This window comes from Chenopodium quinoa, unplaced genomic scaffold (genome assembly GCF_001683475.1).
Source record: "Chenopodium quinoa cultivar QQ74 unplaced genomic scaffold, ASM168347v1, whole genome shotgun sequence".
Lineage (NCBI taxonomy): Eukaryota > Viridiplantae > Streptophyta > Magnoliopsida > Caryophyllales > Amaranthaceae > Chenopodium > Chenopodium quinoa.
In genome coordinates this window covers 107,870-247,898 of record NW_018743074.1, presented here as the reverse complement: position 1 = coordinate 247,898, position 140,029 = coordinate 107,870, and the positions used below count along the sequence as shown (strand labels likewise).

The window sequence follows — 140,029 nt, the reverse complement described above, 5'->3', positions numbered from 1 at the left end:
TTTTTTTCTGTTTGCTTATTGCAGAGTGAGTTGGATCGGATGCACTTGCCAGATACAATACGATGGCGTATTCAAGCAGCCATGCCAGTTGTTGTACCTAACCTGCGAACCTTTATCTCTTGCCAGCCGCCTTCTCTTGCATCTACGGCTCTTGCTTCACTTCAGCCCAGTGTCAGTTTTCCTTCTAACCAAGCAAGTCCGTTGCCAAAGAATATACTGCCGTCTGTGCGCACTGCTACATCTACTGCCATGCTTGGAAAGTCAAAATCAGCAGTCTCACAACCTGATAACGATTTGGAGGTTGACCCGTGGATGCTTTTGGAAGATGGGGCAGGTTCAGGCTCGTCTTCAAGTAATACAGCAGTTATGGGTGGTGGTGACCATGCTAACCTTAAAGCATCCAGTTGGTTGAAAGGAGCTGTTAGAGTGAGACGGACTGATCTCACATACATAGGTGCTGTGGATGAAGATAGCTGATCCTACTTGACCTTGTAATTTGTTTTGGTCCCAGAATGAGCAGATCCTTCAGAGAAAAAAAATCAATGATTTATATGGTGCATTAAGAAGGCAAACATCTTTCTTGTTGCTGCCCTCTTCACTCGGATTGCAGGGCCAGAAAGCAGGTGGAATACTTGCTACTTGTTGGCCTGAGGGCTGAGGATCTGTATAAGCTGCTATGAATTTATATCCTGCCCAAAGTGCCAATGTGGCTGCTTATCTGAAGTCTGCTTCATTAACTAACCTATGAACACCACTGCCACAAGCACGGGTCGGAGGCTTGTATATAATTAGATATAATGGTGACCGTGATTGCTTGAGCTCGGCAAAATCTCTGCTCTGTAGGTTTTTTTTTTGAAATATCTTGTCCCATTCTTCTCCTTCGATGCCCCGAGTACTATGCTCACCAGATATTCTGGCTGGTAGCTATCTATACTGTAGAATATAGCCGGGGCATAGGTGTTATGACTTTTGAACTCAGCATTGAAGAAATGCCATTGTAGATCATGGGACTGAATATGGATATTTGCCATTTTTCTTTTGCCTAACTTGTTAGATATTGAAAGTGTTAGCTCATTCTCCTGAATTATAGTCCGTGGAATTATCTTTCTATCTATTCCTCTAAGAAAAACTGTAAAATTTAAAGTCACCGTGGATACTATTTCGTTATAGAATAAATGTACGATCTTAATTGGTTAAAAAAAATCAGGATGGTAGAATCCTAATGCAATTCTGCAATCTTATGATTCACGGATATAATCTTAAGGGTAATTATAAAATACACCTTTTTACCACTATTTTCTATTTATATATACTCGTAGTTCATATTCACAAATAAATTAGGATGGTAGAATCCTAATGTAATTCTGCAATCTTGTGATTCTCCTATATAATCTTAAGTGTAATTATAAGATACACTTTTTTTTTTTTTTTTTTCTGGAAATCAAATAAGCATACTTAATATAGATCAATTTCGGAGTTCATACAAATAAAGTATGAGTTATTATCCGTTGTCCACCTAGCAACAACACGAGCAAACGAATTACTGGCTTGTCTTACGTGCTTAGATTGGAAATTACTAAAGGCATCACATTCCCTAAGAATGTCCTCGTACAAAAGATATATAGGAGCATGCCCCTGCTGCTTTGTCTGAATAGCTCGAGCCATGCTCAACTCATCGCACTCTAGCATCACCTCCTGGTAGCCTAATTCCACCACAAACTGAGCTGCCCCAGCCTCAGCCATTTCCACCTCACCTCCACGTGCTTCAAAGCGGCAGCCAACAACTGCCCCGCAGAGCCCCTGATCACAGCCCCAAACATAATGCTGCATCCATTCATAATATGAGCATCAACATTCACCTGAACTCTTCCTCCGTATTAGTCCTAATGAAAAGTTAATACTGCAGAATCTGATAGTCGCTTGGTGCATATTGGATGCTTCGGCGCATTTGCATTACTAACATCCTAACTAAAGGGTTGTAAGCCGAGCAACTCTTAAGTCTCTTGTTTAGTTGTTTGCTGCACGTCTTGGAGACAATCTTGGCGACCTTCACTGTCGCGCCAGTATAATTTGAAAGTACACAATGGCCTCATTGGACATTTTTTGTACATCTTCATAAACGCTGGCAGATTCTCCTTCACGTCTTTAACTGTGAGCGAGCTCTCCACTTCAAAATCTACTATGTAATGCCACCACATTTGTTGCAGAATTCCCCACAACTTTCAGTTTGGGGCTTCTTAGCTAATTTTTCACAAAAGTCCTTCAAAATAACAGAAATACTAATCAGCATTCAGTATGATCAAGTGCATTGTTAATTTCAAATTGTTGAGTAAATCAATAGCTATGTTCATTTTAAATTACCTTCAAGATTCCATCACATGTACCAGCAAATGTTAAAGTGGTTGGACAAGTGCTCCAAATCAAGCCATCAACCAATCCCGACGGATTCTTGGATATTAAATTTGTAGCCACTAATGGGGTTAAACTCCTAATTTTTAAGTGAACATCGCTCTGTATTGAAGCCAGGAAAGCTCCACCTTCAAATGGAATGAATTCAACCTTGCATGCAAATTCAAATCAAAATCACATAATTAATGGTATCCAAACACACGCACACGCTCATACGCACAGGCAAAAAAAAAAAAAAAAGTACCTACCATCTTAGGGTAACAACCAAGGTTCAAATGAATTGCACGTCCAACTTGGGCCATTTGCTTGATTAGTCCTCTTAAGTGCATAAACCATAAGCTATTGAAATAGGTGTTTTTTTTTTCATAAACTTGAAAATGTATAACCTTTAAAGCAGCTGATGTGTTAAACAAAGGAAGCACTGGGATTACATTATTCCCAATATAGAGTATTTGTCTTAAGTTGGGGCAATTGAGGTAAACCTCCTTCAATTCATAAACTCCGAACTTTAAATACTCCAGATTCGGACAATCCAATACTGATGTGGTTCACTTCATCCGCAAAGTGAATAGATAATCTCCTAAGATGATGACTAGCTACCTTAAACCCCTTCGTAAATGTCAATCCATGAAAAGGAAAAACTTCCATGTCCTCAATGAGTGGAAAAGTACTTGTAAGTTCTACAAACAGATTGGGTGGCCTAATCTTGCAATCTGACACTGTGAGTTCTCTGATTGTACGACAAGCAGTTGCAGTGAACTCACAACGAGTATTGAAATTGCATTTGAAACTCTCAAGACCAGCCTTTTTAATAGAAATATTATTGAGATTGCCATGACAATTAAGGATAGAAACTTTCTTTAGCCTAGGAAATACCGAAAGCTCAAGAGATTCATTCCAAAATGTGCATTGATCAAACTCCAAAATTTCAATCCCAGGACAATAAAGTGTCAAATTACTTACAGCTTCCTCGTCCAATGCAACACAGAATAACGACACACGTTGCAGAGAACAAATGCTGCTCCTGAAATGGTTGCCAGCCACACTGCCAAATTTGCATCCATGTACATAAAGGAAACGCAATCCATTTAAAGCCAAAACTGACAAGGGAATATTGTAACATAAATCATCCTCAGCAATTTCATTATTCCCTCTATAGTCATTACTTAATTTACAGACCATATCCATCAATTGATCCACACGGGAGAAGCTCTTGGAATCGTCATCTATTACCACATTCAATGCTAACCTTCGCAGAGCTAATTTATGATGTATCACTTTGGACAAGTGATACTTGACAAAACTCATGAATTCCTCCCTTATTTCATGAATATTAGGCTTGTGCCTGCTGTTTCCAGCAGCTATTAGACATTTCAGCTCAAATAAGTTATGATCTAAATGTAAAATAGAATACGAATTGGTAAAACTTTTCCAGGTTTTGGATAATACAGAAGTTCGAGCTTCATCTTTCTAGGGAAGATTATCAAGTATCTGAAGGATGATATCTTCCGGCAACCATGAGATCCGGTCCAACTTTTCATTCGTGCTCGGAAAACACATCCTATTCGCACGTAACCTTATTGCTCCCTGATCTTCCTTATCCTGCATTTGTTTTTTTAATTTGTTTAAGAAATATATAAATGTTATGCCATAAAGAAATAAATTCACTGATAATCTTAAGCAAAGGTGGGTGACACATTGGATTTTCAATAAAGAAATACGGATTCAAGTCAATTACTAGGCGTTCATTAAAAAGATCACTATAGGTTCAACCAAGCCCGTCCCAGATAATTTAAAAGGTTCCAATTTCGGGTTTTGCAACACTGCGAGAAAATACTAGTTGATCTTCATGATAAACAACAATTATTTTTCTAGTGACAATATTGTAAATAAGTGCATTTTTTTATTTACTGTTTATGAACCGTAATATTATAATTTTTTTATTGGTGTTTAGAGAGCTACAAGGGCGAGTGATGAGAACCGATCCCAGGATCACCTAGATCAGGAGGGGAGCTCTAAGCCTCCAACCGCTTGCGCTATCCCTCCACAATGTTATGAAGTAGCAGTTTTCTAGATAAACAAAAGACGTTTATCAGTGTTTTAGGGTTACTTAATCAATAATAAATATTACATTATCAGAATAATAAAGGTTACTCTATCAATAATATAAGGTTGCTTAATTTTTGTACAATTGACCACACAAAAAACGAGTTGTACTGTTATAACAAAGTTAGATTATCGAGGTGATAAACTTGTATTTTCTCCAAACGTGTGCTTTATTCACCTCCAATAAAAAGAAACCAAGGGATTCCAAATACTACTATAAAAACGTTTTTTTGGAAGTACCAACTACTCCAAGTCTCCAATAACTCCATTCACCAAAAACATGACTTCTGAAAGTGCCGATAGAAAACTTCCAATGAGGCAAAGAAACCATCTTCACTAACAGATGCAGAAGTTTTAAGGAAGTGTTTGGAAGACAACAAAGGTGATAAGACCAAATGTAAATCAAAGATTGAAGCTTTCAAATCTGCTGCTTCTTCTCCTCCTCCTAAACCTCTCCCTATTCCAAGGATTCTCACCAGGGCTTCTCTTACTGATGTTTAATTCTCAATTTTACTATTTTAGGGTTTTACCCCATCTTTGATTTGGTACCATTCTTGTTTAAATTTGTTAGATTTGGGGTTTTAACTTAGGATAACCCATGAATTTTTGTGGGTTTTGGATATTATGTGAAAATATTAACAAAGTTTAATGCTTTTGGAATTGGGGCAGAATTATGAAGGAATTTTGTGATATATTTGTCTTTTGATTTTGAGATATTACTGTCTTGTATTGTTCTATCAGTTAAATATTTTAATTTCTGGGTGATCTGTTATTGTTTGCAATTTGATGGAATGGGTTAACAAAATTTTGATGTATCTGCCTGATAATTTGCCAAGTAATATTACACAATCTTTGCAATGATTGTACTCGAGCATTCGTGTCGAAAATTTGATTGATCGACTATATGAATGGAACCAGATAATCTTAATCGCTTCGTACTAGAACTAAGCTAAATATTGTACAAGTTAGACTTGAAATTGAGAATTGAATTTGGATTGTTTTCATAGTAGAGTTGAACAGAATCGGACTCTGCTCATCTTTTTCAATTGATCAAGTATTCGGACTTAAAAATAAGTACAAGTATTTAGGCAATGGCATGCAACTTTAGAACCATAGGCTATATTTGAGAACATAAAATTCAGCTATAGCAGTTCTTGCTGCACCATTGGTTCGACTTAAACAGCAAAGACCTAATGTGCTAATTTGGTGTTCATCATAACTGTACATAGGCAGAAACAACGGCACTCATAACACCCACAAAAACAATCCAACTTCTACGTCTAGGTCTCAACTCTAGCATTGGAACTGGCACTGGTACTGGTTTGACATAGGCAGTAAGATGGCTTATACGAATGTTGTGACGTCTATTAGTATAGATAGACGAGAAGTTTTCACGAGCAATAACCTAACATATGTAAATTAATTGTTAGTGACATTGTAAAACTATCAATAATATAATGTTATTGTACTCTAATTTATTATATGTTACCTTTTGATTCAGCATTCCGATCCTCCAAACAAAATTAACTTTTGTGTCAAATTTCACAACGCCAAGTTTAGCATTGGCGGATCTTAGACTAAAGTATATGGGGGGCCAAGTTATGAACTTTAATAACTTCTAATTAAAATTATAGATATCTAACTATTTATAAAAAAAACAATAATCTGATCGAAGTCAAGTTTAAAAGAAATGAAATCAATCGACCTCACATAACTAATGTAGAAGCTTGTTACATATAATTAAAATATGATAATTATATAAAAAATCACTATAAGAAAACAATATGCGAGTTTGATCTAAAATTTTACTTTACACAACTTATATGGTCCAATAGATGCAAACAAGATATCACGATACATGTACAATATATGTACACAATATATACAAAATGATATAATTTAAAAATACATACCATTTTGGATTTGTAGTTGTTAAATTGTGAATAATGCAATAAATTTGTAATGATGTCATGATTCTAGCGTAAAATTTAAGGTCTCGATAAAAAATAAATTTAAATATTAATTTTTCTTAATTAAGTAGTAAAAGTATCTATGTTATATTAGATTTTAATTTTCATTTATTTGAACCAACTTGAATAATTTGTATTTGTCACTTGACATAATATTTTAATCACGCTCGTCTAATAACTCTTAAAAAAATTATAGGGGTCGAACCCTTATGAGCCCCAATGAAGATCCACCCCTGGTATTGAGTATAAAGGTCAACTTGAATAGGCCTCAGTATTTGGGGACTGAGAGGGTCGAACCCAACAGCGGTAAAGAAATCTTCATCACAGACCAAGGCAACAACAAGGGCAGCCGAACCGTTATGGCAAGTAGCGCACTAAACTAATCCGTGGTTTATACACACGGGTGTACAGTGCTCATCATACACCCGGATAAATAAAAAAAAGGCGGAAAGAACATCTTGTGTTTCATAAAGAACATACATGTATTTGATAAAGAACATGTTTGTATTTGACAAAAACATGCATTACCAAAGAACATAAAGATATAATAAAAAGAACGAGATTAAAACTTAATTAAATTTTCTGAAAAATTACACATTATTAACGGAAAAAATTTAGAGGTGATAAAAAATCTAGTAGGGCCGGGCAATATCATAATTTATCGTGCCCAAACCCGTAGAAAAGTAGCGGGTTTTCGGGCTTTTTTCTAACCCGGTTTGAGTTTTAACTAAAATGCATTTTTAGGTTTGCCCAATCCCACCATATTTCGGGCCGGATCGGGTCGGGATGCGAGTCATGCCAATGTTGATCACCTCTTAAAAAATCCTTACCAAAGATATCATTTTTCCAAAAAATAGTTTTCTATCTCTCCAAAAAAAAATTCAACTTTCCATAATAATTTTTTTTTTTTACTCTAATATTATTTTCAATTAAAAATAATTTAAGATTTCAATATCAAATTTCAAAATACCATATGTTGAAAGAACATAATTTATATTGTAAAGTACATATAGTTAATACCTAAATAACACACTAATCAAACTTAAAGAATATACGATAATAAAAGTAATTTAAATATGACATATAATAATAAAAGTAGAATTTGGGCATCACTACGACCTTAAAGAACATACACGCCAAATTCAAATAACATACTTTGTATTATTTAACCCAAAAAAAACATATATGTTTATCAACATATGTTAAATAACATAAGTTATAATGTAAAAAACATATAATTTTACTCAAAGAACACACTGATCACACTCAAAGAACATATTAAAGGTATGTTCTTTATCAAACATTGGTATGTTCTTTATCAAACACTACATGTTCTTTCCGCCTTTTTTTGTGTATTATCTAATTTTCACACTAAACAAGAGAGTTTTAAATGTCAAATTAAACAACATTTACGAGATGATATTCAAGTAACAAATAGGGAAATAATAGCTCATTCTAAACAGCAATAGAGCGTTGATATTCAAATAATGCTGATCACCAGGAGGCGCATTGGGGTTGAAGTCAGCACGAATCCAAGCATCCAATGGCTCCACTCCGGCATTTGGATGACAACTGTAAAAAGTAAATATTTATTAGTTAAAATACGAAGTGTGATATTACAGTAAATATCTATTAATTAAAATATGATGTAAATACATGACAACTTAATTTTCTTTAAAACTCATACTTTCAAATTTACCCTTAATTTAAAATTATCATTAATGACAAAAAATTATCAATGGAACATGCAAGATTAAAGAATATCGAAAATCATCCAATTATGCTATAGTCACCCATTCACCCCCTCCCACTCCCAAAAAAAAAATAAAAAATAATAATAATAATAATGATATCCGCCTTCAAAGAGTAAAGATTAATATGATACTGATTGGAAAAACGTAAAAGATATCAGCCCTAATACGAGGTTTTATTTTTTAAAAAATTAATATTAATTAATTCATCCATGTTCAACATAGCAAATTAAGTGCAAATACTACAAGATTAAGAACAGCGCGCCAATAGAACAACAATCTTTGTAAACCTTACCATCACGGACCGCCACCCGTCCGACGGCCGCATAACAGCAACCGGGCCTTGAATATCGGTGGCCGTCAAATGAAGATCAACCCTCCTCCTTTCCATCGCTCCTAAACCTGCAATTAGGAATCTTAATTAATAAAGTGAAAGCAAAATTAACTTTGGCGGTACGATACATCTCGAAATATACTTGCTAGTTTATGGGCTTGTGAATGGGTCTTCCAGATTAAACTTGCATTGAGTGCAATACTTTTTTTAAAAAAGGGTGAGAATGGTATTTGAGTGAAATAAATCAAGAAGGTGTTATTTGTGATTAAATTTAACTAGTAATAATTAAAAAGATAGATTAAATGGGTCCAGAAAGTGAAAGTTATGGGAGAAGCATAATCAACGAAAAATACAAGTATTCCTTCAAATGCAATAAAAAAAAATATTCAAGCATAAGTTCAAGTCAAAAATTAATAATCAAAATCAGTCTCCCCTCCAAAAACAACCCTAGGCTTGTATATATATACCCAATGTTGTGTTGTTCCCTACTTTAACATTAATTAATGTTTTTAAATAGTTTAATAATTAACCCTTATATAAAGACAATAATTAATGCTACTTGTAAATCCTACTACATGACAAGTTAAAATCAAGAAAATTCATAAACAAAGCTAAAATAATGCCATAAGAACGCATCATATAACTTGTGGATACAAATGAAATTACTTATTGCAATATTATTATCATTATTGTGTTCCTCGTATAATTAAATGAATTAAAAATTTGGAGACATAAAATAACATAAGCAGGAAAAAAAATACGCTGAAATGGATATTAATCCATGTTTTAAGTAAAGCCTAACAATGTCAATGTCCAGGCTAACTATGTCAATGCCTTTATTAAATAAATAGTGAAAGATATGTCGTACTTTAAACAAGTATAAAATACGGAGTAAGAATGTCAATATTCTAAAATTTCACCCCAACCCTTCGAAACCTAATTGAATTCCTTACATTCAATTCTAAGAATTAAAAATAAAAAGTTTCCAAAAGAAAAGTAATTATTCATACATTAGTCTTGCCTGTTGGGGCAAGTGCAGAGTCGAGGGTCGATCAGGACTCGTGACGGTCGAGTAGGTCAAGGCGGGCACGAGCGGATACGACGACAAGATTTATCTGTTTTGGGTCTTCTTGGGAGTTTATTTGTTTTAAAACATGTGGCGGCACAATATCTATAAGGGCCAACAAAAACACACAAATATTAAAGCGCGCGATAGGCAATAATGAATAGGAAGCTTGGATTTCATTAATTACTGCTCCCTTAAGAGCATATTTTTGGAATTACATTGTTTTTCAAGTAAACAATGGATTGACAGTAACATAATAATTTCTTCTACGCCCTAGAAAACTTAATAAAAGACCTAGAAAGCAAGAATTATATTCAAAGAGAGTTGGATTTTAACACAATGGTACCGAGTGATTGTGATTTTTAATGTCGTCTTTTTTTTTTATTGTGACTGAATTTCAAACAAAGAAAATAGTAGAACTGAATTTATGTGTGACGTATATATGAATATCAATACTAATACGGAGTATAAAACAATATCAAAACTCCTAATATATTGACTAATCATAATTTAAGTTGATAATTTATGAAAAATGACTTCTTTCTTTCATTTATTAGCTATTTAAATCATTTGGAGATGATTTTGATTATATAAAATTAATTGATTGATAGAAAATTTATATTTGTATATTAATTGATTGATTGTACTGATTGACATAAATTAAAATGTGTATTTAATTATTTTTGGACGTAATTCAAGTAATTGATTGTTATTTTATTTTACTTTTTAATTATTTGCTGATTGATTGATTTTGCCAGCGTTTTTGAAGATGTACCGAGAATGTCCATTGAAGCCAAGGTGTTCTTTCAAATTATACTGGTGCTGCAATGAGGGTTGTCAAGATTATCTCCGAGATGTGCAACAAACTTCCACATCTCAGGGGCATTTTGGAAAATATAAGGGGGTATTTTGGGGTCTATGGTAAAAAAATTGAGGGATTTATTTAAGAGTTTCTCCCCTTTAAAACTATCAGCACCACCAATTTGAGGCCCGATTCTGCACAGAAACAGTAGAACTTATAGAAGTATTAAACTAGTGTTATATCCTAATAATCCGTACATTGTTATTGTGCTCCAAGAGCAGGTGAAAATCAGGTAACTGGTCATAAATCAAGGGAATGATGATTAATTTTGTAAGGAAATTTCATGTTCATTATCATAGAAATGTAATTTTATCTCCAAACATGTGATTCTCTTAAACAATTTCCATTACCATTCAAAACCACTTTGAAAGTGTTAATGTATATCTTTGATGATTTACACCACCTTTAATGTATATACACTAAGAGCGCCGCGGCTCGCTGGTACGTTAAATGTCTACACATTGGTTGTCGGTGAGCCCTTATCTGTGTGCAATCAAATTTGAAGCTGCAACTAGCTAGTTTAGGTTCATTAGCCTACGAAATTTCTTGAGGTATTTTAGGGGTGGTTCGTTTGGTAATTCAAATTGTGCTCTAAAACCCATCCAATTACAAGTCAAGATAAGTTAATTCCTTGAGGTTTTTACCCCCTTAAAGTTGTATTTAGGCTTTCAGTTGTATTTCGTTTGGTAATTCCTTGTGATCTAGTTAGGCTTTAATGCACATTTAGGTTGCATGAGTCCTTTCTAGTTGTTAGTTTTATATATTGGAGTCCTTTTCTAGTGGGTTTCGTCTTTCTCTGTAAGTGTATCGGCTTTTAAGTTGCAAGTAGGGGATCTTGATGGAGCTTCTGTAAAGGATGTAGTTGGATTGACGGAGATAGGTAATTGTTACTTTAAGAAAGGGGAGTTTAAATCTGATTTATGAAACGGTTTTAGATGCTATTGTCTCCAAACTCGGATGCAATGGAAGAGAATATCTTCAAATTAACTTGTTACTTGTTTTTTGAATAAATCAGCTTGTGAATTAAAACCTCAAAAGTATAAGACAGTCATGTCGTTGTGTTCCGTCATCTTGACTAAGGACCAAAACAGAGGAGGCCAAGCATATGAAAAAACATTAGTATTAGCACCTCTTGATAAAGCTATCAAATTGGGAATTTCAAGCCTTGATGAGCAAGTGGTCTCCAACGAATGAATCTGCCAAACCAGTCAGCTCCTTGTCTAACAAGAATCAACCAAATGATCCCTTTCATTTATTGACAAAGGTTTCCCTCTCGAAACCTCTGAAGATGATGGGTGTGTGATAATTTTATACCTATATCGCAAAGGGGAAGGATGACAATTTTAATTTCTTAGAGAGGAATGGCATCGCAGAAACATTTCTAATGCTAATGAAATTAAGTATGTTAGACAAAATATATATATGGAAGTTGTTTCTAGCAGATTTTCTTTAAGCTACAAATCTCACACCGAAAAAGCAAGTTCGCATTCACCATCAAGAAGAACAAATTAAAAACTCTTCGTTGCATATTTCTCCCTCTACTTATGCTGAACTAACTGCTCCAAAGGGAAATAAATTAAGGTTTATAAACCAAAGGAATATACTTGGATGTCAGTGTGTATTGTTCGAAGACGGGAGCTAAAGAACAAGTGAATCAACCAATTACAAACAGTTCTCGGGCTCCTGAAATCCCCGCATCAATGATCATCACTAAGGACATTACTATTAGTGAGTAAGGAACGAAAGACGAATATGGACCTCGAAGCTAGTGACATTATGTTTTACAAACTTGCTTAGTGCAAAATTTGTCATCGTATTCTCGACAATGTGCGGAATCCTCGCAAACCTAAGGTCGGTCCCGACTCATGATACTCCATCTATGTTTACAAATATGACGAGTTACCATAAATGGGTCTCCTATTTCAAGCAAACGAAAGTTGTCAACACTTCTTTTTGAAAGCAATGTAAGAGCTAAAATTAAAAAGCTCAGTTGTTATTTAGTTTCTCTTTATTTGTCTTAGTTTCTCATTCAGCTGTTGTAAAATAAATAAATAATGTTTACCAAAATATTTATGGTATGTTATAAATAGATTAATTAGTAATCATAGAACAATAAACCATACTTTTCCTCTTAAAAAAAAAATATGTGTTGCTCAAAGCGATGCACTTAAAAAAACGGAGGGAGTAAAATATTGTGTAAATGAGGTTTGTTGAGAATTAAAAATTACGAGTGTTGAATAGAGATAGTGGGATTAATAATTTATTAATTAAAATAAGGAAAGTGAAAGGAAATAAATAACAAAAAAAGGAGTGGAGACCATGGGAGGAAAAAAATGTAATTAAAAAAAAGTTGTCCAAAAAAGGAAAGTGATGCACTTAAAAAATGGCCGATTTAAGAAAGTAATGCACTTAAACGGAGGGGGTAACAAATAACTCAACTACCTAAACCTCTGTTTCATGCACTATACAACCGGTTGTACATAGCAAGGTACGGTGGCAACTTTGTAACTATGTGTACCGATTTTCTAAATATTTGCTCATTTTGAGTCAAATGAGGAAATTTTGGGTACATCCAAAAACTTTCATTTTCTCTCTACTTGAATTTCTCTTTCCTTCATTTTCATTGTAAAAACGAAGACTTAGATCTGGTCAAATTAATCAATTAATTAAAGAACTAATTACCACATTATATTACTATAACGCATCATCCGAAGTTGAGGCCTTACATCCAATGGTCTGAATATTGATGTTGAATTTTGTGGGAATTGATGTTGAATGAAAGTGATAAATTGAAAAAACAATATTGTTTCCATGTATGGAGGACAGATAAATATTTTTTGCTCATTTCTTAAAAACAAAAAATTTATTGTACAAAATTTTGCATTCCACTAAAACTCTACGCGATAAACATAAAGCACTTGTTTGGAAGTAGCAACTACTCCAATAACTCCATTCATAAAAAAATGACTTCTGAAAGTGCCAATGGAAAAATTCCCAAGGAGGCAAAGAAGCCATCTTCCCTTACAGACGCACAAGTTCTAAGGAAGTGTTTGGAAGACAACAAAGGTGATAAAATCAAATGTAAATCAAAGATTGAAGCTTTCAAATCTGCTGCTTCATCTCCTCCTTCTCTTAAACCTCTCCCTAATTCCAGGCTTCTCACCAGGGCTTCTCTTACTGATGTTTAATTCTCTATTTTAGGGTTTTATTCCATCTTTTATTTTGTGCAATTCTTTGTTGGATTTAGGGTTTAAATTTAGGGTGACCCATGAAATTATGTGGGTTTTGGGTATTATGTGAAAAAATTAAGAAATTGGGGCAGAATTTGAAGAATCTTACATTCTGGAGGAATTTTGTGGTATTTTTATCTTGTTATTTCGATATATTATTGTATCAATCAAATGGTTTCAAAATCTGGGTGATCTTTGTTGTTTGCAAAATGGTGGAATTTGGTTATCAGTGACAAAATTTTGATGCATCTTGGCTAATTATTTGTCAAGTAAATTTGATGCTTCAAATCACACAATCTGTAAATATCATATTACTTGAGCATTCGTGTCCAAAATTTTGATCGATTTACCATTTGAATGGAACTAGATTATCTTGATCGGTTTGTACTAGAACAAAGTTGAATGTTGTACATGTTGGACTTGGGTTTGAAAATTGAACTTGGACTGTTTTCGCAGTGGAGTTGAACAGAATAGGACTCTGCACATTTTTTCAAATGATCATTTGTGCATTTGGACTTTGATTATAGCATATATAAGTTGCATAGTTTATCTTATGTACAGCTATTAGGAAATGGAATGCAACTTGAGAATCATAAACTATATCTGAGAACATAAAATTCAGCTATAGCAGTTCTCGCTGCACCGTTGAACGTTGTTGTATATATTGACTTAATTTGCAAAGACCTAATGTGCTAATTTTGGTGTTCATCACAAATGTACATATGCAAATTGTGTTCATCTCTTGGCCTTGTCGGGTTTCCTGTGATGAGAATTTTACGTGCTGTGAAGATGCAAAATAGGCAGAGATTTCTGGTACTTGGATAAGTCTTTTTGTTCTCTATTGTTCTTGGTTTTTCATCAACTTGTCTGCAGAGAGTACATCATCAATCCAAGCAGCAAGATTGAACGCGAAACCTTCCAGCACTCTTGAATAGCTTTCTAAGATTGCTTGGCCGACGTCCTACAAAGAATTCATTCACCATATTTTAGGAGTTTGCTCCATCTATTATGAAGTTCAGTTCTGATTGTGAGAGGAGTTGAATTACTTACCCTATTGTATTGGATTTTGCATGTGTCTAATGTTGTCTGTGATAGTTCAGGGAACCTATGCTTTAAGAAAAACAGCAGAGATTCAGCTCTTTCTGCAAGAACATGATTCTTGTCATTCCTATCCGGTTCTGACTTGAAATCCTTCATCACATGCCATGATCTCGAATGTGTCATTCCAGACTTGCGTTTCCATGTGTACATGGAAGCTTCCACTCTGTCAGCAAGGTCAAGTGCTTCGTGTTCCGAGGTTATCTTTAATGTATCAAGGAGGTGATCAGGGGCGAAAAATTCTGCATTGTGTATGTACTTGTATATAGCATCTCCTAGGCAAGATTTTCCACTCTGAAAAAAATCAAACAACAAAAGGTACCATCAGAGATAACAGTAAAAAATGTCAGAGTTTCATGCTTTAGTGTTCATCCATGTTATAGAACATGCATTTAACAGTAAAATAGGAAATACCTTTGGAAGCCCTAAAATGTAAGATTCTGGTACTTCCATTTCATTAAGAGTATTATTGTTGATGGCCATGGCAGCTTTGTGAATCTGATTGGCACAATCACGCTGGTGCTTTAAATGTTTCCTCCCTGTTTCAGAGAGGCCACCCGGTGGGATACAGGGGATTGGCAGCCACCATTTTTCATCTTTTCGTGCAACAACCTTCCTGAATGAGGTTGCTCTCGATGAATTCATAGACGCGTTACCCTGTTCAGCATACCAAAACTCTTTTTCTTCGAAACTGTCCAAAATGTCCTGTGACACAGCACATACGGAGTACTGAGTTTTTTTCTTTTTGTAAATATTATGGCATTCCAGATTCAGTAGCTGCAATATGAATGGCGATAGAGGCATATTTATCTTACCATGAGCATTCCATCAAGTTTCCTTAGTGCAGGCAAGTTCATTTGAATATCTGTCCTTGGCCTTGTACACATAACCTGCAAAAATTTTAAACATATCTTTCTTCATTACAACATTCAATCAAAACTTGGTTTTCTACTCATATTAGATGTTATGCAATGTAGAAATTTACTTGCCTCAATATCATGTCCGTCTTCAGGAACAAACTCTACAATGTATTCACACACTGAGAGTAGACAATCCATTTCTTTTTTCCACATCATCTTCTTCTCCGGCTTCATAGGTTCCAACTTCAAAGCATTGCCAAATATAGTAGCTGCATTCGTTCATATATCACACAGTTTAGCATTACAAAGGCAGGATAATCAATAAAATTCGGTGGAAATAATATGTTACTCATATGTGCAACATACTCAATACTAACTTCAAACTTAGATAAACACTTTTACCAAAGTATCCACAACTTTGTTATACGAAGTACAAAGTATGTGGCACATATTGTCAAGACTTTATGCTGTAGGATTTGAGGTTAATACCATAAAGATTAGTGATGGCATTAGAGATTGTGACTGCAGTACATACACCTTTCCCGCTTCCTGACATGTCTTCACCCAGTAGAAGCTTTGAAAATCTTTCTTTCATTATCTCAAGCTCTTAAAATTTGCACAAGAAAGTAAAATCCCGTATCAGCTTTATCCCCAAAGTTAAGATTATTCAGAAGTAAGGCCAGTTTACAAAACAAAGTTGAATTATTCTAAGAAAACTGTAAAATTATGCTGTGATCATAAGACCTGAGAAACATACCTATATCTACTGCCTCCAACTCATCAAGCCCTGAATCAATGCTATACATGTACTTCTTCATTCCAAGCCTAGAAGGTGAAGCCATAGGAGGGGTAGCGGCCCTGGGCGGGTGCCACCTGAAAGGGGAAGCACCCTCGGAGCAGCTATCATTTGGTTCAGAGAAGGTTGACATCTCTGAATTTGTCCTGCAGTAATTAAAAGAGACAGTACTCATCGGAGAATTCGTTGAATGATCGTTGGGATCGAAAGATGATGGTGAAGCCTCATAACCCAGATCATAACTCTCATCTGTTAAAGAATTCTCCATGATTTCTTCTGTTATACTTCCTTGGAAGCAAAAGTTACCTAACCTTAATCTGCAGTCCCCCATAGACAATTTTTGTGTAAACATAAAACCCAAAAAATCGAAACAAAAAGCTGCAAAAACTCAAATGAAATTCAAATTTTACTACTGCAACTAAAATTCTTTTGTAAACAAACACAAAAGCATAGGAAAAAGTCTAATCTTGTGTCCTTGTCATTAACAGCAGAATTCAAGTGAAAGTTGTGAGGAAAAAAAAGGTAAAAGTTGCAAAAAAAAGAGTAATACAATTCTTTAATAAGGGTAATTTAGAAAGAAAATAGAAAAGTAAACAAGATTAAGAAACAAATTGTTACCTTTAATTGCCAAAAAATTTGAATTTGAAGAGTAAAATGTGGGTTTTTGAAATAGTTCCCTCCCAATTAGTAGTTTAGCACATTACTTTTTTTTTTCCCCTTCTGTTCTGAAGACCTTTGCTTTCCTGGAAAAAGAGATATAAGCATGCTAGTTAGCTCATTTCCTCTTACACATTCACCATATTTTTGACCACATAAAGGCCTAAATTCGACGATTCGACCGCAGTGTCGTCGAAAATGAAGCAAGCCCAGATCAAATCTTGGAAAATGGTCTTCAAATTTTGGAATTAATTTGCGGGAGAAAGAAAAAAAATGCCCTGCAAGAGGGTTTGAAAATACTAAAAACAGGGTTTTTTCTTTCTTTTTTTTTTCAATGAGTTGAATGAGTATTGAGAGAACATGCACTCTAATTCTGAAAATATACGTGACATGAAGTATATAAGAGGGAGAATTAGCATAGAGTTATGTTAATATTTTTTATGGGGTAGTATATTATTATTAGTAGTATACAATTATATTTTTCTGAATCAGTAAAGATTATAATCACTAAATCAAGATTGTGCAGATATTAACCAGGGCTAAATTACCTGTAAATATCATCGTAATATATTTGGTCAACTTTGATAATATAATTTATTAGCCTCTGGAGGGTTGATATTGGATGATGATTAGACAATTAGAGTTTAATTAACATAATTTATGTATGAGGATTGCGGTTGAGGAGTGGTCAAGCTGTATTTCTATAATTATTGGTTAGAGGGAATGAAATGAAATGAAAACATTGCATGTCTAAACTTGCATGTTTTATGACTTGAAATTACTCAATTATATATTCCTTATATATTTGGAAGTTGATATATTACAAAATAAATTATATGCGTAAATAATGTATCTATATTCTATATGCTATGTATATATGGAAGTTGTAACACAATACGTAATTTATGCGCACACATGGAGGTTTTAATTTCAGGCAATCTTTAAAAAATATATAAAGAGCAGAGGTGGTGATGAAGACGTGCATTCCATGAATGTTTGTAGGTTTATGCCCATATATCAGATTTTTGTTTATTTAGAAAAATAAATAAATAAATAAATAAAAGAGAAGAAGTTGTTTTTGAGCTAACTAGATTTTGCTATTTTAGACCGCATAAGCAACACAATGCTAAGGGTATATTTTAGGGAAATTCCCATTGGTACACTCCAAGTTTTGACTTTTCTCAGCAGTACCACTTTTTTTTTTCCTTCCTGTTGACACACCCCAGATTTTGACTTACTAACAGCCGTGATTAAATAGTTAATCAAACGTTAATAACCTACTTACTAAATGTTAATAGCAGCTTAGGTTTTAAAAAACTGAAAAGACTAAAATGCCCCCATTTAAATCTTTCCCTCCAACTGCCATAATTAACCCCTTCCCCTTCCATTTATGTTGATTAGACTTCCATTGCATTCCATCCATCACTCTGCATTCAAATTTTTTTACTCGTTTGAATTGGCGAAGGGAAAAGCTAGGGTTTGCAAAGGATTTTCGTTAGTTTTGCTGAATTAAAAAGGGAATTCTTGCATAATTCAGGTATATTCTTACTACTTAACCTTTATTTCATGAATTGGGTCATTTGTTGATGTAATTTGATCCTCTGATTTTCAATTTTGTGATTGAGGTGTTGTATATTTCTTCTATATTAGGTTAATTTAATCTTGGTTGCGAATTTGATGGCATGATCATGTTTGTTTGATTGTTGTATCCTAGTATGTTTGTTGTTAAAAGTGTCAAGATTATTGGTGCATGTTGTAAGTTTCTAGGTTTTTTCCTTATTTTGCAGAATGAGAGACAATGATGAGGTTGTGTTAAGGTTTAATTATCTGGGTAAACATATTGATATGGATGTGAACTTAGATACATGTAATTTGGTGGACTTGGTTATGGATTTTGAAGACACTGCTGTGACTATGGACAATGAATATTTTATCATCAACCCTACCTTTAATTATGCTTACAACCAAAAGCATAACCTTCTATTAGATGATGATGATTTGTTTAGGATGTTTTAGACCCTGCCTAAGTCTGATGTGTATGACATTTGGGTTGGGTTTGCCAAAAAACCAAGTCCTTTGAATAAAATGATCTTGAACTTAAGGAAGTCCAAACCTGCACCACCAACTGATGAACCATCCCAAACTGATCAACCATCTCAAACTGAAACACCCCAAACTAATCAACCCCCTCATACTGAAACACCCCAAACAGAACCATCACAAATTGAACACCCTCAAACTGAACCACTCTAAAAAGCTACTAAAATGATACCTAGCTAGGAGGACCATTGATCTTGAACTTCAGCCTTCCATAGAAGATATATCCCTAAATGATGAGTTTTTTGGTAATGAGTCATCTCTACCTAGGTATACTGATTATGATTCACCCCAAGATGATCCAAGTCATGAACAAACTGCTGCTGAGTATACCAAGGGTAGGATAGAGTTTGAGAAGACCATGGAGAGGATAGAAAAGTCAAGGAAGGCCCAATATAGAAAGGGTAAGAAGAGTGTTGGCACCAACCAAACCCAAATTGCACCAAAAGTTTTGTTGTCCGAAGTGACGAATCTGGAGATACAGAGAGAGATGGTGATTATAATCAGGCAGAAGATGAAGAAGACTCTGATGGAGAAGTTGCACCAAAAGGTGATGTGCCTGCAGATGAGTTAGTGCAGCAAAAAAGATTCCCAAAGTCAAGGTCAACTGGAAACCAGGGAAATGGTTTGAGTTTTTAGATGATGAAGATGATGATGATTACTTTAAGAGACTGTACAAGAATGGAGAGATGTATGAGGATGCTGATTTTGGTAAGATATCACTCAGACCATGGATGATTTTCACTAATAAGGCACACTTTAAGGATACTTTGAAGGATTATGCTGTGCAAGAAAGATTTGTAATTTATGTGGAGTATGCTGACAACAAAAGGTACATTGCAGTGTGCCAATCTGAGTGCTGTGACTGGAGGTTGCATGCAAGTAGACTTGCAGATGGCAAAACTTGGGCAATAAAGAAGATATGGCCCAATGTACACACTTGCAGGGGTTTAGAGACATACAACCCCATATGCAATAATGGGCATCTCAAAAAGTCATGGAAGACATTAGAGCTAACCCAAACATTCCTGGGAAGTCACTCAATGAACTACTATTCCAAAGATATGGCATCTACATAAGGCAATCAACCTTGTATAGGTTAAAGAGTTATGTAATTGAGCAGTTGTTTGGAGGCCATGATGAGTCATACAATCTATTGCTAATGTATGCTAAGATGTGCATAGAAACAAACCTTGAGAGTAAAGCTTTTTGTGCATGGAATGAAACTGAGTCCATCCCTAAATAGCTTCAATTTACTAGCATTTTCATTTCCTTCACTAGACAGTGGAAAGGTCTTCTAAGAGGTGTTAAACCTTTGATTGGTGTATATGGAACACACCTCAAAGGTAATTATGGGGGGATATTGCTCTCTGTTGTGGGAATATATGGAAATAATGAGATTTTCCCCATAGCATATGCTGTAGTCAGCCAAGAAGACAAGTAATCATGGACTTACTTCTTCTGGCATTTGCTGAACATTGTCAAAGATTCATCAAGGAAGTATTGGACCATTATTTCTAATAGGCAAAGGGCAAGTAACTACCCTTTGATTGTGTTTTCATTTCTTTTGTAATCTATATATATGACCGTACTAATGGTATATTCATTGTTTTAGGGAGTTGAACTAGCTTTAGAACAGGTCTGGCCAAAAGCTAACAGAAGGTTTTGTTGTAGGCATCTCGGTAGAAATTACAAGAAGAAGTTTCTAGGCCCTTTGATGTATGTTCTGTTTTGGAGAGCTTGCAATGCAACTTCAGCTTTCACATTCAGAAAAGCTATGGAGAAGCTGAAGAAAGAAGGAGGTGAAGATGTGATGGCTTGGTTTGAAGACTTGGGAGAACAATCCAAATGGAGTAAGCATAAATTTGACCCTAATGTTTGCAATGACTCCAATACATCAAATTTTGTGGAGAGCTTCAACTCTACACTTGAGTGAACAGGTGTAGACCTGTATTAACTTTGCTAGAAGGTATTAACTCTACACTTGCTTTGTTATCATTATGATGTGAAAATGTTGTGGTTATATGTCTAATTTGGACAATTGCAGGAATAAGGAGGGTTTGTATGGTGAGAATTGCAACAAGGCTTGAGAATGCAAAGTCTTGGAAAGATGAAGACATTTGTCCCAAAATTGTGAAGCTTGTGAAAGAGATAGGTAAGGCTAGTTCAAACTGTAGAGCTTTCAAATCCAGCCCAGGAGAGTATGAAATACATGAGGGAAGATCTCAGTTTCCTCTGAGCCTAAACAAGAAGATCTGTTCATGTGGGGCATGGAAACTAACAGGTTTGCCATGTAGGCATGCCATTAGGGCCTTGATTGATGCAAAGTTAGACCCACATGACTTTGTTAGTTCCTGGTACTCTGTGAAGACATATAAGCAAGCTTATAGTGTTTGCATTAACCCAATCCCTAACACAGAGTAATGGCCTACAGATGAGTCAGGCAGAATCATCATGCCTCCCAAGATGAAGAGAGGAATTAGAAGACCAAGTAGGAATAGAAAGAGGGAAGAAGGAGAAGAGCAACCGGGCAAAAGATCAAGAAGAGTGAAATGCAGCAAGTGTGGTTGCTTTGGGCAAAATAAGGCAACTTGCAAGGGAGGCTTAACTGGCAAAGAGTTGAAGTCATCTGAGCCTGTTGTCATCCAGAATCCTAGGGTCAGAGACCAATCTAATGCAGCAAAGGCAGCTAAGGAGCAACTAAGTCTGCATCAACTAAGCAAGCAACATCTAAGTCTGCAGCAACTAAGCAAGCAGCATCTAAGTCTGCAGCATCTTCCAAGAAAGCATAGGGAAAGAAAGGCAGACCCTCAACTGAAGCTGCAACAGTATTGACAGCTTCACAAATGCCTAGCCAACCAGTAAACATGTCTCAAGCAAACTCAAATTCTCCAAGCTTCTAAGTGTTTGACGGTAGTAGATTAGAAATAAGTTTTTGTAGACACTTGATTGTGTCTCCTCAAAAACCAAACCCAGTGATGAGTACCTTTCACGTCATTGATTATCGAGCAGGGTGAAATGTTGAAGAGTCTAGTGAATTTCCCTTTTTCTAAAATGTTTTCTAAAAATGTTTTAATTCAAAATAATTCATTTCGTATTTCCAAAAATCATTTATTTTGTGTCCTGTTTATGAAAAACGTCCAAACCAGTTTATTTTGGTCCATAATTTGGGTCCAATAATTGTGTAGTTGGATGGGGATTGAAAATAGCTTTCCAACGATATATTATAAGCCCAATTTCGAGTTATAACAAGGAAGTTATGGCCAAAATACTAAACTGGGTCTAAAATGAGCGGACCCAATGATCATGTGGAGGGTCCATTAATATTAATTATATTTCTAAAACCATAAGGATTTATCTTAAGCTTCTAGAATTATCTAGAAGGTTGTTTTAAGTTCTAAAGGCATCAGGACTGATTATTGGCTACTAGAATCTTAGAAGGTTATAATTTATCCTATTTTTGAAAAGATAACGATTAAGAATTATTTCGGATAAAACAAGTGTTTTTAATTGATTTAATTCTGATTTAATAAGGATAAGTACGGATATTCGACTAACCCAATTTGATTGGAAGTCGGATTCCGTACGAATCTTATCTTTTGAAAATCATCGCGCAGCGATGGGAGTATCGTGACGCGATGAAGCCATCGTCCCCGCGATGAAACCTGCTTTATTCCGAGTCGGATTCTGACTCTTTTTCTGATCTTTTCAGTCGTTTTTCTCTATAAATAGGGGTCGATTTCCTCCGTTTTCATTCACCAACAATCATCATCTCTTCTTTCTCTAAGCTAAAACTTATTCTTTCTCACTCTCTTTCTTAGCCTAGCCTAAATAAACACACACTATACGTCCTTTGCGAGACCCTAATACACCTAGCCAAGCTCGAAGTTGCCTTCGACCTCGATGTGAAAGGTTGATAGTTTTGAGAGTTTGGTTCCTAATCTATATTTCAATTCCTATTTGATTTATTTGTTGGATTTATTTCTATCTTGAAGTTACGAACGTGTATTATTTTGATAGAAAGAGATACGAGGCATCAAAGTGAGTAGATATACTATCTTTATTGCTTGCTTTTGATATAGAAACCATGCTTAGAATATTATTTTAATTCCTAGTATCATATTAGGATGTTGATTTTGATTTCTAGTATCATGTTAGGGTGATATTTTAATATTTCTAATATCATGCTTTCTAGTATCATGTTTAGGATTAAAGCTTTGATCTTTATTATTAGTGACATCACTAGGCAAAAACACGTAATCCGCACCGGTTCAAACCCCCCATTTAGCACCGGTTTTGAACCGGTCCTTATTTGGGGGGTGCTAAATCCCCATACATTTCGCACCGGTTCTAGTTGAGAACCGGTGCGAAAAACCACACTTTTTGCACCGGTTTTGACTTGAAACCGTTGCCAAAAGTCCCAAAAAAAATTTTAAAAAACTTTTAGCACCGGTTCTTTTCCAAAACCGGTGCCAAAAAAGCCCAAAAAAAATAAATTTTTTTTTTTTCCGCATTTTTTCACTTAAATTGCTATATAAACACTAACATATATATAAAGTTACAAAAATTTACTTCTAACACTCCAAAAACCTGTTCTAATTAAGCATATAAACAGCAAACATCAAACTATGCAGCCCAAACTAAGCAGCTCAACGGGCTACAAAAATAACAAAACACAGCGCAACACCAAAGTAGCACAGCAAGCACATCAACTCAGCATCACAGCACCCTAGAAACCAGCAACATAGCACTGCAAAAGGAAGTAGACAGCAACATTAACACAGCAGCGCATCACATCAACACAGGAAAACTCGACATCACAGCATAGCAGACACAACACTGTAGCAGAAACAGCAGCTCACAGCATCACAAACAGGAAAACCAACCCTGCAGTAATCAAGATAAAAGAACCAGCATCTAATAGCTGAACAGGACAACCAGCTGAGCAGACACAGCCTCACAGCTAACATCAACAGAACAAAAACAGCTACACAGGAGCATTGATCTTCAGCTGATACAACCATTTGCAATGATCCCTCTTCCACGAATTATCAATAAGCTGTTGTACCCTACTTATCACTTCAATACAGATAGCATTACAGAGCTTCACAGGATGAATAACAGCCCTTTCCCAGAAAGCATGATTTCTTGCAAACAAAATATGATACACACAAGCAGTCAAGGCAGCTAAGGCAGTACTTTTCTAAATCAACACTGAACTATGTCTCTTCCAATGCTTCCAGGATCTGTCAAGTCTAAAATACCTCTCATTGATGCCTAGCCATGAACCAACAGCCTTAATACAAAATCTACTATAAGAACAATAAAAAAATAAATGCTCATGAGTCTCATTTGCCTCACCACAAAGCAGACAGCTTGCATCCTCACAGCATCCCAGAGAAACAAGCCTATCACTTGTTCTAAGCCTTCCTTGAACAGCCAGCCAAGAGATGAAAGAGTGTGCTTTTAACAGAGAAACAATCCTTACCTGCATTTCGACATCAACGATCGTTTTAGCTATTAACAATCAACAGACACAGCCTTTAACTCTAAACAATTCAAGATTGCTCATTCAAATACGAACAGAGGGAATAGAACAATTATAAAAAAGATAATGTTCCCTAACTGTTTCCTTTATATCATCTGATATGATTAATCTGAATGTGGTCAACTAAAAGCATTCCACAGCAAACCATTATTGTGATATTCTACTTGTATAATACATTGATCAAATGTGTGAAGCTAAATCTAAGAAAGTTGACACTAACTGGACTATTTATATCACGAACTTTCTTCTAGGGTAGGTAAGGAATTGCACTCCCTACATCTTTGAGTGCCATTTACATCCAGCAAAATTCTGTTATTTCTAATAAACTGTTGCTTTTAAACTAAAACTTTGATTTTAACCAAGTTTTTATTTTTATATTTTAAACCATTTATACTTCATATGCTAGCACTAATATATATACATGTAAATAGATATAGAAGTAGATATCTAATACCTGCATCTTAAGGTAGTTATCACATTAGGTCGTATAAATCATCTCATCAATGTGATAATAAAATCCAAAATGAAATAGTAGCTCTTATTATTAGGCTGAAATGTTCTCTGGTGGTTACTTGTCATATCTTAGTATGGGACCTCCTAAAGCACATCAATTGTGATAACAGGATTAAATTAAAGTATGAAGCCACCAAAGTAGACTTGCTCTATGCGCCATACCAAACTGCACTGTATAAGCAATAATTTGATCTAATAAGTGAAACAAGTAGCAATTCAAAGAATTTGAAAGAGAAGGAAAAAAGGAAAGTAATAGTCACCCATGTACCAAAGAAACTTGGCCACCAAATAAAATCCATAGTTCCCTTTAACTTTCGTTTTCTTTTTTCACACGAGGGGAGGGTTGTCTAATAGAGGCTTATTAGCAAATGATCAAGTGAAGTACCCTGAAACGATTAAAACTAAGCTAGCAAGCATCCACACTAAGCACAATAATTGACGTGTTAAAGTTCTACCAGACAAAAAATATCATTTACTTTGACTTTGTTCCCTTTCAATTGTAAAACTAGCAATCATTAACCTACGCAAATGCATGGGTCATGAATCATTTACTTCCCTTGATAACATAGGGCAGACTCAATTGACTCATAAGGCAGAAAAAAAAAAAGCCTTGCTCCTGAATACAACCAATTTTTCATACTTCACAAAACATACAGTATTTTTATATTTTCAAGCAATAGATAATACTACTTTCAAGCAATGGCTAAGCCTTTTACCTGCAACTTTATTTTCCTTCTTTACATCACTGATCTTCTTACCAATAGTACCCATGGCTGCACAAAGAAGTAGCACTATAACCATTGACGAATCTCTCTCAGCCACCATCAATGACTCTCCGTGGCTTTCACCTTCGGGTGATTTTGCATTCGGCTTTCATCAATTACCCAACAACAGCAGTCTCTTCTTGCTTGCCATTTGGTATGCAAAGATTCCCGACACAATAGTCTGGTATGCAAATGATGGTAACCCTGTTCAGGAAGGATCAAAAGTAACATTAACAGCTAAAACAATGCAGATGTCAAACCCCTTTTGAACACTTAGCAAAACCTAAAGCCTGCAATTGACATTTCAGAGCAAGTACACATGTCACCTACTCATTCCCATGCAATATTCTGTTTTCTAAACATGTAATTATAATATTGAGATATGATAATATTTACCAGCCTCATATTCTATTTCCTTTCAAACCATGATACACTCTAGTATTTCATATGAAAGAGACAAAGTTATATAAGCAACAACTCTTTATCAGCTTCATTTAACAAATATTGACACTCAAATCCAATGCTTGAAAAAATTGACTAATGCATACAAATTTTAATCAGTATGAATATAGTGAAACTCAACTTGTTCATAGGCCAATTATAATGAATTAAACTGATTATTTATCAAAACAAACTCAGATTCATAGCAAAGTTATTGAATAAAAAAAGAAAAAGAAAAAAAGAAACAGTGAACCCAAAATAACGAGTCAAGTTCCAAAATCAAAGAACCCACAATACACAATCTACAGATTCTACACATCCAAGGTTAGCAAAAACATTATTTGAAATTGGGGAAAAAAATTGAGCAAAAAAATGCAGATTAAAAATAATAAATCAAAAACACAATGTAATACCACAAATTTCAACTAAATCTATAACACAATCAACAAAAAATACAGCATAAAAGAATATAAAGATGAATTAAGCGAAAAAGAGAAGAAACTTACTTGTAATTGGGGAAAAAATTGAGCGAAAGAGAGATTTATATTAGGGTTTTGTAAGCTTTAACAGGAAAAAAAAAAAAAAAAAAAAACCTTTGAAGCGCCGGTACCGGAAGCCGTTAAAGGTGACGGTGTCTTGGTCGGAAGCGTTGCAGGTGACATTATCGCCGGTCTAACTGTCTCTCTAACCGTTCACCACTTGCTTTAACTCGAACAAGATTCGAACGAAAACCTCACACGATAGATGAGAGCAGAACGAGATGGGAACGATAGAGGAAGGAGAGATGAGAGCAGAACGAAAGATGAGAGAGAATGAGAGATGAGAGCAGAACGAGAGATGAGAGAGAGCGAGAGCAGGGCAGAACCAGAGATGAGAGAGGAAAGCAGAACCAGAGAGGGAGAGAATGAAATAGAGAGGCGGATTAGAGAGAGGTAACAACCCGGTTTTAAATTTCGCACCGGTTTGAACCGGTGCGAGAACAGTATTTAGCACCGGTTTGATCTGAAACGGTGCGAAATCCCTTCCACCTTTTTTTTTAATATTTCGTAATTCGCATCGGTTTGAACTGGTGCGAAAAAGATGATTTCGCACCGGTTTATAGGAACTGGTGCGAAAAGTATTTTCCCTAATCCCGCCCATTTCTTTTCCCACCGGTTTTCAAAAACCGGTGCGAAAAGTGCGCTGCATAATTCATTTTTTCTACTAGTGGTCCTTCAATTACAGTGTTAAGTCCTTGGAGCATTTAATACATCAAAAACTTGCTACGAAAATAATCTGTCAAAATAAATACGATTTGCTACAATTCAAAAAACTAGCCCTATATTTGGTCTTCCATCATTCTGATTTTTTTTTCAGGACACTACGAGAATGATGGAAGATCATTCCTTTTGTAACGAAAAGATTCATCATTTTTGCATTACAAAAGGAATGATCTTCCATCATTCTTGTAGTGTTCTGGAACATTAAAAAAAAAAAAAAATTGTCAGTCTTCAAGGACATGATTCAAGTCTTCAAGATCAGCCATATTTTCCCTTCAAATAAATATCTACAATCAGGCAACAAACCAATTTCAAACACCCAACACAATACCCCTATTTCACACCAAAATTAACACTAACCAATAAAACCTAGAGTCTGTGTTCGTCATTCCCTTCCAATTCATACAAAAAACAATTCGAATAACACCATACATACAAAACCAATATTTTCATGAACAACAAAAACAAATTATCAAAAAAGCGCAATTGATAATCATTATCATCAAAAACCTTAACGCTAACTAAATCCGCAATAATAAAAAAAAATAACATATTGTTTCATTTATATTGATATAATTTACAGATTTAAAATTTGTGTTTACAATATGTTCTGTCCATTTTAACTATTTATATTAGGCATAAGTGATATAATTGATTGAAACTACCCATTGAGAAACGTTGTAACTAATATAAATCACATTATTAACAATTTAGCACGGGCACACACTTTAATATTTTTAAAAATAAAAAACTCAAGCATGATTTTATTGGAAAACAAAGCACTAAGTAAGGAAAAAAAAATACACGGATTAAGAAAAAAGAAAAGAAAAAAAAAAAAACCAAACAAATACATAGATCCAGAAAAAAGAAAAAGAAAAAGAAAAAAAAAGAAAAAGAAAAAAAAAATTCTTTCAAAAAAAGAAAAAGAAAAAAAAAAAAAAAAAGAAGAAATTGATAGGCAAGGACTGCGACTATAATTTCGATCCTGATGCCAATGGGTGCTGCCTCCTCCAATCCAGTCCGTAGGTTTGTTCTATATTTCTAATTTAATTCTATTTATTTATTAGTTATGATCTATGTATCAAAGAGATCATGTTATGGTTTTAATTTTGATCGAATTTTAAATCTGGGTTTACTTTTTCTTCTGTGTTTGGTTTATTGTTAATTTAGGGTTTGCCTTGATTGAATTCTCTTGAATAAAAATTTAATGGTTGGTTTTTGGAAGTAAAGGCGAAAACTTGATCATCTGATTCTAAAGACTTGTTTTTTATTGCTAAAGTTTGGATTTTATGAAATAATTCAAACTGTTCCAATTGCGATTGTTATTTTGTTTCTACTTTGTTTGCAATTTGTTTTTCATTGTTTTGGTAATCCGTAATATAAAATTCCCCTATTTACCCAAAAAAACAATATTGATTATTTTCTGATATATTTTTCCTCCTTCAGGTGTAAGTTATTAGACTTGGAGGAGCGTTGGCCCATTAAACGACTTAAAAAAGGGGATTCTGCTCATGGTAATGGTATACTGTTAGAAGACAGAATCAGCAGTTTACCTGATGCTCTACTAGGAGACATACTCTCATTCCTTCCTACTAAGGATGCTGTTGTTACCAGTGTATTGTCTAGGCGATGGAGGCGTGTTTTCACCTACATCTCTTTGTGTGGACCGTCCTTGTCTGCCTGATTCTTTCCCCAATTTCAAGAGATTTGTTGATAACTTATTGCAACTGTGTCACTCTCACAACATTACCACTTTTAGACTTCACTTTGGCAGGGATGATCTAAGCCCTTACAAATTTGGAAGGTGTAAACAAGGTTGTTTACCTCAGTTAAACCCTATGCATCTTAATACTTGGATGTGTTTTCCATTAACCCGTGGGGTTAAAGAACTTGACATTCGTGCTTGCGTTAGGGAACCCGGTAAGCTGCCTTCGGCCCTCTTTGGTTGTCCGACACTCGAGGTGTTAAAGATCAATGTGAATCTTCATCTTGAAGTTCCTCTGTCTTTCTGTTTGCCAAACTTGAAAGAGTTCAATCTCACTTTACCCGTCATTCCTGATGGTGACTTCGCGACTAGGCTAGTTTCAAGCTGTCCATCCCTTGAACACTTTACTCTGAATGGTTACTGGAATCCTTTGAATCCCATTATGATATCTTCACCATCACTTCGTAGATTATCTGTAATTACTCGTACTTTTGGGAGTAGTTACCTAAGGACCGAGGTTGTACTTGATGTTACTAATGTGGAGTATCTAATGTATGACGATGTTTCTGCATCTCACTACTACATTGGAAATCTGAATGCTCTTGTGGAAGCTGAAATCAACCAAAGTGTTCCTGAGGGTACGCTTAACCTTCTTTGGCGGCTGTCTAATGTTCGTCGTTTGTTTCTGATGGAATCATGTGTAGTGGTTTGTCCTTTGATCACCTTCAACCTTTTGTTTGTGCTTCAGAAATACTACTGTACTTTATCAATAGAGTTGACTGATTTGCTCTTTTTTGATCTAGGCTCTGCATCTTTGTGAATCAGAGCAGCTTAAGCTGCCTGTCTTTCGTAATCTGAATCATTTGAAGCTTGGTTGTTCTGCCTTTATTAGTTGGTATACATTGTTGATGGAGCTGCTTAATTGTGCGCCTTTTCTAGAAACACTTAGTTTACCGAAGGTTAGTGTGATGTCTTCTATTCCAGATAATTTAAAGTGACTTTTTAACTATTCCTGTGAATGTTGTTGATATACGACTTTATTCTCTTATATTTTCAGGGAATCGTATTTGATGATGATGAGGAGGATGAACATTATATGGAGATGTCTGGGCAAGAGTGTAAGTCTTGGAGTTGTACTCCCATAATCCCATCTTGTCTGGCGAGTAATCTCAAAAGAATCTCAGTACACGATTACAAGCTGACAGAATGGGAACTGGAAGTGGTTAAATATTTTCTGAGAAGCTCATTAGTTTTGGAGGAATTGGATGTAGCTTTGGATTGTTCAAAGTCAGAGACTGAAAGGACATCGCTCAACGAGACATTACAGAAGCTACCAAGAGCCTCAAAGACTTGTTCAATAAAAGTCAGACATTACAGAAGCTACCAAGAGCCTCAAAGACTTGTTCAATAAAAGTCCGTAGAGGGGACTGATTGTATGGGCACTCTGTAGTAGGTTGAATAACCAATTTGGCAGTGCCTCGTACGTTTCTCCGTGTGTTCTGTACTAAGTTATAAAGACATGACTGATAGTAGAGGTGGGCAACGTGCCGTGCCTGCATCATGGCGTGTCGTGCCATGCCGGGCCACCATTTAGCACACCCCAGCCCATAGCACGACCAACATGCCTGGCATGTCGTGCCGGGCACCGGGCCGCTTGTAATTTTTTTTGAACAACTTTTAAAATGGATATACTATTTAAATAATTTTATTAATTTATATTTATGTTTTTTATATTATTATATTATTATTGTTCTTTTTATTATTATTATTATTATTAGGAAAAATTGTAAGGAAGGTCCTTTAAAAAAAAAAGTGGCACAGAAGGTCCTTTTATGGTGTTTTGGTTGTGAGGAGGGTCCTTTAATCAAACTCCGGCGTTGACCTTATATTCCGGCCATAAAATGTCACATGCCGGTCACGTGACCTCTTAAATGAATTTTTGTTTTTTCTTTTTTTCCCTTTCCCTCTTCTTCCTCGATTTCCCCTTTCCCCTACAATTTCCCTCCCTTATTAACCCTAATTTGAGAAGAAAACTTCAATTCTTAACCCAGAAACTACAATTGAAGGCCAATTGAAGGCATCTAACGTGAGTCGAACAAGGGTAAGGTGGCAATCCCACATCAATTTCAAGTTTACTTTTGCAAATTGAAATTTTTCTTTGTTTGTTGTTCACTGTAGTTGCGCAATTAATGAAGAGGTGTAATTGCGGTCTGCCTGTTGTCAAAAGAACATCGTGGACCCATGAAAACCCAGGAAGAAGATTTTGGTGTTGCAAGTTCTTCGATTTTGAAACAATGCAGAGTGGTTGTGATTATTTCAAATGGGTTGACACTAACATGGTTGATTGGCAGAAGGATGTGATAAATATGTTTTTGGCTTTGAAACACAAGATGACCACTGACCAAAATGTCCTAAAGGCAAGAGTGACATGTTTGGAGCATGAGAACAGAATACTGATTGAGTAAGTTCAGCAAATGCCTAGACATCCAATTGCAAACAGGGTCGGTGATGGTGTGATTAGTAATGATCAGTTGTTCATCTAGCTAGTGTTGTGAGCAATTGTATCAGTGTTGGTTAGTATATTAGTTGTGAAACTGTTTGATTAAAGGTTGTATTAGTTGTTTAGGCATGTTGTTCTTAGTTGGAAATTTGTAATGAACCAATTTGGTTGTTCTTAGTTGGAAATTTGTAATGAACCATATTATTATCAATGAGAAATGAAATGAACACATATTTGGAACTAAAATGCTTCAATATTCTTGTTTAATTCATTCCAGAGCATTCAAAATACAACACATAAGTTCCAAAAGGCTACCCAAGTTCCAAAATGTTGTTAAACATGTCCATACATAAACATAAAAGTCACATACACATAAGTGACATACAAAACATGAAAGCTAATTTAAGCTAGCACAACTAAGACTTAGAAGCTGATCCCTGCAGTATCCTACTCATTGAGGTGGTCTTCTGCTTCCTGAGCTTAGCAGCAGGGACCTTTTCTTTGCCCTTTGCTTGACTTGATGCAGCTGGAGTACCTGTTGGCTGGGAAGGCTGTGTTGATGCCTGAGACAGAGGTGGACCTTAAGGCAGTTGTTTCGGGGTTTTCTGATGTCCTGCGGGAGAGTTACAATTCCGAGACTGGAACCGGACGCCTGTACCTGCAAAACAACGGAGACTCCTTGTGGTGGGAGCTCCGCCTCCGACGGTCAAGTTAGTACTTGATTAAGGAGTAATTAATGCGGAAATTAAAGTGATTGGGTCTCTCTAGGTGAGAGTGTTTAATGGGTGTAATCTGCGTTTTTAGCGTGTTCTCTCCCTTAATGAGGATTAAGGGAGGTATTTATAACCTCGGGAAACGTGTCAATCTAGGTTTAGGTTAACCTTGGGCTGATTGGGCTTCCCTCGGGAGTTGGGCCTAGGTGACCGGTTATCCTAGGTGTCATGGGAAGGACACGTGTCGTGTCGTAATTGGTCCATGGTGGACGGATCATTGCTTGACACGTGGCAGGCTCCTATTGGCCCATGTGACGGACACATGGCGGAACCTGATTGGTCCACTTGTCAGATGGTGATTGGTGGGGAAAAATCCCCTAATCATTTGCCCCTCACAGGTGGCACGTGACTGGTCACGTGTTACCTGTGACAGGTATCGCCCTGTAACAGGCGACGACCTGCTACAGGTGTCACTCGGCGAGAGGCCGAGAGATTCTCCCGCCAAAATTCTGAATTCTGGAAGTGACCCTTCGCCTTCTCACTTCGCCTATTTAAAGGAGTGTTGACTTCGGTCATTTTCACACTTGAAAACTTTGTGAGAGAACATTCGGACCCCTGAACTTGCTCTGACATTTTGGACCCTTTCTGCCTACCGCCTGCTCTGACAAGCCGACTGCAAAGAATTTTCAGAACTTCATCAATCGTCACTCGTTCAGGTAACCGCCGGTTCTCTTACTCTTAATTTTCTCTTTACTTTATTCTTTTTTGAAATGACACCACGGAAGCACACGACACGACCTAGTTTAGTGATCAGCCGGTCACCGGGGACGGCTGAATCTAGGACTAGGAGTGCCGCCTGCCCTTTTCTGGACCCATCTTTGCCCTTTATACAAAGTCCGACTGTATCTGTGTCTATGCAGAGCATGATGGCCAGAACAAAAAAGACTGCTAGGATCTCAAACTCAGACGGCTCCTCCCACAGGGTGCCGATTAGTGAAACATCTGACCAGGCGCCAGATGTGGAAGTGAAACAAAGCGGCTTGAAAGCCGGCAGTTCTGAGGGAGGAGTCAAACTGACCCCTTCCCATTTTACAGTTGACAATTCTACATTCTCTCCTGCTCCTTTTAAAGGAGAGGAGGCGGGCCCCTCCGGGAGAGGGGAGGAGTCGTCCTCTTCGGACTCGTCAGAGGACGATTCTGAGTCTAGCTCTTCTGGCCATGCTTCTCTGGACACAGAAGAGAAAAACAGTCGCCTGCAAGAGGAGAGGCTTTCTCACGCAGTTGAGAAGGGAGACGATTGGGCGGAGCCATCCGCCTCTCACCGAGAGCAAAATACCCCCTACTACTGCACGGTACCTCGGGGCCGGATCACAGCCATGCAAGAGAAAGTGGAGAGCTTTATCGCAAACCACACAATGGGCCCCGACTTTTTAGTGTTTGTGCCGGATCCAGAAGACACAGTCGTCTGGCCGGCTGGTACCAGTTATGATAGCGCCTGCTTTGGCTGCTACGAGGCGGCCATCAAGGCTGGGCTGCGCTTCCCACTACATCCAGCTGTTCAGCGGATCTTGGATGGGTATGAGTTGGGGTTATGGCAGTTAGCCCCAAACTCCTGGGTCAACGTACTCGGCTATGTGGCCGGGTGCGAACTGCACGGGGTGGAGCCGAGCTTCGAGGCTTTCGCCCACATGAACTACCTCAGCCGGACCCCTAAGGCAGGCGGTACCGGCTGGTATCAATTGACGAGCCACAGGGGCTACCTCATGACGAGAGGTAAAGCAAACAAATGGAAGGACTGGCGGAGCACCTTCCTCATCATTGAGAGTTCAGACACAGAGCTGAACAAGCGCTTCAACAGGTGGAACAGGAATCCGCCCCTTCTTGCAGGCGGCCGCAGTATGCCGCCTGTTCCCTCCAAGGCTAAGAAAGAGATCCTAGATAAAGGACTCTTCAAAGTAGAGTCGAAGGTGAACTCTACTTCAGGGATACGAGAGCAAATACCCCTGCACTGCGTCCCGAGCTTCAAATGGCTCTACGACGAGTACTTTTTGGCCGCCTGTGGCCTCAACAGTCGGTGCTCAAGAGGTAGCCGGCCTGTCGAATACTCTGTTGTTCCGTGCATTTCTTGTTATGACTTTTATTAACTTTGCTATTTGTTTTTGCAGCGGACGCCATGAGCAAAATTACCGCCTCCAAGACTGCGGCGGCCATGTTGCGGGCCTCCATCATGCAACAGTCTTCAACCGACTCCCCCAACAAGGGGGCACCCTTGGTGGGCTTCGAACCTTTCACCCTCTTTTTGGAGTTGTGTTTATGCATATACTGACTCTTTTCTTCTTTTTTAGACGGGCGCTCCAAGAGCTTCTTCTTCCCAACAGCCGGACCCCAAGGCCCGGAGGACGATTGTTGCGAGCTCTCCTGGTTCTGCCAGGAAACATGCGGCGGCTGAGAAACAGCCGACCACTTCTTCTAAAACTCCAGCTGGGCCACCTAGAAGTATGAAATTATCCTTGTAAATTTTAGACTTGCTCCCTTCTTTACTAGGTCTAATCCGTTTGTTTATGCTTGATGCAGCCGGCCCTCAGGAGCCTGACTTGGTCGAGGTGGCCAAGTCTATGATCAAGGTCGTTCCTCCAGCTGAAAGGGAGGCGGTCAGGGGTGTCGGAACCCTTGACCTAGACGGGATTGCAGGGGTCCTTGCTGAGGTATACTTAGCTTATTTTTGAGTATTTGAATTCCAGGACGCCTGTTTTCTTTTTTGTTTGGAAACTGACGCCTGTTCCCCTTTTTACTTAGGCCCTGCTCCGAGTGATCGGCCTTCGCAAGCCGCTTGACCGGAAGAACAAAGAGGTAAAGGCTGCAAAAGCTATGGCCGCCTCTGACTGTGATAAGGCAATGTTTCAAATTGCCCAAAATGAAGTTCTGACCATTGATATTCTTTATTATCAGGCGCAGGCTACCGCCGCTATCCGGGCTCAGTTAGAGGCGGCCCAGAAGAGGAATAGCGAGCTGGAGGCGACCATCAACAACCTCAAGGCCGAGCTGAGACCTCTTCGCCAAAAGATGTCCTCATACGAAACCTTGGAGAAATCCTTGGCGAGCGTAAAGGAACGCCTGGTGTCCCAGGAGAAGAGTCTTACTCAGGAGCTCTTGGAAAAGGCCGAGCAAGAAAAGAAAGAGCTGGTCCGGGAGATGATGGAAGACTCTGCTCAAATCCAGCGCATGACTTGGGGCCGCCTCTTCCCCAATGCCGACTTTTCCTCATGGGAAAAAAACGTACCGCCAGTGTTCTGATAGATATAATCAAGAGATCCTGGCGGCTGCTGAGGAAGAGGCGTTGGAGGAGGAGGAGCAGCCGGTAGTGGCGCTTGTGCCGCTTGGGGGTAATGCATCAAAGAAGGATGCAGCTGAAGCCGAGTCCAGCAAGAAGAGTGCTGACCAGGCGGCAGCTGCTGATATTGAAGATCTGCCCCCTTCTTAAGCTTTATGTCTTCTTTCCATGGCCTGCGTGCCGTTTGTTTGTATTTACCCGGCCAGGGGGCCGGGGCTCTGAATATTTTGCCGGTCTTTAATGACCGGCTTCCTTTTAATGCATATTTTTGTTTTGCTTCAAATTTGTTTAAGTATTTAAGTATTGAATATTCTGATATCCAATTGTACACTATACCGACTATTTTACATGGCCGATAGTTGCAGACAGGTACGGATAGGCCGCCTATGCCCCTGGACGACTGGTTGTCTGTTTCCAGGCTAGGCGATCAGTCGGCCATTTATCCAATCGGTATTCGAACCATTTTAAAGACTGGATCCCCTTTAGGCAGGCGGTCCTATCATTTGTAAAATTAACCAAGTAGGAAAGTGGTTTCCTACTTGTCATGTTTTAGGCTAGAGACTTTAGGCCGTCTAGGCCGACTGTTCCCCGCCATATTTAATCTAGTGTGAACAGGTGCTGTATGAACACCTTTTTAGTTTCATACTAAATTTTTAGGGAGTGACCAAGTAAACATGATTGTTACCTAGTCGCGAAGTAACTGAGTAGTAGAGGTATCAAGCGGTGGGTACCGGTTGTCCCCCTTTATTCGCCAATGTTTGTTGGCTTTTAACTCATAGGTTGTTGACTTAGCAGGAGTAGTGGTTGAGAGCCCCTGTTTTCTAAAAACAGGCGGACGACTCATACCTTTTAGGCTCCATACTAAGTTTGAGAGAGTGACTATGAGTTAACTTTGGTGTTACTCAGTCGCCGTCACTCCTGCTTGAGTAGTAAAGGTACCAGGCGGCGGAGGCCGGCTGAACCTTTTGATTCGCCAATGTTTGTTGGCTATTAACTCAAGAGGTACCCCCTGCATTTATCCCAAGTAATACAGGCGGTCATCTGACTCAGATGTCAACTGCTACCACTGGTTTGGTTAGTGATAGAGTTATCCTTGTCTCAAAAACGGCTACGTGGTTGCCCTTGGGGACAGTCGTATAGGTGCCGTGTAATTAGTTTATAGAGCAATGTTCCACCCAAAAGGGAGCTGCTCTCTGCGACGAATTTCATCCGGAGGGATGCCGCCGGACGCCTGCTATGATGTTGGGACAGGTCATATTAGTTGTGAAGATTGGATCAGTTGGCTTGGCGCCTGGTCTGATCATTCGGCTTGTGGCCTTGGTTAGTTCTTGGTGAACGTAGGTGCTAAGTAAAAGGAGGGTAGCCGCCTGTTTAGGCACAGGGTCGGCCAGGCCCTGATCATTTTTTTTTAAGTATAAGGGGGTGGCTGTGTGTTTGGAACCAGTCGACCCTCTTCTATGGAGAGTAGCCGACTATATGTCCAGACGGCGTGCCCCTATGGTGATAGAGTAAAATATTCAATGGAGAGTAGCCGCCTGTAAAGGTACAGGCGGCATGCCCCTCTGAAGATAGAGTAAAATACTCAATGGAGAGTAGCCGACTGTAAAGGTACAGACGGCATGCCCCTCTGAAGATAGAGTAAAATACTCAATGGAGAGTAGCCGACTGTAAAGGTACAGGCGGCATGCCCCTCTGAAGATAGAGTAAAATACTCAATGGAGAGTAGCCGACTGTAAAGGTACAGACGGCATGCCCCTCTGAAGTAAGAATAAAAATTAAACATGGAGAGTAGCCGACTGTTTGTTAGTAGGCGTGCCCCTCTTAGTACAAAATTGAATATTAAGTATGCAAACTTTTATTAAGTAGCCCTTGACTATTTACATCATTCAAAAGAAATATTTCTTAAGATTATCTACATTCCAAGTTCGAGGCAACGGTTGTCCGTCTGGTGTTCCCAGACGGTAGGTACCGTCCCTGACCTCTTCACAGATTCGGTAGGGTCCTTCCCAGTTGGGAGTTAGTTTGCCAGACTCATTAGCCCTACCAACTGCTTCCATTTTCCTAAGTACAAAGTCCCCCACTTTGAGTGGACGCCTGTGTACTTTTTTGTTGTATGATCTAGTCATTCTCAGGCGGTAAATTTCATGGCGCAAGACAGCATTGCCCCTCCTTTCAGGAAGTGAGTCTAATGCCAGGCGCATGGCTTCCCAGTTTGCCTCTTCGTCATATAGCATTACTCGAAGAGTCGGCTCGTAGTGTTCTATTGGAAGAACAGCTTCCGCGCCATAAGTTAGGAGGAATGGAGTTTCTCCAGTCGCCCCTTTTTCAGCCGTCCTAATGGCCCAGAGAACATGTGGTAATTCATCCGCCCATAGGCCGCCTGCTCGTTCAATCTTTTTCTTGAGACCGTCTGAGATGATTTTATTAAAGGCTTCTACCTGGCCGTTTGCTTGTGGACGGCCGACAGATGCAAAGTAGTGTGCAATTCCTTGGTCACCCAACCAGCTTTTGAGAACAGACGTCTCAAATTGGGGACCATTATAAAAAACCATAGACATGGGAACCCCGAACCGAGTGATGACATTTTTCCAAATGAATGAAATTACATCCTTCGTCTTGATTCCCTTTACAGCCTCCGCCTCTACCCATTTAGTGAAGTAGTCGACGGCAACAAATATGTACCTCCTTCCGCCTGTAGCAGGCGTATATGGACCCAGAATATCCATGCCCCACTTAGCAAACGGTAGTGGGCTATGAATGGTAGTGAGGTCAGTAGCCGGACGGTGAATTAGTTTGCCAAACCTTTGGCACTTGTCACATTTTTTCACCATCACCATCGCATCTGCTTCTAAAGTAGGCCAAAAGTAGCCCTGCCGCCTTGCCCGTTGAGCAAGCGTCCTACCGCCTATATGGGAAGCACAGTAACCAGAGTGAAGATCGTCCAGTATCTCTCGCCCCTTTTCTGTAGTAACACACTTTAAGAAGGGTTGAAGGTACCCCCTTTTGTGAAGTTCTCCCTTTATTATTTCAAAACTGGTTGCTCGTTTTTTCAGTGCTGTCGCCTGTTGATGATCATCCGGCAGGGTACCATTTGTCAGATATGCCCTGATTGGATCCATCCAGGTTGAGCTTCTGTCTAAGATTCCAATAGGTTCTTCCTCAATGCTTCTCCTCTTCATTACTTCCCAAAAAACAGTTCGAGGAGTATCACAGGAGGCGGATGATGCTAATTTTGAAAGTGCATCCGCCTGGTTGTTTTCTGATCTCGGCACTTGGGTCAGATGGAAATCCTCAAGGGAGCCGACTGCTTGTCGGACCGCCTGTAAATACTTGATCATGGCCGGATGGGTTGCTTCGTATTCGCCATTGTACTGACTCACTATCAATTGTGAATCGGAAGAGGCGTCTATTTTTCTTGCCCCTGCCGCCTTGCACATGCGGATTCCGGCTAGTAAAGCTTCATATTCTGCCTCATTGTTTGAGGCCTGAAAACTGAAGCGTAGAGCATACTCGTACCTGTCGCCCTCTGGCGACTGACATATGACGCCTGCTCCACAACCATTTGAAGTAGAGCTTCCGTCCACATATACCTTCCAGACTTGGTCTGTAACTTGAGAGTCAGGAGGACGAGTCATCTCAACAATAAAGTCAGCAAAGGCTTGCCCCTTCACTGTTTTTCTAGGCTCGAAAGTAACTTCGAGGCTCTGTATTTCTATGGCCCATTTGATCATTCGGCCTGACGACTCCATGATGGTCAATGGCCGCTTGATAGGTTGGTCTGTATACACGACGACTGCATGTGCCAAAAAGTAGAGCTTCAATTTTTTAACAGCCATGAAGAGTGCAAGACCAAATTTCTCCACTAAGGGATACCTCAACTCGGCATTTTTCAGTACATGACTGACAAAGTAGACCGGGAGCTGACAGCCGTCTCTTTCAGCAAGGAGAACAGCGCTTAACACATGATCAGAGACGGCCAGGTACATGTAGAGTACTTCTTTGGGCAAAGGGCTGACCAGCCTCGGCAAGGAATGCAAGTGAACTTTCAATTTCTGGAAGGCCGCCTCAGCATCCGGCCCCCATTCAAACCTTGCCTTTTTCTTAATTGCCTGGAAAAAGTACAGGCATTTGTCGCCTGATCGGCTTAGAAATCTTCCCAAGGCCGCCAGACAACCTGTTAACTTCTGAACCTCTCGGATGGTACGAGGCGACTGCATGTCAATGACCGCCTGCACCTTCTCAGGGTTCGCCTCTATTCCTCTCTGATTGATAAGGAATCCGAGAAATTTCCCAGACTCAACTCCAAAGACACATTTCTTGGGATTGAGCATGACATGGTGCCGCCTGAGTGTGGCGAAAGTTTCTCGGAGGTTCGACAAATGATCTTTTTGAAGTTTAGACTTGACAATCATATCATCAATATATGCCTCGACATTTCTCCCAATTTGATCAAAGAACACAGTGTTTATCATTCGCTGGAAAGTGGCCGGGGCATTCTTAAGACCAAACGGCATGACCGTGTAACAGTATAACCCCTGATCAGTGACGAAGGGCGTCTTCTCCTGATCTTTCTTCCATAAAGGAATTTGATGGAAACCAGAGTAGGCGTCCATAAAGCTCATCAAAGCATGGCCGGCTGTTGAGTCGACCAGGTTATCAATTTTAGGCAGAGGGTAACTGTCTTTGGGGCACGCCTTGTTTAAGTCTGTGTAGTCTACACACATTCGCCAAGTGCCATTCGGATTTTTAACAAGCACCACATTTGCAACCCAGTCTGGGAAGTAACATTGCCGAATGAACCCTGCATCAAGTAATTTTTTAACTTCGGCGGTTGCCGCCTGACTTCTTTCTTCGCCATGGTTCAGCTTCTTCTGCCTTACCGGCTTCTTTTTCGGATCCACAGCCAGTTTATATACCGCCAGGTCAGGACTAATGCCTGGCATTTCGTGGACTTCGAATGCAAAGATGTCCTTGTATTCTTTCAATAGTTTGTAAAAGTCGTCACCCAGGACTCTCAGAGCAGTCGTCCCAACTTTGACTGTTCGCTCAGGACGTGAGTCGTCTAAGATCAAGTCCGTATGCTCACCAGCTGGCTGAGGGAGGAATTCATCCGACCGCTCCTCTGCCAATGATTGCTATTTTCTGTCTTTTCTTGCGGCCCCTGTCTGGGATGCCTTTCTCTTCTTGCCGCCTGCTTCTTGAACAGGCGCACTCTCCTTGACATTGTCAAGGTCTATTTTTCCACCACTCGACCCAGTGGCCATAACAGTGGGCTTGACATCCGAGAGATAGCACTCTCGGGCCATCCTCTGATCTCCCCTTAGGGACCCGACTGTTCCATTATCCCTCTCAAACTTGAGCAACATAAGAGATGGGATTATAACAGCCTTGGAATTATTCAGGGTTGGTCGTCCCAGAATCATGTTGTAGGCCGAGAGTTCTTCTACTACCAGGAACCGGACTACCATGTGTCGTCCTTCCACTTTTTTGCCCAGGCGGATGGGTAAATCTACTCGTCCCACTGGGTGGACGACTCCTCCTCCAAACCCTACTAAAGGGTGGGATGTCGGATGTATGCAATCAGTCTGATATTTTAGTTTCGACAGACATTTGCTACTGATGAGATCTGAGGAGCTTCCGGTATCTATGAGGATTCGGCCAACTCTCTGGTTGGCCACTTTACATTCAATAACGATAGGGTCGTCATGCGGCCCTCTTAACCCTCCTAGATCTTCTTCAGTGATGACAATCTCAGGAAATGAATATTTGGAGGGTCGTTCTTGGTGAACGGAATTTACATCTAACCGTCTGATATTGTCTTTGTTGCCCCTAATAGTGGGGCCGCCTCCTGAGAAGCCGCTTGCAATGGTGTAGATGACTGCATCATCTGTATCGGAGCTGTCGGCCTGTTGATTCTTTTGGTCGACTGCTTTTTTAAGGAAGTGTTCCCCGTAGATTTCTTGACATAAGTGTCAAGATCACCTTGCTCAGCCAGGCGGTCCAGATACCGCATGAGACTGATGCAGTCATTGGTGTGATGACCAACATCTTCATGATAATCACAGAATTTTTCTTGGTTCCGATTGTTTGCAGAACCCTTCATGGGGACCGGCTTCTCAATTGAGATCCGTCCCTTGATTTCCTTTAGGATAAATTGGCTATCCTTGTTAAACACATACTTTGGGGAGTATGGTTTGAATTCTTTTTTCTTTTTCTGGGCCGGCTGTTTAGAGGAATCAGCCGCCCAGACCTCTTCTCTTCTCGTCTTTGTTTGACGACTGTTTTTGTCGTCCTTCTCTTTTGTCGGACCTTTTCCCGTCTGACTGTTTTACCGTACTACAAAGATCAGTCGCCTGTATATAGGCTTCCGCTTCAATCAAGGCCTCTTGAAGAGTCACCACCCTCTTTCGGACCAAATCAAATTTGAAGGTCGACCCGTCTTTGAGACCTCTGAAAAAGTCAGTATAGGCTACTTCATCCGGTAACCCTTGAATCTGTATTCTCATCAGGTTAAACCGCCTGATGTAAGAACGAAGCCCCTCCTTCTCGCCCTGCTGAATTGTTCCTAAATCAAGGGTCGTCTTCTTCGCAGGGATGTTCATGGCGAAGTTGGAGGTGAATAAGTAAGCAAGCGTCTTGAAGTTATTTACACAACCAGTCGGCAGGTTGTCAAACCATTGTTGTGCGATTCCTTTGAGAGTCGTTGGGAAACACTTGCACCAAGTGGGATCATCCAACCCTTGAAGGTACATCAGGTTGGTGAATGCCATCAGATGGTCTTCTGGGTTAGTAGTGCCGTCATAGGCGCCTACTAATACATTTTTCACTTTGGCCGGCTGAGCGGCTTCAGTAATTTCCTTGGAGAAGGCCGACGGCTGTTCACCAAGTCTAAGCAACCGTAGCTGCCAGTTCATAGGTTGGACATTTTTTGCTGCATGTCCACCAAACGGAGGTGGCTGTAAAAAATACTGTTGTTGCGGTACAAACGGTAAGTTTGGTACCGCCTGGTCGCTATGAAAGCCGGACTGACGGGAGGTGCCGCCTGACTGACTCTCATGATACGACTGAGTATTTCCCAGACTGTCTTGGAAGTTTGAAGTAGAGGCCGAGTCTGACAATCGGTCACTCTTCTTCTGCTCTAGCAGTAGCCGAGCGTCTGTGTATGTTTTCCTCGACCCGTCCGCCTGAACATGACGAACAGGTTTCCTATTTCCTGGAGTAGGAAAACGGTATTTTGTGAAATCAAGGGCAGGTGGCTCCCGCTTCCTAGATTTAGGATGAGGGGTCGCCTCTCGCCCTTGAACTGGTTTCCTCTTCAGTGAAGTGGAGGGTTTCTTAGCCGACTGCTCCTTGTCCAGAGCAGGCGGCTTCTTGTTGATCAACTCTTGAATTTCTCCCTTGAAGTCCCTCATGAAGGTCATGAGTTCATTCCTTGTGATGGGAGCAGACCCATCAGTAGGCTGCTGCCGAACAGGCGGTGCGCCTGCTGGCTCACTTCCAGTTTGAAGATGTTCCCGCTCTCCTTTCGGTATGACGGGTACGTCGGGCCCTTAGGGTCCCGTCTGAAGCTGTGTGAGCTTCAACTTCAAATTCATTCTAAGTATCGTGGTCCGACTGAACTTGAGGGTCGTCTAGGGGACGCCTCTCTTCAGGAGTCGGTACAGACGTGGATGCCATCTCAGAAGTACTCTCCCCACAGACGGCGCCAGATGTTTCGGGGTTTTCTGATGTCCTGCGGGAGAGTTACAATTCCGAGACTGGAACCGGACGCCTGTACCTGCAAAACAACAGAGACTCCTTGTGGTGGGAGCTCCGCCTCCGACGGTCAAGTTAGTACTTGATTAAGGAGTAATTAATGCGAAAATTAAAGTGATTGGGTCTCTCTAGGTGAGAGTGTTTAATAGGTGTAATCTGCGTTTTTAGCGTGTTCTCTCCCTTAATGAGGATTAAGGGAGGTATTTATAACCTCGGGAAACGTGTCAATCTAGGTTTAGGTTAACCTTGGGCTGATTGGGCTTCCCTCGGGAGTTGGGCCTAGGTGACCGGTTATCCCAAGTGTCATGGGAAGGACACGTGTCGTGTCGTAATTGGTCCATGGTGAACGGATCATTGCTTGACACGTGGCAGGCTCCTATTGGCCCATGTGACGGACACATGGCGGAACCTGATTGGTCCACTTGTCAGATGGTGATTGGTGGGGAAAAATCCCCTAATCAACAGTGACTGTAATTGTGGCTGCTGTGAGGGGTTGGTTGTTGCAGTAGATGTTTGTGTTGTTGAGGTTGCTACCCCTTTTTGCTTCCTAGACCTACCACCTTTGTTTTCAGCAGGTGGTGGTTTTAGAGGCCTGAAACACTTCCTGGCATTGTGCTCTTTGCCACCACATCTGGCACATGTGTTTGGCTTCCTTGCTCTCTTCATATTCTTCCCTGTTCCCTCTCCCTGTGCTTTCTTCCTTTTCTTTTTAGAGGGTCTACCTGGCATGGCTCTATAAACAGGGGCTAAGGCTGAGGCCTATCAGAATCACCCCATTGGTTATGTCCTGGCATTGCATGAAATGCTGGAGCATATGTAGCAGCATAAGTGGCAATATGATAGGCTGGGTGTATAAAATCTTCATAGTTGAGTCTTCTTTTGGCTATGCAAGCTAAGGCATGCCAACATGGGATACCCATCAAAGTCCACCTATAGCAGCCACAAGTCTTGTTTTCAAGATTAACAACAAATGTCTCTTGTTCATCATCCACCTCAAATTCATGCAAATCTACTTGAATTACTCTCATGTTCCAAATCTGTTTCTGCCCTCTCTCAATTATCTTCACAACTGATGGCATGATTAAACCTTCAAAATCTTTCAAGCCTTCTCTCTTAGCACAACTTCTCTTCATGACATATCTTATGATCCACTCCATTAAAGACAAGATTGGCTTTGTCCTAGCTTCCCTAAGGACATTGTTGAAACTTTCACAGCAGTTGTTTAGCAGCATCCCTAACTTTGCCCTAGGACTAAAGCCATGTCTAGACCAGTGACAAACTGGTATCTCAGAAAGATATTGAAAAGCATCCTCACTCAACTTCCTAATCTCTTGCATATGTTTGTCAAATTGATGATGAATGGAAAAAAAAAACTGATCATCAGTACATGTATAAAGTTTGAGCTTTAAATTCAAGTGGAGGAAACAAACTAGTAAGACATACACACCTTAGTAGAACTCCTTGCAGCCTTCCAGAAGCTCTCTTTGTATATCTGACCTGGGAATTCGAGCTTAAAGTTTGCCCAAATATGTCTGCAACAAAACCTTGTTTTTGCATTTGGGATAACTGTGTTGAAAGCATCAAGCAGGCCCTGCAATTATTGGCATAGTGCAATGTTAATAATTGGCACAGAACAATCCTCACTCAATTTCATGAAAGCATTGAAGTTACCTTTTTTCTGTCACTCATGAAGGTAACTGGATCTTCATGCTCATGCACCCAAGTCACTGATGCAGCAACAGAGCTTATGTCATTGACCAACAACTCAAGAAACCAAGTCCAGGTTTCTGAGCTCTCTGTTTCTACAACAGCCCAAGCAACTGGAAAAATATTGTTGTTACCATGTTTAGCAATAGCAGTAAGCAAAATCCCAGGCCAAGGTCCATTTAGATGACAGTCATCCACACCTAAAATGGGCTTGCAACCAGCCATGAATCCCTCTTTACATGGTTGCAAGCAAATGTACATCCTCTGGAAAAATTGGTGGAGAGTTGTCGATGTTTTGTAGCTTCACAACTGCAGTGCTACCTGGATTGTACCTCCTGATTGCTTCAACATAATCCCATACTCTCTTGTACTCCTCTGCTGCATTCCCATGAATTATTTACAATGCCATTTTTTTGCATAATAACACTTGTAATACCCAAGTTCTACACCTAATTTTCTTCTCACTCTCTTCATGAAAGCACTCATTTTATATGTGGGGTCATCCCTCCAATCCTCCAAATATCTCTCAGCCAGATACTCACTAGTAACATGTGTATTTACATGCTAATGCCCACATTTATGTTCCAGCATAAGACTTTTAATTTGAAAAGTCTCCTCATCTTTTAATTTCTTAGCATGTATCCTAAACAAACACTTCCTTCTAGTTGGACAATGACATGCAAAAAATTTTCCAGAGACAAAATTACATGCACACCTTTTAGCACAGTACACAGTTATCCTCTTACTCTTGTTGTGAAAAAGCATGTAACTGTATCCATTCTCTATTGCATGGTGTCTTTATGCCTTTCTAAACACCATATGTGAAGCAAATTTCAACCCATCAGTAAGGTTAATCTTCCTCTTGAAGTCAACATCAGGGTTAAAAACAGGGTACCTAACTTCTTCATCATCTGAACCAGCTGGACTATCCAACTCATCCTGACTATCATTCAAGTCATCATCATCTTCAACTTGTACTTCACCCTGGTCATCACCTCTATGACTGTTTTGCTGCCTAGTATGAATACTCACCAAACTTCTATTCACATCTTCAGTTATCTCCTCATCAACATTGGCGGCAAACAGGTCATCATCACTTTCATCTTCAAAATCAAGATCACTCAAAACCACATCATCATCCTCATCCCCGTCACTGTGAGTAGCAGGATTCTCTTCACCTACTTCTAGAATGGAGTCAAGAGAAACAACTGGCTGTTGAGTTTATTTCAGGACCAGCTTCCCTTTTTTTTGGTTCTGGGTTGAAGAAGGGTTGGGTTGAGAGGCAGCAGTTTCATTTATGTTCAAGACAGGGATGTGGGAAGAAATGGGAATGGGTGGGCTTATATTTCCAGATCTAGGGTTCCTGCATTCATTAGCATGTGCTCCCTCCTTTAATCCACTCTTTTTCTGTCCTATGTCATCATTTTGAGCTGACTGTGTCTTACCCTTTCCTTATCCGATGATGTGGCAACTAAGTCAGCAGACATATAACTACCTAATGAAGTGGACCCCCCCCCCTCAGATTCTGTATCAGTATAGAATCCCACACTTGGACCATACATAACCCTCCTGGTTAGAAATTTAGGCACATGTATCAAAAAAAGATGATACCACCCATCTTTCTGGGGTGCACACAAGAACTCTGGGATATCATTATCATCTTTCAACCTCTCCCTCATTGTGAGTGAATAATTATGCTAGGGTTTGTTATTAATCCGTTTAGTATCATGCCTAGGATCTTGCTAATTATACTATTGATGATATTATCATGTTTTGTTATGATGATGATTTTTTGTGTCAATTCATTACGTTGCTTGATTATTTATTATTCATTGTTATTGTTTGATCACGCCCTTTCTGCAGGTTTAAAGGGAATTTGTACTTAAAATCACGCCTAATAAGATAATTAACAATTTGATTTAGGGCTTAACATGATTTTAATTCAAGTGATCACCAATAATAGATTTATTTGTGCATTAATAATCAACCAACGTAGATTAAACAAGTTTAGAACTAATTTGTTGTATGTATGTTGATCGGGAAGCGCACATGAATATCATAAGAATTTAGTAGAGGCCGATTTAGGGCGGGTCAATCTCTTTTTGGTTAGATTCGTACAATCATCCCCGAATATCCAGTCATGGTTCCAGACCACTATGGAGTTAGCGATCTCCGTGATCGTGAATGGGGTGTAACCTTCACACCCGTGAACGGTTTACAAGTTCCTAAAACTTGTTGGCGACTCTTTTGCTCTAGCTTCTTTCCCTTTGGACGCCACCATACTTAAGTGCATGATCACAGTGGGGCTCAAAGTTGATGTTTGAAATATTCCCTACAGTTTTTGGTACTGAACATCAGGTTTTGTTTGCAGTTAACTTGGGTTTTTTAAACTTAACTTTGGTAGTTGGTACTTATGTGTTTTTTGCAATGTTCCCAAACCTCTTGAATTATCTCTATTATGAATATAGCCAACTGTCGCCATTTTGTCTATTTAAAGTTGTCCTTAGTTTATGATTTTGTCTGTGTTTGGATTAAATGGTAACTTAACAAAGTACATAAAACACAAAAAAAAAAATGCCAATTCTTTATCAATTTTCATTCATTAACCCATAAAATACAACCTTCAAGTACTCATAATCTATCAATTACATGGCATAACTAAAAGACACAGAAATATCATTAGAGAGCTACAAAGAGTAAAATAAGGTACATGACAAGAGCAATCCTAACAACCATGTAAATGTAGCTTACAAATTCATATGCTCTCTCTGTAAATTGAGTAAATTCCTCTAAAAGCACTCTCAGATTATACTCATCAAGATTTGTTTCCCCTGTTTTGTTTCCCATAATTTGATCTTCAGAAACCCACATAAACAGACCACAGTGCCTGCACTTGTAATATGTTCTCCCTGGGTTTGAAATGGAGTCCGAAACCCCAATATCAGCATGTCTTGGTGGATGGCAGTTACAGTAGATGCGTCTGACCCACATGGACCTTCCATATCTGCTGCCAGAACCATTACCATTACCCGAAGAACCAGCCGTGTCAGAGAAATGGAGAAGAGAAAAAATGGAGAGGATAATAAATGCAGCAATGGAGAAATGAAATGGAGAAGAGAATAGGAAGTGGCGCATTTATAGGGAGGGAATAGGTTGATTGGTTTTGGTGGGAAATAACAGAAAATTTGAGAGGGAAATGAATTAAATGGGGGCAAATTAGTCTTTTTTTTTAAACCTAAGCTGCTAGTAAACTAGGTTATTAACGTCTGATTAACAGACTAATCACGGCTGTTAGTAAGTCAAAATCTGGGGTGTATCAGCACGAAGTCAAAAAAAAAAAAAAAAAGGGTACCGTTGAGAAAAGTCAAAACCTGGAGCGTACCAATGGGAATTTCCCGTATATTTTATTAACAAACTTACATTAGGATGGTACAAAAATACGTATATAACGGACAATGAAATGACAATGTGATGTTGACTGATAGAGAGGTTATGGATATTAAACGTTTTATAAGAGTGTTACAATTTAGAACTAGTAGATCACAAAGAATATTGCACCTTTGCAATTTAAAATCTAATGCTTGGGAGATCCTTCAAATAACCCCTTAACCATCTTCCTAAATGTATATGTATATGATTTCAGTAACAGTTTATGCCTTTGTTAGCTTCAGTACTTGCCTGGCTTCAATATGGACCAAAGGGAAAAAGTACTCGCCACCACGATATCTTTAAAACTCTAAACAAACTTCGATAGACATCATGTCCTGCTTTCGTAACCTGCACAGTTTCTTCTTTGGTCGCTTTGTGCCCTTCTTTCTGCATACAAGCAACAATCGATTGTCATACAAGTGTTGGAAAAGTACTTGAGGTAATCAAAACAGTGGCAGTACCATAATTTTACTACCTTTGGGATGGACCAAACACAACTTTTTAGCTAGGGGGACCAATTTAAGAGAGGAGGAAAGGAGTGGTACATTACTGCCCCTCCGACCTAAATTTCGGCCCTGAATTAAAACAGGACAATAAAATAGTACTCACATAAGCTTCGAATTTAAGCCCAATCTTAATTTCTCCTTCGTATGTGGTGTCTTCATGCACAACATTATATGCTGAAGGATGTAATTCGACGATTCCCCTGTCATTTCCTTCTTCAATAATCCCACCCAGAAAAATCCTGCATCACAGGAAAGGAACTGAAACCATGAGACTTTATCAGACAAGTGAATAAAGGTTGTGTTTGTTGACATACATAGAACGACCAACAAATCCAGTATCGTTGAAAGATTCATCATCCATTATACTGATTTCCAGATGAGTCAAATTCTTCCATTCAGAAAATGAAAAGTCAAACTCGAACTTCTGATTCCAAAAAGCTTCATGGTGATAACCTGTAGTTTTCAGCATTGAGTTTATGGTTAACTATAACAACAACAAAATTATTAAGTATAAGCTCAAATAAATTTGACTAAGACCTCTGGTAGCCTTGCTCCTCCTCACTTCAGTGCCACATTGTATAACTACATAATAGGCCGGTTTACCTAGGAACAAAGAATTAGATAACATCAGTTGAACAACAATCCAAATAAGATCAGAATTGTTTCAAAATTTAAACATATAAATATTTCCACCCTAAAACGTCCTAAGATACAGCTCTATAATAGAAAAATCATGCTTCTCACAAAGACAAGAAGCCTTACCAAATAAATTTCTTGGTTTGATTCCTTCTGCATTAACAACTAGTACTTCAAGGATACCACCTTCCATTGTGAAAAAACCCTGGCTAGCAAAAAAAAGTTAAATATTCTGGTGGAATATATGATAAGAAGAGTTTTGTTCTTCATAAGAAAGCTGAAGAAGAGAATTAAATGAGCAATAAATGTCTAATTTAGTATCATTCAAGTTTAAACATAACAAACCTGCTAATTAACATGACATTTACTGAGGCTAGTACTCCATAACATAAATAATTATGGTTACTAGTTATAAAACATGGGAAAGTAAAGTAATAATGAAACCTATTCTTAGCACATTAAGTTATAAGTTCTGTAAAATTAGAAGAACATTTTAAAAAAAAAAAAAATATTAGAAAGCACTTGCAAAAGCTTCATCATACCAAGGAACTTTTTAAGGGTTTTTTAGGATTGAACTATACAATAGCCATCAATTTATGTGGCATAGCAAGTATAAGGGTAAGACAGTTTAACTTACCGTGTTTAGGCCCAAGGATTTAAATCTCTAAATCCTGAGGTTTTCTTTTGTGAGAGTTCAGACTTCAGAATAACATTACAACAGTAATCAATTGACAGAATTTATCACTCAAAAATTATGAACCAGAAAGAAAGTATTCAAAATGCTTGTAGTGCTAGTCACAAACTCACAATTATCTTCTCAAAAAGATATTTTCTTCTTTCGAAGGAGGGTATAAAAATGGTAGATTTACCTTCTATGAAATTGTAACATATCCAGCAGCTGATCAGATATTATCAAACAGTGCTGTATCCTGTCATCTTTTCCATTCCTTTATCATCAATCAATTTTCTTACCCTCTCAACATCATCCCATCTACCTTCTTCTGCATAAAAGTTTGACAAAACAACATAACAGCTTGTATCTTTTGGATCTAATCTAATCAGGTGTTCAGCAACACGTTCTACTACGGTGATTGATACATGAGTTGATCTACATCCAGCCAGAAGAGACCCCCAAATTCTCTTATCAGGCTCTACTTGCATACTGTATACAAAATCAAGAGCTTCTTCAACATTTCCTTGGCGACTCAGCAAATCAACCATGCAAGCATAATGAGCAACTTTTGGCACAATTCCATACTTCTCTTGCATGCAATAAAACCAGTGCCATCCCTCGTCTTCTAACCCACAATGGCTGCAGGCAGACAGGACCGATACAAAAACTACATCATTGGGCTTTACTCCAATTTCCAACATGTTTGAGAAAATTTCCAAAGCCTCATTTGCACAACCATTTAATCCATACCCATTAATCATTGAACTCCATATTATCAGGTCTTTGATTGAACATTTGTCAAAGAGTGCTCTTCCTTCCTTTGTTCTTCCAAATTTACAGTATAAATCAATTAAAGCTGAGATTAAGAATGAATTATGCAAGTAACCAGCTTTAGTTACATAACCATGGATGCTTTCACCAAGCTCTTGAGTGCCTGATGAAGAACAAGCTTGTAGCAAACTGACAAAAGTGACTTCATTAGGCTTCTCACTAGCTGATTGCATATGCTTAAATGTACTTAGAGCCTCGCTCGTGTAACCACTTTGAGCATATGCAGATATCATTGCAGTCCAAGCAATGAGATCCTTTGGATGAAGCTGATCAAACAGTAACCAAGATGGTTTCACTTCACCAAACTTTGCATACATTTGCAGAAGAGCTGTCCCAACAGAAACGGATACAGCAAAGCCAGATCTTAAGCTATAGCAATGCAACCCAAGTCCAAATATAAACTCTTCTGTATCAGATACTGCACCAATAACACCACAGAAAATGCCATTATCTATTTCAGAGCAAGACTTGTGCATGTCAGCGAAAACAAATAATGCTTCTCTTGAGTAGCCATTGTCAATGCATCCACGAATCATCGTCTTCCAAGTGACTACATCTTTCTCATGGACTCGAGCAAAGACTTGAGCTGCATACTTGAAATTCCTACATTTTGCATACATGTCTATGAGAGAGTTTTGGATGTTATTTAAATAATAAAATGATGTTTTAAGACCAAACCCATGAACTTGTTTTCCCAATATCAGTGAATCAAGCTTAGCACAAGCTGGCAAAATACTCACAATGCTCACAAGATTAGGTTCCATCCCTTCACATATCATGTTCCTAAATACCTCAATAGCACCCATATATTCACCATTCTTTACACATATCGAAACCATCGCACTCCACAAGACCAAATCCTTCTTAGGTACATCAAAGAAAAGCTTCCATACAAAAGGGGTATGAACATTACCATAAACACCAATTAAAGCAGTCACAACTGAAATCTCCCATTCAAATCCCATCTTGATCACCAACCCATGAACACAGAAAGCAATGTTCTTCCACCTTAATACATTGATAGACCGTAGCACGCTCAATATTGTAACATAATTCGGCCTCTGTTCATTGAAAAGCATCAACTTGAACACATCAATGGCATCTTTCGGGCGGTTTCGACTCACTAAACCAGAAATGGTTGAAGTCCAATGCACCAAATCCTTAAATTCACCATAAAATTCAATTGGGTCTTTTATAGAGGCAGCAGTGTGGTATAATGTACTGCAGTATAAACTAAATAATGGAGTTTGGAGGGAAAATCTTCTGTTGGTAATTTTATCGAACAGGTTGTGTGCATTCCTGAAACTGAAATGAATGGGATACTTCAGTGCCATAATTTGCAGGTAATTTGGGTTTAGAGGCAGGGGAATTTATTGAAAGGTGAAGGAATTGATGCCATGAAGAGGGAGACAAAGTGAGGGATTCGTTTGAAAGATGCAAAAAAAGGCGGCAAATTTTAACTGCAATTTTTGTATATTTTGGTATAGTTGTTGTTGTATGCTTATCGGTCAGATAAGAATACGCAAAGCACTTAGTTCCACCGCATTTTTAAGAAAACTTGGCTTTCCTTGTTAGATGAATTCAATGAATACGCTAAGCACCGCATTTTTAAGAAAAATTGAGAAGATGAATTCAATGTTGTTTCCCACAAAAACATGCACCAATAATAACAACAAATAATAAATAAATAAATAAACCAACCTTGGGCCCAATTTAATTGTCTTTATGTATCGTACCTTCAGCATTAAAGGCCCAATTATCCAAGTGTTATGGCGTAATAAGAGGCCCAAAAACGTGTATTAACATACACAAAAATAGTTCATAATGGATTTAAGAGCATCAGTAAACTCACAAAATTCTCAATCCAGCAGTCTCAACCGGCAAAAATGCAAGGCAGCTGCTGCACCAAAGCTTGCAAATTGCCATCCACAATCCGTTGATATCTTACAACGCAACTACTTGTAAACGTCCATATAAGTGAGATTTGCAACCAAAAGATAACAGAGGAGTACCAAATAAAACAAAAGAAATACAAGTACATATAATCTATACTAATATATTAAAAGGCGTTTCTAAAAAAGTTTATATGTCACCCACTCAACTCCATGTGCATCTCCCTATCATATGTTTCTCATTACATGATGCATTTATATTTAAAAAATGTTCTCTACAAGATTTGAACAGGCAACCTCTAATTCTAATGATGAACATCTTACCACCAAGCTATGTGATTATTTATGTTACTTTTTAAAACAAAATATTAATATGTATAAAAAAATTATTTACAAGAAAAAATGTAATGATCCAGGGCATCACCCGGGCCCAAATACTAGTTATTATGTTAATACTTGTATTACAAACAACGGGTGAATTAAATCTTAAAAATAAAGATCTAACATAGTTTGGACTGAGGAAGAAGCAAGACAATTGGTTACTCCCTCCGTGTTTTAATAAGTGTTACAGTTTGACCAAACACGCATGCCGAGACACGACTTTGACCATTAATTTATCTAATTACTTCTATTCCTCTGTTCTTTTTTACTTGACCTGTTTCTTTTATCACGCTTGTCATGCATAATTTTAACCATCAATAACTCTAATTCTTTATCAGTAAATATTATAAAAGTTATATATTGTAATAGTACTTATTGAAATAATTGCAACAAGATTCCACATGAATATGTTTTTTTTTACTTATACTTCAAAAAAGATGGTCAAAAGAGGAGTAGTGAATAGTGTAAAAGTCAAAGCGGGTCAAGTAAAAAAGAACAGAGGAAGTATATGTTAGTAAAATTATAGGAAAATTGATATCATGAAAGTGTACATTATAACGTAACCAACAATGTATTATGCAATAACATTTGTTTTTTTATATATTAGTAAATTAATCAAGTCAAAACCATGCATTATGTGAATAGTGAAAAAGTCAAAATGTAACATTTATTAAAACACGGAAGGAGTATTAGGTGCAATTGGGCAATCACAAGCTAGAAAATTTTAAAAAGAAATTAGGAGATTAAAGTATATGATAGAAGTTTAATACAAGTAGAAAACAAGATCTAATTTGTAGTATATGATAGGAGTTTAATACAAGTTGGAAAACAAGAATGCCGGCTTCATAAACTTTCCACGGCATTCAAGAGCACTCTAATCTTCAATAGGATCATAATTTGGAAACCATTTAGGAAAGTCTTTAATCTTGCTATTGGCATTGTCTATCATCACTTTAGGGAGTACGAGTCCAAATCTCATCAATGTATCGCGGTGCCAAACCAAGTCCCGTATAATCCCATGACCAATTAGCATTGATCACCTGCGATTTATACTCACCAAGACGAATCAACTCATCCTCCGAACTAGTAGCCAAACTAGCGTGACAAACCAGGCAAAAAAGCTCACCCCTCTCCACGTCCTTGCTTATTTAATTTGTAATTTGCTAAACTCATAATACAGTATCCAACTCATAAGACAATGAAGATGAAACACATGAAATTTTCCGTCTGTGTTGCTTACTACTGCATGCAAGTTTTCTTGTTGTCAAATCTAACCAGGTACCCACATCACTGTCAGGTTCTAATATCTCATCACATATCCCACACTTCTCCTTCAACTTTGCCAATTTCTCCTCCTCAAGTTTCTCTTTTTTTGCCTGGATATCTTCACCAAGATTCCACGTCATTCTCCTCTTACTCTTCACGGAAAAATTAGGAAAAATTGTCAAAAATGATACAAACTTTGAGCGGTCCGTCAAAAACAAGTCAAACTTTTGATTATTTCTGAATAATACAAATTTTTGTGAGTATCCGCTTTATACAAGTTATTTTACCTGCTACATGAATGACCGGTTAAATTATTTTTTCCTTTTTAATAAAAATGTAATTTACTCTTAATAACAACTTTAATTATAGTTAATTAACAATTAAAACTTTTCAAAAAAAAAATAACAACTAAAATATTTTTTAAAATTTTCTTCAACTAAAATATTTTTTAAAATTTTCTTAAAAAAAAAAAAAAAAAAAAAAGCATCTCCTAATTCCTCCACCTGCCACCCACCGCCGCCGCCCCCAAAACCCTCCTAGTCCCCCGGCGCCGGCCGCTTTCAGATCTTCCTCCTCGGTGCCGGTGCCAAACCCCTCCCCCGCGCGTCACCGTACCCCCTTCCATCCTCCCCGACAACCAACTAACACCCTCCCCCAAAACCCTCCCTCCCCCGCAAAACCACCAAAAACCCAACCCCACCCCCAAAAAACCCTAATCGAACCCCTAGCGGTGGTTGGGGAGGTCCGATTAGGGTATTTTGAGGGTGGGAGATAGGTTTTTTGTGGTTTTGCGAGGGAAGGAGGGTTTTGGGGAAGGGGGTTCGTTGGTTGCCGGGGAAGATGGAAGGGGATGACGCGCGGGGGAGAGGGGTAGTTGCCGGCACCGAGGGAAGGGGATCTGGGTGTGGCCGGCGCCTGAGGGCTGGGGAGGAGGTTGCGCCGGTGGTGCTGGTGGCTGGTGGAGGAGATGGTGGATTTTTTAATTTTTTTTTAATAAAATAATAATCTTAAAAAAAAAAAAAGCAAAATAAATGGTTAAACCAATAAGATAATGACTCGTGTCCCACATAACTTGTTAATTAGGTTATTAACAGGTCATAACTTGTTTAAAGCGGATACTCCCCAAAGTTTGTATTATTTAGAAATAATCGTAAGATTAACTTGTTTTTGGCGGACCGCTCAAATTTTGTACTACCTCTGGTTCGTATCATATGGAACTTTGAAATATTTTATATCTCACAAATAATACATCAAAGTTGCATATAATACGAACCGCGGATAGTATTATTTTTGACAATTTTTCCGAAAAATTATCCCTTTAATTCAACCTCTTCTTTTATTTTCAAACCCTCAATTTGATCCATTGATCCAGACTTGCCCAAACCCTCGTAATATTTAAAACACACCGTTGCGAAGGAAGCTTCCTCCATACGATCCACAGGGTCTAACTTGTTCAACTCAAATTCCACCCAAAATTCCTCGTCATCTTCATTCAATTTTGTCTATATTTTTCAATTACCATCTGTCTAATCACTAAATCCCCTTTTTCCAAGGGCGAATCTAACATTTTATATAGGCGGGTTCAAATTAAATCAAAATTAAATCAAAATTAAATAAACTAAATTATAATTATTTATAAATTAACAAATTACATAAAACTATTTATATATTATATTGCACATTATTAACACATATAATAAATACAAACAAGAGCCTCTCCAATAAAACAACTTTCGAAAACCTTAAAACACAGGTACATGATTGCAGAGGTCGTTGTGTAAAGTTTGGGGGGGGGGGGGTGTGCGTCACTACTCATTAGGATACCTATACCGGTGCTAGAGTATATAATTATTGTTATTTCTTCATCTTTTTAAATATTTATAACAAGATTTTATTTTTTTCAAAAATAAGTGGGGTCAATTGACCCCATTACCTTAAACATGAATCCGCCCTGCCATCTTTTTCTACCCTTCCAACCACATCATGATACTCCAAAACCTAAAGCAATTATAAAAAGAGAATCTCAAAACTTCAATTTCTCAAAAATATATACTATACTAGTTATGAATCTAGCTAGTATCTCTAGAATTTGGTCATGTTATCAAGCATATTTTATAAAAGAAATTTTAGATTTTATTACTAGGAAAAAACTCGAAAATGGTTTTTAACACCCAAAAAAAATATTTTTTAACACCAAAACATTTTTAACAAATTTGATTTTACCATCACTTAATTGATTCCGTCCAAGAATGCGTTAAGTGGGACCATAAAGCCATGTGTCGCTTTATTATTGGCCAAAACAGAAAAAAATAAAAAAACAAAAATATAATTTTTTTTTTAAAAAAAAAAAACCTAAAACTACCCAGCCCCACCACCGCCACCTTCTTCTCCACCTTCACCCATAGCCGTCGGCGCATCACCTCCCCCTCCCTTACCGACCAACCTAAACCCACCCCCTCCCTTTTCCCACAGCCCTAAACCTAAAAGCATTGAACTGTAGCCGTCGTTCCCCAAAAACGGCCACGAATTCGGCCATTAATGGCCGAAATCGGCCGATTTAGGCCACTTAGCCCCAAAACCAGCTGATTTCAGCCATTAATGACCGAATTCGTGGGCGTTTTGGGGAAGGAGGGTTGCGGTTAGGTCGGTCGGTAAGGGAGGGGGAGGGAAAGGTGGGTCGGGTAAGGGAGGGGAGGGGATGCACCGACGTCTAGCCGGCGGCTGGGTTGGGTGAAGGTGGCAGTGGGCGGTGGTGGGGCTGGGGTGGTTGAGTAGATTTAGGAATCTAACCACTTGAGCTATCTCTCACTTTTTTTTTTTTTTTTTGACATTATTAAATTCTCACTTTTTTTTAAATTTTGACATTATTAAATCTCACTTTTTTTTAAATTTTGACATTATTAAATTCTCACTTTTTTTAAAAAAAATTTTGTTTTTTTTATCATTATTTTGTATCAATAATTTATGAGATTAATGATTTAGTCTTCCATTGATAGAAAAAAATGAGAAAAATAATAAATTTACTTCGTAGTAAAGTTTAGGAAAAGAGAACTGGACCGAATATTAGCCCAAATATAGAGAGAGACTGTGATAGAGTTTAAGCGATCTGGGCCCAATTTAGGAAGCTGATTTTGGTGTGACATTCAACTAACTACAGTACTGTATTCTGTACTCTGCAGAAGTATGAAGAAAATTGACGAAACATTTGTTAGATTAATGGCGAAAATGAAGAAAATTTGACGAAGCATTTGTTTGATTAATGGCGTAAAATGAAGAAATTTGAAGTGGGTTGGCTTTAATTCTTCTGGGTTTTTTGTAAGGTAATCGTGATTTGCACGAATGCCATTGAATTTGGTGTGACAATGACTTCTAAAATTATCTTAGTGAGCTTGTTAAAACAATTTGCTGTTTTTTTTTTTTCCTAGTTGAATACTGATATTGAAACTTTCGAAAAAAAAAAAAACAGAGTATTGATTTATGATAAAATTGAAACTTTAAAAATTCTGCAGCTTCATTTTTTTTATATTTTTTTGGTGATCTTTGCCGAGGTTGTATTGATTTATGATAAAATTAGGGGATAATTTTTCTGGGGTTATTTTTTTAATCTGTTTATCAAGAAAATTTTAGCATATTTGGTGGTTTATGCATTATGCATAATCTGTGTCCAATTGAGTTGAGTGGAATTTGGGTCATGTTAGACCTAATGTGGGTAATTTTGGATCATGCTTTGCTAAGTCTTTAAAGCTGGCGACTTGGCTACTTTTGTCCGACATGGGTACATATCCAAGTGTGAGACTCAACCCCAACCATTTTTCCAAATGTTCACATGTTTTGGCCTAAGTTGGAATGTTCAATTTCAATACCCGTGTCGAGTATTTGACATGGGCACTTAAGATAAAGGAAGAGTCCCTGTGACATGGTTTCATTAGGTCTTGGTTATAAAACGTGTTTTGTTTGTGACAAAGACATAAATTGCAATTTAAATGATTGATATGGATTCCTAGGATAAACTATTGATAACAGTTTCTTTACTAAATGCTAAGAAGGATGCGTTCATGACAATTTTTATATGACCTTGATCTTTGTGTACCATTGATTACCATTGACACAATTTCAATTCATTTGTCTTTCAGATTGTTGCAGTAAATAGATTCATGGGATGGGACTCGGCGGCTAGGACGATTGCTTGATTGTGATGGAATAATGGTATGGTCAGTAGTGTCTCTGCTCTTATCTCTATGGCATTGTTAATTATTACTGAATATCATAACATAGTCATGTTATAGTTTATAAACCTTAATAGATATGGTAAGGTGAAGTAAAACTCTTCCATGAATTGAAGTATTGGACAAATGTACTACTGTAGTTGTGGTAGATTATTTAGTTTGCTGGATTATGTGCCTCTGTAAATTGGAGATGTTAATTGAGCCTTGAGGTGACAACTTAATCTCTGCATGATAATGTGAAAGATGTAAGGTGAGATACTGAGGTTTGTGCATTGAGCAATACCTTTCGCATGCATAGTTTAGGATGTTTAAGAGGCGTTGCATTCATACATGTTGATTTATATGACTGTTGATTTTAGTATTTATAGATGGCTCCTATATGTTTTTCACTTACCCATTTGTAGTCTAAAGAAATTACTGGACTGTGCTTGTTGGTTGAGGAAAATTATTGCCTGGGGCTAACAAGGGACATAGCCTGCCTCCTGTTGGCCTAAGTATGACAAATCATGAGAATCCAAAACTATTTGATTATGTGCTGCTGCAATTTATGGGTAGCTATAGTAATCAGATTTGATCATGCGTCTTCATTTAGTTATCTTCTATTTATTTGTATCAATATCGAGTGAAATGCTCGTTTAATTTATTATAGTAGTAAAATAGATAAGTGTAGACGGAGTAGGTTGAAGATGTGAAACAGATCATGAATTGAGGTGGAGCGAAAAGAAAAAGATCTGATAAGGTATATGACTGATCTTTTTTCAATTTTAAAATTTTTCCAAAATCTATGACTACTCTAGGCAAGTACTATGGAATATTAAATACAGAGATATTCTTTGTACCAATCTGATACAAGTGGGAACATTGTTCTGTTCAGTGGGATTCGAGGTAGCTAAGTTAAATTATTATAGAAGATTAATGTCTTTTTCCATGGCTTGACCGAGTTCTTTAGTGCCGGCATTAGAAATGTTCAATTGAAGGGAAGACAATGCCATAATGTCCTTTGTTGAACCTTGAGACAACTGGATTAAGGTTTGTGTATGGGGGCAGATTTGAAGATTATACATGATACTTTTCAGATTTTTGCTTCATTCTTGTTCTTTTTTGAATTATCCAATTCTCATGTCATATCATTACTAAGATTTGATGATACGATATGTGTATTTAAGACAACAGTCAAATTCGCCCCATTTTACATTTATTTATCTTACCTGTCTGCAGAAAGACCACTCATAAGAGTTACCTCATATCCTGTCAATGTTTACTTATCTTACCTTTGAACTATGGCTTAATTATTAGTTTATTACCTTGTTCTAAATGAACCTTTAGTATATTGTATGAATGAGGATCTCCTAGGTTTCTTTTCAACTGTAATGTGTTTTTCTCAAGCCTAGCTGAGGTAATAATTTCTGCATATGCTTTGGAAAAATCTGATGTGATAGGATGAAATCTGACATGTCCACTAGCTGAGCCTGTATTTTCCTGAAAGGTGAATTTTACTTATGAACTGATGAAGCCAAAAAAACATTATTTATAAACCTCTTGATATAATATTGCTCTATCCTCTTCACCATGAACCTTATTCTATTTCTTACATAATTACTTATAACCTTCCCAATAAGACAAAGCTGATTCAGGCATTGCTTTTCAATTGCTTAACTAGCAAGTTGCAAAAAACTTTTTAATTACTTAAACCGTTTGGATGGAAAACTTTTCTTTATGTAGTCAAACATTCAATACACCCAAATGCCTAGATGAAAGTAAGTGAGAAGACTTTTTATTCAAGTTGCTGCATATTATGATATAATGACCCAGTCCTAATAGTCATTTTCTACTCGTAATACGGCACTGCATATATAGAATTCTAACCATCAAGAAACTCATATGTGCGTAGGAAATAATCACTGCTGCTGATCCTAAAAAGGTTATATATAGGACATAGACATTCTCTCTGCCTTGTAATCTAACCTTCCAACTGTATCTTAGTGTACAGGATTAGTTGGCAGCCAAACCTTTTTGTCTTTTTCTAGAATAGAATGTCTCAATCTTTAAGCTCTCTAAAGCTTTCAATCTTGGACCTCTCAAAGGAACCAAATCCATCTTCTTTGTCCGCTCTTTTGGAAGCCTGCAAAGAATGGGGCTTCTTTCATATCATTAATCATGGAATATCTGAAGAACTTTACAGCAAGTTATCCTCATTTTCGAGACAAATTTACTGCCTTCCCTCTGAGACAAAACTCAAGCTTGGTCCTTCATCGTCTGTTAAGAGTTATACTCCTCAATTTATAGCCTCTCCTTTCTATGAGGGTCTTCGAGTTTTAGGGCCAGATTTCTTTTCCTCTGCTGAATGTTCTGGGAAAGTTCTTTTTGGCCAGAAGAGTAATGAATTCAGGTAAACACTGTATGCAGCCTCATCATTTCCTTATCTTTCCTTTCTTTTTTTTAGCTACTGGGATGGGATGTTGTAGGTTTTATTTTTCATCCAATTTGGCTGTAGTGTTATCACATGTACATAAGTTTTCTTTGACAGTGAGGTGGTGCAAGAGTATGGGTTCAAAATGACAGAACTATCCAGGAGGATTCTAGAGGCCATATTGATGAGCTTGGGAGAAGGTTTTGAGAAAAAATTCTGTGAAACTGAATTCGGGAAATGTTATGGCTATCTAAGGATTATAAACTACAGTCCCCCAGGACCATCTCATGAAGAAGTAGAAGGGCTTGGTAAGCACACAGACATGTGCTGTATGACAATCCTGTATCCTGACGATGTAAGCAGTCTTCAGGTAAGATCAAAGGAGGGAAAGTGGATGGATGTTGAACCTTGCAAGGGTAGTCTTGTGGTGAACTTAGGTGATATGATGGAAGCTTGGAGCAATGGAAGTCTAAGGTCATCTGAACATCGAGTCATGTTAAGGAAACCTAGAAATCGTTTGTCCTTGGCCTTCTTTTGGACTTTTGAAGATGAGAAGCTGATCTTTGCACCTGAGGAGGTTGTAGGAGAAGGTAATAAAAGGATTTTCAAGCCATTTGTTTGCTCGGACTATATCCGTTTTAGAGAGTTTGATGATAAAGAGAGGTATGAAAAAGTGGGGAATACAGTTAGAGATTTCGCTGGGACAGGAGTTGGGATGTAAATAATCATGAATACTCCAGAGACCATTCTTTATAGTAAGATCAGAAAGAAAATATTGCCTCCAATGTACTATTGTTAATTGTATTATGACTGTTAATTGGTTCCGGTTATTTAATATAGTGTGATCCTAACTGCGGTTCATGATTGCTTGCTAATAATTATCCAACTGTTTTTTTTTTTTTCTGTTATTCAAGAGAAAGACAGATCACAACTATGTAAGGTTTAGTTTATAGGCGACTTGGAGGCTTTGACTTTGTTGCTTGTTGTTGTGGGAATACTTATGTGTTGTTGCTCCTTCCATTATGAATTATACAAGTAATGTTTGGTTTTTGTGCCCAATATTTTTGTACAAATGTTAGTTATTAATTATGGTCTTACATGTATGCTTACATCAACATCTAGCACTTCAGCCGTGGCTGCAAGTCACACAGAAAGGACATGAATAATGAAAAATGAGCAAGTTGTTTCATTTTTACCGGCTGAATTATGAACATGTCTATGTGCTCCCCTATAGGATGATAGTTTCCATTGATTAATGACCTGGGAATATAATATTAGATGCTCATATTGCTCCCGTTTGAAACATTACTATTCCATGTGCCAAAGAAAAAACTTGTCTTTAATATTTGTATGAATTCACTTACGAGTAGACTACTGTGAATCAATTTTTGTTTTATTCCTTTGAGAGGCTGAAAGCTATGTTACTTCCCAGGCTGGATTTGTAATAATTAACGTATTTAGGCGGCGTTAGCTCATCTCCTTAATAGTTGATTTCATTTTTTTCATGATATATCTTTTACTTTGGTCTAGTGTTTGAGTTCAATCTACCTGTTATATTACAATATTCTATGATGGATTTAAGTGCTTTGTTTTTGTTCTGAGATTAAAAAATACGTAAAAGTCAACTTTTTATTGTATATCTCATAAAATTATAATAATCATGGTATCTTAACCCAATCTCTAAGAAGTTGCCTCAAACCAAATGTGGCCTACTTAAGAGAGACGGAACGAGTATCAAATGTAACTTAAACAATAATGAAAATTTCCGGGAAAAGATCGAAAGATGCAGTCACTTGGTTGGTTTTCTCTTCTGCAAGAGTATGTTAAAAAGTCTTACCAAGGGTCTCATGCTCTAAGCTAGGAGTATGTTTAAATATTTAAACCAAGTTATGTTTGACCAAAAAGCCTATTTAGGCTAGACAGTTACTGTAGATGTGACCCTAAATTTGAGGAGCATAGTTTAAGAAATAGGCTGTCTTATGTGAACTCATAGTGGCAGAGTTTATATTGTTTAAGTGAAGTGTGCACTGAACTTGCTACCACACCAAAACATGTGATAATAAACAATTAAGGTTCACTTAGCCTCACAACTAGTAGATTTGGTACTACCTCAGTTGCTTATTACAGTTGGCTTGTAAGGACAATCCATGTTTTCCTATGGCTATAAAGGAGCTTCTTAGAATCAAGATGCTTACACCTTTGAACAGTCGTTGCTGCTTCTAGAATTGATTTACATGTAATGATGTAATCGACTATTTTGTTTATTGGTACTATTAGTTAAATATATGCATGATTGAAGCTAAGCCATAAAGTTTAAGAAAAAACTGTAGTTGGACCATTAGTCAAAGAAGCAATAGATCCCCTTTTAAATTCCTTAGACATACAGGATACAGCTGGGAAATTACTTATCTTATTGATTTGAATATATCTCCCATGCCTTCTTTCGCTTTCTTGAAGACCATGTAAGATTGTTGCTTGAGTAAACTTAAGGGCAATTTAAATTTTTTTATCCTTGCTTGATTCACTGTGCTAAATTGTAGTCATATATGTAGCAATTGTGTCCTTTCACTTCTTGACTTGAAAATTAATCAGAATCACTCAAGTTTACGTCACCAATTAGCCCCTTAAGTTATCATTGTGTCGGATTAAGATGTGAGATGATCAAATCAAAGGGTTTGATGTGCTTAAATTGATAGTTTCCTTTAGAACTTTTATAAAACAGAAGTTGATTGATCTTTTATTTTCATAAACTAAAAACAGGGCATCTTGGTAAAACATTTTATTTCCCTGTGGCTGTGTTCAAGAATTAGTCGCACATATATGATTTTGGGAATACTAATAGAAAGTAGTCACTTTCATTACTAGTAACAGATTATGATAAGATAGATTCCCAAATGCCCATACTTAAATCGGGTGATGGAGATTAGACATGGACAATTATCATAGAGACATTTTCAAGAGTATAGATTGATATATATAATTGTCATTTTCAGGGTAAGTAGCTCATAATAAATTACAGATTAAAAAAATACTTCGAAAACATAAAAAAGAACCCTTATATGTCTTTCAACTTTGTTGAAAATTAAAAATAGTTTGTTTATTTCTAATAGATGTTTCAACTAGCTTATAATTTGATATGTATTCTGTTTCTTTGTTCTATAAATATATTGTAGACATCTGTTGCTACTGTTGGAATATGTACTCAGTTTCATGTGTATTAATAGTAGGTCATAGGCTAGTAGCTAATAGGCGTACAGCTCAGTTGAGTTGTCTTAGGAGAGCAACATATCTGAATTCATGAATCCATTCTTTGGTTATTTGGAGACATAGATTGGCTGCAGCATTTGCAGACTATATAAGTTTATGATGTTGATAAAAGACCTCTTACTTGTCGGGACAGATATTACATTCACTATCTTACATAGATGTCCTATATAAGTTGTTACTATTCGAGGTAGAAAAGAACTTTGACTTGAGTGAGTTTGAACCTGAAATTCTTGCACGAAGCCTGACTAATTACTTGCTGCTTCATTAAGCAGGAGTTTTTAACCAATTTGGCCTTAAAAGCAGTTGCTTGTCTCCCTCTGCTTTATCAATTTCAAGCCTTGTGCATGTGCTGCTTTTTCCTTTTCTTTGCCTTCAATTGCTGGTTCGACTATCAGATTAAGCAACTTAGTTTACTAGAATCTACATATCTGGAGCACAAAGTAACTAGCTACTTGGTGTACATAGTTTAGATAAAAAAAAAAAAAAAAATAGAAGATTCAGTTTCAAGTTTTTTTTTTTTCCAATATACAGAGGCTTCTGATTTATTTCCACATCTTAGACCAGCATCAGAAACAGTCCGGACTCTAGATGTCCTCATTTAATTATTTACTCAATTTAAAGTGTTCAAGGCTTGTGTAGTAGGCAAGTATCTAAGGGTTGGCACAAGTAATTTGGTGTGAATTGGAGTTTGAAGACTGAGTAGCATTACACTGATAGAATCATTTTACATCTCAACACATTCTGATAGTCCTACTAAGAGCTTCTTTGATCATCCCTTCTGATGCAAATGCTGCCTTCTGAAACTGAAATTAAGATAAAAAAAAAATTAAAAAAAAAAATAAAAAAAAATCAGCATTCATGTAATTATTGACCTCATTTCAGGATATGTCTAGAGTGATGATTATAAATGAAAAGATATCCATCAATAGATTTGCTAAGATTCAGTGGTGGACTCAAACCTTGGATTTAAGGAACACGGAGAGAATACCATTAAGAGTTGATGATTGAACTGAGTGAGTCTCCAAGTTAAGATTGCTTAGTACTTCCATAATACGAATCAATAAGCATTCCCTCCATGGGCATTTCATTGTGATTAGAATCTCAAGCTCTTCTATGCTTACCTCTATGTCAATGTCTAATGGCTGCAGAATTTCTGTTTGAATAGCCTTATTTGAATTTGGGTCAATTTCATTGATCTCAGAAGCCATACTCTTGTTATAAATGTCATATGCCTGTTGACTCTGCTCTAGCATATCTAAGTCTTTTGCTGTTCCTGTTCCTTCCAAATCTATGCTAGTTTCTAGCTCTTCAACTCCAGCCAAGTATTTTGTCGCATCAGTTAGAATAAATGCTTCATCTATCTGAAATATCATCAGTACTGGGATCAATTTGCTGACAAGTAACATAATTGCAAATTTATCTGTTTTTCCTAAAACTAACTCTTATTTTTGACTCTTTCCAATTCACCACACTTGCAGTCTATTTTTCGTGAAAATTCCTTAACTATGGTCTTTCATTTGATAACCTATTACATTCTGTTTTGAATCTACCACCTTATGTCATTATTCTATTAATAAGTGATGAGATGGTCCTTTGTTAATCATGGCTCATTCTTGTAAAATTGAAATAAAGGGGCATTTTGTCATTCATTGTGTTATATAATAGGAAAATGGGGACTGTATGTAGGCTGTTAACAAAACGTAACCAATATATGGTTGGTTGAAAATCTGAAGATAAGGAATGGTCCAAAGGATGCTAAGTGAAAGGTGGCTTTATGAATAAATAGATAAACTAAACTAATTCATAGCTCTTTATTTGGTTAAAAGTTTTCCTGCTAGTTCTGATGTTTGTTGACAAAGTAGTGAAATAAAGATACAAATTGAGATGAAGTACCTCAGTGATGGAAGGAATCATTGGCTCTTGTACCATATACAGTGGATTGTCTCTTTTTTCCTCCAATTCGGAGAGCAGTAAATTAGCTGTGGTTTCCTGTAAAGCAAAATCCAGCTTATATGCATCATAAGTTTGTGGACTCATAGGATAGTCTTGCATTTCATCTTCCTTTACACTGCCTGAGTTTCTCCTATTAGTTTTTATCAAAGGTACTCTGAATAAGACCTTTTTCAGAACACTCTGTGATTCTTGCATTCTGAAATTATCAGCTGTTAATTCTTTCTTCCATGGAACGAAGGTGGATGTGCAGCTGTAGAAAGATTCCTCTGCATGGTGGCTGGAGTCATTTGAGCAATCACCTGGAGAACCTATGAATTCTTCTAGGACACTTTGATATAATCCGTTTTCAATATCTTCGTCAAACTTTATTTGTTCGGCAGAGTTATGAAGGCTTGAGAAAGGTAATATATCCACCATCTCATCCTCATTCTCATTAATGTTAGCAATTACATGGTCCTTGTCAGAATCTTCCTTTTGTGGAACTGATGAAGCTTTGGGGGAGCAATCAGGCTCTATAGGCTGTACTAAGGCAGTTTTGATGTGTTGAATGAGACTGACGTCCTCTAATACCTTGAATGAAAAGCAATAATGAAGAAATCATTCAAAATGTGTTATTATGGTGACAAAGTACAATCTGTGAACTTAGGTGGTTAGTGGCTCCGTATTATGAGTATAGCGCTTACCAAATCAGTTACACCTAGCTCTATCACACCCCCCTTGTGTGGAAAACAAACTACAGTCTGCAAGCAAATAACAGAAGCAAGGTATTCAGTCATTCAAGTTATAGTTTCGTGTTTCATGAAAAAAAAGGGCCTGCTTAGGCTCATGCTAAAGGGCCTAATTTTTCAACCACTTGAAGCTTTTTGCTGCATAGTGTTGGAAATATAGAAGCATGTCGAATGAAACTAAAATATTCAATGATTTACCATAGTTGTAATAAATAGTATCTGGTGGTACAATTTGTATTTGCTTTTTTGTCAGCTTTGAATGAAAATTGATTCTGTACACAGCTCTCAGACAATGGCATGGACAACTAATCATTGCATGATCTTGAGGTATGGAATTACATATCTTCTCTGATAAATTTTTTGTTTGCATTTAAGTCTTGATAAATTTTGTTGATAACTACACGGAATAATCAAATTTGGTTCATGTTAGCCGACCCCACTTATGGGATTAAGGCTTTGATTGATTGATTGATTGATTTAAGTCTTGATATTTTTAATTTTGATGCAGAATTGCTTTATGTGTGATTGAGCTATGCTGCTAATGACTGAACTACACAATGTGGGGTAAAAATGTTTCTGATCCTCGAATATGAAGGTGTAGTTTCCTGGTAAAGTTACAGATTAGTGCTGCATTATTTTTCTCTGGTCAACATTCGAGTGTGCTGATATTTGGGTAATATGATACACACTCAAACTTGTGAATGGTGCACATTGTGAGGCTGGTATAAACTTACGAGCTACATATTTTTGCATCTAGTTTGAATTAGTGTCATCATATTTGAGTATCAAATATAGTACTAGAATAGTTACTCCAAACATGGTATTAAAAAAATCCAGATAGAATTGAATAATCCACAAGAACAAAAAGACTGAAGCTTAGTTCCATAAGGGATAGGAGAATTGATCATACCTGGATAGATGCGCTCTTTACAAACCCAGATTTGTTGTGGAAGGCAGAAGACAAAAAGGAAACGAGTAAAAGAAATTAGCAAGTAGTTTGGTATAATCTTCTCAATTATGATATATGCACATGAAACAGATTCTAAATGCCCCAAATCTAACCTTTGCCAGCAAAGAGCGAGAAAACAGCTTGCTATCAGCAGATTGAGTGTCATATAGCCAGATATGTTGCCCGGTTGCCAATGCTCTTCCTGGCAAACTGACCAATTGTTTGACATATAACAGTTGTGAGTAATAAACACTAATTAATCTACTATATGTAGAGAGAATTAATACACTCTTAAGGTTTATTCATCTATTAGAGATGTATTATCCTGGAGTAACAACAGGATGATTCAGTCATTCACCTCGTTGTCTATTATACGCCAAAGCCCCAAGGAATATGCTTGTTTAGTGCACTGGTGTACCAACTTTTAGGTACTAGGTACACCTGGTTGTCATAGAAGTTTCCGAACAAAACTATATGACTCAGGCAGACGGGCTTTGGGTAATAAATTTTGACATGGATTAGATATTTGGGATTGGAAAGAGGGGGAAGGTGTTTTCTGATTTGGCTTCATACTGTATTATAGTACAAGGCAGAATCAACAACTTAAGGCTGGAATAGAAATAAGTGACTAGCAAGATTGAGGAGATTGTTATATAAAATTAGCAAGGTAAAATTTATAGCATTCGAGACAAACGAGATGGAGAAGATTGGTCCTGTACCTTTGGCCAACTTTAAAAGTGAAGGACATGGTAACCAAGTAATACCACTCTAGATCAGAGAGGTCCTCCAGAGATAGTGCCAGTGAGAGTTTCTTAGTTCCTTGCTCGGATTCTCCTTCTAAAAGAGCCTCATAAAGCTTTCTCAATTGCTCACTTCTCTCTAAACCTAGTTTGTGGTTGTCAACATCCTTGTTGTGAACTGATTTTCTCGTCTTAATGTGTCCATTGTAGTAGCCTTCACCCCATTCCAGTACCCTGCAAAGATTATTTATAATTCCATGCAGCAGTTGTTGAGATAAATCAAGTTTATCAAGAAAGTGTATAGGGCTGAGATAAATTTAAAGGACTACTATGTATAAAATCTTTTACTCCCTCGTCCCTCCACCCTACTAGTACATGAGTGGACTTATCATCTCTGCTAACGCGGTAATAAACAGTTAGTGTATGTTCATCCACTGAACAATCTGGTTTTGAAATAACAGTAGTTTCTTATATTCCACTTCTTCAATTGTTTTTCATCTCAAATATTTATTCTGCACATCTTATCTCCCTAACCAAACTTCCAAGCCCTTTTTCGTTTATCATTTTTTTAATTTCAGGGGGAAGGGGGTCTTTGCATCAGACAACTAATAAGCCTGCTTAAACTTATTCAGAGTTATTTTCTTGTCTCCGGTTGATAATAGTGAAGGAAAGTTTTGCTGTTGCTAACTCAATAGATAGGTTTCTTTCCTATTGGTTAGGTTAGTTATTTGGTAAAAGTCAAATGTATACCAGTTCTAGCTAGTATACCTTTTCTTGTATCCCACAGTTAAGTTATACACAAAGTATTATACAGAGAATAAGGACAGGAAAAAAGAAAAAAGATGGGTAGATGTGTAGACTTGGTCTCTTTTTTGTGGGTAGTAGAGAGAAAAAACTTACTAAAAATGGTTTTTGATACTTAATTATGGAACATGCATACATACGTATTTCAGCATAGTAGAATAATAAGTTCTATCGCTGCACAATTTCACAATGCAACAAGCTGATCAAACTTTTATTTACTGTGACAGGCATTTTATGAAACTAGCTGACGAGCAACCCAACGATTTATCTAGCTAGATGATCCAATTTTTAGTTGTTTAACTGAAATTCTGTCCTGAGGATCAGAGTGTGATCAATATATATCTGACTACTTGGTGTCGCTGCTCGCCAGCACAGCACAGCCCTGATAATAAGGCCTGTGAAACACAGCATAACGAGGTAATGAACAAAACAAAGGGGTGAGATTGTGAGAAGAAGATATATGTACCCTTGCTCTGCAGTTGACAAGGACCAGAAGACTGCATAGCTCCATTGTGAGCTTCTAACTGCAAGAGCTAGCTGCTGCTTTGTCAATATTTCTGGCTGTATTTCTTGATCTTCGATGATCATCTTCGTATATTTTATGGCCTTGTATATATCTGCAAAGATAGAAGTATTAGCTGCAAATTCAGCTGATAAAAAACTAAGTTTAAAAGTTTGAATGAGTGGGAATGCTCAAGAAAGTTTTTGATGAGTAGCATGCATATATTTATAGAATTCTAACTTCGATTGTGTAAGGAAATTAACCTTTCCATATTTCATATGTTGCAGGAAAAAAAAAGGTGTATAGTTGAAATGAGTTATGTTGTTTATTTGGATGGTTATGAAGCTGACTTTTTAAAGTCAAAGGAGCTAGACACCATGTGAACACTGATAAGTATCAAGAGATCGATACGCCTTTCATACTCTCCTTATGTTGTTTGCCTTTGCTCCTTATGTGTGTGATTGACTTTATGAAATGTAATCCGTAGTTAGAAATGTACATTCTATTCAAAGGAACGCGGTGACATGGCTTGGTCCGATCCCCATTGGAATAACGAAGGGAAATGGATGCGCTCGATCAAGAATGTATGGTACGGTATGGATGGATAAAGAAACTCGTCTTGGGTGTGTGTGTTGTGAAATGAAGTTGGGAATAGAAATTTATCCCAAAAATATCATACGTAGTACTTCTTTTGTAAACTAGTCTTGGGTGTTTGTTGAGAAATAAAGTAGTAGTATTATTTTGTAATTTGCTATATATATCTAACCTCTGTACATATATGATGGCCATCAACTTGCAATAATATAACTATATAAGGGATTGTTGATTATTTTATAAATTTTAAATTATATATTCTCAGTTGATTATTTTATAAATTTTAAATTATCAATTCTTAAATCATTTTCCACTCTCTAATCCTCCAATTCTCATTCTACATACTAAATATTTAGTGCACCATGCATTCAGACAATATATTCTTCCTTTTTTAGCTACTCTCTTTGTTTCTATCTTTTTGCCTACAAATTAATGTACATATGTTTTTATTTTTGTATAAATTACAAAAGGTTAATATTAGGAAAACATGGGTTATATATGTCATTTCATCAAATTAGTATGAGACGGTAAATTAACTCCGTTAACTACAGCATATCCGCAAAAAAATTGCGAGATTGATGAAGCTCTCAATTATGCAACAATGAAGTTTAAGACAAATATAAAATAGACTTGTAGGCTTTAAGAAAAATAATAAAAATGTTTGTGAAATTAGAGTTTGTAGGAGAGATAATTAATAAAATAATACGCTATAGTGGGTGAGTGTTGCAATTATTATGAAACGAATATAAAAGGAAAGTGTTGCGATTATTATGAAACAGACATAATAGGAAAGTGTTACAATTATTACGAAACAGAGTAAGTATATTTTATAAATATCACGTTTTTATAATTTTTGTATTTATAAAAAAAAAATTATAGACGTTTTAAGATAAGTTTTGAAGAATGAAGAATGCAAAATCAAATGAGGAAAAAAAAAATAAAGAAAAAGGACTCCTCAAAAAAAAAAAGTGTGAATGTAATAAAATCTACTAGTGCCATCACCATTCTCCATTATATAGTCTTGTCCAGTCCAAATACATTCCCCATCTTTCATTGTTTCTACTCCAAACTCCTATTCAATGGCGTCGGAAAAAATTACAGAAGTTTATTCTTTCTTCAGGGAATTTCTTCAACTTAATGATAAAATCATGGAGAACGCAAATCCAAACATTTTGCGTTTACTGGACAAACTACTGCTGGAGTTGAAAGAATTCATCAATAAACTAAAAAGTGTAAGTTTTACGATTATTTTTTGTTTAAAAGAAATTAGTTCCAGTTTCTCTCTTTCGCAAATGAGTCTGATTAACTCAACTCTGTGTAGGAGTTGGTATCGGAGTCGGCTCTGAACGCTTCTGTAGAGGTAAGTTACTCGATGGGTCTGTGTAGTGTCGAGTGTCGAACACTTGAGGAGAAATGAAGACATTTGCGTTTCTGTGTAGGACTTGATGCAGGCTTTAGCAATTTCATCAGGAGAGGTTGCCGGTGATGAGGAGGTAATGCTTTGGTTTGTATATCGTCGATAGTCGTTCTGGGTAAGTTGGAAATGAACAAGTATGTCAGTTTCTTAATGTCTTCTTTCCTCAAAATGTTGGTACAGGTAACAAGCGAGGAGCTACACCAGATTTCAGTGGAAACCGGCATTGAAGAGGTAAATTCTTGACTGGTTTATGAATAATTTTGATATTATCGATTAGCATGTTTTGGTAATTTGTTGAGATGGTGAGAATATGCACAAGGGTTTAGTATTTCTTGATTTTAATATGTAAAAATCGTAATAATGTAATTTCTTGGTTATGTAAGTTGTTGATTTTGATAATGTAATCTATAACGTGGAGAAATTTTGGTATGGAGGGTTATATGATAAATGGGTTTGTAAATGAGGTGTTGTAATCTTGGGTTTGATCTTGATGTGTCCTAGTATGGCAACATTTGTAGACATTTGATGATTCATGGAGGGAGTTATAAAATGACATAAAGAAAATGGGTTTGCAAGAATATGTAGGATTAGATTGAAAGGGACGAAGGAGGGGCGTCATGTGGGGGATCACAGGAGATATGATCTTGGTTTATGTAGCCGACCCCGTCCTTTTGGATATCAGGCTTTGATTTTGTTGCAATGAAGAATGTGGTAAAATGACAACCATTTGGAACGTAGTGCAATCTTAGGGTTACACTGAAGTCTACCTCTCATCTAGTAAGCTAAGGTTATTATATTTGTCAGGTGATTTTAAAGAAAGTTGGAAATGAACTAGTATTTAAGTTTCTTAATGTCTTCTTTCCTCAATACGTTGGTACAGGTAACTTGTGAGGAGCTACTGCAGATGTCAGAGGAAACCGGCAATGAAGAGGTAATTCGGTATATTCTAAATAAATGCATTTGATTAATACCATGTTAGTCTTTGGCTGGATTATGAATAATTTCGAATATCATCGTTGAGCATGTGTCGGTAATTTGTTGAGATAGTGATAATATGCACAAGGGTGGTGGTCTGGTGGTGAGCCAATCGGGAAATGGGTGGCTGGGATTTGAGAAACATAGTAGCATAGGTATATATATTATATAGTGTACAATGGCTTTAGAATGCGAATGTTTTATTACAGTGCGAGCACACCCCTCCCTTTCTCTCCCTTGTCACCCTCTCTTACTCCTTATTTCCTCTCATCGATCACTCCCATAATCACAGGTGACACACGAGGAGCTTCTACAGAGAGCCTGGCAGTTTGGACCTGAGTTGATCTCAGAGGAACTAGAGGTAAGCTGGTTTGTGAATAGTTAAGCATGTCTTTGGTGATAATAGCTTCACAACCAATTTGACAAAATCTTTTTTTATTACTTAACCGTTTACATGGAAAACTTTTCTTTATGTAGTTAAACATTCAATACTCCCAAATGCCTAGATCAAAGTAAGTGATGCCTAGAGAAGGCTTTTTGGTCCAAGTTGCTGCATGTTTATTATGGTATATATAACGACCTAGTCCTAATACTCAATTTCTACACGTAATACAGAGCTGCATATATAGAATTCTAACCATCAACAAACTCATTTGTGTATAGGAAATGATCATGGCTTCTGAGCCAAAAAGATTATACTACATATATAGTATATAGACTTTCTCTCTGCCTTGTAATCTAACCTTCCAATTGTGTCTTAGTAGATAGTTTTAGTTGGCAGCAAAACCTTTTTGTCTTTTCCTAGAATAGAATGTCTCAATCTCTTACTTCTCTAAAGCTTTCAATCTTAGACCTCTCCAAGGCACAAAATCCATCTCCTTGTCCTCTCTTTTGGAAGCCAGCAAAGAATGGAGCTTCTTTCAGATCATTAATCATGAAATATTTGAAGAAATTTGTAGCAAGCTGTCCTCATATTCGAGACAAATTTACAGCCTTCCCTCTGAGACAAAACTTAAGCTTGGTCCATCATCTTCTGTTAAGAGTTATACTCAGTTTATAGCCTCTCCTTTCTATGAGGGTCTTCGAGTTTTAGGGCCAGATCTCTTTATTTTCCTCTGCTGAATAATCTGGGAAAGTTCTTTTTGGCCAGAAGAGTCATATATTCATAATTACTGTATGCAGCCCCATCATTTTCTTTCTTTTTTTTTTTTTTCTTTCTTTTTCTAGTTTACCAGGATGGGGTGTTGTATGTTTTATTTTTCATCCAATTTAGTAGTAGTGTTTAAGTTTTATCACATGTACTTCAGTTTTCTTTGACATTGAGGAGGTGCAAGAGTTTGGGTTCAAAATGACAGAATTATCCAGGAGGATTCTAGAGACTGTATTGATGAGCTTGTGAGATGGTTTTGAGGAATAGTTCTAATTGGGTAATGTTATAGCTATCTAAGGACTATAAACTTAAGTCCCTTAGGACCATCTCAGGAAGTGTAGAAGGGCTTGGGAAACACACAGACTTGTGCTGTATGATGATCCTGTATCCTGACAATTTTACGTAAGATCAGAGGGAAAGTGGATGGATGTATTAGAGCCTTGCAAGGGTAGTCTTGAGGTGAACTTAGGTGATATGATAGAAGCTTGGAGCAATGGAAGTCTAAGGTCGTCTGAGCATCCAGTCATGTTAAGGAAACCAAGAAATTGTGGTATAAAAGTACATAAAAGTCAACTTCATTGTATATCTCAATAAATTATGTTAAGGTATACTTTATAATAATCGTGGTACCTTAACCTTATCCCTTTGAAGTTGTCTCTAACCAAATGTCCAAATGTGGCCTATTGAAGAGACACAGAATTTCTCTTGAATCTCTTCTGCAAGAGTATCTTAAAAAGTCTTACCAAGGTCTCATGCTCTAAGATAGGAGCTGTTTATGTATTTAAACCAAGGCCTTTTTAAGCTAGACAGTCACTAACTGTTGATATGACCCTAAATTTGAGGAGCATAGTTTTTAAGAAGTCGGATTTCTTGTGTGAACTTCTTATGTCAGAGTTTTTATTGTTCAGAAAAGTGTGCACTGAACTTGCTACCACAACAAAACATGTGAAATAAACAATTAAGGTTCACTTAGCCTCACAACTAGTAGATTTGGTATTACCTTAGCTGCTTATTACAGTTGGCTTGTAAAGACAATCTATTGTTTCTATGGTTTTTAGGAGTTTCTTAGAATTAACAGGCTTACTCCTATGAACAGTCGTTGCTGCTTCTAGGATTGATTTACATGTAATGATATACTATATTATTCTGTTTATTGGTAATATTATTTAATTATATGCATGATTGAAGCTAAGCCGTTGGGTTTAAATTCCTTAATTATATGCATGATTGAAGCTAAGCCGTAGAGTTTAAGAAGAAAAAAATCTATAGTTGGAGCATTAGTCAAAGAAGCAATAGATCCCCTTTTAAATTCCTTAGTAAGACAGGATACAGCTAGGAATCTACTTATCTTAATGATTTGAATATATCTCTTATTCTTTCATATGCTTTCTTGAAGAGCATATAATGATATAAGATTGTTGTTAGAGTAAGTTAAAGGCCCATTTGAATTTCTTATTTGTTTCTTGAGTAATCGTGGGTGAACTGGTGATGTGATGCAATGGCCTGAGTGGTAGTGCTGGCTGGGTGGTGGGCGGTGGCAGGGTGTTAGTGAACCAATAGCCAGCGTTGGTGGGTGGTGAGCCAGTTGGGAAGTGTGTGGCTGGGGTCCAGGGAGCATAGTAGAATAGGTTTAGTGCACAATGGCTTAGTGAGGACGCTCTTCACTTTCTCTCTCCCTTCTCACTTGTCATCTTTGTCTTCTTTTATCTCTTACTCCCTCTTCTTTCCTTTAATCAATCGCGTAATTTTTGTGCAGGTAACAGATGAGGAGCTGCAGGAGAGGACCAAGTAGTCTTTTATATATAGCTATAACATGTAAATGTCTGGTACATAACTACGTATGTGGCTGGTTGGTTTAGGTTTTTTGATGGCTCGAGGTTGAGTAAACTTTGGCACCTTTAATAGATTCTAGTACGTAATACTTCAAAGTGGCTCATTTGGAACAGCAATTGAAGTTTTAGTATTCATAGTAGTCTCTTAGTGACCTCCAGGACTGGTTTGAAGTTATGGCTCCTTACTTTCAGGCTACCATGTTTACATTTAGCAATTAAATCTGAAACTGATTCACGGCATCTGCCTGTGTTAGAAATTTTGAAACAATTGAACTTTGTTTCTTAGAGATTCATATTTTATGATGTTTGTTTTGAAGAAAAAAGAAATTAAATCAGTGTATATGTGCTCAAAGAGATAAGAGATGAAACGTGCATGTTACCTGGGTACACAGGTTCATTCTTTACCACTGTTATGTGCACATTGAGTTGATTGAGATGAGTCTACACGTAGTATACTAGTGGGTTTTGTATGCACAATTTTACAGTAATGTCTACTTGATTTTCATGCTCTTGAGAACTTGCACAAGAAGTAGATACTTCCTCAATCAGACTAATGCAATGAGTATGTCAACAAATAGATACTAGTGGTTTGTATGGAATTTAGAAAGTACTCTTTTCAAAGAGGATAACATGTATGATATTTTCTCTGTTTTTTCGTAGTGGACCAACGTTGTTTGACTTATATTCTCTGAGTTCATTTATTGCTAAACATTTTTAATTTCATAATAAAATAAGTTACGAAAATTTCATAGTGACAAAGTACACATTAATTCAAATCTAATGACATTTCAATTTAAGAATTTGTGTACAAATAAGATCAAAGTTCAATCAAATCAGATGAACTAAACATGGTTTTTTTGCTATTCTCTAACTTAGGTTGTTCATTTTATTGAGAAGAATTGCCTTGAGTTTAGATAAGGAGGTGAGATAAACCTGCTGGCTGCCGCAGAAAGGTTAGAGGGAAGCAAACCCATGTAACGGTAACAAGTACGATTGATTGCCCCGTCTTCCAATGAAACGGTAGTGATACAACCAAGAAAGTAATGGTGAAAGTAGATGCAGTTTTGCTGCACTTTAGGAAAATATCTAGCTGAAACACAAAAGGAAGCACTTCCTGCGTCAGCCAAGAACAATGCATGTTCTCCAATGGAACTTACTCGACTCAAACACTTATCCTTATTCCCAAACTTATAAACCTCCACCGTCCAGTCTGGATCTTTTCGACTACCCGCCTTATCAGATGCTTTGGTCACAACTATAATATATCCACACAGTTTTACCAAATGTGTCGAAACAAGCTTATCATCAAGCACATTAAATGTAATCTGCACAAAGAAACGAGCTTTGCTTAAAAAGGGATTTTCATGTGATACTATTGTATTTTGCACGAGTTGTGAGCTTTCTGATTGCAAAAGTACATGGGCATCCAATGAAGATTCCTACAAGTTAGGTGCAAATATTCACCACAAAAGTAAATCAAAAAAGTACTAGAATTTACCTGCACAAAAGATACAGCAGTTAGACGGAATGCCTGGCTACTACCACAATCACTTTCATAATCACACTCTACTGTGAATATATCAACTCCTCTCTGGTCTGAAGCATATAAGCATTGTTCCTCTCGGTGAAACAATAAATCGCAATAAGGTAAATGACGTTTATTATGGTAATAAAACCACTTGCCTTGTCCATCAAGCCTACACAACGATAGATTGCAGATTCTGGATATCACGACAAAGTAATTGCCGGGGTAAAGATTATAAGAGAAGACTGAAAATGCCTTGATACCTTCAATGTGCCTGCAACAAGTCGATCTTGGTGGTGAATACATGAGTAAATCAAAGTAGATGTTGAGAAACGGGTTGTAAAGGCTAAGAGGCTCATCAACTCTTGGGGAAACTTTTCTGGGATAACGGTGACAATAACAACCAAATATTAGCCAACCGCCTTGTGAAGATGCTAAGATGATACTACTACGTTCACTAGCTGGAGTCATAGCCATAGAGAAACCAGGCAGTCTGTAAGTGGCCTGATCCATTGAATCTTCATTGCCCCACAAATTCAAGCAAGTAATATATTTGTTTTCTTTGTCAGAATCCAAAAACGATTTGGCTGTAATCCATGGTGATTCATCAAATGTTTCCGAGTTCACAATATCGAGCCAAAGTTTGTAATCACAATCCAAAAACGATTCGACTGTAATCCATGGTGGTTCATCAGGTGTTTCCAAGCTCACAATATCAAGCCAATGTTTGCAAACAGCACTCAGTCTGATAGCATACCTCATGGAAAAACGCTTTACAAAGGACGAAATGATAAATTCAATTACATCAACAGGGAGCCCTATATGCTTACTGTTATCATTCTGTTGATCATCTTCTCCTTCCATGGCTTTCGTCCATTCCAGCCTACAATCATAAATAATACTTCATTATTAACATGATATATTCATATTTCTTTCAGACTAAATCATTTAATGGTTAGCATGGTACATATGATCATTGATAAATAACATTAGAGCACGCATGACACGGGCTATTTCATAGCTCATTCAAACTTTACCATGAATGAGAATGGTGAGCACAAATGTGTTAATGGGTCATCTTAACCAAAAGCTTAAGCTGATGAATATGTTTAATACTCTATCAATATGAATAACAAATCGAGTTTTGCAAGAAATTGTTCTCTTTCCCTGGTTTGTTTTGTTATACTGAAACTGTTTTTAGTTATCAAACTACAAAGTATTGTAATTTTTACTAAATATTTATATGAAAGAAATAAAATTTGAAGTTGAGGAAAATTGGTACTATATCTGAATTTTAAAGCTGAATAATAACCTTATACTCCTCCTGTTTCTTTTTTATATTTTGTTTAGAATATACAGTGTCTATCATAAACATCTTTCACCATTAATATCTCTAATGACTAAATAAATATTGGTAAAAATTTAACAATTACTATGTTTTTTTTATACTCGATAATTAAGATTGACTAACATTGTAAATAGTTGCAACATTCCAAACAAGAAACTGAGTATAAATAACTAACAAAATTCGCAATAATTCACACTCACCTCTGATTGTGGTGAATTTGAGGTCCAATGATAAACTATTGAAGATACAAAAATCGATCAGAACAGCAAATCAATGAAATTAATAATAATCAATCTGTTTGCCAGGAAATAAAAAAATAATAATCTAAATTATTGAATTTGATTGAAAGAAAATTGATTGAATTAACAAGTATTTCAGAGAAATACCTCAAATAATCCTTCGACGCTTCTAATTTCGCATCTGAACGCCATATTGTTTTTTTCTTAGATTTGATTTTTTATTTTTTTTTTTATTTTAAAGTAAGCTAATATAGTTGTGAAAGATAAGATTAAAAAAACTAGAAGCAGTTCAACCCTGCTGACTGCTCCAAGAGTTCTTCAAGTACGTAACCTAGTACTTCCTTTAAAAAATTAATTAATTTTTTCTTCAAAAAATTAATTAAATTAAAATTAATCGCTTCATAAAAAAAATTAAAAAAACAAACAAAAATTAAATTAAACGCCGTCTGTGGGGATCGAACCCACGACCACGTGGTTAAAAGCCACGCGCTCTACCACTGAGCTAAGAAGGCTTTTTAATTAAACTGATGTTTTCTTAACAATATAATAATAAATTATTTCCGTAAAAAATATCTAAGATGGAAATGACGTTGCTTCAAAATTAAAATAATTACATTATTATTTCCATCCCATAATTGTCTATTTTTATTTTCATACTTGACATTAATAGAGTTCAACAAATAAATATCATTAACAGATCCTTGCCCTTTTATTATTTTTTTAAATGTAATACTTTGATTATTCATGTATTCTACTTTGATATAATATGATGATTTAGAGTTAAGAAAAGATATTTTTTTTTGAAAATTAGTTAAGGAAACATATAATCGTGTGAAATATTGTTGTATTCATTTCGATTTATATGTTCATGTTATCAGTAATTTATATATCTAATTTTTTTTACAACTAATTGTTGATTTGAGATATTATGATTTGAATAATGCAATAAGCATGAAATGAAAAGTGTTGCAAGTTATGAAAAAATCAAAGAAGTACATAGAAATATGCAAAGACAGTCATTTACAATTGATATTGTTAGATTCATCTTGATGTGTAGTTTATTAATCAACTTTTTGTGAGGAGTAGTAATTTTTTGTTACTCGAAATATGTGATTAAAGATACTGATGATTAAGGGTTCAACAATATAGTTTGTGCCAAATAAAATAAACACCAAAAAAAAAAAAATACAATACAGTCTGATTTTTCTCCATCAGACTGCTGGTTGGTTATCAATATGCTACTATACTTGTAGATATCTGTCTTCCAATTCCAAACTCGAGTTAGTAGATAATCCTTGAGTTTGTATCCAAATAATTAACTATTGATGGAGTTGATGAGGAATCCCTTGGCCTTCATGTTAATCATTGCCTACGATCTTTGTATCTGGCTGAAGGCCCTCTACTTCAGACCAAATTGCATCTCAGCTTGCCAAGGCAAACATTCTTGAATGTCTGAAACAAAAAGAAAGCATCAGACACCACAACAATCATTGCGCCAATGTTTTGAGCAAAATAATCAGAAGAGATGGAGTCTACCTTATGTATATCCTCAACCTTTTGCAGTTCAACAGCCAACTCTTCTTGCAGCTTCATATCGCGTGCACATGGTAACTGCTGGAGAAATTAGACCAATAAGTGTTCTATACTAGCTATTGCCAATAGCTTTGATGACAAATAATAAGGACATGTTCTCAGTGACATCTCATAGTTACAACTGCAGCAGGAATACGGCATGTTGCTAAGCAGAGGTACTGAGTTGCTGACGTTCAAGCTCACATTATTTCAGTAGAGTCGAAGAGGAAGCAACCACAATGAAACTTTCCCATTTTTTAGGGAGCATACAAGAAACTAGTATGATAACACACTGAGAATTGATTGCTGATATAAACAGGTCACCATGATACCATGTAATTAGAAAAGGTTATAACTTCGAGTTTCAGGTATGAAGGTTAATGCTAAAGCAGCATCCAAGCAGAGTTATATTAACTTTCCTTACGACCATAACTTGTTTTTATTAGTGTGAACTTAGAGAATCAGATGAAGAATGTGATTGGCAAAAGTGCTTACATTCAGCATGATCTAGTGAATTTATCGAGCAAGCAAAAGACAAGCAGGAGCGAAGAAGACAAATGTTAAAGGCAAGGGCAATAGTTGGAGGAGGCACGAGCACTTGGTACAAAAGAATATATTTTCAAGCATGAGATTGACAGTCATATGTATCATATGTAACTTAATAGGTACATGTCATGTATGCCAACTTGGGCAATATTGCAACAGATATTTGCCTTACCTGAAGATAAAAAGCATTATGAACATCAGCACGTCGCCCATGCCCAACATCTTCCTCGGTGCTGCTAGCAATTGCTGAGCATTTCCAAGGTGGCCTCTGAATGATCGACATTTGAATCAGTCCCAGATTCTGCAGCAGTTAAACAGAGTATATAAGAATATAAATCTAACATATGACAAGCAGGAAGTTGATTATACGAAGGGAGGATTAGTGAGTGAAGCTAGTTAGCTACCATTAATATTCCTAGTGCAGACTTGTCCACATTCATCGTATAGAAATGAAGCTGTTTGATTCCACTAGCCACAATCTTGTTGCACATTTCAGTTCCAAGATGTATACCATAGGCTCTCACTGCTTCGTCGTTGTCCTTAATTGGCTCCAGTGCATCAATGATCGCTTGAGGAATCTACAATATATTTATATCCAGACCAAAAGAAGCAATTTAAGTAACCTAATACACAGAAAGTCATCAAGCAGCATCTGATGTATCTATATATACCTTTGTTTGTAAATGATTTGGCGGCAATCATTTACAAACTTGAGAAAAACATCGGTATCATAAAACAGCTGTGTGATGATAAGATCAGCACCAGCATCAACCTAAGGCATTTGCATTTGCAGCAGAACCACAAATAAGTATCATAAACTTTGAAATTTGAATTTGTGGCATAGAAAAGAAAGAGATCGATGAAGCATACCTTTGTTTTCAAGTAAGCCAGATCATTAGCATATGATTCTGGGCTTACTAAACCATCAGCTCCAATAACATCTGGATGTGCCTCTAAATTAATTAAGCACTTTGTTACATTAAGAATAACACTAACATTTTGCCAAATACATAAAATCAAATTACCAGGATAACCAGCAACAGTAATCCCAAAGTAATCTCCATACTTGCTCCTCACATGATGAACCTGAAATCAAACAAATAAAAACCCTAAACCCTCGAAAAAAACCTGATTATTTAAAGAGTTAAGTGGGGTCAATTACGAGCTCAAGGGCGGAAGAAAATCCGTCACCACGAAGTTGTTCCTGAGCTCGAGGTGGATCACCGCGAAGAGCCAAAACATTTTGCAAACCAAAAGATTTGATAGTATCGAGAGCATCATCAATCTTCTGAACAGGCATATTAATGCAGGTAAGATGCATCATAGTTTCAACAGAAACTGAATTTTGCATTAGATTGGCGATTTCTAGGGTTAAAGGTCCTTGAGTTGCACGCCAAGTAATGTCGCAAAAACAAGGGGAATGAGCTACCAAATTCTCCATGCTCTTTGATAGATTTACGACGCCGTCTTCGTTTTTTGGAACGTAGAATTCCAAGGAGAACATGGTGTTGTTCTCTGCTTCTGCTGCTTTGATCATGTCGATCACCTTCATCTTTGTTTTCTAGGAATTCTGGGAATTCAGGGAAAGAGAGAAAGGAATTGGACTAACGCTTTCGTATTCTCTCAATTTCTGAGAAAGGAATTGTTCGTAGAGAGTTTAATAATAAACGAACTTTATACTTTTGACATTAACTCAAAATAAGAATAATAATTAAATTTTAATTATAAACCTAAGAATTAAATCTTAATTACGAGCTAGGGTTTTTTAATTATTGTTACTTATAATAATTATCAATTTTTAACATAATAGATTATGAATCAAGAGAATAACCAAAAATAAAAAAAGAGGGGAGAAAGAAAATTACTACAATTAATTGTTATTCATCACATATATACTACAAATTGATGTTTCAAAAAAAATATACTACAAATTGAAAAAATACACAAAAACTATATATGACATATCAATCACAAATTCTAAAGATATTACCTAATTAAACCAAGTTATAAATTAATAACATAAACAAACCTATATCAACAATCTCTTCAAAAATTATCAATTAAATCAATCACAAATTCAAAGATATTACAAAAAATAGAGGAGAGAGATACTGTTTATTGAAGAAAACAATGTTCAGAGGGAGAAAAATTTTCAAACAAAATTAAGAATTAAGTGAAAAATTAGAAATGAAGGGAAACATATACTTAGTACAAAAGAATTAAGAAATAATGAATTGAAAGAAATAAGGTATGAAGAAGATTGAGCAAGGAAGGAGAAAAAGTAGTACAATGTACGTATGTTTTATTGTATAAATGTTAGTGGTGGTGTAGCTAGCTTAGATGCACTAGGATGCATCTAAGAATTTGCCTCGATTTGACCCAATTTTTTGATAGCCTCTCTACCTTAAATTTACTACTCCTTTAATTTCGTTTTAAATATTTGCTCAACTTTTTATTTCCGGACATTTTTAATACTTGCTCTATATCTTTATTTGGACCGCTTTTATAATATTTAGTTCATTTTACTCAACTAGTGGACCCAACATAAATAATATATATTATATTAATTTTATATTCTTTCTCCTCCAACTCCTTCAATTACTTTTCCTTTTTACAAAAAAAATTTCTTCCACCTACACCACTAGCTCCATATTTTATTACTTTCTCCAATTTTTTTTACAACTCACAGAAGAAGAAATTGAACAGGACAGGTATTTAGAAACGGAGGGGTACATTAGTATGAACATAGGATGTCAAGTAATTGAATTTCTAAAGAAAATCGTAGTAATGAGTAATTACTTTGCTTTGTTAATACATAGAAAATATATAAGTAAAATTTTTAAGATAACACAAAAAAGCGCATCTAGTGTAGTGGTATCATAGTACCCTCCCACGGTACTGACCGGGGTTCGATTCCCCGGATGCGCAATGTACATAACAAAATTTTGCAGCAACTTTATTCCATTTTTACGTTGTCAAAGAGTCAATTTAAGTGAATACATAAATAAATAATAAACAGATAAATCAAACAGACGGCGATTAATTTTCAATTCTGTTCAATTTGGGTCTAAGTGGGCGACTGACTCAATAAGATTTATATAGTCGACCCCCCTCCGCTCCACGTTTATTTTGTGGCCGTATTTTATTACTTTTTTTTTTGGAACGTGGCCGTATTTTATTACTTGTTCCATTTTGTTTTTTAGAAACCTTTCACAATATTATACGGAGTACTGATTTATTCTCTTCTAATGGACCCCAACTATCAAACCTTAATATTTCTTGATTCTCTCTTATTCCAATGATCATACTTTAGTGTTTCTTGATTTTCTCTTCTCTCAGCTATCATACTTTGTTTTTCCACCGGTCCCACTTCCTTAATATTTTATTATTTTCTACCGTTTATTCTAAAACTTCGTGCATGGACAAATAGAACAAGTAATAAAATGCAAAGGGAGTAGTATTTAAAATCTCAAAACCGGAAAGACACATGGAGGAGTTCTTAGCCTCTAATAATTAGAGTCATGAATGACTCTAATAACACACATTGATATTTGACCGACTTGATACCAACAAAACATTTTGGCATTCGTTGGTATCACTGAATAAGGTTGTTGGTATCATGATGATACTGTCTAAAGTATAATGAAATACCAACACATGTTATGACATTTTTTTTTTCAAGTGCGGTAAAAGTGAATGGACGGATATGCCTTTATTAGAGTCATTTATATATGACTCTAACTACTAGAGTCTTAGAATTCCTCGAACACATGTCCCCATTTTTCCATCCTTTCTTTTCCAACCCAATTTGCCATGTGTCTTTTTATATTTTTACTAGTGTGTGGCCTACATTTGTATAGAATTGCTACGTAAATTAAAAACTTGTGATTATATGTATTTAATATTTATGATAACTTTTTTTTCCTCTTATATTTTAAAATAAATGCCTCCATATATCTCTAGCATATTTGTCCAAGCAAATTTTGACAATTATCATCTAATAAAAAGTAGATAAAAAAAATTAGAGACTATTATAACAAACATTCACATGACTATGTTTAATCTTTTGTATAATGCACCAACATTAGTAAAAAAATGGCATGTGTCGATCTATTAACAAAATTTTGAAACTATTCTTTCACCAAAAAAAAAAAAAAAAAACACAAAATTTTGAAATAAGGTAGTTTATGTCTATTGTAAGCATTTTTTAAAAATATAGTATGTTTTACTTAATTGACAATTAAACATATTACTGCAATTGTTAGCACAAATTTTCATATGCGACTGACCCATGTCATTTGGTTACTTATTTAGGAGTAATCACTGACCAATCGAGTAACCTCTGACAAAATAAGTAACCTCTAAATAAGTAACTCATAACTGACCAAGTATAGGTAGTGTTACCTTTGAGGTTTTAACATTAGCTGACGGATACCTACATTTTATTATAAATACAGTTGCAGACTAGCAAGTGTAGAATTATATGAGTTAGTTAATTGTATGAGTTAGTTAGTGATCTATGTAAAACAGAAAATTATTAGTGAATAACTTTAATACTTTTTTTTTTTTGAAAAAAAAAAAACCATTTAGATCAACCGAAGAAATTTCCAAAATGCGAGGAGGGATTACATCACTCCACACCCATTGGTCAAACTCCCATAGTTGAAAGTAAGTCAATTAGTGTGCTACAGTATTACCCCATTGCTTTACAAAAGACCATGAATCACTAGTAAAATTAGACGAAAAACTAATCTAGAATATCCTTTATAATCAGATGAAAGGAACTGGAGCTATACAAATGCTTCCTTATTGCCTCAATCACCACCAGATTATCACTCTCAATCCCAATGCAGCTCATACCCTTGTGTCTCGCAATCTTCATGCCCCAATATACCGCTTTCACCTCTGCAATCTTAGTCTCTTATTTTTCACTCCACTATACCGTAGCTCCCCAAAGTACCACCCCCTCACTATTCCTGCAGACTGCACCAAGCCCCGTCCTTACCTCCCCTAAAACACCAGCATCAACAATAATTTTAACCACACCAGATGCCGGAGGAGACCTTCCCACAGAGGCACTCTTTCCACCTCTCCATTCCCCATGTTATTCAACTTTCCCACCTTTAATCTTCAAAGCATAGGCAACAATTTGCTCAACATTCGGATTTTCACCATCAATCATCCATTTGTTCCTTGCGCCCCACATAGCCTAACACATGGTAATTAAACTCATCATATCCTCTCCAAAATTACCAAAACAATGTTCCCACCAATCACCCATATTACAAAGAGAGTGAGACAAAACCATAGAATAATTGCACTTACTCCAAAATACATTATTTTTCTCTCTGACAAACACCACAAGCTAGCAGTAAGGGCACAAACTAGCTAAAAACATTAGCTATAAAATCTTATGTGGCCAAAAAAAGCTAATATGCTAATTAGCTTACCATTGGAGTTGCTCTAATACTCCATCTGTTCCTTTTATTAGATACATTTTGACTTTACACCCTAGTGTCCCAACTAGTCCAGCGAACACCCACCCAAACCCTAATTTTAACTCGTGAACCCCACTTATTTGGCAAACTCCCACCCAAACCCCAACCCTTACTCTCAAACCACAATTATGTGGCAAACTCTCACCTAGCCCTAATTATAGTATAAGTCAACTCTCACCTAGCCGATCGATTGAACCCACACAACTCCCACCCAGCCCTCCACACCAAAGCCAACACCCCTATCTTTGTAAAAAAATTATTTATTATAGTTAAAATTTAAAATAATTTTTTAAATTTAAAATTAATATTAAGATATATTTTGTTTTTAATTAAGTCAATTCTTATTCAATTGAGAGTTAAATATAGTATAAGTTAATTGATGACTTGTATAATCGGTCACAAGTCAAATCTAGTACTTAAATTATTTATGGAATATAGACATCAATGTTAGACTTATTTTTAATTCATTAAAGTTGACTTAATATTGAAAGATCACCTAAAGTTCGACTTATTGCGGTTATGTTTTTCATTACTTTATTATATTAGACTTACCTTTACTAATTATATATATATACATTTCCATTTTACACAAATGTTTCCTATACGAGAATGACAAAAAAAATAAAATAGTGCATTATCTCACTAAGAATCAACACGGATTTTTTTTAGTGTATCATTAAGTATATACTTATGGATTATTGATTGGTTATTTTTTATTGATGATTACAAGTTATTTATTTAAGTAAATATAAAAATATGATATTTAATTATATTTTTTTTCTAACGGATAAATCACAAAAGAAGATCAAAAGAGAAGTGTGAATGAAAATTCCAAATAGTGCAATTAAAGAAAGGGAGAAAATATTTAACAAATTATATTAAATTATTTACGAATTAACAAATTACATAACTATTTAATAATGATATAAATAAATGATTTTTTTAATTATCATTTTGTCATGTGCCTCCAAAATGTCAAAAACGGCTCTGCTCATGGTGATCCTGTTGGAAGGCATATGTCAGCTTTCACATACCTGAGACTCAATCCTGAATTGATGGAAGATGAATACAAGTTCATAGAGTTTGCAAGATTTGTCAAGATAATGCATGGTACAATTATAAATCTCTTCATGCGCATTTCACCAATATATTCACGCCCACATGCACTCATCTTCCTTATATTTTTACAGGCGAATCAGTTCCAGATCTTAATTGATCAAGGAAACATCATTACCTGGAAGTGAGGAGGATTCACAGCAGTCGGAACGAACCTCAGATATAACTTGATCCTATACAGCTATACTAGTTGATTTTACCTCTAGTTGCATATATCCATTTTTGGTAATTTGTATAGATCATAAACTACGAAGTAGACCATACGACTTGCTGAGTGCCAAACATGTATAATATGTCTGTAGTTTTTTTAACCTGTACTTGAATTCCATGAAATCTCTCATTTGTATGCTTCAAATAGGCTGGTTCGAGATACATTTTTATCCTAGTCAATCCAGTTTGACAAACAAGGGGAACTCTAAATTATAAACGTTTAGAAGAATTGATGGGCTTCCATTAACTTTAAATAGGAATCAGGAGTAGGTACAAAGCCTAGTAAGTCTATATACTATGGAAGATAATAACAAATATTTACAAGTACAACATAAACCTAAATACAAGGAATACTAATCCTATAGCTAATAATAAGGAAGACTAACTTATTATGCTATAATGCTATTAACAAGAATATTGATAATATTTTCAATATTATCCTTCTATATAAATACCTCTTAGTCTCGTAGTTTTTAGGACTATTTTTGCTACAAATATCGCTTTATTACCCAAATAAAAGATACTCCATTTCCCTTCCTTTCCCTCCATTTCCTTCAATCCAAACACACTCTTAAACTCACAAACATTAAAAAGCTTACTCAGTGAAATGATGTCATTAACAACAATTTGCACCACAGAAAGCTCATTGGACTTGCCAAGATCAAATTCACAAGATTCAAACTGTCGGATCCTCCAAAATACGGAAACCATCATTAATGGCAAGCTTTAACCCTCAGGACATGCTTGAATTGGGAACAATATATTAAGTGGTAATAAAAGTCAAACTTGAAAAAATATACTCCCTCCGCCCGTGAATATCTGCAACATTTGCCAAAAACGGATGCTTTTATTATCTGCAACAAATTTTTTTATTTCCTTTTTGGGTAATATTTAACTATTAATTACCCACTATTACCCACTTTTTGGTTAGTGGTCCCCTACACCACCTATTACCCACTACCTAAAACCGACTACAAATATTTGTGTTCACACTACAAATACCAAATATACCCTTATTTTTCAACACTTAAATGTTTAGTTTATATATATCATCATATGGGTAATTTTGTATTTTTACCTTTCTCTTTCATTAATTAAACCCACCAAAATTCAATTAACACTCCCCTAAAAGTTTTTCCTAGGATTCCGAAAATATGTCCTTTGTTGCAGATATTCACGGGCGGAGGGAGTAAGTAATTAGAGGTGTTGTAGGAGATAGTGTTTACAAATGAGATAAGGTAGTTGTGCCATGATTATTCAAAAAAAAAAAAAAATAGTTGTGCCATGAGGAAAAGAAAGAGAAGAAAAAATAAATAGTTACCCATCTTGTCCCTAATGTAAATATTAATCCCAAAATAAGGGTATTAGTTCTCCTTTTTTCACCTCATACCATATTATTACAACGGAGTATTACATAATTTTCCTTATAATCACATTATCACTATCTCCCCCTCTATATTCATTTTTATTTGCTTAATTTGATTTTTATTATCCTATTAATATATCTCCCTCAATCCTATCGCCCTTAAAAATGGTTTGTTCTAGTCGTTCAAAGAAACTACTACGTGTAAAATGATCGTAACAGTAAAATAATCTATCACATGATAATTTCAACTCGGCTCCGATTGTATAGAGTTTCATTACCTTTACGACTTTACCTCAACTAAGGCACGTGGCCACGTGTAGTGGGTGGTCCGTTGGATGGGGCAGTAGTACAGTCATGTGCCAATGCGAAACCCGTGACAATATCCCTCCTTAACACGCTTCACTCTCCACCACGCGTGTTAACTCTTACCTCCTTCACATGCTCGCACGTTTCAACTCTTCCAACTATTTTTCTCTCTCCTCTCGCCGGAATTCTTGCCGGAATTACCCTCATTTCTCCCGAGTTATTCTCTCCGACCGTTCGTCTTCCGTCATCGATATCTCCGGTATGCCCTCTTTTCTCGATCCTCGGAACTTTCTTTTCACTTATGTCAATTTTCTTAGGGTTCTAAATTTGACAACTATGATTAAAATTTACGAATTTTGAGTATTAAATTCTTGAAATTTGGATGTTGTAATATGATATTATCCTTACTTTAGCTTAATAAGTTGAATAAGTAGTTAGTTTCAACTATGGTATAGCGTAATTCCCTGAAAGATTATGAAGAAAAAAAAAAAGACATTTGATTTAGGAATTTTAATTTTTGTATTTATATAGTGTAGGTAAATTTCTTCAATTTGCTAAAATTTGATAATTTGATACCTAAAGTGTTAACATAGATTAATTATTGTTTCTCTTGCATCCAAGCTTATGTTGTAATAGCATGATCTTGTTGAATTATGTCATCATATTGTTAGAGCTTTTGTGAGAGGAGGGGTGACCTTGATGAAGTTTATGTTATCGTATGTTTGAATTTATGTGAAGGGAATGAGACCATGGTGAAATATATTATTTCATTGTATGTTCAAGCTTTTGTGAGGGGAGGGGGTCTTGATAAAGTATGTCAACGTATGTTTCGTTTGTAGGTTGCCTAGAAAGGAAAAACTTAATTATTCTGGAGCCTAGAGCAGCATAAATTATCGAGTTTACATTGCAATGATGCGTGACAGAGAAAAAATATTCATTGATATGGCTAGTTGTCTCATCCAAATGGTTGTCTAGTACCTGATTTTTAATAAGATGAATGAGGCAACGGGTATGCATAAGCTGATTGGAACTAGTGAAGATGATGATGAGGAAGAAATGGACATGGATGCAAAGGAAGAAGATGATGACGAAGAAGGTAAAAACATGGCAGCTTCCATGATAGTCAATATGGATGGAGGAATCACTACAAGCAGCAGTGACAGTCAGTTTCAGTATCACTCCCAGATCCAAGAACAGCAGATCAACCATGGAGGAGTTGCTAAAAGGCCGAGGCCATCAGAGGAGAAAGAGAGAACAAAGCTGCGGGAGCGGCATAGGAGAGCCATTACTGCAAGGATCTTGGCTGGACTTCGACGCCATGGAAATTACAATCTTAGGGTCAGGGCTGATATAAATGATGTAATTGCGGCTTTGGCAAGGGAAGCTGGCTGGGTTGTGCTTCCAGATGGTACCACATTTCCTTCACAGTCTCAGGTACTTCAAAGTTTCCGTATGGATTCAACTTTTTAAGGTTATTTTTTTAGTTTGTTGGACATGGATGTTATGTCTACTTGGCTCTTAGTTTACGGAAATATAGTATATGCTAATGCTATGTGTTGCTGGATCTGTTTGTGAGTCATAGTAGAGCATGATCGTAAGATTTTGAGTTTTGAAATATTATCTTAGTATTTGGATATTCTATTAAGGAATTCTTGGATGCATTATCATATTCAGCTGGAATGGTTACAAGAGACTCTTCCAAAGTAAGCCCTTATTGGCTTACTGGAGTTTTCATGTATGAAAGCTTCTAAAGAACTACACTTTTTTGATTTACACACATTTGAAAATAAATTGATCCTTTCTATATTAATTTGGTAAGATGACATGTTTAGCAATTTTGCCAAAAAAAAAAAAAAAGAAAAAAAAAAGTCATCTCACAGGTGCAGTCTTGATTTGATTAATGTGGAGCACACGTGTCCTGAAAGAGATTAAGCTTATTAGAGCTAAAAGACTGGAAGAATCTAGAGGTGGTGCTACTTCTTGTTTGGTTTCCCTCTTCTTATCCCTTTTACTTGCCATTCCTTATCAGTATTTTTCTTCCACAAAGTTGAGTTTTTCTTCTCTGATATGTTGTTTACTTCATCTTTCTTGCTGCTGTAATCTGTTAGATGCTCTGTATGTCCCTTCAATTATGCTTAATAGCACATGTGTAAAGTGAAAGTGACTGGTTTTTTTTTTTAAAAAAAAAAGAAATAAATATTGAATATCTAAGAATGAAAAAATTATCTAATTCATCTAGGGCTCAAGACCGTCTGATGATTCTTCAGTGCCAGCTGCCATCCCCTCGTCACAAGTTTTGCCTCAACAGAGTCAGGTTGCTTCCCTCAAAGGTGTATGCCCCGGATTTCAAAACTCTGTGGAATATAATACCGGTCAAATGAAAGAGGCTTTTGGGCACTCTGCTTCTCCTTATGACATATCTTCTGGTTCACATGCCCATGCATCCTCCACAGGAGGTAGTAGGGGAGAACGAATAGACAACCATCCTCTTATTAGCTCTGTGGATACCATTTGTAACAAACAGGTTCACTAATAATCCTTTTATCTACTCCACAGCCCCCCTCCCCTCCCGATCCCCCCCCCCTGCGGGGGAAACCAAAAGATGCATGATCCCATCCTTTTTTTTTCAGCTAGAGAATCTCTTTTTAATTCCTGGTTATGATAGAAATTGCTTTCTTAATGGTAATAGAACACGTTTTACCTTTTTCTTAAGAAAAAAGTTATTAAGGCATGCTAATTACTGGACGTATTATAATGTGGATGGATCTAGATATTACCTTGATTTCTTTGTGCTGCTTATACTGATAATCCTGATTAACTATTTACAATGATAGGTGGTTGATCCCTCCTCAAGGTTGCATGAGCATGACTTTGCAGGCACTCCATATATACCAGTTTATGTGATGCTACCTGTGAGTTTTTAATCTTCATATTTATTAAATTGAATTACTGTCAATACCTTTGTCAAAAATATTTGTAAATTGTACAATAGTATATATCTCGACTCTTGACAGCTCCCTTTAGTAATAATGAACAGGATCTAGTTTGTGTGACTTTAAGTTCTCTTAGATGCTTAAATCCATATGTGATGTCTATGCTAATTGGTGCAGTTGGGAGTCATAAATATGAAATGTGAGCTTACTGATCCTAATGGGGTGCTGAAGCAGCTGAGGATTCTGAAATCAATTAATGTTGATGGTGTTGTAGTTGACTGTTGGTGGGGGATAGTGGAAGCTCATGCTGCGCAGGAGTATAATTGGAATGGTTACAAAAGGCTCTTTCAAATTGTAAAAGATCTCAAACTTAAATTACAGGTAAAGCTGATAGCCTTAAGAGTTCTATGTGTCTGTTTCACTGTTACATTGATTACTTGTTTTGGTAAATTAAGCCTTACATGCTAGGACAGGATCAAACGAATTTTTGTTAACTGTCAAATATTTAACATGTTATTGGAGTTCAGAAAAACTTAATTATAAGTTTATAGTACAAATGAGTCAAAATGACAGTCCTTGAAATTGGTTTGTACATGCTTGATAGTTAGTTTATAGCCTGTAATACTACCTATTGAGGTTAGAAAGCTGTTTGGATGGCGCAGGTTGTGATGTCATTTCATGAATGTGGAGGCAATTTTCGCGATGATGTTTGTATTCCTTTGCCCCTTTGGGTAGCAGAGATTGGTCGTAGTAACCCTGACATATATTTCACTGATAAAGAGGGACGAAGAAATCCTGAATGTCTTTCATGGGGAATTGATAAAGAGCGAGTGCTGAAAGGTCGAACAGCTTTTGAGGTATGTTTTCTTGTTTAACAACCTGGTCATATTGTGGATAAATTAAAAGTTTGTAATTGAGTCTGCTAGCAAGTTTGGGGAACCCTTTGCTGACAAAGTATTGCTGTTTAATCTTTTCTAATATGATGATCTTTCTCTATTTACTGGAGCAGCTCCCTCCACCATCCCATTTCTTATTTCCCACTCACAATCCCTCTTCCACATGTCATGTTTTCCAGAAGAGAGAACTCAGAAAAGAACTGGGCCTATTGATGCTTCCTCTGCAGAATTCAAACTGCTGTGTTTAAATAACTTAGCTATAATAAATCATGTAATATAGATATACGCCATGTTTCATCCTGTTTTAAATTGATTCAGGTCTACTTTGATTTCATGCGAAGCTTCCGGATAGAGTTTGATGAATACTTTGAAGATGGTATTATTTCCATGATTGAAGTTGGACTTGGTCCATGTGGCGATTTGAGGTACCCCTCTTTCCCAGTTAAGCACGGTTGGAGATACCCTGGCCTCGGAGAATTCCAGGTTATAGTCAATTAACTTTTTCAATCTTGTGGAATGTCTTGTCAAGTTTTGTTCCTATGTGCATATTGGTTCTCATGTCTTTATTGCTTGAACAGTACATGTTTAATTACTATCTCTATTGTACTGCAATTGCATTTTTCTATATCAAAATTTGATGTTTCTAATGGTAATATAACACCTAATCTTTGTGTATAGCATCATATGCTGTATATGCATGCAATTTCACTGACTTCTTTGTCCTGTTTGGCAGTGTTATGATCAGTATATGTTGAAAAGCTTACGGAAGGCAGCGGAAGGCAGAGGACATTCATTTTGGGCTAAAGGGCCAACTAATGCTGGTTTTTACAACTCACGGCCCCATGAGACTGGATTTTTTTGTGATGGGGGTGAATATGATGGCTATTATGGCAGGTTCTTTCTTAATTGGTACTCTCAAGTCTTAGTTGACCATGGTGACCGGATACTTTCTTTGGCCAAGTTGGCTTTTGAAGGAACCTGCATTGCTGCGAAGGTGGGTTGAACTTGCTACTTAAATTATCTTATGTTGCATTCCATTGTGGTTGGACCAAAAATGGGTTTTATGAATGTCAACTTTTAAAGGTGCATCTGCTGTAAGTTTCTAACATAGTTTTTTTATCGCCAATATTGTATGCAAGAAAACTTATAGGCATTTCTTGAAGAACTTTTCAAGTGATATATCTTCAGTTATTCCCCTTTGATTTGACCCCCCACAACCACACCTCCCAATTGTTTAAAAAGGCTATGGAATTCTTGGACTTCACTACTTCACAGCCCAACATTGTATCCGCTGAATGATAGGGAGCTTTCGAGTTCGCCCCCGCATTCCAACCATTCTGCATTTCTGCTTAAGCTCATTGCTGATAGTTAATCTTAACCCTTAGATAATCTGCTCTAAGGGCATACTTCCACAATTACATCACACTAAGGTGATGTGTCAAGGAAATTAATACCCATATCACTGCCTTTCTAAGGCCTATGGCCTCCCAGTTGGGTTTATTAACAAAGCCTGCCACTAGATATCACACAAACCACATTGTTCTTTATATTTCCTTTGCTTTGCTGCAGTTTCTTTGAACAGGCCTGAAATGGATGGAATAGATGCAAGACTTGATAAGATTTTCTCCCCTACCCTGATAACGAAGCCCCTTTCCAACCATTGAGTAATCTCTTCTCTCTCAGAATCCTGAAAAAGAGAGAGACCTTGAATAACTGCTGTCTCTTTCAGTTCATCTCATACCCTGCAAAAACTAGATTTTGATGCGATATAAAGTTACTGAAAAGGGGGGAATAAGAAAAGTTTGCTCATTCAGAAATTATGTGCTTGATTCTGATTTTTATCTCAATGTTCCCCCACTTCAGAATTTGTTTACATACTGATTGTTTAACTCAAATTTCTGAGCAGCTATCAGGGATACATTGGTGGTACAAGACTACAAGTCATGCAGCTGAATTAACCGCTGGGTTCTACAACCCATGTAATCGTGATGGTTATGCTGCAGTAATGTCCATGTTAAAAAAACATGGAGCTGCTGTGACCTTCACAACTGCAGAAGTGGGCTTGTTGGATCAGCTTGAGGATTCTTCTGAAGCACTAGCAGATCCTGAAGGGCTGACTTGGCAAGTAAGCATAAGATGTGTATCATTGTTTGCAGTTTTTTTCCTCCAACAAACAAAGTCAAATCAGTTAGGGTTTCAAATTTTACTGATCAAGTTTTATTCTTTTATTGCAGGTCCTGAATGCTGCATGGGATGTTTGCATTCCAGTTGCCAGTGAAAACTCTGTTCCTTGTCATAGTAGAGAAGTATATAACAAAATACTTGAAAATGCAAAACCCTTCAATGATCCTGATGGTCGTCACTTGTTATCATTTACATACCACAGACTTAGCCTCCAACTCATGGAAAGGCAAAATCTTATGGAATTTGAAAGATTTGTCAAGAAAATGCATGGTGAGACACCTGTTTTAGCATATCTTCCCCTTTTCTTTCCTGCCATTAATGCCTCAACTAGGTCAGGTTCTAATCGTAATTTGTTCATAATGTCTACTTTAATCATGGCCAAATTTACGAGAAATTGTCATTTGGTACGCTTTCAAATTTACTCTCTTTTACAGAAAAAAAATTTAACTGTAATGGGTTTAATGTGTACGGGAAGTTGTTTAGTTCACTCAAGTGTTTTCAAAAAAATTGGCAAAATATGAGGATATTTAAAATGAAGCCCAAAATATACAATTTTTCCACAATGTTTCATCTTTAATCAATGCCAATATATAATATGGGGTAGTATGTATTTATTCCAGGAGAAGCAGTTCTTGACCCCCAGATATAATTGAAGATAAATATCCGATTCTTCTGCAGCGGCTGGCAACGCCATGCAGTTTTGGTGTAGTTACAAATTGGATAGGTGATTTCCTTGGTGTAAATGTCAAACAAGCTTCATGTACATGATTTGATTAGTAGAAAACCTAGTTGTAAAGTTAGCTTTGAGAGCCTTTTGCTTTGCACCTTGACAGTTTTAAGTTATTTTAATATATTGTTGTCAAGGTGCATTAATTTTTTATTGCAAATTTGCAATCCAAAAATGCGCTCTGGATTTCAAACATCTATAAGCCTGTTCCATTCTACGGAGTACATTATTAAGTTAATTCTCCAAAGTGAGACAATAACATTGATGGCAGTCATGGCACAGTACTAGTATCGTTTGTCTGACTTATGCTCATAGACATCACGGCCTCGATTTGCAGCGTGACAGTTTTAAGCTAGTTAGTTTTAATCCCAGGCAGCAAAGAGCTGCACTGAGATGTTGGCTAAATGAAAGTGAATGCCAAAAATGAGATGAAGAATGACCACTATAAATTTTAATCAGATAAAAGAATGATCCCTTTTACTAATATTGAAGGAAATGTTCCGATGTACAATGTAATGAGCTATGAATAATAAAAGAATGAGATAGCCAAGCAATTGTGGTTTCTGCAAGTTGCATTGTATAACATACTGTATTATTTAAGTACTATATGGCCTGACTCATCTTTGTCAAAAAGTCGCCCAATGAAATCACCCCAGCTCTCTCTCCTCTTCTTGGATGATGACGATGATCCTTCTACACTTGATTTATCCGATCCTTCCCCTGACTCAGGATGATTATTGAAGGTTCCGTAAGGCGAAGGTGGGAAGGAGTGAGGAACATCCAAGGCGACAGCCCTTTCAAGGGCTTGTCTATACTCCAGTATATGTTCTCTTGCGAGTTTCTCTTGTCGTTCCATCCTTTGGTTTGGTGGAATCTCCATGACATGATCATTTTCCATCATCAACTGTAATTAAAGAAACAAGATAAGAGTTTATTTGATAGTGGAAATTGTAATGTTTTAAGATGGAAGAGATTAAAATAATAATAATAATAAAGACGCTCAAGTAACTGTACGAAATAAGATTCAATAAGATATGATCGTGAAAGCTGAGACATTTTCTTACATATAAACACACCGTCCACAAATCAATGTATTATAATTAACTTATACATATGCACTTCATTTAAGTAGATCAAAATTATAATCTCAACACTGAAGCAAAAGGCTTTTCCATTAGAGCAACATCAAATTTGACAAGTTTCCCATAATCAGCGGCAAAGATATCATTTAGCAGCAGAAATATTAAACAAATTATACTGCCTCACATTTCCAGATGAAAATTCATTCCACCGAAAAAAGAAACTAACACTTTAGAAAATTCCATGGTATCACTGCATGTAATATCCTTGACAAAAAAGCTAACAATTGAGGCGGTCTGTTTCATCAGCTAACTGTAAGAGTGCCACTACTATGAATTAAAAGACTTACATCAAGAGCAATTTGGGATTCTCTTTCAATCCAAATGATTCCATGGTCTGAAATTGCATTACAGGATAAAATGATGTGCTCAAATCTTCCATCAACAGGAACTGCTGTTCTCACTACTGGAGGAAATCTTTGAAATCTATAACCCAAAAACAACATGATTTAGGGGTAAAAAAGGCATTCATCTTTTTATCTTTTCTTTGTTTCTTTTATCAAAGAGGGGGGGGGGGGAAGCAAAAATGTGCAGCACATGCAGCTAGTTCAACATCTCACACCATGGTCAGGTAAAGAATTTTTTTTTTTTTTTTTTTTTTTTTTTTTTTTTTTTTTTTACAGAACAGCCAAACAAACAATCAAAGACGGGCCCTTATTTCCTTTACAAGGAGAAAGGCCTTAAATTTAGTTTATATTTATTGAAGGTCATCAATAAAATTCCAGAGAAAATACAGAACATGCCCTATAACATAATTTGTAGCCTTTTGCTTTAAGGAACTAAAGATCTTCCCTTCACAGTCTCCTTAAACTGTAACGAAACAAAGTGCTCTTAAATGTTACACCAGGTAACTTTTCCCTTACAGCCCCAAGAAGATGTTCATGTAATACATGCTCTTATAACCTAGTTAATATTTTATAGTTAGGTCTGGCATTGAGCGGTTGCTCTACACCAGGTGAGTTCTCCCTTTCTTCAGCCACAAGAATATAATCATGTAACATGCATTCTTCTCACCAATTAAGGTTGGTTAAATTTTTCCTTGAACTCTTCAGGATCCCTATTTCTATTCTCACTAAACCTGATATAATATTTCCTATTATCTTACAGCTCCCAAATGATTTTAGACATGTCCACTTGTTTGGATGACTCTGAAGATGATCATTGAGAATACTCTCCGTTAACAAGGTTTCGAAAAATCTTACTGAAAATATGAGCCAGTTGGGTATATAAGAGGTCATATATATGTAATTCATGGTCTAAATTTGCCGCATCTGTTCTGTCTTTTTGCTGGTTTAGAGTAAGCTAGTTAGTCACGTAGGTGTTACTTTTATTTATTTTTTTAAATGATGTCTTTAGAATTATGAAATATAGATGGACAGAAACGTAAGCATGTCATGAATGTAATGCACTGAAACCATCCCATAACTGTGATTAGTTCTTAAAATAATGCAATGCAAGATAAAATGAACACTAGGACATGAAATTCTTCACCAGACACAAATTTACTACCTATATAATCGTTAGACAGATGAGCAGGTAACTATTATATCTCCTCCTTTCTACAGCAATGCAAGCAATGCACTTGGCTCTAGCTTCCATGAGCATAAAAATACTAGGGATTAAGCTTTAACTGTCCACAGTCCCTCCTTCCAGCTAGACTGCAAATGAACCAACACTTACTAATGAACTTGATCAAAATTCAGGCAAAGCTCATTTGTTAAAAAAACAATTGAATACCTTGAAGTCTGCTCTCCAGGTAATTAAGCGGTCAAATTTTACGTATTTGATAAATCAAACAATAATTTTAAAATTTTAAAACATATTTAATCCCTTGTATTTGATATAATTTATCAAAAGTTCCCCTAACAGAACAGGTTTAGTAGTTGGATAAAATTCGTGAAAATGTTCAGCTCATTTTGTTACAACACAGAGCACAAACAGAGAAAGTAAGAACACAGCTAAATGCTTAGCTTGCTCCAAGTGGCTACATGAAGATATAATAGAATTCCAACTCTTGGCTAGACTTCATCACTGTCCAGCCCTATTAGCTGTAGACGGTCAATTAACCATATTGGTATAAAAGTTAGCACCCCTGTGACACATTGGTATAAAAGTTATAGCCGGCGACATATTGCTAAATAAATTAGCTAGCAGCGACAAATTGGTATAAAAGTTAACAGTTGGCGACATTGGTATAAAGTTAGTAAGTGGCGACATATTGGTATAAAGTTAATGAGTGACGACATATAATCCTTTTTCTTGCCGAAATAAGTGTATATTATACACATCATAATTCTTAATTTTACAACTTTAATCTATTGGTTTCTTTTCTTTATTTTACTTTTGTGCTTTAAATATTAATTGAAAATTTTCTTAATTAGACTCGGTTGAAAATAAAAATGCCAAATAAAGATAAGGAAGAAGGGGAAAAAATAAAGTAAATTAGAGAATAATATAGAGGAAAATTAAAGATCATGCATAAGAATTATAAGCGTTCGTCTTTTGAAAATATATAATATTGTACAAATAAATTTGCTTAACAACAGGTCAATTTCAACTATATTTGAGACATTGAATCCCTATGTAGGAATTTCTCTTCCCTTTCAATTTTTGAGATTAATCAATTCACTCATACAATTTTAATTTGTTATTATTTTTCACTAATCTTAGGTTTATGGGCATGGCGGGAAAAAGGTTTTTTTTTTTTTTTTTTTTTTTTTTTGAGGCAATGGAGGGAAGAAGAATTTGTCATTAAATAAGTATTAACAACAACAAAAAAAAATTGAAAAAGTTAAAACTAAAAAAAAAGAAAAAAAATTAACCACTTACTCCGGCAACAAAAAAAGGGTCAAATGTCATGACTTATTAACTTTTATACCAATTTGTCGCCGGTGATAATATTTATACCAATGTGTCACCAATGTGCTAACTTTCATACCAATGTGGTCAATTGGCCAGCTGTAGACCGTGGTCCAACCCATTGTACATTAAGAAATAAAGAAAGGTATAAATAACAACTATGCTAGTGCTTCTGCCAGCTTCTTAGGCTGTTAAATTTACCAGAACCTTAGATTCTTATACAAAATCCATACAAGTTTCAGACAATAGCTTGATTTGGTTTTCAAGATTTAAAACAACCTAACTCAGAAAGGCCTGGTGCATTTATACAAAATGAGTATGTTAAGTAATAAAGAAATTTCATTAGGCATACCTAAAGGGCTTTCTCTCCACGATGTGATATACGCGACCTGGCGCATACAGTCTCCTTGGATCTGTTATCATCTTCTCCTCCATCATGCATGTGTCTTTTAAACACATAACGCACAATAAGCACGGCAAACTGTTAAAGGTCAGAGTTAGTTTGATTATAAGTATGCATGTGCTGAAGGCTATATATTTAGAGTTAGACAAAAAAAAAAATACATTTACCAGCAGGAAACCAAATCTATATACAAGAGCTCACATTCCATATATAGATCAAGCAAGCCATTGTACACTCTACCACAAAGTTTTTCAGTTTGTGATGTGCAACCTTCAAAATGAAAGCAAACTAGCATGTGGCTATGCAGACAATTGCATTCCATAGAAGAAACCTAGACTACAAGGTGGTTCTCCAGTACTCAACTTAAAGTAACATTCTGGTAACCACTCAAGACCATCAAGGGCCCAAATATAACAAAGCACCTTACCTTATTATTAGCATTTATTAAAGCATATACATCAAGTCAGTTGCAAAGCACCTAAAATGCTAAAAGATGTATCTGCTCAGCATACTTTCTTTGCCGTGAAAATTTTCGTTATTGTAGAGCACATAGAGAAAATATTATTTTAAAGTTGCTGAACAAGAACCACACTTGGATTTAAAACTGAGTTTTTTTTTTTTTAAAGCATCATGCAATCATCTCAAGGAACTAATTGATATCTATGTTATTCAAACTCTTCCTCTCACCACATATACCAATGTCAAATCCCCAAACTTTGACATGGGGTATGAACATTTGAAGCTTTATTTAAAACCAAAAGCATGGTAACATTCCATCAAATGAGTGCATCAGCAGAACAGTTAAAACACACCCCTGTGTCAGACACACAACCCAACAAATACCATATATATTTATTGGTAGCACTTACTGGGAAATGTCATAACCTATATGAATGCAATGCACATATTTAATCAATAGCACAGATTTTAAATTGAATATTCAAACATGCTATTGCAACAAGCATACAAAGGCTGGGTTAGCTTATATCTACTATGAACAACAATAGTAAATTTCATCTACTAAAGGAGTTGAAAACATATAAGATCATTACCAGATTAGTGATTTGAAAACATCTTCTAAATCGGCAGTTGTCCGGGGTAAGAAATCGTCCTGTTTACAAGAAAATTCTTTCATGATAAGCGGTTTAGTTCTCCTTAATATTCTATTGAAGTGAGTAAAGCTGGAAAGACAACTATGGTTGTACCTGAAGCACGACAGAATTGACAACATCTGCATACCGGACAGCCAAATTCAAGGACATGCATCTTGGGGGAGCCATTGCATAGCATCTAATCCTCTTCCTCTCAATGTTCCCCAACATATCCAGATTTTGGACAGCCACAAGTGCCAACAAGGAGACTACTCCAGCACCCAATGAATGACCAGCAAACGTCAACGTATATGTAGGATTCTTCTCAAGCAAATCCCTCAACACCTCATGCTCCTCGTCAAAAACCCATTGAGCAGCCTTTAAAAGGCCATTATGAACATACCCGCCGTCAAACGGTGCCCTCCCTAGTTTATTATCGAATAGAATGGCACGATCACTCTCCCTCCCCATAGTTAGCCCCCTAACAACCAGCACTACATCGGCATTCTCATGATCAAGATATACTATGTAGGGAGTCACCCGACCCCCGGTATCATCATAATCTTTTCTCAGGACAACCAAATCAGGGTCCATTCTATATCCACCTGGGGGTGCCCAGACAGGATTTCGAAGATCATCTTCATATACAGCTAAAATATACCGACAAAGCCGAGATACAGGCTGAAATTCCTCAGCAGTAGCAAGGCCCCAATCCTCACTCTCATGGCCTGCGGCATATATACACCGCTTCCAGACCCATCTAGCACAAGCTAAACAGTATACACATTCAATTATAGGCAGACAACATGCAAGTGACATTTGCTCAATGTTGAAAGTACATCTTCATCGACTGATCAACTAGATATTGAAACCAAGGCAACTGACATTGACTCAATGTCGGAAACTCATCTTCAATTGATATTTACACTGATCAACTACACTTGGAACTGAACATATATGGTGTTACAACAATTGGGTATTCAAATTTCTGCAAAAGTCAACTATTTGATATAAATAATAGCCAAATTAATTGCAAAAATGTCTCAATTTCAACTGGGGTTTACAAATCGAACAAAAAGATAAAAATGGGTATACAAGATAACACAATCAAAAAGGCAAGAGAGCAGCAAATTGAGGATGTGTTACACATATAACCTATCTTATATATAAACAAAAATTTGAAGGATTTACCTGGAAGTTTCCTTATGAAATAAACAAAGGAAAAGACAAGATTTTTAGAAAAAATTAAACTTCAAAACTGCTGCAGATGAATTATGAAACAAACCCTTGAATTGGGCTATATATTGAAGATTGGACTATAATTTTTGAAGTTGAACAATCATTCAAAGTAGCAGAGAAGGGAAGGTAAGAAGTTAGAAGGTGGACAAATCAAATCTAGGATTGGGTATTGGTCTTATTAGTAGTTTAATAAGTTTGGTTTTTTCTGGAACCCTGAAAGTTGAACAGTGTTGATTGTTAGCTGGAGATTATGGCCTACAATTACAAATTAATGACACCATAAAAAGCAAATAAGAACATGATTTAAGTACAAAATGTAAAAGGAAAAGAAGAGGGAAAAAAAACAAATTACTTTTTCAAAGGAAAATACTAGTACGCTTTTTAGTTTTATTTTTAAGGAAAAATGTACTTTAATAATCTCAATTATGAGCGATTTACTACTAATAATCCCAACTAAGGTTTATTATTTAATAATCCCAACTATGCTATGTGTTTGTTACCAATAGTCCCAACCGGTCAACACTAAGTCAACGACCTATTATAATAGGTTATCATGACACGTGTCAACACGTGATTGGTCCAAAAAAAAGGAAAAACCCCTCCCCCCTTGCCGGCAGCAACCCCACCACCACCCACTCGGCCAGCGGACCTGCCCGGTGTCGCGGTACCCTCTTGACCCAAAGTCCAACCACCCAGCCCCTCCCCTTCCCCTGAACCACCTTCCCCAATCCTAACAAGACCACCAGTCCTCCACAACAACAGCCCAACCCTCTCGATGCGCACAAATTTCGGCCACCAAATCAAATCCACCGTCACAGCCGCACCAAATTTGTAGCCCAATAATTCCGACCACCAAAAATTACCACCAATCGTAACCACAATCCGCATAGCAACCCCACTTTTGACCCAATCTCGTTGATTTCTGCTGTTGGCCGGAATTCCTTAGTGGTGAGCAGAACCTGACTTGCGGCCGGAGTTTCGGGGATTGAGAAACCCTTGCGCGGCCGGAGTTTATGGGATTAAGAAGGTCGGACGACGAGTTTTGGGGGTGGGAAGGGACGGCCGGCCATTTTCTGTTAGGAAATAAAGGTCCTACTTATACAAATTCTAGCACTATGAATTTGTGAAATAAGAAATTACAATGTAATATATAACCAATTACACCAACAAACCAAACACCAACAAGTATAGAAAGTTTAATTACAGAAAATCAAACTAAACTACAAGTATGAAGAATTACACTTGCCTCACTCCAAGCCAAAGGAACAACCAAGAACACGAGGATACCATGGACCACGTGAGTCTTCAATACTTGATACTCGTCTAAGGCGTGTAAACACTTTCCTAAAGCGATAATTTCTCCCACAACGGTGCTTGGGTTGAACTAGAAATTCGCTTTGAGATACAATAGACGAACTCTACGATCTTAGCACTAAGATGTGTAGAATGATGATCAAATTCTCAATAATTAACTTAATTGATGGAGTTTTCTATAAGAGATTGCAAGTTTCTTAGAGAAAATTTGTGAAGAAGAGAGAATACTTGGAGAGGAAAAACAGAGAGGATAAAAACATCAACGGCTCTTATTCTTTTAATTTCGCAATTAAAAGAAAAACGAAACCGCAACTGCCAGGAGGAGCGGGCGCTTCTCAAGGTGGAGCGGGCGCTCCTAGAATAGGAGCGCCCGCTCCTCACAAAAGTTGCGAAATTTCACAAGAAGGCAGTGAGGGGCGCGGTTTAGGCGCGACCAGCAGCGCGGGCGAGCCACCAGACGCGCGGTCGCGCCAACCTCATCCTTCCAAATTGCCAATTTCCAGAGAGATACGCGGTTTAGGCGCGCTCTCTGCACGGCCGCGCCGGCGCTCTTCATGGTTCGCGAGCGCGCAACCATCAACACTCTAAAGATCTAACATTTTCGAGGGGTTAGGGAGGTGGCCGGCCAGCCGTTTTCGGTGGGCTGGGGTTGTTGGCTTATGGTTTCACGGGAAGGGGGAGGGGGTGGCTGAGAATCATTTTTGATTTTTTTTTTAATAATACACCAATCACGTGCTGACACGTGGCTTTTAAAAATAAAAAATAAAAAAAAAACCCTTTCAGCAGGTTACCGGTCATTGGGACCATTGGAGTCAAACTGACCTTATAGTTGGGATTATTGGATAATAAACCTTAGTTGGAATTATTTGAAATAAATCGCCCATAATTGAGATTATTAAAGTGTATTTTTCCTTATTTTTAAGTTCATAGGTTTTATTTTGACGGAATAATTAGTGAGTTTGAAATACGAGTAAGATGGTTGCGTTAAATAGTGATGGAAAATTAAGAGGGAAACAAATCAAAATAAATAATGCATTCATTGTTTACTACTCACATGATTTGTCTACCAAATTAAGTAGCTTGAAGTTGATATTTGTTGTATCAAATGATTGGCAGAGACTCTTGATAAATAATTTTCCTATCTTAAAACAATTTTAAGGGACAAAGTGAATAGTTAGTTTTATTCATAGTATTTCATAACTTTTAACCAAAATTCTTTAATAGTCAAATACTCAAATTTTACATATTCCATCTTTATTAAATTATAAAAAATAATAATTAAAATAAAACTAAAAACAATGAAACTTCTCTAATTATACAACTATATATCCTTTGAATTTTCTAGTAACCAGTTAAGATTGTCTTCACAAAGAATATACAATGCAAGTTATGCAACGATCGATCAACGTCACAAGTTAACAATAATGTTAAATACATTCTATGTGAATTGACTAAACGATGATCACACAAGATTATTGTTTAAGAAATAATGTACTTATATTTTTTTTTTTTCCTATAAATGATACACTAACATCATTTCCATTCAAATTAGTTTAACATTATAGAACATAGAAGTGCATGTCAACATATGAGTAGCATTCAAGACATTACATTACCAATCGAAAAAGGATTAATAGAGAAAAATAAACAAAAAAAAAAATCAAAATAAGTCACGCTAAAATTCATAAGAACTTTCAAGATAATTATACATTAAACACTTCATATTATACAAGATTTTATATTACCAAGTGTATACAAGTCAAACTAGAAATCACAAGAGCTTTCATTATAACTACCAAAAAAAAAAAAAAAAAAATGATCGAACTATTACCACCGTAACATCAATAACTAGATACTAAAAGACACACCGATAATGACACGTGTCATTTTCTGATGTGTTCTTATTAATTATTTTAAAAAAAATATTTTAAAAATATCTTTTACTCACCTAATAACTATCTTCAATTCATTAAAATAGTAATTACTTCCATTCAAAAAAAAAAAATAGTAATTACTTAAAATAAAAGATTTAATATACTCCGTTTCTTTTAACATACAATAATGACAATTATAAATAATAAGGTACTTTGTGATCAGATTTTAGACATATTTTGTGACATGTTGTACTATATTATTATTGATATGATATTTTTTTTCCCTATATGAAAAAATATAGTAGATCTTTATTAGAAAAATATCACATAGATTGGGAAAATAGTACATCTTATATTAATAAAAATTTGAAAATTATAAATATTGTTTTTACTGCAATATTAATCCTTTCCATAGGTTTGCTATATGGATATAAATAAAATTTGTATTAAATAATTGTCGAAAATAAACAAACCTTTAGTCAGTTAGATCAATAATCAAACTTTGTTGTTATTTTTTAAATAATCCAACCTGAGCTACGGAGTGCATTACAATAAAATTATTGTCGTCGATAATATAGTTAATGTGTCATGAATTCAGGATATTACCTTTTTTTTTTAGTCAACTCTTTTATTTATCGTGTAAAATAACCTTTGAAACATGAAGATTATACTCCCTCTATTTTTTACAAATGTTCGAAAAACTATACATTGATATGATTATAACAAACGTTGGTCAATGTAATGTACGTAAATTGTGCAAAAGTCAAATCAAGAAAAGTGACAGAGATTCTTATATTTATTTGGGTGTAATGTGTACTCAAGATTATCTATGTATTTTGATAAATATTGTTCATTTAATTATCAAATGAGCAAGAAATACTTTTGCACCTTAGTGTACTGTATATAAATAATATTCATAAAATTATAATTAGTGATTGATATAAGATGTTTTGTTAAGTCAAAATGATTAATGATGTGATAGCTTTAACAATAACTGTGCATGGCACGAGATCTAAACTAGTAATACATTAAGGTAATAACCCGCAACATCAGGCCGTATAATAGTTGTATAACTTGTATACGAAGTACAAAACTAACAATTTGTGGCATCAAGTCGCACAATAATTGTATGACTTATTGACTTGTATTGGTTGTATACATTTTATTTTTTTTGAAAATACAATTGTTCACGAAAAAAAAATATGATAGTTGTTTACTTATTACTTGTATACGTAATACTTGTATTAGTTAAATAATCAATTTTAGATAGACCTAAATCAATTACAGTAAGAATTGTATCTCACAATTATGAGAGTATTCCTAACCATTAACCAATTGGGTTGATTACTAGGTGAGAGAAGGTGAAAAAACAATAAAAAAAATGAAGAGAGAGAAATTGGTGGCAAAAAAACAAATAACCCGTTGTGGAAATACCGGGTTATGGTCCTTATGGAGCTTGGTCATTTAGTGAAATAGTTGTGCCGACTTGCTTTTGTTGGTTTCTCTCATTTATTGTTGGTGATGTGGCAAATGGAGGGCACAACACACACTGCATTTTAGAGAGAGATTGTGTGGTGGGGTTGGGTAAAAGTAAGAAAGAGAAATTGTATAACCAAAAAATTGTAGTCAATTATTGGGATACATTGGTTATTAAATGGGAATAAGAGTGATTATAAGTGAGATGGAAGATAGAAAAATTAATAAAACAATTGATAACCACAATGGTTATGGCCAACCATTGGGCAATTGGGTTCACTTTGAGTTTGTGGGATTAATCCCCCCCACCCTCACACTAAGAGCATCCACATCCATTAGACTCCCCATCATTTCTCTCTCCTCACCTTATCAGGCCACATTACTTTCCACTAACTTTATCACATACCCTTCCATTTCACAATTCCATACATACATTCATTAACCTCCCCATTTACTTTCTCTCTCCTATTTTTTCATACCCCACCACCTTTTCTCTCTCCTACTTTCCATACCCCACAAATATTAACAAAATAATTTATAGTGTAAAATGGGACTACTTTACTTTTAAGAGGGTTCTAATATTATTAACCCCACCAAATTAAAGTGATGGATGAGGAGCTAGTACCAATGATGAGAAGGTCCCCACTTTTACTTTTTGTCAAATAGGGAGCTAAATTTCTAACCAATGTGCTCTAAGGATCATTTGTAAGGCGTAGATTTCCTTTCCCTTCCCTCTTACTCCCAAAAGGTCTTGCCCGCTAGTCTAGTTTGGGATGACTTGTGAGATGTTTCGGTCCGATAAAATGATACTTCCTTTGTTTCTTTATAGTTGCAACACTTCTCTTTTCACGCTTGCCGATGCATGATTTTAATCGTTAATATCTTTAATTACCAGTATGTAAAAATTATAAACATTTGACATTAAAATAGTATAAATCGAGACGAATCTAACAAGATTCCACACGACTATATTTTTACATAGCTATAAATCATCAAAGCTAGTCATAAATAAAGCACATAAATAGTATAAAAGTCAAATTGTTGTAACTATATAAAAACAGAGAAAGTATTTTTTACGCCTAAAAAAAAAGTTGGAATTTGGGCCTGATTGGGAATTAGAATGGAGCTGGATAGGAGCAGAAGTGGTCCATATTAAATTAGGCAGAGTATCAACATTTTTGTCCCCTTTTCAAATTCCAATTCCCAATTAAAAGTTCAAAGATTTTTTAGGGCTTCCTAATGTTTATTTCTTCTTACCATTTAAAAAAAAAAAAAAAAAAAAAAAAAAAATTTAAAAGTTCAGACAACCATATGTGTTCAATTTAATTATTATACAACCGTACAAAATAATTTAATTTTATTTTATACAAAGACCCCATGATTTTCACACGCTAAAGATTTCATTTTGCAATTATTGCTTTCTGTTAATCTCATTCAATTTCCCATCATATAAAGCTTCGTCAATGTTGTATTACTGTTGATTTCTTTTTGATACAAAGATTAAAATTTCCAGAAATATTCATTAGTAGCAGAGCTTGAAGATGAACACTGAATCAGGTAAACAATTTTGTTGATTTATTAATTGAATTGGGTTTATTGTTTTTATTTATTTATTTATTTATTTTTATTTTAAATTAATGAGAGTGATTATTTGTTTTATTTGATTTTTATTTTGGTGGGTGTTTGCATTATTTGGGATTTACAGTTACAGAGTTTTTGGGGGGAGTTCCATTACTTCAGCGACTACCCAGTTCATCTCTCAAGAAAATTGCTGAGGTCGTTAAAGTCAAGCATTTTGGTATCATTTCCCTTCAATTCAATTCCCTTGTTTTCAATTTTGATTTAATTGTTGGGTTTCAGAGTTTTGTGGGTTGAATCACAGTATAACTGTTACACTGATGACATTTGTGACAAGTAAGTTTCACCGAATAGGTTTTGTATACAACGAGTGTATCATAAACGATAGGTGTAATCACTCCATGTTGGGGTGACCGTGCTTGTTGTATTGAGGTAGTCACATAAAGCTATGACAGTCATCCACATTCAAAATCGAGTTTGGTGTGATTTGGGGTGACTAAGCTTGTCAATGTTGTCTTATAGTGAGTACAATGTAATCATACATCTGTATGGCCAGTGACATAATTTGCATGTGCTGATGATTAGTGATTGTGTTCATGCTTTATTATGCACTAAGATAAGCTTAACATTTTCTTTTGTAGTATTCATATATGTTGATGGTAATTGTTTTGACAAGTATTTATTCAAATCTTGTAGACAGTGGAGAGTATGTTATTCGTAGGGGAGAAAGTGGAGACGATGTGTATTTTGTTTGGGAAGGGGAGGTAAGTTGTTTTTGAAGGTTCTTTCAGCAATTTATTAGTTTTTGGTGATCTTGAGGCTTTGTTAATCATGTATTCATGTGATCTCGTTACTTACTGTAGGCTGAAGTTTGTGGACTTGCTGAGGAAGAAATTCGTCCAGAGTTCTTGTTAAAACGTTATGACTATTTTGGCAATGGTTGGTCTTGTCACTCCTTGATTTTTTGTAGTAATGTAGCTTTAGAAAAAACAAAGAAGAAGAAAGAAAAGCTGATGATGGCGTTAATGAATGAGCCTTCTTGCTGGGAACTTGGCTACATTGTGGTGTGATAGCAGTGGAAGCTGGTTCTCAATTGATATCTGGTTTGAGATGGCTTCAAATTAGCTGGCTACTTGGCTAGTAAACATTGTTTCCATTTGTGAAGTTCTGTTCGCGTTGATGCCTTTCTTTCTTCAATGTTTAATCATAATTGTGTGCTGTGCTATGTTGGTGTATTATAACAATAAAATGTGCTCCTTTTTGTTGTTTTCTAGGTGCCCCAACATCTGAGAAGCAGGCAGATGTGATTGCATCATCCAAGGTATTTTTTTCTTTTTGGTCTAGAAGAATTCATCAAAAACAATTCTTGGTGAAGGGGATGAAAACAGTATCGGAATTCTGGGAATTTTTATAATTTAATTCTTAAAGAGTTCAAGAGTGTATTTCAATTTTACTTATGGATATAAAATCAATTATTGAGTTGTGACCATTTTTCATTATTCATGACAGTTGACCTGCTTGGTGCTGCCCTCTGACCATTGTGCTTTGCTGCGGCCAAAGTCAATCTGGAATGCTAATGCTGGAAAAGAGGCATGTGCACCTGTAGAAAGCATATTACATTTGGATCCTATTGAAGTATGTCTTCTTGGGCCTACCATAAGCTTTGTACTCCATACTTGAAGTTGTTTTTTTTTTTCCCCTACTAGATGCATGAAAACATTATTGAGTACTAGATTACATGATATTTCACCACTGGACTTTAAAGATACAAGCTAAGAAACTGCGTGTGTCTGCACTATAAGAAACCTATTAGGCTCTATTCTTCAACTTAAAAAAAAAAAAAACCACCATCCTAAAAAAATAAACAACCTCATCAACTATTTTTTATTTTTTTTATTTTTTAATAACGATTTTTATTTTTATAATATTTTTTAATATATATATACTACCTCCGTAAACGGTTATCTGCAACGATGGGACATTTTTCCTCTCTACTTTATGTCCCATCGTTGCAGATAACCGTTTACGGAGGTAGTATATATTTATCACCATTTGTGGTTTTCACTAGTCTTGAGCTGAATAGACTGCTAAAAGGCTACAAGGACAATTCACATGACTTAATGAGATGACTTGAAGTAATGAAGTTTAATTCAAATTCTAGTTTATTCATGCAAAGTATTGCCTTCTCACCCAAAAGTTCTGTACCTAACTGATTCTCATTTTGAATTTTCAGATGTTGGTAATCCCTATTATTACAAGTTGATTATTTTGGTCCCTTTCAATATCCTTCTGTATTAACTCTAATCTTGATAATACTGTTCCCATATTTACATATGGGACATGATTTTCTCAGTAATAAGACCCCCCTCCAGAATAGAATACACATTTGCACATGTTATATTTTTCATATGGGATCTAAATCATGACTATGCTAAAATCACATTGTATAGGTCTGATAAATAGAGGAGCTGGGAAATAAATTCACCGGTAGTCTGATCTTGTGTATACACTCTAATTCTTGTAGTTTCTAGACGTGTGTTGGTCATTGAAACGTATCACTTTGTGTTGTACTATGAATTTTTCTTTTTTAACTTTGCTGAGTTCTGAGCAAAGTGAAGTTTGTTTTACACCCAATTACTTCGTGTAGGTTAACCTATTTCAAGGGATTACCTTGCCTGAAGCTCCAAGATTTGGAAAAGTTTTTGGAGGACAGTTTATCGGCCAGGTATGATTTTTCATTGGTTTTTCTCTTTGTAAATTATGCCGGATTAAATTTATTCCTGTGTAATTATGTGATTGTACCCCATAAAGAGGTACAGGTACATTTACTTCAGGTGCATGAGTTGTTTCCTATAAATGTGTTGCATGCCATGTAGACAATGAAGTTGATAAGTCTTAAATTTAACTTGTGGATCTTAGCCCTCCTTGGTCCTTATTTTTACCATTTCCTTATTTCTTTCATTATGTCTATAAGCTTCCGATGTGAATGGGAAGAACTTTGTTATCTCTCCTTGATTACTTTCTTGGACGAGCATTGGCCATTAGGATCTTGTTTTCTGTTTTTTTTTTGGGAATGTCTCGAGTGAGTATTTCTTTGTTCCAGTAAACGTACTAGGTCTTTTTATAGATGAAATTGGGGGTTGTTCTCCTTTGCCAAAATATATTATTATTTGCAAATAACTTGCTGACTTTTTTCCAATGTGAGACTGAAGAGTGAATTCTTTCATTTCAAGTTTTTTAAATTGCTATTGCTGAAACCCTTAAGTATGGTTTGGTATGTATCTTTGGTGACAAGACTGGTGTTTCTTGAAAGGTAGTGCGTGATCCTATATGATTAAAAATGCATTTTTGGCACATGTTTCCTTATAAGAGGGTGGCCTCAGTGTGCCAGAAGTAAATGTGGTGCCCTGACCAAAGTTTGTTCTTATGGTAGTTTTGTAAGCACTGATTTCTTCTTATGAGTACTTATTCTGATAAATATTTCACCAAATTATGAAAAATCTACTTGCTTGCTTTATTTCAAGATCTGAACACTGTAATTTTTTTCTTAAAATCTTTTCTCCTGTATAGATTCGCTTGTTAATTATTGAGGTTGCTTTAGAGGATTATAGTATTCCAGCACCTACAATCTGACATTTCGCTTGTTAAATTGCAGGCTGTGGCTGCAGCATCAAAGACTGTTGATTGCTTAAAAATTGTCCACCATTTGCAGGCTTATTTCCTTCTTGTTGGAGACTATGATAGTAAGTACTTGAAACCTTTTGGTGAACTTAATTGCAATCTTATTTTACCTAAGAAAATAAAGAATAACCTCTATAATTTCAATCTCTAATCAATATAGAAAGCTAGATGTATGAAATATATTATTCAGTTTGGTGTTAATAGTAAATAAGAATTCTTCAGAGACTTAAAGTAAATGGCTTTCCATTACATTATTTTATTATTTCTCATCCTTATTTATTCTGTTTTTTGTTTGTTTATTATATCCATAGAAATTTTGTTATCAAAATTGTAGAATTTCAGTTCTGCGGCAGTAAATTGCTTCTGATTCTTAATTGCCTGATGATAAAGCTGAGTGGACCTTGGAAAATCTATTTTTGTGAATAATGTTTAGTTTTGTTTAATTTCAGTCACTTAATTAAGTTTCGCAGTCTGAAGTCTCATGTAATTTGATGCTATTATTGATTAACTGTTCATTATATGCAGTTCCAATCATATATGAGGTTCACCGCCTCCGTGATGGGAAAAGCTTTTCCAGCAGAAGAGTAGATGCTATACAAAAAGGAACTATTGTGTTCACCTTGCTTGCGTCATTTCAAGTAATTTACTTGTGTCTACCACTTCATCTTGATGTCAGTGTAACATAGAGAGTAGTTTATTTGCAAGAAATTGCTGCTATCATTACCCCTAAGATTGATCACTTCATACAATATAAGATGGATGTGATTATTGTCACTTCCATGAGTTGCATGTATGTTGCATAGTCAAATTTTTGACAGGAGCTCTTATACACAGGCATTAAAATTTTATCACTTTGATTGCATTGGTAGTGTGGCTCTCTTATTGTAATTGTTAATGCAGTTATTACTTCAGATTTTGGAAAATGGTTAGCTCTAGGTAGGTGTCTCATCCTTTCTTGCTATTCTTTTTAATCGATGACATACATTAGCTAGACATTTGGTCCTTTTAAATGAATATTCCTAATGTCAACATGTTAGTGTTTATGTTCGGTCTTTCGATTAGTGGATGGAGTTTTTTTATTGTGCAAACTTGTAGAAGCTGTATGTTTGCATGGAAAAGCACTGGATTTTCACAGCTTCCAGTAATAATGAGATGTGACTGGAATCGTAGACTTAAAATGTAATATGTGCTTATTGTACACCCTTTATGTGCACAAATAAGAATCCTTTCACATTGGACTGGGGTGTGACAAATTAAAGAGTGTATTTAGGAGAGTTTTTCCATCTAGATCTAGGCTTTGTAGCCATATGAAAAGTCTCTCTGGAGGGTGGGCCCAGGGTAGGAAATTTCCTGTGACTCTCAGTAGTTTAGCCCTCCCCCCCCCCTTCCCTTTTTTCAGCCTGGAATGGGACTACGGAAGAGGGAGAGGGTTCGTTTCGTTAAAGTCAGCAATCATCTTCTCACAACTTATTGTATTTTAGATGGCCTAGTGATTTCCATTGACGGTGTCTATCAACCTAAGTTGCTTTTTGGTCATGTGATACTGAAAATTTACTTGCTGCCCTAATTGTCTGAGTCTCTGAGATAAAAGTTGATTGATTGGCCTGATAAGTGACAACTGTTAGATGACAATTCACATGTTCCTGGGCTTCATGCTTAGTTTTTCTTAATTCCACAGAAAGAAGAATTAGGGTTTGAGCACCAGGATGCAGTTATGCCCTTGGTACCAGCTCCAGATACGGTATTGTGTATAAGCTTTTCTTTGGCATAGCAAAATTCTGGGGTATTACTTTTCTGATTCTATATGTTCCCCTGCATTTCAGCTATTATCATTGGAAGAGCTACGTGAAAAGCGTATTATTGATCCCCGACTCTCCAGGTTTGAACATTATTGATTGAATTACTGAGCTCATTATATCGATATATGTGCATTTGTAGATATCCACTCACTCTCTTTGTGCTCTGCAACCCATTGTTAGCAGTCATATGTTTTATTTTTTCTCGGAAATTGGAAAGAGGAAGGGGGGGGGGGGGCGACTGGATGAGCTTGGTTGGAACTCGGATGATGCTTTGAAGAGTAAACATTTCTCTCATCCAGTCAGTCTGACAAGGTCATGGGTAATCTGGCGCATTAGCTTGGATGGTTAGTTGAAAGATGAAATCAAAAAGGAGAATGTTACCTGGGGTACATCAGCTTTGACAAAAAAAATATTTTCAGTTGAAAATGATTTTCAGCAGAAAATATAATTCTGGGGATCACAAAATTGCTAGTTTGCCTTTGTTTGGTTCCTTGCAAATTGAATATGGGAAGGGAATGATGGATGGGAGGAGAAAAAGAGGAAGGTAGGGAATATATAGGAAAGTGTGGCTTCCCTCTTAAAAAAGTTAAATGTTTTCACACTAGCGAGAATGATTTTTCACCCTTGGAAATATATATTTTTTCCTACTCCTAAGTCCTAACAACTGTTTTCCTCCCAAACAAATGCATTCTTATTCTTGAAGCAATGCTGCATCATTTGTACATAACATTCTTGCTTATGATATATCTGGTTGATTGTGACAGGACCTACCGCAACAAAGTGGCCATGTCAGAGTTTACTCCTTGGCCCATAGAGATTCGATTTTGTGATCCAAATACTTTTACGAATCAGACGAAATCCCCTGCAAAGTTAATATCCTTTTCTTTATAAAATTGTTATTTAACTGAATGCAGGTATTCTATCCAAATATACCTAACTTGTATTGGATTCTTGTTATATTTTTTATGCAGATTGAGGTATTGGTTCAGGGCTAAAGGAATTTTGTCAGATGACCAGGCTTTGCATAGGTAAGATGTGCTAAGGCTGGGGTTAAATTTAGTCTCGGGCTTCTGATGTGTCTGCTGAAAAACAAGAAGGAACACTATCTGTGTTTGCACCTTTTTAATTTTTAAGAGGTCTTTTAATGCATTTGCTTTTGTGCCCATTCCCTCTCGTTTATGCTATTAAATTATAAACATAATGCATATAAGGTCTGGACTGTTTGGCAATGTCCATGATTACTGGATGGCTGATGGAGGATATGGTTTGTGAAGCAATGCTACAGAATCTAGTGAAAAGGAGCTAATGTCGCAAGCTGATTTTGATGGTAGCATTAAAGAGGATTTGGTGATTAGTTTTGGACTAATCCTATGGTTTCCCTGAAACACTTGACTCAGAACTACTCGTATTAGTCAAGGCTGCATAAAATTAAGCTAGACGGTTTAGAAATTAGGGGTACCAACAGGGCAACAGAGACAATGAAGGGGCAAGTTAGTGTAAGCTTTTTGCAGTTCTAGTTCCAACCTGACATGTCGAAATCTGAGTGATTTTTTTATTTGGAGATTGGAATTCTGTACTGTGGTGCATCATATTCAACTTTAATAATGCTTGATTATTGCTTCAGCAATTTCTCATGCTTCAGAGTTCTGACTAACTTGAGTTTTATGTGGTACCTGATGCTATGGCATTGGTGATGTCCTTTGTCCATATCTGCTTCCATAATTAAAATCATCAACATTGAGATTCACCATCCCTATAACTTCACATATACAAAGTAATTTTTAAGCAAAGCTTCAGCAATTTCTCATGCTCCAAATTGGCTTGAAAATTGAAAACCATGATGTTTATTACTGCTGCAACATTGCTATCTGACCGATGTTCTTCCCTCATTTGTTGGACTGGTGAAGACACCAAACTCTTTGTATAATGGAATAGATGTTGCAAAGAAGCATAAGTAGCTCTTTACTTACTGGTCCCTGGACTTCTTAATGTCATTCAGTGTGGTGAAAGTAGATCATGAAAATCGTAAAGGCCTCTGCGTTAATTGTGAAAGCCTGTAGATTCACATGATGACTGTCGTATTGAACTTTCAATGAAAAATTTACAGTTAATTGGTTAATAGTATGCTGCTGATGAGGCAAATCATTTAGTATATTAGGCTCAGTTGCACTGTGGAAAACTATGCAATTATAGACTTAATATTGCTTGTTAGATGTGAATGCTATCTGCTTGGATTTTTTTTGCCTCTCTTGACCATTACTAGAATGCTTATTTTCTTACATTTTGTTACTCCCTCCGTCCCTTTATTAGATGCCTATTTCTAGCATTTATTACTCACATAATAAAGAGAAGTAGGCATCTAATTAAGGGACAGAGGGAGTACTTTTTTTTCCTCCAAGGAACATGTCCACTAATATGTAGAAGTGTACAATTGCTTCTTATGCCGATGTTATCTTATACAGTTCAATTATTCTGCAGATGTGTGGTGGCTTATGCTTCGGACCTGTTGTTTATTGAAGTCAGCTCAAATCCTCATCGTGACAGGGGTCTGAAGATCAGTGTTCTAAGCTTGAATCATACGTGAGTAACTGCCTCTTAGTAGATGAATCTTTGGCTTTATATTTGTTTCCCCCTGGTATATAACTTAGATTAATCTGTTGATCCCAGCCTACATTTGCACCTTCGCCTGTGCTTTTGCTATCATTAATTCATTGGTTTTAGTCGCAGTTTTCATGTTATTTATTTCCTGAACTGTGCTCTTAGTAGTTCCACTATAGATGTGTTGCTTTCATTAGATCTCATAAAGTGGACATGTTATCTTCAATACCATGTGAAGCTTTAGGTGAGTGATGAAGAGGTTATGATTTTTTCTTCAGACTAGGAGATTATCTGTACTAAAATGTATCCGTGCTAATGCAAGGAATCTATCCTTGGTGAAGAAAGACAATTAGATAGTTATAGTATCTATTGCGGAATTGTCTTCAATGTTTTTATTTTATTGTAATTATATCAAGATGGACTGTTGGAATGTAGAATTTGAATACTGAAGTTTTAGAGAATTGTGGTAAAAAGCTCTTTTTATTTAACTTCGTATAAGATAGGATGATATCATACGTTTCCCCGTGTCCAACTATGTAGATTAGTACGATTATATACACGCAAGTCTCTGTTAGTTTGTCATTTCAGTTTGTGATTGCCTCGAGAGATGACTAATTTTTCAAAACATTTGCTTGGTTTCTCTGTCAGGATGTGGTTCCATATGCCCGTAAAAGCTGATGATTGGCTGTTATTTGTGGTAAGCCCAACAGACACTTCTGTCGTTTGAATTTGTATTAGGTTTTCCGTTATATAATAATGTGCCTTCTATTATAGATGGAGAGTCCATCTGCTCATTCTGCACGAGGATTAGTTGCAGGTCGAATGTTCAATAGGAAGGGAGAGGTAAATCTTAATTCGTTATCTGACCACATAAATCCTACTGTATTTTCTTCTTGTTCGTGACTAATTTGGTATCTTGCATCTAGCTTGTTGTATCACTGGCTCAAGAAGGTCTACTTAGAAAAGCCAGAACTCCAGGCAGAGCTCTCAGAGCCAAATATTGAAGTTCACAGACAAAATCTTGCTATAATTCCTTGCCTGTAAATATATAGCATGCAAAGGAAACTGCCATGTTATCATAAGAAGCGTTATTCAACCAGGCAATTGTTATAATACGCAAATGATTATTGCTTGTATTATAATTTTTTGGGAAATTCTCATTGGTAACATCGAATTTTCATTTTTTTCTCTTTGGTAAAGGGTGAAATAAGATTTTACCAATGGTAATCAACAATTTATTAAACTAAGCTAATGGTGACATTACTGATAATTTAATACAATTAAAAGACTAACTACAGTTAATCTTGGTTAAATGATTATGTTTTTACACTAATACCCTTACAAAAATTCCTCTCTGATTTCCCTCCTAGGCCTCCTTTCGATTTCCCCCTTTTTAAAACCCTAATTTCCCAATTCATCTTCAACCTCTGCAATTCGCACTTTTCTCTATCTCTCTCATTTCATGGCTAAGTTTGGTTCTTCGTCTGTAACAATGCGGGCTATCACTATGGACGACAAGATTGCTTGGGTGAAGCACGTTTCCTACAACTGTGTTCCTCCTAAAGTGGTTGTTGTCATGGTTTCTGAAACCACGAAAAATCCACGAAGGTTGTTCTTTAAATTCAGGGCTTGCGATTATTTTGCTTGATTAAAAGAAGAAGATATTATCAGGGTTGGGAGGAATTGAAGTTGAACAAGGTCCAAATGCTGCTGCAAAGGATAAAGTAGAAAAATTGGCAAAATTTATGAAAGTTGTTGCAAAAATGGCACTCATTCTGTATTTTGTGTTGTTGTTTGTTGTTTCTAAGTGATGTATGCATTATTGTGTACTTGGCTTTATGCCTTATGAATGTAAGCAACGATCCTTAATGATGAATAAAAAAGTGGAGAAATTTTCTGAAATTTTGTTGCTTTCAATTGTTACAATATTACTCAAATTTGTTTCAAAATATAACATCACGACTTAAAACTTGTCTTAGAAATTACACATCATTGCTCTAAAAAAACTCAAGTTACTGTATAACAACCTAGTAACTACATACTAATAACAGCAAATAAGTTCAAAAAACTTGTCCTGCATACAAACTATTGTCATGATCTAATTACATATAAACTTCTAAACTAGTTGGGAGGCAGAAACACCCTTCCTGGCTCTCGTTGAAGCTCTTGTTGGCTATGATGTAGAAGCAACTGTAGTTGGGTCTGGTTGAGAGAGAGAAACACCTTTCTTTGGCTTAGGAGGTTGCTTAGTCTTCTACTGCCCTGCAGCCATTGCAACTTTCTGTTTTCCAAATAATACACCTTGACATGTCTGCATATTATGGCCAAAGTTTCCACACTTGCTGCATCTAATAGTCTTAGACCTCTTTCCCTTTGCTTGCTCACCTTCCTTCCTCATTCTATTTCTTGTTGGCCTACCAATTCTTCTTTTCATAGGTGGGGGGTTAATGTCTGGCTAGGTGTTATCTAGCCACTGCTCTACATCAGGGATGGACTTAATGTTGTTCCTATAAGTTAGCTTGTACCTTCTAACTGAGTACCATTCACTTACATACTTGTGAGGATCATCATTTGAGTGATAAATGACTCTCATTGTATGTTTACGTGGAAACCCAGATAACTGTCATGCATTACAAGCACATGTCTTCTCCCTTAAGTTCACTAGCAGAACATATTTGCCATCTAAGAGCTCAAACTCTCCATCTCCAGACAACAAACATTTGCAAGTTCTCGACTCATGGATAATAACCTGGAGTCTCTTGATGATATTTGGACAGAGATCATCCCTCCAACTCTCACATTGTTCTTTTCTTATTGCTATTCTCACCATTGTAAGCCTTCTAACACCTGCACCGGGAAGCAAATGTATTAAGGGTGTACTTATGTGTTTACATAATATTAGAGCTTATTGAGTTTATGACGATACCTTCAAGCAAAGTAAGCACAGGTCTGCATCTATCAATGCCCAATGTTGCATTGAAACTTTTTACAAAATTTGACTTGTACACATTAGACTTGATAGCAGGGTTGAATGCATGTGGTCCTACATTTGCTAGCCAGACCAATGCTTCAGGATTAGCTTTCTGTAGAGCTTGCATTGCCTTCCTGAATGTGAAAGGGTTATAAGCTCCACAAGCCTTCAAGAACAGTTGGAACATAAGCAAGCCTGGAAATTGTCCTTTAAAATTCTTCACAAGATGTTTGCAACAATATCTCTCCCCACTTTTGGTCACAAGTCAGTAAGTGCCACATTAATACCCTTACAATGCGTTTAAGAAACAAATTAGTTTTGGTAGTGATCAAATAATGATAAAAAGCAAAAAAAATTGATGTAAAGTGTTACCTTTTGTCTATCAGACATAATACACCACTCATCACCCCTGCCACTATCCTTTAATGCGTTTTCAGGTGCCATATGAAGAATTTCCAGCTTTTAGTGTCCTCCCCTGTTACAATAGCCCAAGCCACTAGAAATATTTCATTATTGGCATCCAATGCCACAACTGACAGCAGGCATCCCCCATAATTTCCTTTTAAGTGAACTCCATCAATACCTATTAGGCTTATGCAACCACTAAGTAACCCATACAAAGCAGCTTTAAGGAAATGAAGATGCTACTAAATGCTAAAGGGCTCTCTCTGGGTGATTTGGAGGATTCCGGGCACAAAGGCTAATGAGTTAGGGTTCAAGCCTCTAACTACATCACAATACCTAGGTAAGAGGTTGTATGACACATCATAGCCCCCATTTGTTTTTTTGTTTTTTTTTAATTTTTTTTGTTTTAATTTTTTTAATTTTCGTTTAAATATATATTTTATTAATAACGGACCAATCAGAAGGTGACACGTGGCAAGTGGTGGGGTCAACTAACGGACACTGGCAATCAACTAACGGCCTTCAGTCAGGCACTCGGTACATTTTTTTAAAACTCGGTGGCATTTTGTGAATTTTTAAAACTTGACATTTGGTGAATTATTAAAGTGCTCAATAATATTTGGTGAAATAGCCGTTTTTTTTAACTTTCCCTCCTAGAATGATTATCGTACAGTATAAACTAAGGTGGGTATTTCATACAACGTGATGCCATTTTGAAGATTTTGCTAGATCCATTTTTCTTTCCTTCAATCAAGTTAAAGAATTCTTGGATCCAATTACGAATTTCCCCAACGGTTAGTATAACAGAATTTATCATCATTCAATTGCTTTAAAATTTTGTTTTGTCTTTGATTTCTTCCCTAAATCAGTTGTAAAATTGTAGGGTTTTTTTTTACAAAAAAAATTAATTTTATGATTTCATTTCCAGTATTTCATTATTTTCTTTGTTTTTGTTTTCTTCAATGGTGATCCTGGAACTGGGTAATGTTGTGTGTATCTTGATTCCTGATTTCGATTTAATTAATTCAAATTAGGGTTATGTTCTAACCTGTTTTAATCCTCATTTTTCGTCTTTCAGCTTTAAAAAGTACAATTAATCACAAAATGGGCATTTGTTTTGATTAATTTGATTGATTATTTGTTAATTTGTTGATATAATTTGATAGATCATGGGTTTTAATTATTGTTTATTATTTAATATCCTGGAATTGCAAATATCTGTATTATTGATTTGATTTTGGGAAATTAATTATTGTCGATTTGGTTTTTGCGTAGAAGGATTACATGTTAACATGATCATGGACCCATCAGCAAGTAGTTTTAGCTCATACAGCGACACCGAATCGAGTCATTTGCCTCTGATAAGCAGACTTCCGGATGACATTGCTTTGTTTTGCTTGGCAAGGGTTCCTAGGAAGTACCATACAGTTTTGAAGTGTGTTTCAAAGAGGTGGAAAGACTTGGTGTGCAGTGAAGAGTGGTGGGATTATCGCCAAAAGAACAATTTAGGCGAATCTTGGATATATGCATTGTGCAGAGACAAGAGTACTGATCAAGTGAGCTGCTATGTGTTAGACCCTAGCTCTTCTAGACAGGGATGTTGGAAGTCTATTTCTGGTATTCCGCCTCGATGTTTAAAGAGAAAAGGAATGGCCTTTGAAACAATTGGCAAAAAGTTATACCTTTTAGGGGGTTGTGGTTGGTCTGAGGATGCCACTGATGAAGTTTATTGCTATGATGTGGCCATGAATACTTGGAGTGAAGCACCTTCCATGTCAACTGCAAGGTATATGCATACCCTTTTGGCTTTTGGTGATGCATTTTATTAGTTAAACATATACCAGTATGTAATTGTGGATTATATGTTTCCATGTCCATATAAAACCTTGAACCAACATATCTGTGCTACAAATTCTTATGATGTCAGACATCGAATCCATACCCAAGATTTTTTATGCTATACTTCGTTTATCCATATAATGTGCTATGTTCTTCCTGTGTTGCTGATCAAAAACTATGGTTTTGCCTTTTATAAGGTATGAGTGGATGGTAACTTGTTGAATATGAATGTAACTGACCTATAGTTCAGTGGAAGAGAATTGAATAGAATTGCTTTATTTCATTGAGAGTGGTTGGATCTTCTGGGAGTTTCTTTGGAATTTGCACAATGAACCACTCATAATGGCCTTGTTAATTTGCTATCTCATGCCTGCTAAAAATTGGAGCTGGTTGAAAAGATCATGTTTTTATATAGAATTTGAATTGCTTCCTGCCTTAGCTGTTGAGTTGAATATCTGTGCTTTATATACACAATTTCTGATTTAGTGACACATACAGAAAAGGAATGTTGGAAATCGAACTTATATTCTAGTTTATTCTTTCAGGTGCTATTTTGGCTGTGTTAATATGGACGGGAAGATTTATTCTATAGGCGGATATGGTTTAGAGACGAGTGATCCACATTCTTGGGACACTTATGATCCTAGAACAAACTCTTGGGATTCACATTCAGACCCAAATATCATCCTTGACATAGAGGATTCTGTAGTGATGGGCGGAAAAATCTACATAAGATCTCGCACTTCAACCATACCACCTCATGTGTATATAGCTGTCTACGATCCATCGAGTGGCAAGTGGCAACAAACAGATGCTGATATGGCATCAGGTTGGCAGGGCCCTACTGTAGTTGTGGATGATACACTCTATGTACTGGACCAGAGTTTGGGAAGCAAGTTGATGATGTGGCAGAAAAACACTAGGGAATGGATTCCCTTGTGTAGGCTCTCGCCTCTCCTTCCAAGACCACCATGTCAGATGGTTGCTATTGGAAGAAAAATCTTCATAATTGGCAAAGGGCTCAGCGCAGTTGTTTTGGACATTGGCAACGTTGGTAATGCGGATAGAGTGATAGCAAGCTCATCTATACCAAATTTTTCCTGTGATGATGATGTAATTTGCTGTAAAAGTGTGTCAATCTGAATTCTTTTCATGTAAATCTACTCTGATGTTTGTATTTTACCATGGGACTTTTCAAGTCCTTGTAATCAACCAATTTCAAATTCGTAATGGTAAATAATACCTAGTATATCATCATTTGGGTTATTTAATGCAATTTTGGATCCTATATCCTCATTCAGTAGGGAAATTTGCTGCCTCTGAATTAAGTTTCTCGAAAAAGCAAGAGAAATAGTGAATCATGTCTTCTCACCTGTGAACTAACTTTAAGCTTAGTAGTTGCATTATACCAAAGCTGTCAAAATGATACTCCACCCTCTCAATATTATCTAAACCACTTCGAGTTGGGATTGGCATGGAGATTAAGAGTATCTTATAATATGAAATAAAAATTAAAGATATAAGACAAGTAGTAAAGAAAGGGTTAAGAAAAGTGCCAAATTTTTTTAGGAGCACCCTAAAATGTAAGGTGAGAAGCTTATTTTGGGACATGACACACGAGTACATTAAGATAAGATAAAGGAAAGGGGAAAGAGTTATTCAATGACTAATGCAGCTTATCAACATCTAACCATTGCTATGGGTAATGACATGAATACCAAAGTTTCGGTCATATATACAGGATGTTTTCAAAATCACCTTGATGTTGTTTGAACTATGTATATTACAAGTCAAATGGAGAAATAAGCAGACTCTTATAAAGGACTAAGAAAACTAAAAATTAAACAGCGTCATAAGCTCAACAAATCAAATGATACCAGGCCGATACAAGCCCCATTGCACGACCATCAGATACAATGCCATGTGGAAGATCTAAGAATATCACAATCAAAGCCATCAACCTGCAAAAGAAATATCATACTTAGCTACCACGAAAATTGAAGAAAATAATCAATAACCACCAAAAAACAACCTTGACAGTTGGTATTGAGAAGAATTTGCAGGAAGGATCGAAGAAAGTACCTAAATTGGAAAAACTCCCTGGAAGCACCGAACAGTTCTCTCCGGCGGGGCATACAGGATTCAGCAATACGCCAGTACCAGTTGTTCCAAGGTATTTGGCAATGAACACACTAGTAGCTAAATGGTGAAGTGGAAAACACAAAACAAATAGAATGGGCTTCAAGCCTTCAAATAGATATAAGTTTTTTCTCCACATGCTCAATTTCCAGAAAAAAATATGAATTAAGATTAACTAAATTGGACTAGCTTGTGACTCAATTACATAAAATGGAGATACAATTTTTTGTTATACAGCTCCCTGTCAGTGAAACCCTATTGCCTAGTGTCATAAAATCATTGTACAAAATGAAATTTGCTACCCACAACAAATCCCTTACTAACTAGAAGATAAAGTAGGACAACAAAGTATATCAACTCTTTTTCCTTTTGAATACAGGATGAATGGTTTCATTGGAAGAAACAAGTTTGTCGATTCTAGAAATGCATTCATTCATCCTTTTTAAAACCTTAGGAATTGCAGAGATGTTACTAGAAATCTTATCTCTAAGCAATTGAACTTCATCAGGGGTTTTTTCACCGTCATCAACTTCTAACTGTGTACTGGAGTTACCATGGCTAGATCCTGCACCTGTAAACAGAGAAAGATGGTCGACACTCAATACGGTGAACACATAAGCTGGCCATAAAGGCAACTAATTGGTAACAGACTTTGAAGCGTGAGTGAATTCAAGAGGAAAAAAAAAAAGAACCAAATGTGTAAACTTTTTTTTTTTTTTTTTACAATTTCTTATTTCTTCTTCTCGTATGTAAAGAAATGGTGAAGCAAATACATGTGGATCACCACAATCAAAGGATTGCTATTAAAATAACAGCAGGCAAGCAACATAAACCGGAGGTCTTACCACCACACCCCCATATTAACCATTATTAGTACCTTCTCAACCTAATTTCATTACATGCAAATGGTTTGCATTGAATTGTTTCATTGAGATGTCATATAGCAAAGGCTACAAAATGCATCAGACATAACTTTCATAAGGCTAAAAAACCTGTTGATGAAAATGCAATTTATTACTCATGATCACTTTGTCAATATCTAGGATTTGGTAGCTACTAGGATAAACTTTACTGCGCTAGATAAGTGTAATATTGAGAGATCATCTACCAAGGTTGCAAATGTAAAATGCATTAGGATTCAGGACAACTTAAAAAAGGCTATTGATATGTGCCAGTAATATAATTATTTACATAATCTCCTTCTGTCAGAAACTCAGAGAGTACATATTCGGGATAAATTAATGGAGTTTTAGAAGAGAGGCTTTCTAAATCAAAGAACACAAAAGGCATTTGATTTTGTTGACTCATTTTCATCACCTACTCATGGCCAAAAGTTAAAGGATAGAATAATCTCCTGGCCTGTCTGACACTCCGAACAGGGATAACAAAACCTTGAACCTAGCATTGACATTGTCTCAGGTTTTCGGCCAACTAAAGATTCATAGGGTGAAAGGCTAAGAACCAACAAATTGAATGGAGAGAAGAGAGGTGCATATCTATTAACCTAGAAACTTAAACTCGGAGCAATATGCCCAAAGACTTTGTAGAGTATAAAAAGCCAGAAACACGCTACCATGTGGTTTCACAGAATTGTACATGGACAGGAACAATAAGCCTCAATAACAACTCGTAAATCCAACATATCTCCATAGCTCCGAACACCATTTGTAAGGATTCTACACTACCTACTTTCAGGCATCGTTCTTAGTCTACAATTAGGTGCATAATTACACAAGCTAAGTCCCACCAAAGCCATCTCATGCTTAGCAGAACACAAAAACACCATAGGCGCACTCAAAACAACCCCTAACACTTCATTTTTAGACAATTATCCCTAATTCATACAGCCTTACACAAACATCCCCCTTGTCAAATTTCCTAGCTCTCTTTTCTTGCATCAAACAATGCACGGAACCACGATGGCAACACAAACTGCTTCAAATATCACGAAAGAGAGCTCAATAACTACATCACCAACCCTACTACCACACAGATTACTCACTCTTACGAAATTTTCTGCAAATTTCAGCAAAATGTAACCCCTTAATCACTTCCTAACCCTAAAAATCACCACTTTCACAATAATATCAACATTAAGTTAAATTGAAACTCCAAAATAACCTTCCACCTAAAATTCAAACTCACTTTAAATTCAAAATCGAAAACAGCAATCGAACCACAACAAAATTCTCAAGGAAAAACCTAAATGGTTCAACTGAAAATTCAAAATCAAAATTCACAACAACTCCAGCACCACATTACACAAACCACAACTTCCAAAATCGAAAGAATTTAGCAAATGAGAAAAATAGTGACCTGAGTGGGGCCCGCACGAAGGACCGGGTTCAGAAACATCATCAAAGAGAGAGAAAGCAGGACGCTGAGAAGACAAAACAGAAGCAAGACACGATTTAAGGTGATCAGGCAAAGTAGATCTGTATCCTTCAACTTTCTTTGCCATTTCTCTAACTTGTTCTTCAAGCTTCACTGTTTCTTCTTCATCTTCTTCTTGTTCCACTTCTTCGTCTTCGCGAGTTGACTCACCGATTCTGAGCTGGTCGTCCATTCCGAGTCACCGGTGACTCGCTCTCTTTCTCTCTCTTCTTTCTCTCTCAAGTTTCTACTGGTTTATTTGGCTGACGTTAGGGCTTTCAATTTTCGCGAATTTTTGGATTTTGATTTGAATTTTTATGGTAAGCGCTCCTTTCTTCAGGTTTTTTTTCATCTTTGATTTCAAAAGTCAAATTAAATTTGCGGATAGTATAACTGTTGAAATATTATGTTATTTCATTTCAAAAGAATAAACATGTCTGGGTGGTGTAGTCGGTTATCACGCTAGTCTCACACACTAGAGGTCCCCGGTTCGAACCCGGGCTCAGACATTTATTTTTTATAAAATTTACTAATCAAAAAGAGCAAATTTTTCATGAATTTTTTTTTTTTTTTTTTTCTTGTTGTTTGGTTGACAATAAAAAGTAAAATAGAGGAAATCACAATTTTATGACAATTTCAACATCTCACAAAATTTACCATATGAAAACCAAAAGTTTTTTGTGTAATTTTTAAGAAGTTTATAAAGAAAATAATTTCCCAGTAATTAGAATTTTTCATGGAAATTTATTTCATACATAAACCAAACAAGACCTTACTTTGAATTAATATAGAGAGAATAATTAGTGAGTAGGTAATTTAATAATTTTGTATTACTCCGTATGACTTGTGAAGTTGTGAGACCAATTTGCAATTCCTACTAGACAACTATACGACGTCGTTTCTAAGCCTCCTTCAACTGCTGCTTCCCTCGGCATGCTTCTTGCTGTTTGCAGGTATCTCTTGTAAAATTGCAATGCATTTCTCTCTCTTAAATACTTAAGCTTTATTTTAGTGATAATTTCATTTAATGGCTGATCAATTCAACTTATTTTAGCCAATTCTCATTCACATAATTATCAATTAATCCTTCTCTACATTAGCTAATCACTGTACTAATTAGCAAAACAATGAATTTTCTCACTCTTTCAAACCCAAATCCCATCTTCAATCCACCTATTCTCTCACCTCACTGCACCAAATCATCAATTTCAGCTTTCAAATCTGTTTCTGGGTTTTGCAGTGTGCCCAAATGGGTGCTCCATTCACAAAAACATACGGGTTATTTTCCAAAACCCGAATTTGATTCAAAATTCAACAATGGGTATTTGAATATGGGCAAAAGGGTATCTGGGGTTTGTTTTAGTTATACAATTGGGGTTGATTTTGAGAGTGGAAATGAAGAAGATGCATTTTATATGAGGAAGGGTGTGGAGCTGGCTAAACAGGCAATTGGGTGTACTAGTCCTAATCCTATGGTTGGTTGTATTATTGTTAAAGATGGTCAGATTGTTGGTCAAGGGTTTCATCCTAAAGCAGGACAGCCTCATGCTGAGGTAATTAATTAGTACTAATTGATCACTTCCTTCGCCTTTATAGGTTCTTCCTGTTTGTACGATATGGTATGTTTTTGTAAATGGAGTGTGGTATAATGCTAATTTTGTTCATAGCAGTACTCCTGAAATGCTTGAATTGATGGTCAACTTTGGTTAGGAGATTTGTTCATGGTGCTTATTGGATGTTATACTGTTGTAGTTGTGTATGTGGAGAGTATACTTGTCTTTATTCATCATTTCGTCGTGACAGTTTTAGTTTCTGTTTGAAGTTTTTAATTATGTTAAGGTGAGATTTTGAAGGTATTTGCATTGAGGGATGCTGGGGAACAAGCTGAGAATGCAACTGCTTATGTGACCTTGGAACCCTGTAATCATTATGGAAAAACACCTCCTTGTTCTGAGGCTTTGATCAAAGCCAAAGTGAAGAAAGTTGTGGTTGGTATGGTGGATCCAAACCCCATTGTTTCTTCACGGGGGATTAATAGACTTAAAGAAGCAGGCATTGAAGTCGTCGTTGGAGTAGAGGAAGATTTGTGTAAGAAGCTCAATGAAGCATTCATCCACAAAATGATTTCTGGAAAGCCGTTTGTGACTCTCAGGTACATCTTATTGTATCTTTTAGTGGAAATATAATGTGTAATGGTTTATGATTTGCACTGAGCAACATATGTACATGAATCCATGAGCTTATTGTTCTTACATAGTTACATACAAGTGTAAAAAATTTATAGGAAATGTCAGGTTATGCATTATGTGTTTCCCTTTGGTGGTGAAATGGTTTTTTTCAGTCATGGTAAATTTTTTTTACTAGCTAATACGTGGATGAGTGTGTGCTTTTAATATTACTTCATTTGTATAATTGTATTTCTGAATAAATGGTACATTAGAATTTCACTAGGTTTCTTTGGTTTATCTTCACGATTTCTTGCATTTTTGGCTAATGGTTACTACTGACTGACTTGCAGATATACCATCTCCACAAATGCTGTGCTTTTAGATCAGCTGGGGGAAAAAGTCACCGAGTGTGGAGGATATTACTCTCAATTACTTCAAGAATATGATGCGGTAATACATGCAACCACCACGATGAACCAAGAGCTGTCATTCCTTGCATCACAAGAACCAAATGCCCACCAACCTCAACACATTTTTATAGCCAAGAAATCTGATTTTCTTAACTGGAATCTCGATCTGCCTGCTGAAGCAAACTGTAAAGCAATTATATTTTCTGACAAAGAAGTAACTCTAGCCTCAGAATTGTCTCAGAAGGGTATCGAAACAGTGGTTATGGATGACATAAGTTTGGATGCTATTCTGGAGTATTGTAGTAGGCAAGGAATGTGCAATGTATTGATAGATTTGAGAGGGAAGCTTGATGGGCTGGAAGAGATTCTGGAGGAAGGATTTCTAACAAATTCAATGCAGAAGGTGGTAGTGGAGGTTCTGCCTCTTTGGGCAGGGAATGAAACTTCTTGCTCGACAATGATGAGTGTTGCCCGAAGTAAAAGGTTGACAGACTTATCAACTAGGATTGTACGTGACAGTGTATTGCTCGAGGGGTATTTTTGATATTTGTTCATTCTTTGATGATAATAATATGAAAATACAGTTTACTCAGTTGCTGCATGCTCCTTACACTCCTTAGCATCTGAATGTGTAGAGAGCCTGAGTCCTGAGAGATCAGAGATTGATGAGCTCAAGTTATTGCTTCAGAGTATACTTTTGTACTACTGACCAAAAATTTCAATTTCTCATACAACAGAAATGTTTAAATATTGTGGGAATAATGAGTGTATTTGCGCAGAACTCAACTTAATATATTTATTCCAAGGGTCAAATATTTTACAAAAAGAAGCAGCATGTGCTTTAACTACATATATACTGATATACAAATGACTACAGATCATTACTTTCTGTACATGTATGTCTACAAGAGTACAAGCAAGACTCCTTGTTGGCTGTTAAAACCATCAAATGGCAGAAATATCCCCATTGTTCTATTCTGTAATCGTCCCTTTGAGCTTTTATAACACTCTCAAATGATATTTTCGGAACAAAAATTCAGTTTACATTGCATCATCTGGGTGCTTGGAAGTTGCATAATAGTTTCAGTCGAAGGACTCTCATTGGGTATACTGAAGAGTGCTAGCATGCATAAGTTGGGAAAGTTGGCAAGTTCCATCAAATCTTATCACCCCTTGAGGCTGGCCAACCATTTGTGGAATGGTTGTTGTAATGGATCTTCCTTTTAGCAGCGACCTGCACTTGAATTGTCTTCTGGACTGCAATAGCTTCCTGAATGTTGGTACAAAGCACCTTGCACAATTCATCTAGTGGAAGCATAGGGAAGGGCTCTTCTATAAGCACACCAACCTACACAGATTTTGAACACCAGACGTCAAAATCATGAGAATGCATAAGCATGATCCACCAAACAACAAAGACATAAGTTACAGTATTCTTTATGAAGGATATGCAAGTATGCAACATCACATATCAGTTTCAAAACAAGGGGATGGGGAATACCTCTTCTATGCAGAACAAAGATGTTGCGCTAATAAACGTGGCAGGAATTACAATCCAGTGGCAATCATCCCATAGTATGACAGGTAATGTTAAATGCCAAAGAACGAGGAACCTTGAGGTTAGCCGGGTGTATGACAGAGGAATGGGTGTGCCCACTATTTGTTCACAAATACCAATTCCATCATGGAAACGGGATAACTTCGAATCCTGCATTTTTGCAAGTGCTTAATTAAGAATTTGAATTTTTGAAATATTACCTTCACTTAGTTGTGTGGATCAAGAAATCCACCACAGCATCCAAAGCCTATAGCATACCTGTTACTTTGTTGAGACCACTTAACCTATTTCATCATAGTTCAATAATATAGATGAATGATTCAGGGAGGAAATTTACCAATGCGTTCCTCTTATGCTCCTCTAAGTTCAATAACTTGAGGCTCTGAGACATGAACTGAATGATGCAATGCGGCCTGTGCTTTGAACTGAGAACTACTGCTAGATCATCTGCTTCAAGGACACTTTGGAGATCTCGCCTAACGTCGGAGTCATAAAGCAAATGGCACTACAGAAATCCAAATCCCCTAATTAAACCACAGAAATCATACAGCACAAAGTATCACCAAATAAAATACTCTATTACTGGAGTTTTATGGTTCATTACCAACATTTCACACAAACATTGAGTTGCATTGGGTTATAAAGCAGAAACAGGTTAATCTCCTTAACAACAAATCATCAATTCATCACATAAATTCTCACTCAACCTACAAACACCCTTTTATCTAACCAATTGAAGACACAACATCAGAACTCAGAAGGGCCAAGGCCGGCGCCGTAAGCTGATAAGGTCATACAGATGTAAATTCAAATTCAAAATAGGCTGAAAAATATGAGCATGAAAAAGTGAAAAACTAATACATAAGAAAGCAATAGATGATCAACCTTAAGGGCAATAGGAAAAGCCATGATGTACTGCAAAAGACTCCTCTTCATAACCCCATCATTCAAATCATCCACATAAGCAACAACCTCCCTAGCAAGCTCACTAGCCCCAGTAATGACCTTAGTCCAAGCATGCCTCCCTTCCTCATACCTCGAATACGAGGCCTCGGTTCGAAACACCAGCAGAAGGGCCAAGGCTGGCGCCGTAAGCTGATAAGGCAAGGTAGAAGCCCTCAACACAGGGAAAAATCCAGGCAACAAATTCATAGTCACAGCTGTATTATACACAGAAACAATAACAGCCACAGAAGTGAAGAAAAGCACAGGTGGGATGAGAGAAACAATGACCCTTGAAGAAAGTGAAGACATCAGATGTCTTACATGCCTAAGAGAGCTTCTATGTTCAGCCCAATTTTGATGATTATACAAAACCCTCTTCTTTCTCATACCCTTTTCTTGAACTTCATCAGCCCAATCAGGTAAAGATCTCAAAATTGAGATTAAATTTAGGGGTTTGGGGGGGTTTTGGGGATCTGGGGAATGTAAAGATTGGATTTTTAAGGGGAATTTGTAAGTGGGTTTTGAAGGAAGAGGTAAAGGGGAAATTTTGAGGGTGAATTTTGGGGTAAATTTGGAAGAAAAAGGTGGTTTTGAAGGAGGGTTTATGGTTGGATGTGTAGAATTTGACATTGGAGGAATTTTTTTGGGTTTGAAAGATAACCAGAGAGAATTAGGGCAGAGAAACTTGGAGCTCAAAGCTGGGGTGTACAGTGAAGAGAAGAGAGGAGAGGAAGGGGAAGATGAAATGGGTAGTTAGAAACCGTTGATTGTGTTAGATTTTTTTACACGTTTAACCTACTACAGTAGTACGGAGTATATTCTTATTTTTGGTATGGGGCTCAAATGGAATTATGCAAAATTGGACACTTTATAGATTTTTTTTGTCCCTTCAACTCACCCAGTCACCCCTGTCCAAAATGCCAATATCTACATTTCTTTAGCTACTTTTAATTCTGTATATTATATATACATCCGACTGTATATAAGTCTTAACATTGTTTACCCTTATTCCATTTAATGCTGATTTTTTTTTTTTTTTTTTTGACAAAATTTAATGCTGATTAAAGACACTATATTTAGGTGAACTTGTAAAAATTAACAACATAACTTAAAATTATCTTTTTGGAAACACATTGTGAATGTTGTGATTTGTGAATGTGTGATTAAGTTGGTAAGGTTTACTTTCGAAAAAAAAAGTTTGTAAAGGTTGTAAGGTTTACTTTCAAAAATAAGTTGGTAAGGTTAGAGAAAATATTGAATAAGTTATTAATTCTTAGAAAGGCTTCAATTTGGTAAAGAACATCATTAAAGGGTGGCTAGATATTTCATATTTGATATAATTATACAACCTCCGAGGCTCCAATACATAATTTAGGCATACACATGTTTTGATTCTAAACTTTATTGATGCCCAACTTCTCCCAATTGGTATCAAACTAGGATTGACTCATTTGATAAAGTTTTTACCTCAAATGTTAGAAAGTGTTTGGGTGTGACTTGTGTGAGAATTCCCTTACCTTTCACCCTACTCTCAAGTGTTTTGACCTGTAAATGCTGGACCAAGAACTTGTGAGGGTTGAGGTCTATTCATGATCGTTTTCCTTAAAATAAAAATTCTCAATTGACAGCCAATTTCATATATTGACAAAGATTATACTAGTAAATACTTCAAACTGATGTAGGAGAACTCTGTATCACTTTCTGAATTAGTAAGACACCAAAACTGATATGGTAAATACCACTATGTGAAAACAACAATAAAAAGACTGATATAACTAGTCAAAAACATACATAAAAAACACTTGTAATTAGTCTAATTACCAAGCCTCTATCAGTTAATGACAGGAGTTCCTATACTGTAAATCTGTAATGCACCATAAGCTAAAACAGAAAACAAAAGCGGGATCCTGACACATAACATATATACAGACTACATATTTCACTTGGCATTGCTCGACTCTGTCTTCCCAGCATCATTTTCCTCCTGTTTCTTCTTTGATCCAAATATGAACTCCTTTGCTGAACGTTCTAATGATTGTATCTTGTTCTTGATCTGCCACCAGAAAATTACTCAATACTATAAAAAAAATAATTCTTAACAAAAACAATGAGCCTAATAAACATAAAGAGTAGAGAGAAAAAGGTTTATAGACACTCAAAATAAGTGAGTAGAACTCTAAGCACAACAGCATGCAATGAAGAACACAAATCAGACTCTAGTCTAGGGATGGTTATGCATTGCAGCACTCATGTCATAAGGTAGCATAGAGAATTTTACTACAAAAAGCAGTCATATTATTTTGTTCTTTTATTTTTACGTCGTAAGTTCATATCTCACAGAACCAGTGAACCACAACAGTTCTCCCAAATATTATATACAGGCCTTTACCTTTCTAGATGTTTAAACATTTCTGTTTTCTTCTCAAGAGAGCTTCTTGCAGAGTTCCATATGGCATTAAAAGAATTTTAATGTCAGATGGAAAGCTCTATAATAGTCCTAGAAACCAATTCTTGCATTAACACAGGAGTTGCAATACAGATATATTATGGGATCTGCAGATTTGTCCTCCTGTACAGAAAACTACCTATATCTTGTTTGACTTAAGTCAAGTTGTAGTACATCTCAATCAAGAACCAACAAAATTGACTTTGAGGTGGTTAAAATGAACATCTAACGTGAACAAAAGCATCACAAAAGGCTTATATTCATCGATCATCATTGGCCTATAGTGAGGGTTTTAAGAATTTAATTTCCCCTTTGATTAGGGGACCAAAATTGGAGAATATTAAGCATTCATTGTAAGCAGCTGTCTACAAAAGATAAAGTGGCTCAATGCAGAAATCATGATGAAGTGGAACCAATCAACAAGAGCAAGAGAAACAGGACAATAATATTGTTATCACAGGAATAAACATAAAAATTGACACTGCTAATGAAAATTGTTTTTACTTTCTAAAACTGCGGCCAGTTTTGTCACAGCATCATCAGCTCTATGCCTATAGGGCTGTAGCATCCAGCAAGGAGACTGTAACCTGCGTGTTTACTCCCTTCGAAAATACTGAAAGCATTCTTCTTCACAGAAAATAGCAATTCAAAGGGATGCAACTATATTCTGAGAACTTGGGCTAACTGCTTGAAACTAGCGAGATATTCAGGATTTAAGTAAAGCTGGAGCATGTTAAATTGAATCACTACACTCTACAGTCTACAGAGATTCTCATGCCAAAATTAGGCAAAAACCTATTTTATAATTACATACATTATCCTGCTAAATGCAAGAAAGATAACCCTTGACAATCTAATACTCTAACAAACCATACTATGCCTCCTAAAATGCAAGATAGATAACAAATTACTCCATACATCACTCAATCAAGAGCACCCACTTGGAAACCTCAAATAGATCATTTACCAACACTTCAGATTAAACCAGAGACCTCCATAACTAGCCGAGTTCGGCCATCAAATCAAATCCACAACTGTAACCAATCCTTACCCTCAAGGCCACATAATAAGAACACAATCGGATATTACATAGCAGGTAGCCCAGAAACCAAAGGCAATAACCCAATTCAATTCCATTCACAAAATTCAAAATGAAGGTAAATTGACAGTCATTTTCAAGCAAAACATGTATTACAAAATTCAAATTCATTGTGACATATAAACCCATTTCATTAACAAAACCCTAAAAGATCAAAGCTTTATCAATTTCCCCCTCAAAACCAAAAAAAATAAAAAATAGAAACTCAAATCATGGAAGTAGTTTTTGTCAATCACAGCATATAGCAACTAATTTTATCTACAAAGATCAGAAATTGACATCTGGGTATCACATAATTTGCAATTTTATGACCCATTTTTCAACAATTAACAGAAAAATTACAAGAAAATGGGAAAGAAGAGGGAGCTTACAGGGTCAAGAACATTAGGTTGAGGACCATAATCAGCGGTTAATAGTAAGTAAGCAGCAACAACAGTTCCAACCATGGTTGTGCGTCGTATAAGCTTGTCTGTGTTGGGATTCATCTTGCTCGGCAATCATCCAATTTCTTCTTCTTGCTCGCAAACAGGCTAGAATAATGTGGAAGGCCAACTCCATATAAAGGTGGACTAAGTTTAGTTTATTTTAAAATTACACTAAATCATATTCACATGGAGATGGAGTCGATATTTTTGTTCGTCCCAGAGAAATTTTTTTTTTTTTAACAAAATAATTAGAATGTATCCGTGTCAATGTTGGAATGTATTTTAAAAAAATAATAAATAAAAGTTTTATTGAAATCTTCGTAAAATGTTTTGTTGCTTGATTGTTAATTTGTTATTGATTGAAAATAATGTTTCCCTTTTTTTTTTTTGCTTAAATACCTTTTTTTGTCTTTTATGTGATATAGCGTGTGTGGCAATGATGTGGCACGTCAAATAAGTGCATTTCGGTTTTTGCTCTCCTCTCATCAAAGTAGCTTTCTAACTTTGTTATCAATTTTTACTATGAATGTTTGTAAACATAAATTGTGTTTCTTTTTTAGTATCGGTTGAATAATGAATTTGGATACTAGTGAGTAGTAACATAAAGATTGAAACTTTCATTAATTACGCTAGTAAGTTTAGGTGAGACTCCTATTTATTGATACGCATTTGTACATTAAATATTATTACCATAAATAATTAATATGCTGGTAAATTTAGGTAACATTTGTATTGATTTGAATCTTTTTACTTGTTCTTTTTTGCAATTATGTGAGCATGCTTATAACTTTCAAAATGTTCAATCATTGAATTCTTGTGTATTACTCCCTCCGTCCCAAAATATTTGGGATTTCGAATGGGCACACACTTAAGAAAACTTAGAGTGGGACCATTTAATACATTTGTTTGATGTAAAAATATTTCTTTTGATTTTTTTATGTGGTTGAAATTATTTTCAAAAAATCAGTGGGACAGGGAAGAGTAGAGGAAAATAGTTTTTAATTAGTGGTCCCATGCTATATTTAGTAACGTGTCAGTTATTTTGGAACGGACGAAAATGAGAACTTGTAGGTATCAATTATCCTGGGACGGAGAGAGTATTGTTTCGAGAGAGTTGATGAAGTGAGGAAATATGCAGATTTGATACCATCAATGTAGTCAGGGGCCGTTTGGTTTACACAGGGTAAACAGAATGGAATGAACAAAGGGAATGGAAAATAATGGAATGAAATCACCTTAAATTTTCTATATTATTTGTTTTAAAAACAAAGGGAAACACTGCCACCTATCCAACCACCACCACATAACTACCTAATTGCTTCACTTCCCACCATTTCCAGCCACCCCACCACTCGCCACCCTTCGCCGCACCTCCCCCGCCCCTCGCCGCCGCTCCCCGTGCCAGCACAGCTCTCCCTTCCCCTGAAAAAACCTCCCCCAACCCCGCAAAACCCTAGAAACAATTCCCTAGATCTCCCCGTAAAACCGTCAGTCGGCTCTCCCACCACCCTCGAAACCCCGTGTAAACCCCACCGCTTCTTATTCTTCCTCCTCTCCCACCACCACCACCACCACCATCGTCTTTCGTAGACCCTCATCAACCCTAAAATACACTCCCAATTTCAAATCTCCACCCAAACCTGTTTCGGTGGTGGGCGAGGGTGAGGCGAGGGGTTTCGGTGGTGGGCGAGGGTGAGGCGAGGGGTTTCGGTGGGGTGGCTAGCTGTTTCGATGGTGGGGAGTGTGGTGGTGTGGTGGCTAGTTGTTCTAGTGGTGGGGAGGTTTTCGCTGGGGTGCCTGGTTGTTCCGGGGGTGGGGGAGGGACGGCAAGGGTAAGGGGAGGGGTTTCGGTGGGGTGGCTAGTTGTTCCGGTGGTGGGGAGGGTGGTGGTATGGTGGTGTGGTGGTAGCTAGGGAATGGAATGGAAATACCTTGGGGTGGGGGGGAGGGTGGGGAATCAACTTGGAATGATTTGGGGAATGGATCGAAGAGGGTAAAGGGAATGGGAAAAAAGACCTAACAAACAACAACAAAGGGAATGATTCCTATTGATTTCCATTCCCTTTGATGAATACCCCCAACCAAACGACCCCTCAATGTTATCAAATTAAAAGGATATTTTTATTTAACTAAAGTGGTCGTGAAACAAAACCATATGTTAAAGTTTTGCATGAACTCAGATACACCAAGCTTGTTTGTTATATTGAAAATTCTATCCAAATTTAGCTTGATCGAATCAGGCTTTATAATGATCAACTATACGCCTATACCACTATTTCACTTTTTTCAGATGAAATTTTGATTTTTAATTCACAAAATTTTAAAGACCAAACTCAAAGGCCTGAATCAAAACTGATAACTACAATAGGTGACATAAACGTTTTCAACTCCTCATAAGACTGATACATTTTCTCTAGGATGTTGATATGAACTTTTTAAGAAAATTTCTTCCCTCGGACCAAATTGTCATCTAAACCATAATACTCAATTATGCGAAGTATCACTATCTTAAGGAACGAACAAGTGATTGATTTTGCCGATCATTAGATTTAGCTAGCTCAAGTCAATGCTATTTGTAGTCATATAGCTAATTTATTTCATGTGTTCATTCAAAAGAATGCTTTCAAATTTCAATAGAATTGATTATGGACTAGACAATCAATTTCATACCGATAAAATTTATCCTAATCTCAAGTCTTAAAAATCAATATTTATCTTAATTTAATTCAATAAAACAGACAAATAACAATTAACCATCATAAGATTAGAGTCTCCGACCTAAAATTTGGTCATCTTACAACCTCGACGACGACAACGACAACTACAACTACGACTACAACGATAATACTCAAATCCCGGTCAGAAACTAAAAGAAGGGAATTCAAAGATCTGGAAGAGTAGGAGACTAGGAGTTGTGGGACTGAGAATTCAAAGAGACCAAATTAAATACAAAACTCCACCAAAAAAAAAAAAAAAATCCCAAAAATACTCAAAATTCTTTTTGAAGAAAACTCAAGAAATAGAGAGAGAAAATTCACCGATTTCAAAGGAGAAAAGAGAAGAGAAGAGAAAAAGAGGAGAGAGAAAATTCAATGGCGTCT

The 140,029-nt window shown here is 36.4% G+C and overlaps 16 protein-coding genes, 1 long non-coding RNA gene, 3 other non-coding genes and 2 pseudogenes across 30 annotated transcripts in view; 11 read left to right on the top strand and 11 right to left on the bottom strand.

Annotated features, from left to right (window-relative positions):
• Positions 1-1,084, top strand: part of LOC110731535 (mediator of RNA polymerase II transcription subunit 12-like) — a 15,295-nt gene extending 14,211 nt beyond the window's left edge. For all 5 annotated transcript variants that reach the window (XM_021911388.1, XM_021911384.1, XM_021911387.1 and 2 more), the window contains one exon: positions 25-1,084. In XM_021911388.1, the coding sequence (XP_021767080.1) occupies positions 25-477 (453 nt within the window). In that variant the 3' untranslated portion in view covers positions 478-1,084. The remainder of the gene's footprint in view (positions 1-24) is intronic.
• A 12,248-nt stretch (positions 1,085-13,332) lies between these two features.
• On the bottom strand, positions 13,333-16,813 carry LOC110731473 (rop guanine nucleotide exchange factor 3-like). The gene is made up of 7 exons (XM_021911326.1): positions 16,444-16,813; positions 16,176-16,292; positions 15,816-15,955; positions 15,642-15,716; positions 15,241-15,531; positions 14,779-15,120; positions 13,333-14,689 (listed from the first exon to the last, which is right to left on the bottom strand). The coding sequence occupies exons 1-7, from the start codon at positions 16,811-16,813 to the stop codon at positions 14,567-14,569; spliced, it is 1,458 nt and encodes a 485-aa protein (XP_021767018.1). The 3' UTR covers positions 13,333-14,566.
• A 6,945-nt stretch (positions 16,814-23,758) lies between these two features.
• LOC110731534 lies at positions 23,759-27,643 on the bottom strand. 2 transcript variants are annotated; one of them, XR_002513316.1, is made up of 3 exons: positions 26,014-27,643; positions 24,598-24,724; positions 23,759-23,986 (listed from the first exon to the last, which is right to left on the bottom strand). It is a non-coding gene; the product is annotated as an uncharacterized LOC110731534 (long non-coding RNA). The 2 variants fall into 2 exon arrangements; XR_002513315.1 differs by lacking the exon at positions 23,759-23,986 and having other exon boundaries at positions 24,133-24,724.
• A 1,041-nt stretch (positions 27,644-28,684) lies between these two features.
• On the top strand, positions 28,685-31,169 carry LOC110731532 (F-box/FBD/LRR-repeat protein At4g26340-like). Its single transcript, XM_021911383.1, has 4 exons — positions 28,685-28,787; positions 29,208-30,172; positions 30,270-30,425; positions 30,524-31,169. Exons 2-4 carry the CDS (start codon positions 29,360-29,362, stop codon positions 30,875-30,877), a joined length of 1,323 nt encoding a protein of 440 aa, XP_021767075.1. The 5' UTR covers positions 28,685-28,787; positions 29,208-29,359; the 3' UTR covers positions 30,878-31,169.
• A 17,987-nt stretch (positions 31,170-49,156) lies between these two features.
• Positions 49,157-50,236, bottom strand: LOC110731472 (elicitor-responsive protein 3-like). Its single transcript, XM_021911325.1, has 5 exons — positions 50,170-50,236; positions 49,945-50,010; positions 49,722-49,860; positions 49,511-49,646; positions 49,157-49,288 (listed from the first exon to the last, which is right to left on the bottom strand). The coding sequence occupies exons 1-5, from the start codon at positions 50,234-50,236 to the stop codon at positions 49,157-49,159; spliced, it is 540 nt and encodes a 179-aa protein (XP_021767017.1).
• Positions 49,511-53,199, bottom strand: LOC110731531 (pentatricopeptide repeat-containing protein DOT4, chloroplastic-like). The gene is made up of 5 exons (XM_021911382.1): positions 50,913-53,199; positions 50,170-50,248; positions 49,945-50,010; positions 49,722-49,860; positions 49,511-49,646 (listed from the first exon to the last, which is right to left on the bottom strand). Exon 1 carries the CDS (start codon positions 52,879-52,881, stop codon positions 50,956-50,958), a length of 1,926 nt encoding a protein of 641 aa, XP_021767074.1. The 5' UTR covers positions 52,882-53,199; the 3' UTR covers positions 49,511-49,646; positions 49,722-49,860; positions 49,945-50,010; positions 50,170-50,248; positions 50,913-50,955.
• Positions 53,200-60,817: 7,618 nt separating this feature from the next.
• On the top strand, positions 60,818-62,885 carry LOC110731530 (gibberellin 20-oxidase-like protein). The gene is made up of 2 exons (XM_021911381.1): positions 60,818-61,701; positions 61,840-62,885. Exons 1-2 carry the CDS (start codon positions 61,346-61,348, stop codon positions 62,441-62,443), a joined length of 960 nt encoding a protein of 319 aa, XP_021767073.1. The 5' UTR covers positions 60,818-61,345; the 3' UTR covers positions 62,444-62,885.
• A 2,224-nt stretch (positions 62,886-65,109) lies between these two features.
• LOC110731471 (transcription factor MYC1-like) lies at positions 65,110-70,751 on the bottom strand. The gene is made up of 8 exons (XM_021911323.1): positions 70,630-70,751; positions 69,339-69,593; positions 68,733-68,829; positions 68,581-68,595; positions 67,626-67,682; positions 66,883-67,512; positions 65,949-66,350; positions 65,110-65,792 (listed from the first exon to the last, which is right to left on the bottom strand). The coding sequence occupies exons 1-8, from the start codon at positions 70,749-70,751 to the stop codon at positions 65,721-65,723; spliced, it is 1,650 nt and encodes a 549-aa protein (XP_021767015.1). The 3' UTR covers positions 65,110-65,720.
• Positions 70,752-74,462: 3,711 nt separating this feature from the next.
• LOC110731452 lies at positions 74,463-75,603 on the top strand (annotated as a pseudogene).
• Positions 75,604-77,399: 1,796 nt separating this feature from the next.
• On the bottom strand, positions 77,400-80,469 carry LOC110731529. 2 transcript variants are annotated; one of them, XM_021911380.1, is made up of 4 exons: positions 79,893-80,469; positions 79,707-79,800; positions 78,132-79,041; positions 77,400-77,958 (listed from the first exon to the last, which is right to left on the bottom strand). In XM_021911380.1, exons 3-4 carry the CDS (start codon positions 79,020-79,022, stop codon positions 77,515-77,517), a joined length of 1,335 nt encoding a protein of 444 aa, XP_021767072.1. In that variant the 5' UTR covers positions 79,023-79,041; positions 79,707-79,800; positions 79,893-80,469; the 3' UTR covers positions 77,400-77,514. The 2 variants fall into 2 exon arrangements, with proteins under 2 accessions (XP_021767072.1, XP_021767070.1); XM_021911378.1 differs by having other exon boundaries at positions 79,707-79,741.
• TRNAK-UUU lies at positions 80,186-80,257 on the bottom strand. The gene has a single exon. It is a non-coding gene; the product is annotated as a tRNA-Lys (tRNA).
• A 360-nt stretch (positions 80,470-80,829) lies between the features above and the next one.
• Positions 80,830-83,500, bottom strand: LOC110731451 (annotated as a pseudogene).
• A 1,220-nt stretch (positions 83,501-84,720) lies between these two features.
• On the top strand, positions 84,721-84,791 carry TRNAG-CCC. The gene has a single exon. It is a non-coding gene; the product is annotated as a tRNA-Gly (tRNA).
• Positions 84,792-90,313: 5,522 nt separating this feature from the next.
• On the top strand, positions 90,314-97,391 carry LOC110731526 (beta-amylase 7-like). 3 transcript variants are annotated; one of them, XM_021911374.1, is made up of 11 exons: positions 90,314-90,618; positions 91,283-91,793; positions 92,599-92,883; positions 93,194-93,271; positions 93,470-93,673; positions 93,955-94,149; positions 94,507-94,671; positions 94,922-95,182; positions 96,095-96,313; positions 96,423-96,642; positions 96,993-97,391. In XM_021911374.1, exons 2-11 carry the CDS (start codon positions 91,353-91,355, stop codon positions 97,019-97,021), a joined length of 2,097 nt encoding a protein of 698 aa, XP_021767066.1. In that variant the 5' UTR covers positions 90,314-90,618; positions 91,283-91,352; the 3' UTR covers positions 97,022-97,391. The 3 variants fall into 3 exon arrangements, with proteins under 3 accessions (XP_021767066.1, XP_021767065.1, XP_021767067.1); XM_021911373.1 differs by having other exon boundaries at positions 90,316-90,618; positions 91,199-91,793; XM_021911375.1 differs by lacking the exon at positions 92,599-92,883 and having other exon boundaries at positions 90,316-90,618; positions 91,199-91,793.
• A 132-nt stretch (positions 97,392-97,523) lies between these two features.
• LOC110731528 lies at positions 97,524-104,994 on the bottom strand. Of its 2 annotated transcripts, XM_021911377.1 has the most exons (6): positions 103,783-104,994; positions 102,706-103,579; positions 102,553-102,611; positions 101,450-101,578; positions 98,529-98,664; positions 97,524-98,003 (listed from the first exon to the last, which is right to left on the bottom strand). In XM_021911377.1, the coding sequence occupies exons 2-6, from the start codon at positions 103,408-103,410 to the stop codon at positions 97,692-97,694; spliced, it is 1,341 nt and encodes a 446-aa protein (XP_021767069.1). In that variant the 5' UTR covers positions 103,411-103,579; positions 103,783-104,994; the 3' UTR covers positions 97,524-97,691. The 2 variants fall into 2 exon arrangements, with proteins under 2 accessions (XP_021767069.1, XP_021767068.1); XM_021911376.1 differs by having other exon boundaries at positions 102,706-104,994.
• Positions 104,995-109,566: 4,572 nt separating this feature from the next.
• Positions 109,567-120,052, top strand: LOC110731525 (acyl-CoA thioesterase 2-like). The gene is made up of 17 exons (XM_021911372.1): positions 109,567-110,051; positions 110,200-110,292; positions 110,769-110,836; positions 110,936-111,011; positions 111,347-111,393; positions 111,582-111,707; positions 112,720-112,797; positions 113,728-113,815; positions 114,279-114,391; positions 115,432-115,494; positions 115,577-115,632; positions 116,317-116,421; positions 116,524-116,580; positions 118,031-118,132; positions 118,799-118,847; positions 118,925-118,993; positions 119,077-120,052. The coding sequence occupies exons 1-17, from the start codon at positions 110,036-110,038 to the stop codon at positions 119,152-119,154; spliced, it is 1,284 nt and encodes a 427-aa protein (XP_021767064.1). The 5' UTR covers positions 109,567-110,035; the 3' UTR covers positions 119,155-120,052.
• Positions 120,053-121,773: 1,721 nt separating this feature from the next.
• On the top strand, positions 121,774-124,619 carry LOC110731524 (F-box/kelch-repeat protein SKIP4-like). 2 transcript variants are annotated; one of them, XM_021911371.1, is made up of 3 exons: positions 121,774-122,320; positions 122,805-123,312; positions 123,911-124,619. In XM_021911371.1, exons 2-3 carry the CDS (start codon positions 122,819-122,821, stop codon positions 124,506-124,508), a joined length of 1,092 nt encoding a protein of 363 aa, XP_021767063.1. In that variant the 5' UTR covers positions 121,774-122,320; positions 122,805-122,818; the 3' UTR covers positions 124,509-124,619. The 2 variants fall into 2 exon arrangements, with proteins under 2 accessions (XP_021767063.1, XP_021767062.1); XM_021911370.1 differs by having other exon boundaries at positions 122,802-123,312.
• A 974-nt stretch (positions 124,620-125,593) lies between these two features.
• On the bottom strand, positions 125,594-128,377 carry LOC110731523. The gene is made up of 2 exons (XM_021911369.1): positions 127,821-128,377; positions 125,594-126,075 (listed from the first exon to the last, which is right to left on the bottom strand). Exons 1-2 carry the CDS (start codon positions 128,068-128,070, stop codon positions 125,858-125,860), a joined length of 468 nt encoding a protein of 155 aa, XP_021767061.1. The 5' UTR covers positions 128,071-128,377; the 3' UTR covers positions 125,594-125,857.
• On the top strand, positions 128,313-128,386 carry TRNAV-CAC. Its single transcript has one exon. It is a non-coding gene; the product is annotated as a tRNA-Val (tRNA).
• Positions 128,387-128,764: 378 nt separating this feature from the next.
• On the top strand, positions 128,765-131,284 carry LOC110731521 (riboflavin biosynthesis protein PYRD, chloroplastic-like). Its single transcript, XM_021911367.1, has 3 exons — positions 128,765-129,430; positions 129,731-130,029; positions 130,396-131,284. The coding sequence occupies exons 1-3, from the start codon at positions 129,005-129,007 to the stop codon at positions 130,997-130,999; spliced, it is 1,329 nt and encodes a 442-aa protein (XP_021767059.1). The 5' UTR covers positions 128,765-129,004; the 3' UTR covers positions 131,000-131,284.
• Positions 131,226-133,973, bottom strand: LOC110731522 (UPF0187 protein At3g61320, chloroplastic-like). Its single transcript, XM_021911368.1, has 4 exons — positions 132,899-133,973; positions 132,351-132,518; positions 131,957-132,163; positions 131,226-131,803 (listed from the first exon to the last, which is right to left on the bottom strand). The coding sequence occupies exons 1-4, from the start codon at positions 133,586-133,588 to the stop codon at positions 131,612-131,614; spliced, it is 1,257 nt and encodes a 418-aa protein (XP_021767060.1). The 5' UTR covers positions 133,589-133,973; the 3' UTR covers positions 131,226-131,611.
• A 5,722-nt stretch (positions 133,974-139,695) lies between these two features.
• Positions 139,696-140,029, top strand: part of LOC110731520 — a 3,699-nt gene continuing 3,365 nt past the window's right edge. The window contains exon 1 of the mRNA XM_021911366.1: positions 139,696-140,029. This exon is cut by the window's right edge and continues 243 nt beyond it. Within this exon, the coding sequence (XP_021767058.1) occupies positions 140,021-140,029 (9 nt within the window). The 5' untranslated portion in view covers positions 139,696-140,020.

Excerpts from the sequence above, each read along its gene's own strand:
- LOC110731473 (XM_021911326.1), bottom strand. The coding sequence starts at position 16,813 with ATGGGGGACTGCAGATTAAGGTTAGGTAACTTTTGCTTCCAAGGAAGT. Across the intron at positions 15,956-16,175 it reads TGCCATCACTAATCTTTATG|CTACTATATTTGGCAATGCT; the intron begins GTATTAACCTCA and ends GAACGAATGCAG. Across the intron at positions 14,690-14,778 it reads GCAAAATCCAATACAATAGG|GACGTCGGCCAAGCAATCTT; the intron begins GTAAGTAATTCA and ends AATTCTTTGTAG.
- LOC110731532 (XM_021911383.1), top strand. The coding sequence starts at position 29,360 with ATGCTGTTGTTACCAGTGTATTGTCTAGGCGATGGAGGCGTGTTTTCA. Across the intron at positions 30,173-30,269 it reads TGATGGAATCATGTGTAGTG|GCTCTGCATCTTTGTGAATC; the intron begins GTTTGTCCTTTG and ends TTTTTGATCTAG. Across the intron at positions 30,426-30,523 it reads AAACACTTAGTTTACCGAAG|GGAATCGTATTTGATGATGA; the intron begins GTTAGTGTGATG and ends TTATATTTTCAG.
- LOC110731472 (XM_021911325.1), bottom strand. The coding sequence starts at position 50,236 with ATGGAAGGTGGTATCCTTGAAGTACTAGTTGTTAATGCAGAAGGAATC. Across the intron at positions 50,011-50,169 it reads CAAACCAAGAAATTTATTTG|GTAAACCGGCCTATTATGTA; the intron begins GTAAGGCTTCTT and ends CTTTGTTCCTAG. Across the intron at positions 49,861-49,944 it reads GAGGAGCAAGGCTACCAGAG|GTTATCACCATGAAGCTTTT; the intron begins GTCTTAGTCAAA and ends TGAAAACTACAG.
- LOC110731531 (XM_021911382.1), bottom strand. The coding sequence starts at position 52,881 with ATGGCACTGAAGTATCCCATTCATTTCAGTTTCAGGAATGCACACAAC.
- LOC110731530 (XM_021911381.1), top strand. The coding sequence starts at position 61,346 with ATGTCTCAATCTTTAAGCTCTCTAAAGCTTTCAATCTTGGACCTCTCA. Across the intron at positions 61,702-61,839 it reads CAGAAGAGTAATGAATTCAG|TGAGGTGGTGCAAGAGTATG; the intron begins GTAAACACTGTA and ends TTTCTTTGACAG.
- LOC110731471 (XM_021911323.1), bottom strand. The coding sequence starts at position 70,751 with ATGATCATCGAAGATCAAGAAATACAGCCAGAAATATTGACAAAGCAG. Across the intron at positions 69,594-70,629 it reads TTGTCAACTGCAGAGCAAGG|GGTACTGGAATGGGGTGAAG; the intron begins GTACATATATCT and ends TAATCTTTGCAG. Across the intron at positions 68,830-69,338 it reads ACTTTTAAAGTTGGCCAAAG|TTTGCCAGGAAGAGCATTGG; the intron begins GTACAGGACCAA and ends ACAATTGGTCAG.
- LOC110731529 (XM_021911378.1), bottom strand. The coding sequence starts at position 79,937 with ATGGCGTTCAGATGCGAAATTAGAAGCGTCGAAGGATTATTTGAG. Across the intron at positions 79,742-79,892 it reads GCGTCGAAGGATTATTTGAG|TTTATCATTGGACCTCAAAT; the intron begins GTATTTCTCTGA and ends TATCTTCAATAG. Across the intron at positions 77,959-78,131 it reads CTGCTGTATCTTTTGTGCAG|ATTACATTTAATGTGCTTGA; the intron begins GTAAATTCTAGT and ends TTCTTTGTGCAG.
- LOC110731526 (XM_021911374.1), top strand. The coding sequence starts at position 91,353 with ATGAATGAGGCAACGGGTATGCATAAGCTGATTGGAACTAGTGAAGAT. Across the intron at positions 92,884-93,193 it reads ATACCATTTGTAACAAACAG|GTGGTTGATCCCTCCTCAAG; the intron begins GTTCACTAATAA and ends TTACAATGATAG. Across the intron at positions 93,674-93,954 it reads ATCTCAAACTTAAATTACAG|GTTGTGATGTCATTTCATGA; the intron begins GTAAAGCTGATA and ends TGGATGGCGCAG.
- LOC110731528 (XM_021911376.1), bottom strand. The coding sequence starts at position 103,410 with ATGTCACTTGCATGTTGTCTGCCTATAATTGAATGTGTATACTGTTTA. Across the intron at positions 101,579-102,552 it reads GTTTTCAAATCACTAATCTG|TTTGCCGTGCTTATTGTGCG; the intron begins GTAATGATCTTA and ends GACCTTTAACAG. Across the intron at positions 98,004-98,528 it reads AATCCCAAATTGCTCTTGAT|TTGATGATGGAAAATGATCA; the intron begins GTAAGTCTTTTA and ends CTTTAATTACAG.
- LOC110731525 (XM_021911372.1), top strand. Across the intron at positions 110,293-110,768 it reads CGTTAAAGTCAAGCATTTTG|ACAGTGGAGAGTATGTTATT; the intron begins GTATCATTTCCC and ends CAAATCTTGTAG. Across the intron at positions 110,837-110,935 it reads ATTTTGTTTGGGAAGGGGAG|GCTGAAGTTTGTGGACTTGC; the intron begins GTAAGTTGTTTT and ends TACTTACTGTAG.
- LOC110731524 (XM_021911371.1), top strand. The coding sequence starts at position 122,819 with ATGATCATGGACCCATCAGCAAGTAGTTTTAGCTCATACAGCGACACC. Across the intron at positions 123,313-123,910 it reads CCTTCCATGTCAACTGCAAG|GTGCTATTTTGGCTGTGTTA; the intron begins GTATATGCATAC and ends TTATTCTTTCAG.
- LOC110731523 (XM_021911369.1), bottom strand. The coding sequence starts at position 128,070 with ATGGACGACCAGCTCAGAATCGGTGAGTCAACTCGCGAAGACGAAGAA. Across the intron at positions 126,076-127,820 it reads TTCGTGCGGGCCCCACTCAG|GTGCAGGATCTAGCCATGGT; the intron begins GTCACTATTTTT and ends CTCTGTTTACAG.
- LOC110731521 (XM_021911367.1), top strand. The coding sequence starts at position 129,005 with ATGAATTTTCTCACTCTTTCAAACCCAAATCCCATCTTCAATCCACCT. Across the intron at positions 129,431-129,730 it reads CAGGACAGCCTCATGCTGAG|GTATTTGCATTGAGGGATGC; the intron begins GTAATTAATTAG and ends GAGATTTTGAAG. Across the intron at positions 130,030-130,395 it reads AAGCCGTTTGTGACTCTCAG|ATATACCATCTCCACAAATG; the intron begins GTACATCTTATT and ends ACTGACTTGCAG.
- LOC110731522 (XM_021911368.1), bottom strand. The coding sequence starts at position 133,588 with ATGTCAAATTCTACACATCCAACCATAAACCCTCCTTCAAAACCACCT. Across the intron at positions 132,164-132,350 it reads AGCATAAGAGGAACGCATTG|GATTCGAAGTTATCCCGTTT; the intron begins GTAAATTTCCTC and ends GCAAAAATGCAG. Across the intron at positions 131,804-131,956 it reads CTTTGTTCTGCATAGAAGAG|GTTGGTGTGCTTATAGAAGA; the intron begins GTATTCCCCATC and ends AAATCTGTGTAG.